The sequence below is a fragment of the Salvia splendens genome, chromosome 22, assembly GCF_004379255.2.
Source record: "Salvia splendens isolate huo1 chromosome 22, SspV2, whole genome shotgun sequence".
NCBI lineage: Eukaryota > Viridiplantae > Streptophyta > Magnoliopsida > Lamiales > Lamiaceae > Salvia > Salvia splendens.
Genome location: NC_056053.1, coordinates 13,469,880 through 13,614,058, shown reverse-complemented (window position 1 = coordinate 13,614,058; position 144,179 = coordinate 13,469,880). Strand labels below are relative to the sequence as shown.

The window sequence follows — 144,179 nt, the reverse complement described above, 5'->3', positions numbered from 1 at the left end:
TATGATGAGCCAGATTAGGGATCCATGGAGGTTGGACTTGGGCCAAACCTGTTGGACTTTTACTAATTAAATTGAGCCCCAATTTAATACAAATCCAATAGAATATTATTATCATCCACTATAGTATAATAATATTGACTGCCCGTCCAATCCCAAATTACGAGTAATCCGGGCATTACCTTTTTAATTTATTATTTCCCGTGTTTAAGATATAAATATCCATTAATTAATTTAAGTCTGCTATTTGACTTTAATTAATTAATATCTTTTTCCAAGAGTTGTCTAGTTCAAAATCTTTATTTATTATTTTGGAATAAATTCCAATCGGCCGGGTTTCTGAATAATAAAACCTTTTTCGATCACCTCTTGAGGATATTATCAAACTGGACTCACCCAGCACACGATTCATTGCAATAACAATACTAGCACCTCTAGACATTGATCACCACTACCCAAGATACCAGGATTCTTGTATTGCGAAAAATCCGCACCATTTGATAAATCAAAGTAGTGCATAATCAATATCGTATGCTCAATGTTATGTCAACAATGATTAAGAAATAACAATCACCGAGACCTCGTCTTTCAGTAAATAGCAAGGAAGACATATCTCAACTGTTAGATCCTTCAGTGCTATACCACACCAGTGTCGTTTATTTCCTAAGGTAAGGAAACATGCGGACTGACACTGCAACCTTTCACGATAGGTAGCTAAACCCTATCTAGGTTGTGAAATTCTATTTCTCTTCTACAAAGGACCGACTACGTCACCTTCTGTGAACGTCGTTCACGACCAGTCTACTATGCAGAAGAATTAGACTTATTTGCTTCTTATGCATTTAAATGTTTGAGAAACATCTTATAAATGCATAAGCAAACACCAATGCGATAAAATTGATTCTTCTCGCCTTGGGTTAAAAGTGGATTGTGGAGTTTATTGTATACAAGCAATTCTATTCGTGCAACATGCTCGAAATATGCTTTTCAGTATACCAATCCTAACAGTTCTCGACACCGGCTTCTTCACCCTCTCCTACTGCCCTTGATGCAAGGTCCAGACCTTCAGCCTTCGTGACAGTGTCATTTTCCATCCGGTTTACCTCATCTAAAAGCGCCGCAAACTCCTCATCGGTCATCAGACCTTGCTTTCTAGCCGTTTCATTCAGATCTATTTCTTCCCTCGCCATTTCTTGGGGAACGGTTTCCGCTACCAGCGTTCTTTCTGCTTCATCTCCTCCCTCCTGGCTCTTCTGCTCTTTGCTTCTCCTCTCATCACGTTCCCCTGGGTCAGAGTCGTAATAGGCGGAGATGGGGTCAACATCCATCGAGTCGCTTTGTTGTTGAGTCGGGGAGGGTTCTGAAGGTTCTGATGGTGCGGTCACCGAGGGAGATTCCCGTTCTGGAGGAGTTGTTGAGGTGGTCGGAATAGAGGTGAGTGGTTGTACTGTGGGTTGCACATTCGATTCTACTGCCGGTACTGCCGGGGCTTCTCCGGTCATGCTCCATTTGCCTACGATTCGGCTAAAACCTGCCAACTCGGCCGCCCAATCTCGATTCCGGTCCTGCTGTCTGAGGAACTCCATCATTACGTCCAAAGAAACCATCACCGGAGCCTGAGGAATTGGCTCATGTGGTTGCGGGTTCGGCAGCCGCTCTCCCAGTGGCGGATGTGATTCTGGGGGCCCTGCGGGTTGAAGGGGTTTTCTTACCGGTTTGTTTCTTTGCCCATTTCTTTTTTTCCATGGCTTAAATCGACGATTTCGGGTGGTAATATGGGTGTTGGTTTCTGTGGATGACGACGGAAATTTTTGAAAGAGAGGAATTGCAGGTGAGGGTTTGTGAGATGAAGGGGGGAAATGGTTTGGATATGAGAGTAGAATGGGTAGTTGGGAGTTTGTAACAGGCTATGAGCGGTTTCCAGGTTGGCGTCGATTCGTGTGGGAGACGGTTGAGAGTGCTGCCTCCTGATTGGACGTCGCCTATGCTTCTCTGCACACGCGCCCTCCAAGTCGCTGTCCGCCTGGAAAGCTGCAACAAACCCCAATTCAAATTTCGTCCCTTAATGATTTCCCCCTATATTTTCCCAGATTAGTAACAAAGTAAAAAAGACACTTAAATAAAATTGGAAGTTTCACCAAATTGGTATTCTGGTGGTCAGTACGTACTCCAAATTAATATTTGAGGACAGAAAAATATTTTTGGGTTTTAAAATTTAACTTGCATGAAAAGAAACTAAATTAACTACCACGTATTTACAATATTTACATCTTCCCTTAGGAAATTTGGAATTCTACTTGGCCAGCGTATGTAAACTACGCTAAAAGAAGCTAGCCAGTGGAACTCCAAATTCCTATCCTACCGGTCAGTATGCAACCTTAACATGTGGTTGCAGTGGAATCTCATCCACTACACCCACATCACTACTTTCCCTAAACAACTTCAGAGTTAGGAAGACTCCCTGAAATCTCCACTGCACCATTAGAACGGAGTGCGGTTATGACATAAGGTCCTGTCCACTTCGACTTGAGCTTCCCATGCATTAGCTTCAATCTCGATTGGAAGAGTAGTACTTTCTGGCCAACATGGAGGTCTTTGGTTCGTAGATTTCTGTCGTGCCATAATTTAGTTCTCTCCTTATACCACATGGCGGAATCAAACGATTCCAATCTAAGTTCTTCTAACTCCTGTAGCTGCAGCTTCCTTTCCTCTTCACAGGCCCTAGCATCCATATTAACTTTCTGTACTGCCCAGTATAGCTCAGTACTCGATCCCCACTGGTAAGTGACACATATTCCCAAAAATGTCCCGGTACGGGGACATGCCTATTGGAGTTTTGTAGGCTGTCCGATACGCCCACAAAGCATCCTCTAACCTCACACTCCAGTCTTTCCTAGAAGGGTTGACGGTTTTCTCCAGAATGTTCTTTATCTCTCGATTAGAGATTTCCGCTTGACCGTTTGCTTGTGGGTGGTAGGGGCTAGATAATCTGTGGTGTACACCGTACTTCTTCATCAAGGCTTCGATAGTACGGTTACAGAAGTGCGTTCCCTGGTAGGATATGATGGCCCTTGGTACTCCGAACCGACTGAAGATATTGCTCTTGAGGAACTTGGCCACCTCTTTTGCTTCACACGTGCTCGTGGCCTTGGCTTCTTCCCACTTAGAGACGTAGTCAACTGCAACTAAGATATACATGTGTCACGATCGCCCATACCAGGGGTATCACAAACGCGGCGATCGTGACCGACATGCATGGACAACAGTTTAAAAGAACAACTTAAGACTTAAAGAAAGAAAACAACTTGGTTTAAAGAAGTTTAAGGTAATTTTTTTTTGAAAAGACGTATAGAAACATACTTTTAGAAAAGGCACCGGAAAATTTGACTTAAGAGATACAACTATATATAAAAAAAACTAAGGTAAAACGAATATTTGACTTAAATCTCGGAAAAACACCATTTTCAGAAAGACAACGTAAACACTCGTTTAAACCTAACACCACCATACATGTTCAAACACAACACGAAAAGATTAAGGTCTTAAGACATAATTTAAAACATAGCAGCGGATAAATAAGGTTCAGGGAGAGTCAAGGATCACGCCTATGTATGAAGACACGACGCATCCTAAGGCTAGCTCAACATCCTCCGCAACATCCTGCTCAACCTGCACATAAGAAAATAATATGCAGGGCTAAGTACTTGTTGTACTCAATGGGCTCATGCCGAAAACATTTTAATAAGTTATGTCATCCATACCAGTGATCTCGAGTTTTATATAGTAAGAAATATCACGAGAACACAAAAATCCAAGTCTGGCCAGACAATTTATCTCCTCATTTTCCACGTCAATCAATCAATCACATCCTCTTACCATAGTGCGACGAAAGTGTGGCCACACTATTCGCCCACGAGACCGGCCGACTAGCAAGGACGGCTCACGATCCCCTCTGTGTACACAGCCTGATAGGGTTTGCGGCCCTACTCAGACCCGAATTCGTTTATCATAGCCCTATAGCCTAATGGAGCGAACTCACAAACTAGGCATCAAGCACAATCTCAACATAGCCCTACAGCCTAACGGAGCAAGCTCAAACGAACTAGGCATCAGGCAAAAATCTCAACATCAAAACAATCACGGCATGACATAATACTTTAAACCACCCTTATAACACCACATCATATTTTCGGAAAAATAAAAAGGTTTGAAAAGAAAGCCCACCTCGATCGCTTAGCAAAATCACAACCCAACTTATAGCAACTCACGATCCTCGAGTTCACGAGTACATGACACCCTTGTCAATGACAACACAAGTCAGCCTTCCACAACAACATTTTACTATGCATGTCCTATCATTTTCTCTCTCATCGTTTTTCTCACATTCCCCAACCCAACATACGTCACAAAGGTGTAAAGACACACGTAACACATTCCAACTTATCACAAGTGATTTCAACATTTAAACACGTTCCTTGGACATACATGCATCATATAATACTTTTAAACTTGAAACTAGGTGTCATTTTAACAAGGCAGAAAACTGGCAGAACTGCGCGACCGTTTTGTAAAAATCACTATAAATTCACCCGACGTCATATGAAGCTAAATTTTGGTCACAATACAGAGGACACATTCAAGTTCATCCATGAAAATTTTCACACCGAAATCACGTCATTTATTAAGTCATATCACATATTAAACCCTCTGGTCGGAACATACAATTTCTGATAGCACTGCGCAGTTCATATGAAAAATTTACCATAAATTCATCCAATGCCCAAAAAGGCTGAAAATTTAACACGACTCAGAAGACACTTCAAATTTTCATCTAGTTCAAGAATCACATCAATCGGAGGTCATTTGGTCAGTAAAACAGAAAACGAAACATTCTTGGTGAGAAAACGAGTTTCTGGCAGATTTGTGCAGTCAACTTCAAAAATTTATTAAAAATTCATTTATCGATAAAAAGGGCTGAAATTCACACGAGACACAGGTAACACCTTGAAGTTTACTCAGTAAAATTTTCATATCAAAATTCGGCCGTTTGATAGGTCAATTACTCATAAGAAGCTACTGGTCGAACATCACAGATAACAGATACACAATTTCTAAATTAGGGTTTCCTTCTCAATCATCCAAACACCAATTCTCATGCTTATAACACACAATCATGCTTGATAAGACTCTCTTAAACATGTTTGCACATAAACTTACATCATTCACCAAAGATTCCAATCAAACTTCACACAATTCAATTGAAACGCATATTTATCAAGGTTTTCAAGCAAACTCAATTGACACTTCTAGTCAATAAGGGTTCACTAACTTAGACTTAAAGTGAAAGAAGACTCTCGGACCAGAGCGAAAGAACAAAGCTCTGATACCACTCTGTCACGACCGCCCATACAAGGGGTACCACAACGCGGCGATCGTGACCGACATGCATGGATAACAATTTAAAAAGAACAACTTGATTAACTTAAAAGAAGAAAAACAACTTAGTTTAAAGAGTTTAAGGTTATAATTTTTTTTGAAAAGACATAAGGTAAAATACTTTTAAAAAGGACAACGGGAAAAATTAGACTTAAGAAATACAACAACCAATAACAAAAGTAGAACAAACACTTAACTTAAATCTCGAAGAATAAAGTTCTCAAAAGATAACGTAAACACTTGTTTAAAACTCATCACCACCATACATGTTCAAACACAAAACATAAAGGAAAGATTAAGTCTTGAGTCATAGTTCAAATTATAACAGTGGAAAAGAAAAGGTTTAAAGAGAGTCAAGGATAACGCCTATGTATGAAGACAGAACGCATCCTAAGTACTTAAGCCAGCTCAACATCCACCGCAACATCCTGCTCAACCTGCACATAAGAAAATAATATGCAGGGCTGAGTACATGTTGTACTCAATGGGCTCATGCCGAAAACATTTAATAAGTTATGTCATCCATACCAGTGATCTCGAGTTTTATGTAGTAAGAAAATATCACGAGAAACACAAAATATTCAAGTCTGGCCAGACAATTTATCTCCCCACTTTTCACATCAATCCAACAATCACAACCACAGTGCGACGAAAGTGTGGCCACACTATTCGCCCACGAGACCGGCCGACTTGCAAGGACGGCTCACGATCCCACCAGTGTACACAGCCCGATAGGGTTTACGGCCATACTCGGACCCGAATTCGTTTCACAACACAGCCATATAGCCTAACAGAGTAAACTCATACGAACTAGGCATCAGACACACAATCTCATACAAAAACAACATGGCATGACATAACAGTTAAACCACCCTTATATCTCCACATAATATTTTTCGGAAAAGTAAAGAGGTTTGAAAAGAAAGCCCACCTCGTTCTCTTAGCAATTCACAACCCAACTTAGCAACTCTCGATCCTCGAGTTCACGAATACACAACACCCTTGTCAATGACAACACAATTAGCTTCCCACAACAACATATTACTATGCATGTCCTATCGATTCTCTCGTCGTTTTTTCTCAAATTCCCGACCCAACATACGTCACAAAGATGGGAGAACACATCGTAACACATTTCAATTTATCACACGTGATCACATCATTTAAACACGTTCCTTGGACATACATGTATCATATAATACTTTTAAACATGAAAATAAGTGTCATTTTAACAGGGCAGAAAACTGGCAGAACTGCGCGACCGTATTGTAAAAATCACTATAAATTCACCCGACCTCAAAAGATGCTAAATTTTGGTCACAATACAGAGGACACAGTCATATCACATATTAAACTCTCTGGTCGGAACATACAATTTCTGACAGTATTGCGCAGTTCATTTGAAAAATTCACCATAAATTCATCCAACGCCCAGAAAGGCTGAAAATTTACCACGACTCAGAAGACACTTCAAATTTTCATAGAGTTCAAGAATCACATCAATCGGAGGTAATTTGGTCAGTCAGACAGAAAACGAAACGTTCATGGCGAGAACTCAAGTTTCTGGCAGATTTGCGCAGTCAACTTCAAAAAATTATTAAAAATTCATTTTTCGATAAAAAGGGCTGAAATTCACACGGGACACAGAAAACACCTTAAAGTTTACTCAGTAAAAATTTCATAGCAAGATTCGTTCGTTTGATGGGTCAATCACAGATCGTAAGCCACTGGTCGTGCATCACAGATTTCTGGTTCAAGTTCGAAAATAGGGTTTCCATCTTCCATCACGCAAACACCGATTTCTCATGATCGAAAACACTTAATCATGCTTACAAGTTCCTCATACATATATTTGCACATAAACTCATATTATTCACCAAATATTCCAAACCAACAACACATGATTTCAATCAAAACACAATATCATCCAAGTTCTTACGAAAACACACTTTTCCCCCGTTAAATCTTGCGATCTATCAATCCTACAACCACTACATGCATGTAGGACTCAAGAACATGGTTCAAACGGAAAAGGATGAGGAAAAGTGAGCAAATATACCTTCTTTGACCAAAATACATCGGTAGAAGCAAAGAACGAAACGATTCTTCGGAGACTCTTGAAGATAACTTCAACGGATTGCAAGAACAAGGGTTGGATGGAGGATTTTTGGAGATGGGAGAGTGGGAGAAGAGGCGTGTGGTAGAGAGATTTGAGAAGTGGAGGCGGGTTTTTTTTGTGACTATGGTTAGGGTTTATTTGATTTTATGGCTAAGGTTTAATCCCATACTTAATTTAAATAATTAAAAAGAATATCTCCAAGTATGGAATAGGGGGTGGGCGTATGGTATGGAAGTAGTGAAGAGAAAAATATTTAAATATTCCAATAAAATTGGAATATGATTTATATTTGGTACATTTTTTTTTGGGGAAAAGACTCCCACAAAATAGGTAACAAATAAATTAATTCCCCAAGGAAAAATCATAGGTACATGGGCGAAAATTCATTGGTCTTAAAGACGGAAATAGTCAAATCATAATTAAAATAGGATATGAAGGGATTTGACAACATACGGTTAGACTTAATTGGATTTTAAGTTCAAGAAGGGAAATTAAACAAGGCACCAATTAAATCTATAAAAATAATTCATCCTCCTAATTAATAGGGGATTTTCGAAAATCTCCAAGGAATAAGCTAAGGGTCGAAAATCATGTAGAATAAATTAGGGATAATTTGGTTTGGATTTAATTTGGATAAATATCCCAAAACAGTTAATTAAATCCAAGAAAGAAAATATTAATTCCAACAATTTGAAGGGACCGAAAATTCCAACTAAAATGGCTAGGACAACATGCATGATCTCATTTAATTAATTTCCCACGTTGGAAAAATATAGTACATTATTCCACATAACTCACAACAATTAAAACTCGCATTGCTAATTCAACCACATATAAATTTAATTCCATAAATGATATTCCAAATTCAACAACCACATTAATGAGAACAAAAGTCGCAAATTTTCGGGGTGCTACAACCTTCCCCTCTTAACAGAAATTTCCTCCCGAAATTTTGACATTCTCAAATAAACAACTCGAGGTATTTTTCTTTCATTCTATCTTCTAACTCCCACGTGGCTTCCTCGGGACCATGGTGTTTCCACAACACTTTCACGGATGCTATCGACTTGTTTCGCAACTCTTGCACCTTCCGATCTAGGATTACCTCGGGCCTTTCCTCGTAGCTCATGTCGGGGTCAGGATCACTTCCTCTTGATGAATCACATGCTTGGGGTCAAACACGTACTTGCGCAACTGCGACACGTGGAACACGTTGTGCACGTTCCCAAAGCTGGGAGGTAACGCCAATCGATACGCCACAGGACCTACTTCATCGATAATCTCGTACGGTCCTACAAAACGCGGTTTCAGCTTGCCTTTTACTCCAAATCTCACAACTCCTCTCGTCGGGGATACTTTCAAGAACACCTTGTCACCAACGCCGAATTTGATTTCCGTTCGACGCACGTCAGCATACGACTTCTGCCTATCTTGAGCTTCCTTGATCCTTGCGCGGATTTGGTGCACAATTTCGGTCATCTCCTTTATTGCGTCTGGTCCTAACATCTTCCTCTCGCCAACTTCATCCCAATAAAGTGGGGATTGACACTTCCTGCCATACCAGGCTTCATACGGAGCCATGTCGATCGTCGCTTGATAGCTATTGTTGTAGGCGAATTCAACCAATGGTAGAACCGTTTCCCAACTTTCCTCTCGATCTAAGACAACGGCTCGCAGCATATCCTCAAGCGTCTGAATCGTCCTCTCTGACTGCCCATCCGATTGCGGGTGATAAGCAGTGCTGAAGTTCAGTCGTGTGCCCAATTCGCGTTGCAAACTCATCCAAAACTTTGAGGTAAACTTCGTATCGCGGTCGGATACAATGGTCTTTGGCACTCCATGCAATCGCACAATCTCGTTCACGTAGAGCCTAGCTAACTTGTCCGCGCCATAAGTAATCTTAATCGGTAAGAAGTGCGCGCTTTTAGTAAGTCGATCAATGATCACCCAAATCGCGGTGTTGCCCTTCTGTAACTTTGGCAAACCCGTCATGAAAACCATAGCTAGATGCTCCCACTTCCATTCGGGAATTTCAAGCGGTTGCAACTTCCCATATGGCCGTTGGTGTAAGGCCTTCCCTTGTTGGCATGCTAGACATCGTTCCACATATGACGCTACGTCCCCTTTCATTCCATTCCACAAAAACCGTTGCTTCAAATCCCGATACATCTTCGTGCTTCCGGGGTGTGCAGTGTAAGGCGTGTCGTGCGCTTCACTCAAAATCTCCTCTTTTAGCGCCCCATCGCTCGGCACACAATCGTCCATCGTACGTCAAAGCATTATCCGCCTCCTCACGGTAATGATCAAGCTTCTCGACTCTCACCCTTGCACGTAATTCTTCCAACTTTTCATCACGTCGCTAGGCTTCTATGAGCTTGGTTCTCAAATCTGGCTCAATCACTATCGTCGCCAATCTTGCACCTACTGTCTCGGGCGCTTTCACTATTTCCAAACTCATCTTGTCGAACTCGTGAATCAACGCTTCCTCTTGCGTTAGGAATAATGCCAATTGCGGTTGGTTCTTCCTACTCAACGCATCGGCTACCACATTCGCCTTGCCCGGATGATAGTTAATACCACAGTCATAGTCCTTCACGATCTCTAACCAACGTCGTTGTCGCATGTTTAGCTCTTTTTGCTCGAAGAAGTACTTGAGACTCTTATGATCCGTATAGATTTCGCATCTCACTCCAAAGAGATGGTGTCTCCAAATTTTCAGTGCATGCACCGCTGCTGCTAACTCCAAATCATGCGTCGGAAAATTCAATTCATTTGGTCTCAACTGTCGGGAAGCATATGCTATCACCTTCCCATCTTGCATTAACACACATCGTAGTCCTACTTTCGACGCGTCCGTATAGACGGCGAAGTCCTTGTCGGGTTCGGGTACTGCTAGGACTGGTGCTGTAGTCAATTTCTCCTTCAATAGTTGGAAACTCGCCTCGCACTCTGGCGTCCAAACCACCTTGATTCCTTTCTTTAGTAGTTGCATCACCGGTCTCGCAATCTTGGAGAATCCTTCAATGAATCGTCGATAATATCCTGCCAATCCCAAGAAACTGCGGATTTCACTTGGCGTTTTCAGCGATTTCCAATTCTGTACGGCCTCGACCTTTGCTGGGTCTACTTGAATCCCATTTGCCGTCACAATATGACCAAGGAAGTTCACTCGAGTCAACCAAAACTCACACTTACTAAACTTGGCATAAAGCTTCTCCTTTCGCAACGTTTCCAACACTGTTTGTAGATGCCATCTATGTTCTTCCTCGTTCTTCGAGTATACCAACACGTCGTCGATAAAGACTAACACAAACTTGTCAAGATACTCGTGGAAGACTCGGTTCATCAAGTCCATGAAAACGGCTGCGGCGTTGGTCAGCCCAAAAGGCATCACCACAAATTCATAATGGCCATAACGAGTGCGAAAAGCAGTCTTAGGCACATCCTCTCGTCGAACCTTTAGTTGATGATACCCTGATCTAAAATCCATTTTCGAGAATACGCCCGCTCCTCGAAGTTGGTCAAACAAGTCGTCAATCCTTGGCAGTGGGTACTTATTCTTCAAGGTCATCTTGTTAAGCTCACGATAGTCGATGCACATCCTCATCGTGCCATCCTTTTTCTTAAAGAACAACACTGGCGCTCCCCACGGTGACACACTGGGTCGAATAAAACCCAAGTCTAACAGTTCTTGCAACTGTATCTTCAACTCTGCCAACTCTTTAGGGGCCATTCGATATGGCGCCTTCGATACTGGCAGACACTGGTTCCAAATCAATGGTGAACTCCACCTGTCTGTCGGGTGGCGGTCCTGGCAAAGCTTCGGGGAACACATCGGGAAAATCTCGCACTACTACCACGTCTTCCACTTTCAACTCCTTCTTTTCCTCTCCAATTAAGTACACTAGATACGCCGGACGTCCCTTTCTTATCATAGTAGTTGCTTGCAAAGCGGAAATTATGGAGGTTCGTCGGTTCATGGAGATCCCGTACAAGGTAGTCGGTTCTTCACCCGGGGCTTGAAAAGAAATCTGTCTCTCTTTACAGTAAATCGTTGCGTGGTTCTCGGTAAGCCAATCCATTCCCAAGATTATGTCTACATTCTCCAAAGGCATAACGTGCAAAAGCCGAGCTACTACTCCTAACTCTCCTTACACAAACTTTAGTCAAACAGTCATATCTTGAATATGAACCGATTTTGAATTGTAACAATTAGTTATGATCATCCCCTCGGAGCTTAAAAGAACATAAGATAGGTCATGAATATGGGATGGAATCAAATTAATGTCAACTCTCATAGTAGGCTACCAAAAGATAATTCAGTTGTTCGACCAAATTTGAAAGGTCCACACATCAATGGATAATGGCTTAAAGGGTTGAGGAAAAGAAATAATCAGTTGCATGAGGATTGAGAAATGTAGGCAGTTGTCACAAAGCGGTACTGATCATGGTTCAAGGAAAATTATAATATGGACTGACAGAATCACATCAATGGGTTCATAAGTTTGTGAAAGGCAATCAAAGTCAAAGGGGCTATTGAAAACAAAAATCAAGTGGATTAAGTTTGGTAAGGCAAGGAACAAAATGTAGGCCTTAACTTCATTTTGTAGAAAGAAAGGTTCTATTATGGAAATGATACGTGAACTGAACCAAAAAGAATTTCACTCTGTAAGAAAGAACTTCACATAGACATGGTGACAAAATAAAAGGCTGAACAAAAGTTCGAAGAAGAATATCCCATAGAAAACATGTCCGTGAAACGTGATTATATTGAAGGACGTAACTGCAAGCAGCCTTAGGAATGAAGCTCAATAGCAAAGGCTCATAGAGTCAAAGTATGGTCCGTATAAATAATAGGTCAAAGAAGACGACAATCAATCCAAGTGTCCAAAGTTATGAAGGCAACACCACTTTCCAAGAACTGAAAGTGAGTTATGACTCAATGGAGGAAAAGAAGCAATATGCATCACTTGTAAGGGGTGAATGAAACAAGCTGTTAAATAGACAATGGCTCACGGCTATTTGAAAGGTCCTGAAAGATAACTTCTTATAATCCAAGTAAGAACTGTTGATTAGAATAGTTTGTTCCAGCTATTAAAGTCGCACCTCCTTGTTCATCTTTCGCAAGCCGAAACTGGTAACATCACTCTAAGAACTGTGGATTCCACGCTGAGATTCTTCGTGTCTTTGCCACTAATAACGATAGTTGAAATCGATATCTTCATAAAATTCTTTGCCTGTCATAATGACTATCCTCGTAGGACATGGTTATCATCCTCGTGCTCCTTAGCAGGGTATGGAGATCATCTCCATCGTGCTTCCACTTACGCAAGATTAAACTGTACTAATTTAAATCGCGAGTATGATCGCTCGTCGTTGCATGAAAATATCTCTTAGCATCGGTTCTTCTTGTCTCGCACCTTGACTTAAGCGTTTGCCTAAACTCTCATATTCTCGTACGTTTCATTGCTCGGAAAAGCAATTGTTAAGTTTTCAACTTAGAACTACGATTCGCGCGGTCAACTAGGCTTATATTTTAGGTACTCTAAGTTCACAACACAATTCATCATCTCATAGATCATCATCTACTTCAATTTACGTCATTCATACCTCAAGATAAACACACCACATTTTCACATCCCATAGCAAAACACTTTCGAACTTCACATTATATTCAAAACTTTTGAAACAAATTTTCTTTACACTTCACACTTTCCTAAAAATTTTCCACATCTCACTTTTAAAGTAAAAGTTTTGACTCAAACTAAATCGTAATTTCGCATCAACTTTCATCATTCGTATAAAACATTCCATAGAATAACATATCATACCTCGCACCTCATAACATACATAACATCAAACTTCCACAACTCAATTTCCGAACGAAGTAAATTTTTTTTTGTCAAAACTCATTTTTTTTGAACAATTTATAAACACAACATTTTCCATTCATCAATTAATTTTCTTAAAAGAAAGAACTAACATATTTTCATTTAAAGTTCGAAGATATTTTTTTTTTCAAAAAGTTCCAACAACTTTCCACAACATAAATATTTTTCCCACTAGAACAACTAGTCATTAATATTGCAAAACTCATAACACATTTGCATTCCAAACAAAACACTCATGCACTTCACATATATGTTTGAAACAACATTTTTAGATTACTCATCTTTTCTAAAAAAAAAAATTTCAACATTCTCAAAACAACTCATTAATTTCCATCTTTCATGTAAAACACACCATATTCCCATAATCACATGCTTACATCATAACACTTTCACACACATAGCACATACTTAAGTCATCAGGCCAATCTTGCTCATGTCTCACATAATCATACCATAACAATATCACATTCAAACATACAACACGTGCTTAAATCATCTTCTCAATTCATGCTCATATTCCACATGTTCACACTATCACAATATTGTTTTCACCTATAATACACGCGTTTAAATCATCATGCTCACATTCAACATATGTATGTCTTCATATCTTTTTTTTCTCGAATTTCAACATGAAAATAACATCACATCATCACGTAGTTACATGCTCATGCATTCTTTTGCCCAAAACATCCTCATCATATCGTCAATTTTATACATCGTTCACAAATTTCATCAACACTTAAAACATACCTCACTTTCCTTGGTTGAGCGTGATGCTTTGGATGTTGAGCATTCGTGACACTTCTAGTCAATAAGGGTTCACTAACTTAGACTTAAAGTGAAAGAAGACTCTCGGACCAGAGCGAAAGAACAAAGCTCTGATACCACTCTGTCACGACCGCCCATACAAGGGGTACCACAACGCGGCGATCGTGACCGACATGCATGGATAACAATTTAAAAAGAACAACTTGATTAACTTAAAAGAAGAAAAACAACTTAGTTTAAAGAGTTTAAGGTTATAATTTTTTTTTGAAAAAACATAAGGTAAAATACTTTCAAAAAGAACAACGGGAAAAATTAGACTTAAGAAATACAACAACCAATAACAAAAGTAGAACAAACACTTAACTTAAATCTCGAAGAATAAAGTTCTCAAAAGACAACGTAAACACTTGTTTAAAACTCATCACCACCATACATGTTCAAACACAAAACATAAAGGAAAGATTAAGTCTTGAGTCATAGTTCAAATTATAGCAGCGGAAAAGAAAAGGTTTAAAGAGAGTCAAGGATAACGCCTATGTATGAAGACAGAACGCATCCTAAGTACTTAAGCCAGCTCAACATCCACCGCAACATCCCGCTCAACCTGCACATAAGAAAATAATATGCAGGGCTGAGTACTTGTTGTACTCAATGGGCTCATGCCGAAAACATTTAATAAGTTATGTCATCCATACCAGTGATCTCGAGTTTTATGTAGTAAGAAAATATCACGAGAAACACAAAATATTCAAGTCTGGCCAGACAATTTATATCCCCACTTTTCACATCAATCCAACAATCACAACCACAGTGCGACGAAAGTGTGGCCACACTATTCTCCCACGAGACCGGCCGACTTGCAAGGACGGCTCACGATCCCACCAGTGTACACAGCCCGATAATGTTTACGGCCATACTCGGACCCGAATTCGTTTCACAACACAGCCATATAGCCTAACGGAGTAAACTCATACGAACTAGGCATCAGGCATCAGGCACACAATCTCATACAAAAACAACATGGCATGACATAACAGTTAAACCACCCTTATATCTCCACATAATATTTTTCGGAAAAGTAAAGAGGTTTGAAAAGAAAGCCCACCTAGTTCTCTTAGCAATTCACAACCCAACTTAGCAACTCTCGATCCTCGAGTTCACGAATACACAACACCCTTGTCAATGACAACACAGTTAGCTTCTCACAACAACATATTACTATGCATGTCCTATCGATTCTCTCGTCGTTTTTCTCAAATTCCCGACCCAACATACGTCACAAAGATGGGAGAACACATCGTAACACATTTCAATTTATCACACGTGATCACATCATTTAAACACGTTCCTTGGACATACATGTATCATATAATACTTTTAAACATGAAAATAAGTGTCATTTTAACAGGGCAGAAAACTGGCAGAACTGCGCGACCGTATTGTAAAAATCACTATAAATTCTCCCGATCTCAAAAGATGCTAAATTTTGGTCACAATACAGAGGACACATTCAAGCTCATCCATAAAAATTTTCACACCGAAATCACATCATTTAGTCAGTCATATCACATATTAAACTCTCTGGTCGGAACATACAATTTCTGACAGTATTGCGCAGTTCATTTGAAAAATTCACCATAAATTCATCCAATGCCCAGAAAGGCTGAAAATTTACCACGATTCAGAAGATACTTCAAATTTTCATAGAGTTCAAGAATCACATCAATCGGAGGTAATTTGGTCAGTCAGACCGAAAACGAAACGTTCATGGCGAGAACTCAAGTTTCTGGCAGATTTGCGCAGTCAACTTCAAAAATTTATTAAAAGTTCATTTTTTGATAAAAAGGGCTGAAATTCACACGGGACACAGAAAACACCTTGAAGTTTACTCAGTAAAAATTTCATAGCAAGATTCGTTCGTTTGATGGGTCAATCACAGATCGTAAGCCACTGGTCATGCATCACAGATTTCTGGTTCAAGTTCGAAAATAGGGTTTCCATCTTCCATCACATCACGCAAACACCGATTTCTAATGCTCGAAAACACATAATCATGCTTACAAGTTCCTCATACATATATTTGCACATAAACTCATATTATTCACCAAATATTCCAAACCAACAACACATGATTTCAATCAAAACACAATATCATCCAAGTTCTTACGAAAACACACTTTTCCCCCGTTAAATCTTGCGATCTATCAATCCTACAACCACTACATGCATGTAGGACTCAAGAACATGGTTCAAACGGAAAAGGATGAGGAAAAGTGAGCAAATATACCTTCTTTGACCAAAATACATCGGTAGAAGCAAAGAACGAAACGATTCTTCGGAGACTCTTGAAGATAACTTCAACGGATTGCAAGAACAAGGGTTGGATGGAGGATTTTTGGAGATGGGAGAGTGGGAGAAGAGGCGTGTGGTAGAGAGATTTGAGAAGTGGAGGCGGGTTTTTTTTGTGACTATGGTTAGGGTTTATTTGATTTTATGGCTAAGGTTTAATCCCATACTTAATTTAAATAATTAAAAAGAATATCTCCAAGTATGGAATAGGGGGTGGGCGTATGGTATGGAAGTAGTGAAGAGAAAAATATTTAAATATTCCAATAAAATTGGAATATGATTTATATTTGGTATATTTTTTTTTGGGGAAAAGACTCCCACAAAATAGGTAACAAATAAATTAATTCCCCAAGGAAAAATCATAGGTACATGGGCGAAAATTCATTGGTCTTAAAGACGGAAATAGTCAAATCATAATTAAAATAGGATATGAAGGGATTTGACAACAAACGGTTAGACTTAATTGGATTTTAAGTTCAAGAAGGGAAATTAAACAAGGCACCAATTAAATCTACAAAAATAATTCATCCTCCTAATTAATAGGGGATTTTCGAAAATCTCCAAGGAATAAGCTAAGGGTCGAAAATCATGTAGAATAAATTAGGGATAATTTGGTTTGGATTTAATTTGGATAAATATCCCAAAACAATTAATTAAATCCAAGAAAGAAAATATTAATTCCAACAATTTGAAGGGACCGAAAATTCCAACTAAAATGGCTAGGACAACATGCATGATCCCATTTAATTAATTTCCCACGTTGGAAAAATATAGTACATTATTCCACATAACTCACAACAATTAAAACTCGCATTGCTAATTCAACCTCATGTAAATTTAATTCCATAAATGATATTCCAAATTCAACAACCACATTAATGAGAACAAAAGTCGCAAATTTTCGGGGTGCTACACCTGATATGATGCATAAAGACATCGGGGCTTATCCCTACCAGATCTGTAAGGCTCCATCCAATTGCTTTTTTGTTCTTGCCTAGAACGGTCAGTAGCCTTGCCTCTTGTTCTTTCGTCAGGCTGCTACTGATAATCACTGGGTATGAGTTTTCCTCCCCTAAGAAAGCATACTTCAGGGTTGCTGGTAGTTTTTTCAATTCAACTTGTGGGGGAAGTATGTCAGCCGGTAGAATGCTCCTCGCAGCATCCCCTTATTTTCTTAACTCTTCATCTGAAAATTCCTCTGTACTGACTGGTAGCTGAGCCCCTACGGCTCCAATAAATTCTGATTTCTGACAGAAATCCTTAATTGCTCCTTCTATCTCTTCGTCAGTTAACCCTTGGCTACTGATCAGATCGCACCATGCAGCCGCTTCTACGTCAGCCTGCTCATACACGTCCAACGCTTTGAGTTTTTCCTGTAATAATTCGGTCTCAAGAAAATCTTGGACTAGGGGGTCAATTACATCAACGTAGCATAGATTCTCAGAATCGATAGGCTTTTTTTATTGCCTCATTGATATCAAATGTGAATTTCTCCCCATGAAAATTAATGTAAATTGTCCCTTCAGCCATGTCCACGATTGTCTTAGCTGTTCTTAAAAACGGTCTCCCTAGCAAAATACCACTAGACTCCCTAGCTTCAGACTCACTCATCTTGATCACATAAAAGTCAGCAGGATAAGTAAAATCATGCACTCTCACAAACACATTTTCTAACACACCCTCAGGATTTATGCATGACCTATCAGCCAGTTGGATTAATACCCTAGTGCTCGATAATGTTACTCCCTTCAGCCGATTATAAACTGATAATGGCATAACATTTATAGAAGATCCCAGATCACACATTGCATGCTCGATTTTCACATCTCCTATAGTTATAGGCAAAGTGAACATATCTGGATCGACTCTCTTGGACGGTAGCTTTTCCTGCACAATCGCTGACGATATCCCTTCCACCATGATCTTTCCATCCTTCCTGGCCTTCTCGGCTATGAACTCCTTGATAAATTTTCCAAGTGGGGGCAGCTTCACTGCTTGGAGGAATGATATTGTGACATCCAGCTTTCCAAAAATTGACAAGTAATCCACTGGGTTTTCCTTCTTCCTCTTGGTCACGAAACGGTAAGGGAATGGTTTTTTTCCTTTCTCCTCTTCAACCAGTTCTTCAACAGCCTTTCCAGAGTCTCTCTGGAGCACATTCGGGGTTGGAGTCTCCTTCGTGGGTTCCGTTTCCTTAAGAGAGTCTCTCCTGGGCAGTACGCCTTTTGTTTCACCTTTTCCAATTGCGCTTCATCCAAAAAGAATGGATCTTGCATATGAGGTAGAGGTCTGTTGAGCTCTCCTTCCGAGACGACATCCTTCAGTATATTCGTCCCACTAGGCTCTCCGTTGGACTTCTTCGGTTGGGGTCCCTCATAGGTAGTACCGGACCGCAATGTGACCTTGCTCACGTTTTCCTTTTCAGGAACATGGACTGTAGATGGGAGTTTTCCTGAATTCCCCTTCATTTCACCCATTGAGCTCGCCAGCTGAGCCAATTTCCTATTCATCATGTCTATGTTGGCCTTATGCTCATTCTGGGCATTCTGCATCCCCTGCACTACTTCATTATTGGACTGCAACGCACCCTTGATACTTTGCTGCGAAGCGAGCAATTCTCCCATCATGTCCTCCATAGATCTCCTTGACCTGTTTGGATATTGAGACTGATTTGGCCCTTGGTGCTGGTTATACTGGGGGTTTTGGTTGGGTGGGTAATTTTGGAAGTTTTGCTGGTTCTGGTTAGGTGGGTAGTGGCTATACTGGCCAGGAGGGTTGTACTGGTCTTGGTGATATTGATTCTGGTTCTGGCCTTGGAAATGGTTTTGGTTTTGGAACTGGTTTTGGTTCTGCTGATGTTGGGAACCTTGATTATGCTGACTCTGGTAATTTTGGAAGTTTCTCTGGTGGGGGGGTACATAGACAGAGTTTGAGTTTTGGTTCTGTGGGTTCTGGTTATGGGGTTGTTGGTTCCTTCCTGACCAGTTGGATTGGTGGTCGGGATTTGCTGGGCCACGATTGGAATTTTGGTTCGGGTGGGGGTTGTATTGGTTCTGACCTTGACCTTTGTTCTGATTTTGATTCCCATCTCCCCATCGAAAATTTGGATAGTCCGTCCATGGTGCTTCCCGCTGTCTCCCTTGGATCCAATTCCCACTAGAGTTATAGTACCCTGCAGCATTGACTTGTTCCATGTTGATGAAGTCATTCGGCTGATCGTAGGCTGGCCCTTGATTTCCCTGCTCTGCATCCTTATAGCTCCTAGTTGGGGAAGGTGGTGGTGCATTCTTTTCGATCGCGCTCAGGAGTGTCTTTTTCAGCTCGTCCATTTTCAAATCCATCTTTTTCTCTATCTTCTACTCCTGGTCAGTAGACGAAGCACTCGCAATTCTTTCTCTGTTGTAGCCATCCCTTGAATTGTCGTACTCCTTCTTTGCGCTCAAAAGCTTCCCTATGACCTTTTTCGCTTCACTGACCCTTAGTTGTGTGAAGCTTCCCCCTGACGGCGAGTTTGCCAAGTCTTTTGTTGCCTTGTTCATCCCCTCATAAAAGGTATGATGTATCTCTATATCGGCCATACGATGGTTCGGACATGCATCCAAAAGACTCATATACTTCGTCCAATAATCACTCAAGGGTTCATCGTAACCTTGCTTCACACTGGTCATCTCTCTCTTCAGTGCACTAGTCTTAGATGACGGAAAAAATTCACCTAAGAAGGCTGACTTGAAATCGCCCCAACTCTCAATGGAGTCAGGTGGGAGGCGCATAAACCATGTGTTGGCCTCCCCTTTTAGGATGAACGGCAAAGCTTTCAATCTGTAGTCATCCTCGGTTGCCCCCCGCTGGCCTTTTCTGTGCCCTACAAATTTTATAGAACTCATGAAGGAATTCGTAAGGGCCTTCATAGCTTTTCCCACAGTACGTGGGCAGGATTGCAATAACATGGGGCTTCACATCACAAGCCGTCTGTCCTGGGGTGACAACTATAGCTTGCGGAGGTTCTCCTTTGATATGCGCGTTCAGCGTCCCTATCTCCGGGTCTTCATCTATATGGGCAGCCATTATCCTTGGGTTACCCTCCAACTGTAGCACCTGTTCTGGTATTCCTCTTCCTATGGTGTCTTGCTGTTCGTCACTACTCGTGCCTAGGTCAGACAGGGCTGTCGACAGGCCAGAACGAGTGGTCACGAATATAGTCCCTCGTTGAAGTATCTTCGGTCCCCAATGGTCAGGAGCCGAACTGCTTCTCATAAACTGAAAGAAAAAGAAAAGAGAAAAGTTATACACAATATGTACGCCAAAGTATCACACACAAGAACAGTAAATAACGCCATTCATCCCCGGCAACGACGCCATTTGATAAGTGCCAGGTTTGAGCAGGTGTCGCGTCAAGCAAAGGATGTATCCTACTGATCAGGATGGAAGTCCCAGCTAAGCCTGAACCTGGTATCAATAATTCCTCAACCCACTTCTACTGACTAGTATAGTGGATGTAAGGGTCGAATCCCACATAGATGAATGCGCTTTGGTAATTGTGGTGATATTCTGGAAAGGTTGGTTAGCTACCACGCTTGCGGTTGAGATTCTAACTAGACTGGAAATTAAGGTCGTACTTTACTGATTAGGAGGGGTGAAAGATGATTGATAACCAGCTGTGTACGTGAGAGTGGGGGAACATTATGTTTCAGAAAATATGTGGGAGGTACGGGGTTACTATAAAAGACTAAACGGAATATCAGAGAATAAGGGGTAGTTAGGTGACTAGGCTGACAGATCTGTAGGGTACCAGCAGAAAAGGTAGATAAAAGTAAGGACAAAAGCAAAAAGTAACTAAAAAGCAAAAGTGGTCCCAAACTTGGATGTGGATGTCTTCTTCTTCAACATGAATAAACTCAGATTAACAAACCCAGATTCATGGACGAGAAATGCTGATTAACAACTTCACAAGAACAAATCTACAATCTAAACTCCAAATCAAAAGATTAAACTAACGAAACTAAAATTACGCTTACTGGGTAACATGCAAGGTGGCAGAAATCACGTAGACTAGACTTTCAAACTTAACCATTTCAGATCTAAAATCTAACAGCTATCTTAATTCATGAACTTAGATTTATCATTGCGGAAATGAAAACATGCTCGCAACACTTGGAAATTACAGTAATAACTAGATCTAAGCTATCTAGGCAGAATGAAACAGAATCAAACAGAAAGAAATGCATAAAAACAACTTCATTGCATAAAAGGTGTTTGGATCTAAACGAAATACTTCAAAAGCAAACGGAAATTGAAAGTGCAACAGGTCCAACGTAAGGAAACACGTAAAGATTAACTAAGAAAGCAAACAAAGATTGTTTGCCACTCCAGGCGATGAAACTGCTAACACTACGAAACACGCTGGCTGGAACGAGATAATGCGGAACTCCGACGAACTGGTTAACTTCAGGTGACCATGGTTGTGGCGAGGAACGTGAATATGAAGGACAAAGCTGAAAGAACTAACTGCCGAGAGAGAATTCTAACTAAGTGTAGAGCTCCTAAAGTTGATTCCCTATGATCGAAATAATCCTCGTTTCTCTCTCCAAGTGGCTCCCTTTTATATGGAGGACTGCCCTTGATTTTTAGGATAGACTCTCTTCGCGAAATGACCCTTTGCCCTTACTTTTGGATGATCTTCCCAGCAATCCTTCTTCTCCATCTCGAGCCTTTTTGGCATGCATACTGGTCAATATAGCAACATTTTGATGCCCTTTTCTCCTGAGTTATCCGATACCTTTCCTTCTGACTGGAACCCTATCCCTGCACACTTTAGCATCTGTTTTGCAGATATATTCTAATTATGCACGTTATACTGACCAGTAACCAAGGCCGAGAATACAACTTATCTGTCGTATGACCCAGTTCCAGCTTGTTATGACCCGATTTAACCATATGTTTTCATGACTCAAATATTCGATTAGTATGACCCAAAAGCATATTTTATGTTTGTGGTTATTGTTGATGTATTCTTCAGTCGTACTAATATTTGGAACCCATGACCAGCTTATCTGATATATTTCATATAATTGCTCTTTTAGTTTGATGTTTGATACCATTATCCAAAGTATTCGGTTCGACAAACATAGTGAATTGCAGGGTGGTCTCGCAAGAAGAATCGGTGTGAAACAAGGAAATAGAACTAACATAAATGAATTACAAAATTATGTTGTTACACTACAGGCTGGAGTAAACAAGGTAATTCTTATGTAATAATTCTTTACGTTTATTGATTAATGCTATAAATAGGGTTCTATAATGGTATTATCGTACGATATGTAGAAATTATTATTGCAGATCTACGACATAAGTAAACATTCATTAATATTACTATTTATTTTAGTATTTTTAGGATTCAAAGCTCGGGCATACGTAGACGAGGCGAAGGGGAAAAAACCATTCCCTTACCGTTTCGTTACTAGAAGGAAGAAGGAGAACCCAGTGGATTACATGTCAATTTTTGGGAAGCTGGATGTCACCATACCATTTCTCCAAGCCGTGAAGCTACCCCCGTTTGGAAAATTTATCAAGGTGTTCATAGCCGGGAAAGCCCAGGAGGATGGAAAAATCATAGTGGAAGGGATATCGTCAGCAATTGTGCAGGAGAAGCTACCGCCCAAGAGAGCCGACCCAGGTATGTTCACTTTACCTATAACTATAGGATATGTAAAAATCGAGCATGCGATGTATGATCTGGGAGTATCTATAAATGTTATGCCATTATCAGTCTATAATCGGTTGAAGGGAGTAAAGTTGTCAAACACTAGGGTGTCAATCCAACTGGCTGATAGGTCATGGATAAATCCTGAGGGCGTGTTGGAAAATGTATTGGTGAGAGTGCATAATTTGACTTACTCTGCTGACTTTTATGTGATCAAGATGAGTGAGTCTGAAGCTAGGGAGTCTAGCGGTATATTGTTAGGGAGACCGTTTGTTAGAACAGCTAAGACAATCATGAACATGGCTGAGGGGACAATTTTCATTGATTTTCATGGAGAGAAATTCACCTTTGACATCAATAAGGCCATGAAGAAGCCTATCGATTCTGAAAATCTATGCTATGTTGATGTAATTGACCCCTTAGTCCAAGACTTTCTTGAGACCGAATTATTGCAGGAAAAACTCCAAGCATTGGATGTATATGGACAGGCTGATGTAGAAGTAGCTACACGGTGTGACCTAATCAGTAGCCAAGGGTTGACTGATGAAGAGATCGAAGGAGCGATTAAGGATTTTTGTCAGAAATCAGAATTTGTTTGAGTCGCAGGGGCTCAACTACCAGCTAGTACAGAGGGAATCTCAGATGATGAATTGGAAAAAGAGGGGAATGCTGCAAAGAGCCTTTTACCCGCAGACACACTTCCCCTACAAGTTGAATTGAAGAAACTACCAGCAAACCTGAAGTATGCCTTCCTCGGGGAAGAAGACTCATATCCTGTGATTATCAGCTGCAGCCTTACGGAAGAGCAAGAGGCAAGGCTACTGACCGTGCTGAGCAAGAACAAAAGAGCTATTGGGTGGAGCCTTACAGATTTGGTGGGAATAAGCCCCAATGTCTGTATGCACCACATCAGGCTGGAAGAAGGGGCAAAAGCACATTGAGACTCGCAGCGGAAGGTGAACCCTAACATGTGGGAGGAGATATTGAAGGAAATTTTGAAATTGCTATCATTGGGAATGATCTATTCGGTGCCCGACAGCGAGTGGGTCAGCCCCATTCACATGGTCCCCAAGAAGTCAGGAATCCAAGTGGTTCAGAATGAGAGGAATGAGTTGATACCAACAAGGCTAGTCACTGGTTGGCGGATGTGCATTGACTACCGCAAACTGAATGCCGCAACCAGGAAAGACCACTTCCCCCTACCGTTCATCGACCAGATGTTGGAGCGACTGGTTGGGAAGAAGTACTTCTGTTTTTTAGATGGGTACAACAGATATTTTCAAATCACGTGGATCCTGAAGACCAGGACAAAACCACCTTTACCTGCCCATTTGGAACCTACGCGTACAGACGCATGTCGTTCGGTCTGTGCAATGCTCCGGGTACATTTCAACGATGCATGATGAGCATTTTTTCCGATCTGATCGAGGAATGTAAAGAAATATTCATGGATGACTTTACGGTCTACGGAGACTCTTTCGACTCGTGCCTTCATCACTTGGACGTAGTTCTGGAGAGGTGTCAAGCAAAGAGCCTAGTCTTGAATTTTGAAAAGTGCCATTTTATGGTCACAGAAGGGATCATCCTAGGACATGTGGTGTCGGAGAGAGGTATCTAGGTGGATCAAGCCAAAGTGGACGTCATATCCAAGCTGCCATTCCCTACTGACCAGAAGGAAATAAGGGGTTTTCTGGGGCATGCAGGATTTTATCGACGATTTATTAAAGACTTCGCCAAAATTGCCCAACCCCTTACCAGACTCCTTCAAAACGAGGTGGAGTTCATCTTTGATGAACAGTGCAAAGCCGCTTTCAACCTTCTCAAAGAAAAGCTGATATCCGCACCAATCATCCGGGCTCCTGACTGGGATCATCCTTTCGAAGTGATGTGTGATGCCATCGACTATGCAGTGGGAGCTGTTCTGGGTCAGAAGATCGAAGGAAAAATGTATGTGATCTTCTATGCATCTAAAACATTCAATCAAGCTCAAAGAAATTATGACACCACTGAGAAGGAGATGCTGGCCGTGGTGTATTCATTCGAGAAGTTTCGGCAGTAATTGTTAGGATCCAAGGTCATCGTCTATACTGACCATGCGGCCATTAAGTACCTGATTTCCAAGAAAGAATCAAAACCCCGACTGATCCGATGGGTACTCCTGCTACAAAATTTGATTGGGAGGTGGAAGACAAAAAAGGAGTCGAGAATAAAGTAGCAGATCATTTGAGCAGAATAGTGCAAGATGGGAGCAGCGAGGAGGTGCACGACCGGTTCCCGGAGGAACACTTGTGTGAAGTGATTTTTGCCTTCAGAAAAATTGATTGGGAAGAGGTAATGAAGCTCACTGGCCAGGATATAACAACAAAAGGGAAAGAGAATGTAGAGTAGGAGCCATGGTTTGCGGACTGATAAAGCTAATTTCATGCATAGGTCTAGGGGATAAATTCGTGGATTTACTGGGTCTAACACACGTTTTAAGCCAGGTGTGTAGAAGAATTTCGCCAGGTCCAGGAAAAGAATAGGACAATCACATGTCCGAGGAAACTGGCGAAGAAGTGAGCATTGTGGAGGAAAATTGCAGGACGGAGGAAATCTCGGAGCTGAAGGGTAGAATGGAGATTTCTACGAAGGCTTCTAGAAGATTATGTTCGCGCCTATATAAGGAAGGAAGCATGCATTCTGAAAAAAAAGAGAGAGAGAGAACCTTCTGGGGGTGGAGGCCTCATTAACAGTCTGTGGCTCGTAGCTCACTTTTCTTTTATACACTTGGGTTCTTTAGAGGGAAATTCTGGGGGTTTGCATTTTGGGTTCAATTTTCGCTTTCTCACATTTCAGTTGGGTTGTAACACCGTCCTGTTGAGGGCAAAGAAACAAGTTCCATTTTAATTCCTCGTATTTTGCGGATTTCATCGAGCTTCGCTGTTCGGAGCTCGACTCTCTATTTTTTACCGAATATTTTTGTGTTTAATGCAAGTTTAATTTTCTGTTATGTCGTTGATGTTGATTTCTGATTTCACTCCTGTAATTTTCTGGAGTTTGAGTTAGTTTACTTGTGTTGGATGCGTTTTGCAATTGCTCACTGAATCTGTGCAGAGTAATGGCTGGATCGGGTTGATCAGAGTTTGTTGGTGGTTGAATCGCAGGTTTGAATTCGGTGATGTAGCTGAGTTAATTGGAATCGTTTGAATTCGGTGTTGATCGGAGTAGATCTGTTAGATCGGAAGATATGGAGTTGATTGAGGTTGTTGTTTGGTTCGGATCGCTTGGATCCGGAGTGGATTAAGCATCCGATGTGAATCTGAGCAGAGTTGGTTTAAATTTATGCCTAGCCTTCGTGTTTTCATTTCATTCCGTCTTGTATATGTAGATCTGTTTTATTTCCAGTTTGTTGTAAGTTTCCGACGACCCAACTTTTATATTCTGTTCGAATCTAGGTACGTGCTCTTTTTTCTTCATTTTCGTTTTTGATTCAGTTAAAAATATGCATGTCGTTGTTAGTTAGAGTTTTAGTTTGTTATTTGCAGCCTTTCTGCCGTACTTGTTAATTCTGGAATTATGGTCCCCACTGTTATATGCTTTCTGTCTAGTTTTATTAGGTAGCCGTTTACACGGTCTAGGAAGGGAATTTAATATCCAGTAGTCTTGATGATGTTTGGTCTCAACATGTTTACAGTTTCCTAGGTCTAGTCGTAGTTAAACCTCAACCCAGTTTGCGTGGCAGCAGCCGCCCTTGTCCTAAGTTTCTAAATGCTTTCTTACGTGTCCATCTTCGTGGGATCGACCCCTGCTTCTCTATACTAATCCATAGTATTCGGGTTGAGGGATCTTTGAAGGGGAGTTTAGTGTGCCCAACGACAGAGCATTCCGTGTTCTCTTGAGTTCCTAGACCAAGTGATCTAGTGGATTCATAGGACTTGGCATCTCGACCTAGCATAACACCAGAAGCACGCACGAGCACTTTTGCTATTCTCCTCACACTTCAAATGGCGCCGTTGCTGGGGATGGATGGCGTAGATTGTGTTAGTGTTTAGAGTCTTTGGCGTATATAGTTTTGATTTATTTTCTTTCCTTTTATTTGTAGTTTATGAGCAGAGGCTCACGGTCTACTCACGGGAGTAACTCATCTCGGTGGGAGCACGGTCAATTCATTTGGCAGGTCAAGGACACAGCCTCCACAGTAACCACCAGATCAGGGTTCACCACGGGAGATCCGTTTCCGAGTGGATTTACTAGCGACGAATCTTAGGCGTCGTCAGGACATGAAGATCCGGAGTCACCACCAGAGTCGAAACAGAGTCAGAAACAGGGGAAACAGAGGAAGTAGTCATGGCGCACGTAGTAGACCCAGATCCGGAGATAGGGTCGCTAACTGCCCATTTAGATGGAGAACCAGCACAGGCCATAGTGACGAACCCATGTCAGAGGTCCATTGAGATCAAGACGAATGTGCTCGGCATCTTACCGACATTTTCTGGGCGAAGAAGTGAGTGCCCGTATGAGTTTTTGAATGAATTCAGTAAATTGTGCAGCATCCAAAATAGGCCAAATGATGCGACGGAGGAGGACTATCGCTTGTGCGTGATTCCTTTCACTCTGAAGGGGGAGGCCAACACATGGTTATTACGGTTACCCCCGGATTCTATCCGCACTAGGAGAGACTTTAAATTGGAGTTTTTAGATTATTTCTTCCCATCCAACAAGACGAATGCTCTGAAGAAGGAGATAGTGGAGTGCAAATAGGACTATGACAAGTCATTGAGCCAATACTGGTCAAGGTTCAAAGGATTGCTGGATGCATGCCCGAATCACCGGATGATAGAGGCAGAAACCTATTCTCTGTTTTATGAAGGAGCGACTCCTGAGTCGAAGGACTTGATGAATTCCTCAAGCGGAGGGAATTTTACACGGAAAAGAGGAAGTGAGGCACGAGAGATTCTGGGGAAATTGATAGATGCCAAGAAGGCATATGATAGTCCAAGGAATGCTGTGAGAAGAGGTTCTGCGAATGCACCTAGGTCCCAATTTCAACAATATTACGGATCCCGGCCCTAGTCAGCCGAGTTCTAAGCCACCAAGGAATCTTGATGAAATGGTGCACGACCTCATCAGTTCTCAGCAGCACATGCAGAACAACTTACAGTCGAACAATGACGTAGTCCACAAGCATCAGGATGCTCAGCAAGAACAAAAGGCGGCAATGGATATGTTAGCAAGACAGCTGTCACAAATTGCTACTTCCTTGAGTTACATGCGAGGTAATGAGGGTAAATTTCATGCCTCAGTAAAACCGCCTTATAGGGCCAATATTAGCCAAATTACCTTAAGGTCTGGGAAGGGGTACGAAAGGCCCAGCAATTAGACCGAATGAAGTCACAGATCCCACCGAGGGCAAGGAGACAGGGGGTATAACCTCTAGACCGAGGAACTTGGCTGCAAACAATCCCATGATTAGAGATGAACTCAGGGCAGGAGATTTGGAGAAACCATTGCCTAGAGAAACTGAACCATTTTTCCTCGATCCAGGCCAGAGTTGGTAAGGGAGGACGAGAAGAAAGAAGTCGAAGAATTCTCGGCCGGTAGCTCTACAGGAACAGGGAAGCGACCGAAACCATTCCCAAGCCGAGGGGAAGCAAAGAAAAAGAAGGATGAGCCGGTAGATTTTATGGACATTTTTGGGAAGCTGGAAATCAATCTACCATTCTTACAGGCTCTGAAATTGCCAGTGTTTAGCAAGTTCATCAAGGAATTTATAGCTAGTAAGGCGAGACCTAGTGGAAAAATTCTGATAGGCGAGAATGTGTCCGCGGTAATTCAGAAGCGGAGGATGCCATCGAAATGCAATGATCCATGTATGTTTACTTTGCCTATCTCTATTGGTGATGTAAAAATAGAACATGCTATGTGTGACTTAGGTGCATCCATAAATGTGTTACCACTTTCTATATACAAGAAGTTAGTAGGGGTAGGCATGGTGGACACGAAAGTTGTGATCCAATTGGCAGACAGGTCATGCATTTGTCTTGAAGGAGTGCTTGAGAACGTGATAGTTAGAGTGCATGATTTCTTGTACCCAGCTGATTTTCATGTGATAAAGATGAGTGACAATGAATCTGCTGAGTTTAGTGGCGTACTTCTAGGGAGACCTTTTCTTCGTACCGCCAAGACCATAATTGATGTTTTTGATGGAACCATTTGCCTTTATTACAATGGGGAGAAATATACATTCAGCATAGATGAGGCGATGAAGAAACCTCTTGATATAGAAAATTTGCATGCTATAGATGTCATTAACCCCCTGGTCCAGGAATATCTTGAGATAAAATTAATGCAGGAACAGATCGAAAATTCCGAGATGAGTCATGCCATGGATAGAGAAGTAGCCAGTTGGTGTCAAGCAATGAACACAAGTGAGTTATCAGATGAGGAGCTAGCCGAAGCAATTCTGGAATTCTGCACGAACCCGGAGCTAGCTAGATCAAGGAAGACACCTTATGTGGCAAGCATGGAAAGTTCTACTGGGTCTACGAAGGGAATAACAACTGAGTCGACAGAGGAAAAAATCCCTTACCTCAAGAAAAAGATGTCCCCAAGAAAGAACTGAAAACACTTCCACCAGGTCTCAAGTATGCGTATCTAGAGGAGAATGAAACTTTCCCTGTGATTATTAACAGTAGCTTGACCGAGGGACAAGAAGAGGAACTGCTGAAGGTAATTCGGAGGAACAAGAAGGCTATTGGGTGGACACTCTCTGATTTGGTAGGAATCAGTCCAGATCTGTGCATGCATCACATTCGGCTCGAAGAGGGAGCAAAAGCCTGCAGAGATCCTCAACGCAAATTGAATCCTAACATGAGAGAGGAGGTGCTGAAGGAAGTATTGAAGCTACTCTCCCTAGGTATCATTTATTCCATACCAGAAAGTGAATGGGTGAGTCCAGTACATATGGTACCAAAGAAGTCGGGAATACAGGTGGTCAAGAAAGACAAGAATGAGTTGGTGCCCACCCGACTAGTTACTGGGTGGAGGATGTGCATTGACTATAGGAAGTTAAATGAAGCAACTAAGAAAGACCATTTCCATCTACCTTTCATTGACCAGATGTTGGAGAGGTTGGCGGGCAAGCAATATTTCTGTTTCCTAGACGGATATAGTGGGTATTTTCAAATCTACGTGGATCCCGAGGACCAGGAGAAGACAACTTTCACGTGTCCCTTCGGAACGTATGCTTACAGAAGGATGTCGTTTGGTCTGTGCAAAGCGCCAGACACTTTTCAGTGGTGTATGATGAGTATCTTCTCGGATCTCCTAGGGGATTGCATCGAGATTTTTATGGACGACTTCACTGTGTACGGGAATTCATTTGACTCATGTTTGGCAAGTTTGGATATAGTGTTGAGGAGGTGCCAGGAAAAGCATTTGGTTTTGAATTTTGAGAAATGCCACTTTATGGTCCCAGAAGGAATTGTCCTAGGGCATGTGGTATTAGAAAGAGGTATACAGGTAGACCAAGCAAAGATTGATGTGATCTCAAAACTGCCTAACCCGATAAATCAGAAAGAAGTAAGAGGATTCCTAGGGCATGCTGAATTCTATAGGAGGTTCATAAAGGATTTCGCAAAGATTGCTTAGTCACTCACTCACTTGTTGCATAACGATGTCGATTTTGTTTTCGATGAGGAGTGCAAAAAGGCTTTTCAGCTGTTGAAGGATAGACTAGTATCTGCTCCTATTATTAGAGCACCCGACTGGAATCTACCCTTTGAAATAATGTGCGACGCAAGTGATTACGCAGTAGGGGCGGTGCTAGGTCAAAGAGTCGATGGGAAAAGCTATGTGATTTTTTATGAGTAAAAAACGCTCAATCACGCCCAGAAAAATTATGACACCACGGAGAAGGAAATGTTGGCAATTGTGTACTCATTTGAGAAGTTTCGCCCATACTTGCTAGGGTCTAAGGCGATAGTTTTCACCGATCACGCTGCAATGAAGTACTTACTCGCGAAGAAGGAGTCTAAGCCAAGGTTAATCTATTGGGTTTTACTCTTACAGGAATTTGGCTGGGAAGTCACAGACAAGAAAGGAACAGAGAACAAGGTAGCCGACCACTTGAGTCGCATTTACCAGGGAGAAACAGACGAAGCAATACCTGATGCGTTCCCGGAGGAACATCTATATTATCTAGAAAGTTCGCCTAGACCTATCAGTTGGGAAGAGATAATGGCAGTAACAGGTCCAGGAGATGCTGAAAAAGGAAAATGCCAGATAAACGCTGAGCCGTGGTTCGCAGACCTAGCAAATTACTTGGTCACCAGAGAAGTGCCCAGTTCCCAAGAAATTTCTCGGGCCCAGAAGATGAAACTGAAAAGCGAAGCCAAGTACTATTTTTGGGACGACCCGTGTCTATGGAGGATGGGAGCTGACCAAGTAATTAAGAGATGTATTCCAGAGTGGGAACAAGGAGATGTGCTGAATCATTGCCACGCTCTAGCGTGTGGAGGTCACTTTGGACCAATGAAGACCGCGAGGAAGGTGTTAGACAGCGGGTATTACTGGCCTACATTGCATAAGGATGCGTTCGAATTCTGTCAGAATTGTGAAAGGTGTCAACAGACTGGGGGAATCTCCAAAAGAGACGAAATGCCGCAAGTCCCTGTCATCGTTTGTGAGATTTTTGACGTCTGGGGAATGGACTTCATGGGTCCATTTCCATCTTCATATGGGAATGCATACATATTTGTGGCGGTGGTTTATGTTTCGAAATGGATAAAGGAAAAAGCTATCACATCTTGCAAAGCTGGTGAGGTGGCAAAATTTCTTAGGGCTAACATTTTTAACAGGTGCGGTGTTCCTAGGGCTGTTATTTCGGATCAAGGAACTCACTTCCGGAACCATACGATAGAAGCTCTGATGAAGAAGTATGGAGTCCACCACAGGTTGTCTACACCTTATCATCCTCAGTTTAACGGCCAGGCGGAAATATCAAATAGGGAGATCAAAGCTATACTTGAAAAGACAGTGAATCCGTCAAGGAAAGACTGGAGTAAGAGGCTTGACGACGCATTATGGGCTTACAAGACAACATATAAGACGCCTATTGGGATGTCTCCGTACACAGGGGCGGACGCACGTGGAGACAGGGTAGGGCTTAAGCCCTTACCCAATTTTTTTTTTCTACTTCAATTTTTTTTTAATTTTGAAATATCATGTTAAGCCCATACCAAACAATGCTACTGAAGAACAAATTATCTTGTGATGAATAATTGTAAGGGGCTGAAATTAAAGAGGGGGAAATAAAAATCTGCAGAAAGAAAGTGTGGCAATGGCGTTTGGCAGCCTGAAGAAGAAGAAGTGTAATTTTATAAATGAATTAATTAATTATAAAAGCAAAAGTCAAACTTACCCCATACTCCACTTTGACTGTTGGACTCGTTGCATTCTTTAATTTTATAAACTGCTATCACTTTTTTAAATGGGTACACGTTTTTATTAGTAAAATTTAAGAAGAAGGGAGTTTAAAATTGTAAGTGGGTATACGGTTTTAAGAGTTTTGGGAGTTTTTGGGAGTTTTGGGACTTTTAAGCGGCTGCGGCAAGGAGGGTCTGAGTCTTTGAGACTTTATAGAAATTAATATTCAAATTCTACATAAATTATGAGGTAGGGAGTTTATTAAAGTTGTTAATTTTATATTCTATCTTTTGACTTTTTAAGCTTTGGATAGAATAGTTGCAAGTTTAAAAAGTTATAATAATGATTAGTTGCAAGCTAATATTTGTGAATTGTGATTGTCTAGTATACATAATACAGTATGTGGGTGTTGATAGTATCTTATTCATATAAACTAATGTGAGATTAGTGGATGAATGACAATTTAATTTTGTATATTGATATATTGAGAATGACCTATTTTCAACTATTGATAACGAACGAATCTTACAATGTTTTCAATAAAAAAACCACAGCTTTGACATGTTCTTTTTATTAGATACTCCCTCCGTCCCATAAAAATATGACAATGGATATAGCACGAGAATTAAGATAAAATTGGTAAACTAAGAGAGGTGGGGAGAATGGTATAGTAAAGTAAGAAAGAAGATGAGAATGGTAAGTAGTTAAAATAGTGTTAGCGGATAGTGGGACCTACATCATGGAATTCATATAACTTTTCAAAAATGGAATGCACATATTTTTATGGGACGGACGGAAATGGAAAGTGCACATATTTTTATAAGATGGAAGGAGTATATTTTGGACTAGTTCGTATTAAATATATAATGAAGCTCAGCCCCTACAGCCAATTTTTTCTGCGTCCGCCCCTGTCCGTACAGGTTAGTGTTCGGCAAGATGTGCCACTTGCCAGTTGGACTGGAGCACAAGGCATACTGGGCGGTCAAGGAGATTAACATGAATCCTCCAGCTTGTGAGGAAGAGAGGAAATTGCAGCTTCAGGAGTTGGAAAAATTGAGGCTTGAGTCTTACGAGTCCGCGATTGGGTGCAAAGAAAAGACCAAGCTCTGGCATGATAAGAATCTCCGGACCAAGGGACTACAAGTTGGGCAGAAAGTTCTCCTGTTCCAGTCCAGGCTTAAGCTGATGCCTGGAAAGCTAAAGTCCAAGTGGATCGGACCATATACTATCGTTGGCCTTCAAGCAAATGGAGCAGTAGAGATCCAAGGAGGTGCCTCAAATTCTGTGCCTTTCCTCGTCAATGGTCATCGTGTGAAGGTATTTCGGGATAACTCGGAGCTGTGTGTAGTGGACGAAGTGCCTCTACATGCACTCCTTGATATCGCCTAAACCAATCTAGGAAGGAAGTGTTCTTGAAGAAAATCCTGGGTCAAGTAAATTGAGAAGTTTTTTTTTTATCCATGCCCTGACCCAGGGAATCTCAAGAATACTTGAAAGAGAGTGTAAATATTTAATTGATTTCCTTAAATCAAGAAAACCCAAATAAATCATAAAAAAATAATCTTCCAAAAATATTTTCGAAATCCCAGACTCCTTAGGGAATTTTTTCATACTGTCATATCGTTGACCTGGGAGTCTGGCGTTTCATTTTTAGTTTAATGTTTTCTAAGTGTGATATTGCAGAGAGTATTCACATGGGGCAGGGAGTTGAGGAGTAAAATTTTGGAGGGAGTTAGCACTGGTTCGAATTTCAAAAGGTAACTTTATGACGAGGCGTACGGCGCTCGCGTCACGCTTGCAACCACCTGCAAAACCGTCCTTTCCCATACCTACAGACTATAACCGTGCTCTCTCTTTTATTTTCCATATCATACTCACTCTCTCCACGAAAAAAAAATCCCCAAATTTTTTCTCTCAAATTCACTCTCTAACCCTAATCGACGAAATTTTTTCTTCCGAGTTCTTGCGAAATTCTACAGATTCCGCCATGGAGAACACACAAAACACAGGAAGCACCTCTGGATCCGCCGAATCTAACGCAGCATCGTTCATGGCCGGTCTATTGCAGAAACTTGGGGGGCCAGAGGAGGCGATGAAGGCGTTCGCCATGCTCACCACTATGATGGGGAAAACCACTGCACCACCACCACCACAAGTTTCAGAGACTGCGAAACCCCCACCGGAGGCCGTACATTCGATGGCCGAACCAGCCACCAGTGTAGCCGGAACAACAGCCGCAAACGTACCTGAGGAGGAAGCAGATCTGGCTATGGGTTTGGAGCTTTTGGTGGTCAGTGAACCAAGGTTAGACCATGTTTCTGAAGGGAAAACCTCTGCCATTACTGCTGATGGTGCATCTGAGGGGGTAACCCCTGTTATTGCTGCTATTGATGTTGTTAAGAGAGAAACCCGTGTTGTGTCAGAAAGTGTGGGTGTATCTGCTGTTTTGTCTACTAGTAATCCTGAGGGAGGAACCTTAGAACATGTTGAGGGCGATAAGGCCCTAATTTCTGAGAAAGCTATGGAGGGGGAAACCCTAGAAAAAGTTGGGGGCGATGAGGCCCAAGTCTCTGTTGAGAACGATGATGAGGGGAGGACCCCTGAAAAGGTTGTGGGTACTGAAACCCACAATGAACAAGATTTGGTTGGGGTGGAAACCCCTGTTTATATCACGGGGCCAACCCTTTTGCTGTCTGAGGAGGGAGAGGCCCTCGTTACTGAAGATGTACAGGAACCCGTCGACGAGAGGGTAAATCTAGTCGTGGATTTGACTGATGTCCCGGAGGGAACGATTTCACCGGTAAATAAAATGGAAGTCCAGAAAGAGATATGATCCCGCGGAGCTGAAGGAGATTGCTTCCGACGATGAATTCCGGGAGTACATCGACGCGATCGGTTTCAACTGGTTGCTGAAGCACAGTTCTTTTGAAGTCCCAACAGCATTAGCGAGTGAGTTTTTCTCAACCTCTCGTTTGAAGTCTACAACTGATCTGGATGCCGACTCTATTACCTTCTGCCTTTTCAACGAGGAGCACGAAATGAGCATCCGAGAGTGGTCGCTCCGCATGGGGTTGTTATCGTGCACACAGGATGATGAGGGCTTGTTGAATGACTGGATGGTGGGTCCGCCTAAGTTTACCCCGAGTTTCAAACCACAAAGCGCTTGGGAGTTTATAACCCACCCGAAGGTGGGTCAGTTTAAAACAAGTGGTTCGAAGGCTTACCACATTGACAACCGGATTCTGCATTTCGCTCAGACGTTCATCAGTTATAATCTGATGGGAACCGCAAACGCTGCTTTGACCGCAGCCGACCTATACTTCACTTGGTGTATGGCCAAGGGAGTCCGTGTACACCTGGGCTACTGGCTAGCCCAGGCTTGCCATCAGATGGCCGCTAATCCTTCCAGGCACATGTACACATGCCACCTCCTAGGGGCATACCTTCAAAGCAACGTAATACGGAAGATAGCCAAATCGTGCCGAGATGTGGAGATGTGCATGCCCCCAGAGGTTTTCAATGTCGAATATTTCTTCAACAAGGGGCTTCTAATCATGCATGGGAAGGAGGTATGCTTTTATGAGGTCGGCAGGTTGGAAGTCCAGGTGAAGCAGGAATCGGAGGTCGTGGATGTAAAGGACAGTGTCGATGTTGAGGAAGTATGGAAAGATGTTGCAGAAGTAAAGAAGGAAGTCGCAGGAGTGGGGAAGGAGGTAACCGAGGTAAGAATGGAAGTCGGGAAAGTCAGAGAGGAGATCGTGGCCCTCAAGGGATGTATTACTGATCTTGTGGCAACGTCGTCCAAGCACACTGATAGGATGGCAGAGGCCGTCTCGCTGATGATGATGATGGCGAAGTGGTTTAAAGAGAAGTTCCCCGAGGCTCTGAAGTTGCTTCCTGGCCCTGGCAGCGCTTCTAAATCGCCAGGGCAAGGAAGTCTATCTCTCCAGAAGCCTCCCCAGCCGACGAAGCCTTTGACTGCCTCATCCGTGACTAAACCCTTGACCGTGAGAAATTCAGTGCCTAGACAGAGTGAGGAGATGACAGCACAACCGGATTCACCGGCAAAGAGTGAGTGAGAAGGGGTTGTTCTGTTTTTGCATGTTTTGGTTTTGTTTGTTGCGCCTTCTCCCACTTAGCTCGTTGTACGGTCTAAGTGTGAGAAGTTTGTTTTATTTTATGCACGTTGTTTGTTTGTTTGTGTTGTTTGGTTTGTTTTGTGCTGTTCATACTTCCCTATTTCCCCACTTCACTAGGATAGCTTGGGGACAAGCTTGAGTGAAGTGGGAGGGGGACGGAGTAAGTGCAGTATTTGTTTTTGTAAATAGGAGTCTTAGAGTCTCTAGGTCTAGCGTTTTTGTGTGTTGCATGAGCTAGTGAGATAATAAGGCAACATTCCCTTAGTGAGAGCGATTGAAGATAGGATACATGTCAACTTTGATGCATTTTTCCTTAATAAACTAAAAGCGGTTTGAATGAAGTAAGGATGATAGAAATGGTCTTAGATAACCTAGATGTGCAGCCCTACTATAAGAGCGAGTTATAAGCCTAAACACTTTGAGCTAACACGTAAAAATGGGTTGCCACTTGATGCTTAGGGAGTAGAGTATAAAGGAGAAAAAATGGGTTATGGAGGTATAAGCTGGACGAAGTCCAGGAACTGGTGGTATAAGCTGGACGAAGTCCAGGAAAAGGAGGTATAAGCTGGACAAAGTCCAGGGGAAAAAAATAGAACAGAAAAAGGAGGTATAAGCTGGACAAAGTCCAGGGGAAAAAGGGATATATATAGAAAAAGAAAAAAAATAGGGCAGGAATGCAATCGCAACCTGACCCAGGAAATCAATAGGGAAAAGGAGTAGTAAGAAGGAGAAACTCTCATAACCCGTCGCATCAGTGGTGTAACTTAACTTTGGAGCGTTTCGATCATAACATCTCTGGTGAGAAATGAGTGATCGAGCGAACCTAACTGTTGGGAAATCAATAGGCTATCTTGACAAAATGACAGATCGTTTAGGTAGAAGAGGGAAGGGGGAGGATTTGAAGACTGTAGACGATCAGGTAGGACTTAAGCTTGTGGGGACGGTCGCCTAAAAGTTGAAACTAGTTCATGCTTATCTGTTGTGTTTTGTTTTTGTATGTTGTTTTCTTTTGTGAGTCTGTAGTTGTCTAGGTCTAGGAGTCGGTGCTTTGTTTGTGTTTTGCTTGTAGAGTCTTTCTTGGGAACCGTGCATTGAAATTCTCCTTATTTATTTTTCTTGTCTTTTATGCTTGAGGACAAGCATGGTTTAAGTGTGAGCAGTTTGATAAGGCTAATTTCATGCATAGGTCTAGGGGATAAATTCGTGGATTTACTGGGTCTAACACACGTTTTAAGCCAGGTGTGTAGAAGAATTTCACCAGGTCCAGGAAAAGAAGAGGACAATCACATGTCCGAGCAAACTGGCGAAGAAGTGAGCATTGTGGAGGAAAATTGCAGGACGGAGGAAATCTCGGAGCTGAAGGGTAGAATAGAGATTTCTACGAAGGCTTCTAGAAGATTATGTCCGCGCCTATATAAGGAAGGAAGCATGTATTCTGAAAAAAAAAGAGAGAGAACCTTCGGGGGGTGGAGGCTTCATTAACAGTCTGTGGCTCGTAGCTCACTTTTCTTTTATACACTTGGGTTCTTTAGAGGGAAATGCTGGGGGTTTGCATTTTGGGTTCACTTTTCGCTTTCTCACATTTCAGTTGGTTTGTAACACCGTCCTGTCGAGGGCGAAGAAACAAGTTCCATTTTAATTCCTCGTATTTTGTGGATTTCACCGAGCTTCGCTGTTCGGAGCTCGGCTCTCTATTTTTTACCGAATATTTTTGTGTTTAGTGCAAGTTTAATTTTTTGTTATATCGTTGATGTTGATTTCTGATTTCACTCATGTGATATTCTGGAGTTTGAGTTAGTTTACTTGTGTTGGATGCGTTTCGCAATTGTTCACTGAATCTGTGCAGAGTAATGACTGGATCGGGTTGATCAGAGTTTGTTGGTGGTTGAATCAGAGGTTTGAATTCGGTGTTGTAGCTGAGTTGATTGGAATCGTTTGAATTCGGTGTTGATCGGAGTAGATCTGTTAGATCGGAAGATATGGAGTTGATTGAGGTTGTTGTTTGGTTCGGATCGCTTGGATCCGGAGTGGATTAAGCATCCGACGTGAATCTAAGCAGAGTTGGTTTAAATTTATGCCTAGCCTTCGTGTTTTCATTTCATTCCGTCTAGTATATGTAGATCTATGTTATTTCCGGTTTGTTGTAAGTTTCCGACGACCCAACTTTTATATTCTATTCGAATCTAGGTACGTGCTCTGTTTTCTTCATCTTCGTTTTTTATTCAGTTAAAAAAATGCATGTCGTTGTTAGTTAGAGTTTCAGTTTGTTATTTGCAGCCTTTCTGCCGTACATGCTAATTCTGGAATTATGGCCCCCACTGTTATATGCTTCCTGTCTGGTTTTATTAGGTAGCCGTTTACACGGTCTAGGAAAGGAATTTAATATCCCGTAGTCTTGATGATGTTTGGTCTCAGCATGTTTACAGTTTCCTAGGTCTAGTCGTAGTTAAACCTCAACCCAGTTTGCGTGGCAGCAGCCGCCCTTGTCCAAAGTTTCTAAATGCTTTCTTACGTGTCCATCTTCGTGGGATCGACCCCTGCTTCTCTATATTAATCCATAGTATTCGGGTTGAGGGATCTTTGAAGGGGAGTTTAGTGTGCCCAACGACAGAGCATTCCGTGTTCTCTTGAGCTCCTAGACCAAGTGATCTAGTGGATTCATAGGACTTGGTATCTCGACCTAGCATAACACCAGAAGCACGCACGAGCACTTTTACTATTCTCCTCACACTTCACGGACGTAGCCAACTACCTAGTTTCAGGAGAGCTTCCAGAAGTGCCAAACGTCACCAAGGCTCAAAGAATGAAGATCAAAAGTGAAGCAAAGTACTATTTTTGGGACGACCCATACCTTTGGAAAGTAAGAGTAGATCAAGTGATAAGAAAATGCATTCCTGACTGGGGGCAGAGGGACGTACTGACACATTGCCATTCCTTGGCATGTAGAGGACACTTCGGTCCCAAGAAAACGGCCAGAAAGATTCTGGACAGTGGATTCTACTGGCCAACTCTCAACAAAGAAGCTTATGAATTCTGTAGAAGCTGTGAACGTTGCCAACTGACCGGTGGGATCTCTGCACGGGATGAAATGCCACAGGTACCGGTTATTGTCTGTGAGCTGGTCGACATATGGGGGATGGACTTCATGGGTCCCTTTCCCTCGTCCTATGGGAACCTGTATATTTTAGTCGCAGTTGACTACGTTTCTAAGTGGGTAGAAGCCAAGGCCACGAGCACGTATGAGGCGAAAGAGGTGGCCAAGTTCCTCAAGAGCAATATTTTCAGTCGGTTTGGAGTACCAAGGGCCATCATATCCGATCAGGGAACCCACTTCTGTAACCGCACTATCGAAGCCTTGGTGAAGAAGTACGGTGTTCACCACAGATTATCTAGCCCCTACCACCCACAAGCGAATGGCCAAGCGGAGATCTCTAACCGAGAGATAAAGAAAATTCTGGAAAAAACTGTCAACCCTTCCAGGAAGGACTGGAGTGTGAGGCTAGAGGATGCTCTGTGGGCGTATCGGACAGCTTACAAAATTCCCATAGGAATGTCCCCATACCGAATCGTTTTTGGGAAGATGTGCCACTTACCAGTGGGGATCGAACATCGAGCAAACTGGGCAGTATAGCAAGTTAATATGGATGCTATGGCCTATGAGGAGGAAAGGAAGTTGTAGGAGTTAGAAGAACTTAGATTGCCATGTGGTATAAAGAGAGAACTAAATTCTGGCACGACAGAAATCTAAGGACCAAGGATCTCCATGTTGGCCAGAAAGTACCACTCTTCCATTCCAGATTGAAGCTAATGCCTGGGAAGCTCAAGTCGAAGTGGACCGGACCATATGTCATAACTGCATTCCGTTCTAATGGAGCAATGGAGATTTCAGGCAGTACTCCTAATTCTGAACCCTTTATCGTAAATAGACATAGACTGAAAGTGTTTAGGGATAATACTGATATGTGTGTAGTGGAAGAGATTCCACTACAATCACATACTTAGGTCTCGTAATGACCAGTAGGATAGGAATTTGGAGTTCCACTGGGCTAGTTTTCTTTTTGGCAAAGTTTGCATATGATGGCCAAGTAGAATTCCAATTTGCCTAGAGTAAAATGTAAATATTGTAAGTACTTGGTAGTTAATAGTTAATTTCTGCATCCAATTAGAAATTAAAATCTAAAAAAAAAATTTTGGACCTTAGATATTAATTTGGAGTACGTACTGACCACAAGAATACCAATTCGGTGAAACTCCCAATTGTAGTTAAGTGTCCTTTTTACTTTGTTTCCATTCTTGGAAAATATGGGGGGGGGGAATGTTAAGGAGGAGATTTGAAAAGGATTGGGTGAAATTTGAATTTGGTGTTTGCTGCAGCTTTGCAGGAGAGGACAGCGACTGGGAGGGCGCGTGGTGCAGAGATAGGACGGGCGACGTCCAATCAGAAGGCAGCGCTCCCATCCGTCTTCCACCTGAAGCGGCGCGACCTAGAAACCGCCTGTTGCCGGTTAAAACCCTCAACTGTTCCATTCCACTCTAAAACGCCAACTCCCATTCCCCTTCACCTCACAAACCCTTACCTGCATTCTCTATTCCAAAATACCCACCGTTATTCACAAAATCAACACCCACACTACCACCAAATTCACCAAAAACCACCGACTCAAACCATGGGGAAGAAGAATATTGCCAGAAAATAAGCCGCGGAGAAACCCCCTTCAATCCTCCAAGATGAAACCCCAAAATTACAACCGCCGGCTGAAGAGCGGCTGCCAAGCCCTAAACCTAATCCACAAGAGCCGATTCCTCAGGCTCCGGCGATGGTTCCCTTGAACGTACTGGCGGAGTTCCTCAGGCAGCAGGACCCAAATAAAGATTGGGCGGCTGCGTTGGCGGGTTTTAGCCACATCGGAGGCGGATCGAGCATGACCGGAGAAACCCCGGTAGTACCAACCCCAGAAACAAATGTTCAGCCCACGGTGCACCCACCAACCTCCATTCTGACTTCCTCAACAACCCCACCAGAAAAGAAATCTCCCTCGACGACCGCACCATCAGAATCCTCGAAACCCTCCCCAACTCACCAACAAATCGAACCAATGGATGTTGACCCCCTTTCTGCCTATTATGACTCGGACCTAGAGGAAATCGAAGGGAAGAAGAGCCGGGAGGAAGGAGATGAATCAGAGAGAACACCGGTAGCGGAACCCATTCCTCAAGAAATGGGAAGAGAGGTGAAGTAGCGGACCTCGCATCAAAGGCAGTAGGAGGAGGTGAAGAAGCTAGCACGGTAAGTGACTCAGAAGGCATAGCCCACCAACCAGGAGACAAGGTGGAAGAGAAACAGGCCGAAGATGAAGAGCCGAAGTCAGTGACTCCCCAGTCAGAAGCAGGGGAGAGTGATGCACACATCGAGGAGAAGAAGACCGAGGTACAACCGGCGGAACCAGAGCAGGTGGTACCACCAGTATTGAAACCGAAGGCAGTTAAAAGAAAATTGGGGTTGAAGGATGATCCAAAGGCAGAACGGCCAAGGACAAAGAGAGTATCGCAAAAATGCCTTGGGAAATGGACATCCAGCAAGGCAGGAGCAAACACGGCAGCAAGTGCAGTGGAGATCTCTAGTGAAGAAGAAAGGACTACTCCTACAAAACCTGGGGAGGAATCCTTGTCAGCTACCAACTTGAAAGATGCCTCGACAGCAACCGAAGTGGTCTCACCCACGCCGAGTGACCAGAGAGAGGAAACATGGCTGAGGGTCTGGACCTCGCATCGGAGTCAGTAGGTCACGCAGAGCCAGTAGATGACAGTACCCATATCCGCATGGAGACCCAGTCTACTGCCCAGAAGGAGCTTTCGACACCAACAGAGGAGAGACTGGAGGATAATGAAGACGAAGATGAGGACAGATACCGCAATGAGAGGAAAAGGAAAGGGAAAGCCCCTGTTACAAAGAAGCCAAGCAGTAAGAAGCAACGCACGGTCAACACCGACATCGTCATCACAGAGTCAGATCAGAGAGCCCCACTGCGCCGAAGTGAGCCGAGTGACAGTGAGTATACCGCTAGTGAAGAATCCGGGTCAGAAAGCGACGTCTCCCTAGAGGACGAGGAGTATGGCGAAAAGCAGCTCCCACACAACCATCGTGAGTTGATGCATCCTCTGGTGGAACGATTGAAGTACCGGCGTTGGAAAGTGGAGCTCACTGACGAGCTAATTGAAGACATGAAGCATTTCAACACCAAAAAGCTTCAGGATGCGTTTGATGACAAAGATGATGGCAGCAAGCAGATTAAGAGCGGGAAGGTACTCTATTTCCCATCACTTGATGAATTGAATGCCCGTGAGCCTTTCTTATTGCATTTGTGTGCGTTGGATTTTGACTGGTTGTTGGAGAATAAGGATCCGAGTATACCTATAAGGTTGGCAAAGGAGTTTTTCACTACCTTTAGATTCAGGGTCACTACGGATCTGGATGAAGAGTCCATAACCTTTAGGGTACTCGGGAGAAGTAAGGATGAGCTTGATCGAGTGGATGGTCAGATTGGGAATGGGTAGCTTAGAAGAGGCCATATGGCCAGAATGGAGAAGTAGGGAGAGGGGGATTCCCCAGGGCACATCGAATTTGAACCCCAGGAAGCGTGGGTGGAACTAACTCACCCAGCTGCTGGGCAGTTTTCATCTACCATATCCCGCTCCATTCATTTCACCTACTCCATCTTTCGCCTGGTCCAACTTTACCTGGACTTCAATCTGCTAGGGCGGTCAAATTCGGCCATCCTGACGTCCATGACCGAACTCTACCTCCTCTGGTGCGCCAAGCGCGGGAGGAGAGTGCATCTGGGGTTCTGGACCGCTTATCAATGCCACCTCATTGCCACACACCCTGCTAGAAATCTGTCCCTCTGCCACATATTGGGAGCCTTCGTGAGGAACAACATTACTATTTTGGAGGCCGAAGGTTTATCTCCCTTGTATATGGTGGACCCTCCTGGCCCGTTTGATACGCCTTTCTTCGTCCGCACAAATACTGTCTACATCAGAGAAGGAGCCCCGTGTTTTTACGCCATGGGTGAAGAAGCTATCCCTGCTGGACGCGTAGCAGCAGGCCAAGGCACGTAGGTTCAGGCTCAGAGGCAAGCGAACTTGGAAAGGGCGGTAGCAGAGTTAGCAGAGGAGAACAGGCAAGCCAGAGCGGAGTTGACCCATCTGACGAATGTGATGGAAAGTATTCTGAAAGAGTTAGCAAAAGGGAAGACAGTTAAGGGAGCTGGAACGAGCGGCCACGGAGGCCAGAATGATGAACCACAGGTAACCGAGAAGGAAGGAGAAGAGCCAGAGGACGAAGGTGCCGATGAACCGACAGAGTCTGAGGAGAATCAATCTGATACCGAGGAAGAGGAACCCGAGGAACCACCTGCACCCAGCCCTGCCCCGCGGAGGAGCAGAAGGAATATGTGACCACCCCACTGACCAGTTAGTTTTCTTTTTCAGTTTTAGTCTTTTTTTATTTTTTTATTTGTTGTTCTGTTATTTTAGGTAGAGTAATTTTGTGTAGTATGTGTGTTGCAAACCTCATTCACAACACTTAGCCTATTCAATAGTCTAAGTGTGAGAAGTACAGGGTTTGCTACTTTGGCGCATGTGTATGTGTTTGTTTTCTTTTCGTGTGCATGTTAACTCACACTTAACCTATTGCATAGTCTAAGTGTGAGAAGTTCTTGGCCTAAGTATGTTTTTGTAACATCCCAAAATTTTTGTAACCTTTATTTAACATATGTCGATTGGAAATTTCATTTATGAAATTTAAATTGTTGCTACGTGATTGAGTTTGATTATGTGGTATCAGAGCTTCGTTCTTTCGCTTTTGTCCGAGGGTCTTCTTTTACCTTAAGTCTAGATTAGTGAACTCTTATTGACTAGAAGTGTCACGAAGGCTCAACATCCAAAGCATCACGCTCAACCAAGGAAAGTGAGGTATGTTCTAAATTGTGGATGAAATATGAGAAGGATGTACAAAATTGATGATATGATGAGGATGTTTTGGGCAAAAGGATGCATGAGCATGTAATTACGTGATGATGTGATGTTATCTTCATGTTGAAATTCGTGAATAAATGATGTGATGACATAAAGCAGTTGAATGCGAGCATGATTGGCATGATAATCTAAACCCGTGTTATATATGTGAATACGATGTTGTGATAGTATGATTATGTGCAGTATGAGCATGATTGACAAGATGATCTAAGCACGTGTTGTATGTTGATTATGTATTTGTTATGGTGTGATTATATGGAGCATGAGCAAGATTAGTATGATGACTAAGTATGTGTTATATGTGTGAAAGTACTACGACGTGAGCATGTGAACATAGGATGATGGAGTGATTTACATGAAGGATGAAGGTTGATGAGTTGTTTTGAGTATGTTGAATTTTTTTTTTAGAAAAAAAATAATTTAAAAATATTGTTTCAAACATATATGTGAAGTGCATGAGTGTTTTGTTTGGAATACAAATGTGATATGAGTTTTGAAAGATTTGCATGGTTTGATATGTAGAAAAAAAAAGAAAAAGGATTTTGTGGTTGATGTTTTGTAATATAAATGACTAGTAGTTCTAGTGGAGTTTGATTGAAAAAAAAATGTTTATGTTGTGGAAAGTTGTTGAAAAATTTTTTTAAAAGAAAAAAAATATATCTTTGAACTTTAAATGAAAACATGTTAGTCCTTTCTTTTGGAAAAATTTATTTGATCAATGGAAGATGTTGTGTTTATGAATTGTTCAAATAAAAAATTAATTACCTTTTCGTTTGGAAAATTGAGCCATGGAAGTGTGATGTTATGTATGTTATGAGGTGCGAAGTATGACGCGTTATTCTATGGAGTGTTTTATACGAGTGATGAAAGTTGATGCGAAAGTACGTTTTAGTTTGAGTCAAAACTTTTACTTTAAAATTGAGATGTGGGAAATATTTTTTTGGGAAGGTGTGAAAGTGTAAAGAAATTTTGTTTCAAAAGTTTTGAATATAATTGTGAAGTTCGAAAGTGTTTTGCTATGGAATGTGAAAATGTTGTGTGTTTATCCTGAGGTTTGAATGACGTAAATCGTGGTAGATGATGATCTATGAGATGGCGAATTGTGTTGTGAACGTAGAGTACCTAAAATATAAGCCAAGTTGACCGCGCGAATCATAGTCCTAAATTGAAAACTTAACTATTGCTTCTCTGAGCAACGAATCGTACGAGAACATGAAAGTTGAGGCAAACCCTTAAGTCAAGGTGCGAGACAAGAAGAGCTGAAGCTAAGTGATATTTTCATGCAAAGACGAGCGGACATACTCGCGATTTAAATTAGTATAGTGTAATCTTGCGTGAGTGGCAACACAATGGATATGATCTTCATACCCTGCTAAGGAGCACGAGGATGACAACAATACCCTACGAGGATAATCTTTATGACATGCAGAGAACTTTATGAAGATATGGACTCCGACTATCATTATTAGTGGCATTGACACGAAGAATCTCAGCGTGGAATCCACAGTTCTTAGAGCGATGTTACCAGTCTCGGCTTGCGAAAGATGAACGAGGTGGTGCAACTTTAATAGCTATAACAAACTAATTTAATCAACAGTTCTTACTTGGATTCTAAAAAGTTATTTTTTTCAGGACCTTTCAAATAATCGTGAGCCTTTGTCTATTTAACAGCTTGTTTCATTCACCCCTTGCAAGTGATGCATATTATTTCTTTTCCTCCATTGAGTCATAGCTCACTTTCAATTCTTGGAAAGTGGTGTTGCCTTCATAACTTTGGACAATTGGATTGATTGTAGTCTTCTTTGACTTATTATTTATACGAAAAATATTTTGACTTTGTGAGCCTTTGCTATTGAACTTCATTCCTAAGGCTGCTTGCAGTTATGTCCTTCAATATAGGCACGTTTCACAGACATGTTTTCTATGGGATATTCTTCTTTGAACTTTTGTTCAGCTTTTCATTTTGTAACCATGTCTATGAGAGGATGTGCCTGCATATGTTTTCTTTATGTGCAGGTTTAGCGGGATGTTGAGGTGGATGTTGAGTTGGCCTAGGAACTTTGGGTGCGTTGTGTCTTCATACATAGACATCACCCTTGACTCTCTTTAAACCTTATTTCCGCTGCTATATTTTTGAACTATGCCTCAAGACCTTATTCCATTTCGTACTGTGTTTGAACAGGTTTAATTGTGTTAGGCTTTAATCTAATGTTTATCTTGTTTCTCTAAAATGGTTTCTTGTGAACTAAACCCAAATGTTTCCTTATGGGAGTTAATTGTTTTTTTTTTTATTTCTCCGCTGCTTATGTTGAAAAATCATTTTGTCTTAAGTTGTTGCTAATTAAAAATAAATTTATAACATTAAGTTCTTTAAACTAAAAATTTGTTGTCTAAACCTTTAATGAACTAAAATATTATTCCTTTAAGCTAATTAAGCTTTCATAAACTGTTATCCTTGTATGTCGTCGTTATTGTTGTCCCTTGGTCACGATCGCCTCGTTTGTAGTACCCCTAGTATCGGCGGTCGTGACAGTTTTGTTCTTGTTTTGTTAATGCGTCTGTATGTCGGCCATACTAACCATTCCCATTTTCCACTTCACAGCCATGTCTGAGGGCAGACACTTGTAAAGTGGGAGGGGGGAGACAATGGCTAGTATGACATGTATATATGTGTGGTTTGTGTTAACTGTATGTGCTAGTGTTTGTTTAGGTCTAGGATTTGTATAAATATGTTTATGATTGGGCTTAAAACTCAACTGCCTCGAACTGACGACGAAGGGAATTGAGGGAGATAAGGCATGCTGGACAATGGAAACCACCCCTCCTAGTATCTCCTAGTCAGTATAGATGATGCAAGTATGAGAGAAAAACCCATCCTTAGAGCCAGATACAAAAGCCCTCTTAAATGGTGAGTTATAAGCATAAGTGGAACCACTTTCCACCAATTTAGAAAAGAAAATAGTGGCTGTCACATGATGCCTAGGGTAAGGTGACCGCGTGTAGCAAGTCCTGAAGGCAGTAGGAACCCCCCCCCCCTCCATTAAAAAAAACCCATCCCTCAGAACCCCTCTTTCTAGTCAAATCTATACCCAGATGTAACCCACTAGCCACTGGGACTGTGTGTGCGCCAGGCATAAGGCAAGAAGGTGACTGGCCAGGAGGACATACAGGAAAAAACCAACTGGAGAAAGAAGTCGAGGGGCAAGGAGAAAATCGACCAGGAAAAATCCCAGGTCCAAAAAAATAAGAAGGAATAAGGGTGGCAAAGACACATAAAAAAATATTGAAGAAAAATGGTCGGAAACACTTGACCACAAAAAGAAGGAAGAAGGAATAAGGGTGGCGAAGCCACAAAGAAGCTACTGACCAGTTGAAGTCCAATATCATGAAACGTCCAGCCAAAAAGAAGCAACAGCCAAGAGCCCAAATGCACACAGTTCCCCCACATCAAAATAAAGTAGTAGTTTTTGAACCTTAGAGCCTTAGGAACATCCACCCCAAACACTATGAACCAATAGCTCCATTACAAGCCTCAAAGCCCTTTAGGAGCCGCATGTGAGATCTGAGTCCGAAGCATCTGTGGTTCATCATTTTGAGAGAAGACAGTCTTAACATCCCCATTGAGGAATGAGTGACTGAGCGAATCTGGTATTTGGCTGAGAGTTTGGGTGATCTTGACGAGCAGATATACTGATTGAGAAGGAAAAGGGAGGCGACAGAAGTTCAAGGTTGTCTAAGGCCGGATTGCACCTGATCCCAAAGGGAGGGATGGTTGAAAATATAGCCCGATCAATGTGTTTAAGTGCTTGTGTGTCTGTTTATATGTGTTTGTTCGTCGTGTATGTGTTTTTCTTTGCGTCAAAGTTTAGAGTCTAATTTAGGATAGAGTCGGTCAGGGGTGTAACCAGGCTAGAATTTGATTTATTTCTTTTTGTTTGTTCTTCACGCGTGAGGACAAGCATGTGGTAAGTGTGAGCAGTTTGATAAGTCGCATTCCATGAACTTATGTTATCATGCATGTCATATTGTTCCTTTTTATCGTTTCCCTTAAATTACCCATCCCATCATTCATCGACATAAGGAAAAACATGCCATAATATTTCTCAACGTGTCACACATAATCATGTCATAGGATACTTTCCCAAATCATACATGCATCATATAGTTCATCAAACTTAGCAACAAGTGATGTTTTCACATAACAACAAAACTGGCAGAACTGCGCGGTTGGTTTGTAAAAATCACCAAAAATTCATCCGACCTTATATGAAGCTAAATTTTGGTCACAACACAGTAGACACATTCAAGTTAATTCAGTTAAAGTTTCACACTCAAATCATGGCATTTGGTCAGTCAAAACATTTTTACAACTCTCTGGTCGGAACATAAAAATTCTGGCAGCATTGCGCAGTTCATTTGAAAAATTCACCATAAATTAATCCGATGTCCAATGAGACTGAACTTTTTACACGACTCAAAAGACACTTCAAATGTTCATTTAGTTTAAGAATCACATTAAACGGAGGTCATTTGGTTGGTCAAACAGAATACGAAACTTTCTGGGACGAGAACACAAGTTTCTGGCAGAATTGCGCAGTCAACTTCAAACATTTATTAAAAATCCATTTTTCAACAAAAAGGGCTGAAGTTCACACGAGACACAGAAAACACCTTGAAATTTACTCAGTAAAATGTTTACATCAAAATTCGATCGTTTGATAGGTCAATTACACATCAGAAACTACTGTTCGAACGTCACCGATTTCAGGCTCACAAATTCGAAATTAGGGTTTCTTCCTCAATCATCCAAATACAATTTTGCATGCTTATAACACAAAATCATGCTCAAAAAGGTTCTCATAATCATGTTTGCACATAAACTCACATCATTCACCGAAGATTCAAATCAAACTTCACATAAACTCAATCAAAATCGCATAATTATCAAAGTTCTCATGCAAACACACTTTCCCACCGATTAATTTTGCGATCTATCATTCCTACACTCACTATATGCATGTAGGATTCAAGAACAAGGATTATATGAAAAGATTGAGGGAAAGTGAATCAAGTATACCTTTCTTGATGAAAACGAATCGGTAGAAACAAGAATTGATGCGATTCGTCGAAGACTCTTGAAAATTAACTTCAACGGATGCAAGAACAAGGATTGAATGGATGATTTTTGGAGAGAATGTGTGTGGGAGAGGAGAGGCGTGTGAGAGAGAGAGGGAGAGAGGAGAGTGGCGAAAATTTTGAGGGAATGGGGGCTAGGGTTTAGTTTAGGTGATTATATAGTACTAGGTTTAATCCCACAAAATTAATTAATTATGGAGGAATAAAATAAAGGCCAATAATTAAAATCCCACAATTAAAAAGACGGCATAACTTTTGAAATTTATGGCTGGGAATTAACAAGGAATTATTTGGTATTTACTTGGAGAGAAATAGATCCACAATTTAGGAAATAAAACAATGAATATTCCATAAACAAGGGAACAAAATAAATTAAATCTCCAAGTAGGAAAAATAATGAGGGGGCTGAAAATTCAAGGAGTGTGCACAAGAAAATTATTTAAATCCTTAATTAAATAGAATAGGATTTAAATTTGGTAGTTTCTTTATAGGAAAAGACTCTCATAAATTAGGTAACAATTATAATCTCCTCTACAAAATAGAGGGGGGCCGAAAATTGGCTTAATTAGCCACAAGGAATAATTCAACTCTTAATTTAATTTGTGTGAAGAAATAAAATGTGACATGATTTAATTGGATTTAATTAAAAAGAAGGGAATCAATAAGGCACCAATTAAATCAAGGAAAAATAATTCATCCTCCTATTAAATAGGGGATTTTTTGAAAACTCCAAAAGAATAGGTTAGAGTTCGGATTCCATGTTATACAAATTAGGGATAATTTGGTTTGGATTTAATTTGGATAAATATCCCAAAATAATTAATTAAATCCAAGAAATGTAATACTATTTCCAAAAATTAAGAAGGGCCGAAAATTCCAATGAATTGGCTTGGAAAAATATATGCATGATCCTATTAAATTATTTTCCCACATTAGAAAATATAAAAAAATCAACCACTTCATTCCACATCACCCACGACAATTATTTCACATAATTCACTTAATCGCATAGAAACAAAAGTTTCATAATTGAAATTTCAAATCAACTTATTAAATAAACATCACAAATTTTTGGGACTCTAATTTAGGATAGAGTCGGTCAGGGGTGTAACCAGGCTAGAATTTGACTTATTTCTTTTTGTTTGTTCTTCACGCGTGAGGACAAGCATGTGGTAAGTGTGAGCAGTTTGATAAGTTGCATTGTAGGCCTTGATTACTGGTCAGTATAACGCGCTTAATTGGATTATATCTGCAAAATAGTTGCTAAAGTATGCAGGAAAAGGGTACCAGTCAGTACGAAGGGGTCGGATAACTCAGGTGAAAAGAGCGCCAGAAGGGCGCAATACTGACTAGGATGCATGCCAAAAAGGCTCGAGATGGAGAAGAAGGATTGCTGGGAAGGATCAACCACAAACAAGGGCAAAAGAGTCATTTCACGAAGAGAGTCTACCCTAAAAAGCAAGGGCAGGCCTCCCTATAAAAGGAAGCCACTTAGAGAGAAAAAAAGGGATCAAAAATCGACATTCACACTTAGCTAGAGTATTCTTTCTCAGTAGATCAGTTCCTTCAGCATAATCCAAGATCTTCTCATTCCTCGCCACAGCCATGGTCACTTGAAGTTCCATCAGTCCGCCGGAGATTCGCCTTCCATCGTTCTAGCCAGTTTATTCCGTAGTCGTAGCAGTTTCATCGCCCGGAGTGGCAAAACAATCTTTATTCGCTTTCCTAGTTAATCTTTACTTGTTTCCTTACGTTGGATCTGTTGCATTTTCGGCACTTGTTAGCTTTTGAAGTATTTTGTTGTGATCTAAACGTTTTATGCAATGAAGTTGTTTTTATGCATCTCTTTCGGTTTGAATCTGCTTCATTCTGCCTAGGTAGCTTAGATCTAGTTGTTGCGGTAATTTCTAAGTGTTGAAAGCATGATTTCATTTGGAGTTGCTCGATCTGTGATTGTTAGTTAAGTAGCTGTTTAGATTTAGTTTCTGAAGTGATTAAGTGCGAAATCTGAGCTTACGTTATTCTGCCACCTTGCATGTCGTCCAGTATATGTAGTTCTTGATTTCACTCGTTTAATCTTCGAATTTTAGTGTGTTAAATCGTAGATCTGAATTGTGAAGCTGTTGATCTGTAATCTCATCTATGGAATCTGAGTTTGTTAGATTTGTGTTCATACAAGTTGAAGAAGACAACATCCACATCCAAGTTTGGGACCACTTTTGTTTTTTAGTTACTTTTTGCTTTTGTCCTTTACTTTTCTGCTAGTACCCTACAGATCTGACAGTGCAGCCACCCAACCACCACTTATTCTTTGATATTCCGTTTAGCCTTTTATAGTAACTATCTACTTTCCACATGTCCCTAAAACACTGTGTCCCCCACTCTCACATACACAGCTACATGTCGATCACTTTTACACCACCCAGTCAGTAGAGTACCACATTTAATTCCTGTCTAGGTAGAATCTCAACCCAAGCATGGTAGCTAACCAAACCCTTCCAGTCTATCACCACAATTACCCAAAGCGCATCCATCTCGGTGGGATTCAACCCTTACCTCCACTATACTAGCCAGTAGAAGTGGGTTGAGGAATTTCTTTGATGCCAGGTTCAGGTTGGCTGGGACTTCTATCCTGATCAGTAGGATACATCCTTGCTTAGCACGACACCTGCAAGCCTGCGAGCTCATTCTCATTCATCTACCTCCAATCAGATTCTCAGGAATCAAGCCCATCGTTTTGTTCTTCAACACAAGGAAGATGTGGCAGCATACAAGACCAGTCCTAGAAAACATCTTACAACCACATTGACACACAGAATCCTCCACAGAGAATGTGACAGTCCATGTGTTTGAAAAAGATCTAAAACCTTGTAAACCTCTGGACTTGAATCATTTGATATTGATACAAGGTTGCAGTGGTTATAAGCCTCCAGTATCTGTTCTTGAATTTCCTTGAATGCACCATCTGTGAATATTGTAGATGCATGCTTCTCAAAAGACCACTCTGTTTTCATCTTTGCGGTAGTATTAGAATCCATATAATCCAGCTTTGCGGAGTGGTTTCGTTGAGCATCAACAACATTGTTGAAATTCATTAAAAACACAACAAGGTTAGCCCTGGACTGAGTATACCTCTTGAAAAAATTGTTCTGAGATTCCGTAACAGAAGTCGTCTTTATCAAAGAACTGTTAGGGAAGTCCCTAAAGTATGTAAGAACCTAAAACTTTCTTGATTCGAACATAGAAACGAACCATTCAGCGCCTTCAAGTTCATATGTCTCCATAACAGTCTTCCACTTGTCTTCAAACTCGGTGGGTTCAATCAACTCAGACCAAACGCATGAATTCAAATCCTTTTTAAATTCAGAATTACCCAGAAGTGACTTAGGAACCTTTTCAGCTAATTTTTCCATGATGTGCCACATACACCATCTGTGACGTGTATTCACAATAACTTTTTAAACAGCAACTTTCATGCCCAAGTCTTGATCAGTAATTATCAACTTGGGAGCTATGCCCATGCACTTGACAAATGCTTGAATAGCTAAGAGAATGAGTCTACGCTCTCACTACAAAGCAAACCAGCTCCAAAGGACAATGCGCGCCCATGGTTGTCCTTCCCAGTGAACGGAGCAAAAATCATAGAGTACCTTCACGGAAACATAACAAAGGATTAAATCATTTACATGTGGATATTGATCTAGCATCGTCATAGGTCATAATAAACTCAAATCATAGCATAACAGAAAAAATGCAGCAATTTTAAGTGGATAACATTTACCTATTAGTTGAGTACGTAGTTTCAAATGAGTCAATGTCACCAAATTGCATGAAATTCTTCTTAGCAATAGGATCACACCAGAATAAATGCATCAGTCGACTACGAGAATCAACTTCATACTCTACGTGAAGGCGTCACAATTTTCCTTCTTCTTCTTCATCTCTTCTATTATCATTTGGGCGTCATATCCTTCAGCGTATCTTCTGATGTCCCGTGTGTAGTTACGGATGTCCATCATAGTACACCCAACAGACTCATATCCGCCCATTAATTCAGTCAACAACTTGAAAGTAAGAGATGGACCGATATTAGCACCAACACAATCCGTAATAAATTTTTGGTGAACTGGATCAAGTTGACGATTTAATCTCATGAACTTCTGGTGTTGTATCAAAACCATGGGGTGGTTGTGTTCTTCGTTCAAATGTTTAATGACATAACCACGGTCAGAATCGAATTTGAATGCAACACGAGCATTCATCCACATTTTTTCGATTTACGTCGTCGTTTGGGTTGTTGATCGCTAAATTTCTGTTCACCTTCTCTGTTACACACCATGTAAAACCATATGGTGATATCATCAACCTTCTTTGAACCGTTCTTCCTTGTATCAAAACCAACACGACGACCATAGTTTTCGTAAAATTCAATGGCGTTGTCCAATGTGGGGAAGCTACGACCAACAAATGGTTTAAGTTCTATAGGGCATTCTGGTGTATTTAAATCTGTAATAATTCATAACCAGAAAACCCCTAAAAACTAACGATTAAGTAAAGACAAGCTTCCATCTACTGGATTTAGAATGATAATAGGTCATAATAGGATGAAATAACGGCATACAACTCGTAAAACTATCTTATAGGAAAATGGGTCATACTAAACACAAATCGAAGCATAGCGGACAAATCGATCAAATAATATAGGTGAAAAGATTCATACAATCGAAGACAATGACAGATACATATACAAATATATGAATCGGAGCATAACAAACAAATGAAAATAAACATAACCATAACCTGTATTCCCAACAACATCATCGGAGTATGATTGATTATCTACGTGCGAAGTAGAATGTGTGTCGGATTCCATTTTTGGAGTTGGGATCTGCCAATGAGGATGATATATAATTGAAAATGGAACAGATTAATCTAGAACACGATTGGAGTTGGGATCTTCCAACGACGATGATATAGAATTTAGAATGGAAAAGATTAATCTGGAACAAGTATAATGGAAGTTTGATGGTACAGTGGCTGAAGAAGATGAAGATACGAAGTAGATGAAGTTGAGGAAATTTAACTCATAATTCACGCATATGATTTGTTAGTGGAAAGAGAAATGGCAAGATTATGGGAGATGCCATAACAATCGAGATGTAGCTAATGACTTTAGTAACCTTATTGGATTTTTAGTGAATAAAATAATAAGATTTAGGGAATTAATTGAGTCATTAGATCTTTTAATATCAAGATGATCATGCTAGATCCTATGGCTGAAAGTTGGCATGTATTTCTTTATTTAAAGCCATTTTTGTTTTGGTCAAACTCATATATATATATATATATATATATATATATATATTGGGAGATTATCAAAATAAAAATGCATTTAAATCCAGAAATGCAGCCCAAATCTTGGCCATAGGATTAGATGATCTGATGGTCAATAATTAACCAAAAACACGGAAGGTCATAATTAAGCAATTTTGGGTCATATTATAATATTTGGGTTTAATGTCATGCTAAGATCATTTTAGGTCATGCTTTGTTAGCATGACCTAAATATTAACTAAATATGACCTAAAAGTGCCCTACGTATGATATTGTTCTGCATTTCTGTATTTAAATCTAGTTTTGCATAGATCAAAACCCGTTATATATATATATATATATATATATATATATATATATATATATATATATAGGGATGTATTTCATTTCCTTTTTTTATCTTTTGTTCTATTGTTCTTTTTAATCTCAGCCCCACGATTTTGTCATCCGACGGTTAGATTGATGCCACATGTCATTTAATAATGCAGAGTTTTAGTTGAATAATGCACACCGACTAATAATGCACCATTATAGTGTAATAATGCAGATCATCACAACCATCCACTTCAAGGATCCAAGGGATGTGATTAAAAAGAAGCTTGGACTGATTAAAAAGAACCTTAACATATATATATATATATATATATATATATATAGGTATTTGATTAAAACAAAAATGGCCTTAAACCAAGAATTGCAGACCGTTTTATGTCCATTGGATTAGACAATCTAATCTTAAGATTACATTAATTAATGGCCAGATTTAATGGGAAGATATTATTATTTTAATTATTTATAATCTAAAAAGGTTAATTAAGTAAATTGCAGTATGTTGGTAGTTATAGTATTTCCTATAATTTTGCTCCGTCATCTCTCCACTAATTGCTCTTTAGCGTAGTGTATTAGACCATAATTTCTTATTCTTCAATCTTTCGTTGAATTTGCATACCCTATTCCAATTAATGTAGTTCTGCATAGTCTTAACATTTGAAGATATGCAAAAATTCTCTGTCGATGTAGTTATTGTGGTGTAGTCTTATTCCCTGTCAACACTTGAGTTTCCATTCCAAAATCTCGATGCTAGCCATTTCAGTTTAAATTGCTATCTTCATCCAGTTTTTGAATTTGTAGTTCTTGTATCTCTGTCGACTATATACGGTGAGTTATTGCCATCTAATTCAGTTATGCATCTCATTTTATTGTATGGGGGCAATTTTTATGTAGACGTATGTATTTATGTTTCTGAAATTTTATTGATATTGTTTAATGTTTTAAGAATAAGATTTGCTCTATTTTGTTATGATATAGACATCCGGGAATGGATTATGAAACGCCATCTACTTCACATGTAGATAATCAGTCACCCGTAGATGACATTGTGGAGAATACAGGTTATCTTTTAAAACATCCTTTGAAGACTTATAATTATAATCCTTTTTTTTACTCTTGCTTATGTATCAATATTAGTAACGATGTAAGTCTTACTTAGTTGGCGTGTGGCTATGACATTTTAGTGGAGTCTGTTAGTATTCAATTGGTATCAACGTTTTTGTGATATGCTTATATGTGTGTTTAGTATGACCCATTTTTGTATAGGATAGTTGTATCACTTTTATGGAGCGATTTCATCCTATTATGACATATAATCATACTAATTCCCGTGTTATGAAGGAGATGAAATTATTCTTCAATTAATATAGGAAAGAGATGAAATTATGGATTGTTAAATCAATTACTTCAATTTTTCTTCTCATTTTTCATTTCTGCGGGCATATTTTATTTAACCTAGAATTTAAGTATCTTAATTCTCATTTTTTTGACATGATTACGTATGACCTCAGTCCGTACTTAGTATGACATAACTTTATCATCAATTATTTTTATTCTTGATTCTGTATCAGTATCATTAATGATGCAAGTATGACTTATTTGTATTGCTAATATGACATGTTATTGTACGACCGTTTATATGCACTAAGTATGACCGATTTGTCCGCTATGTTTCGATTTTTGTATAGTTCGACCCATTTTCAAATAAGATAGTGGTATGAGTTGTATGCCGCGATTTCATCCTATTAAGACCTATTATCATTATACAGCCCAGAAGAAGAAACTAATGGAGGAATTTTATGGTGTTGAGGCACCCCAGGAGGTAGATGTACAACCTCCTGAAGTCGTCAGCACGAAGGGATGTGGTAGTAGACTCCCATCAAGAGTGGAGAAGGTTTTGAAGCTTAAGAGCAAGCCTTTGCGTCAATGTAAGAAATGTCAGGAGTGGGGTCACCACGATTCAAGGAATTGCGACAAATTCAAAGAGAAAGAAAAGCTGCGGTCCAGAAGAAATTCTGATGTTTGATACAATGTATTTTGTTTTTTTAAGTAATACGTCGGTTTAAATCTTTTTTTGGAGACCATTTTATTTGCAATGTTACGTTGTTAGAAATGACTGAGTTCATTCTTAATTTTATTTGACATTCTGTTTGTCAATAGTTTTATGTCATGTCTTGAACTGTGGTTTATTATGACTCAGTTTAACATTAACTTTGCATGACCCATATATTCATCTAGTATGACCCAAGTGAATAAATTAATATCTTGGCGTATAAAACATTAGTTTTATATGATGACTCTAATGTTGCCTAAATATGACCCAATATACCCACACAATGATATGACATATAAAATTGTTTAGTATGACTCAAAAGCATAATTAATGTTCATAACAATTGTTTTTGCATGATTCAATCGTTCTAACTTTTTTAATATGTTAAAAACTTGCATAGAATCTCGTTTTTGTTTTTAAATATGTTCAAAACACGAGAATATTCTTCGTTTGTACTAATAATTAGTTTTTAATATGTTAATAACGTGTGGAGTAATGATACCAATTAATCCGCTCGTAAATAACGGAAGGCAGTTGTTAATATTTTCTATACCTAAATTACCCTTTCATGACACAGCACCCTCCTATTATGACCCAACAAAATCATTCACAACACCAGATCGTGGCCATTCATTTCCAAATCTCACGGTCCATATTTGGTCTGTATTTCTTTACATAAGGGCTTCTTTTGGTAGATTAAAACCATATATATATATATATATATATAGAGTCATGATCATATGATAACCCCTAAATATCGTAATAACCCTATAACCAAATCTGGACCACACATATTTCTAATCATGCGGTTGAGATTCAAACTTAGATTTACTTCATAAAAAAAGTGCGGGGGTAAAACTGTCATTTCTCTCATTTAATTTCTGAATTTTGCCAAATATCACGTAAAATGATAAAATGATAGGTTTATTGCATAGAATGATAGTTTTGAGATTCAAACTTAGATTTACTTCATAAAAAAAAGCGCGGGGGTAAAACTGTCATTTCCCTCATTTAATTTCTGAATTTCGCCAAATATCACGTAAAATGATAAAATGATAAAATGATAGGTTTATTGCATAGAATGATAGTTTTGTCGGATAGAATGATACTCTGAGTTGATAAAATGATACTTTTGACCGACTGATAAAATGATAGGTTTATTGCATAGAATAAAAGTTTGGCCGGATAGAATGATACTCTGAGTTGATAAAATGATACTTTTGACTGACTGATAAAATGATAAAATGATAGGTTTATTGCATAGAATGATAGTATTGCCGGATAAAATGATACTCTGAGTTGATAAAATGATACTTTTGACTGACTAATAAAATGATAAAATGATAAAATGATAGGTTTATTGCATAGAATGATAGTTTTGCCGGATAGAATGATACTCTTAGTTGATAAAATGATACTTTTAGCTTATAAATGTTAGGTTTACTGCATAAAATGATAGTTTTGCCAGATAGAATGATACTTTCAGCCGATAGAATGATAGTTTTGCCGGGTAGAATGATACTTTCAGCCGATAGAATGATAGGTATTTTTGGTGTATAAAATGACATTTTTGTTTTATAAAATGATACTTTTACCTGATAAAATGATAATCTAAGCGGATAAAATTACAGAAACCTTATAAAAATGATAGTTTTTCCGGATAGAATGATACTCTGAGTTGATAAAATGATACTTTTAGCTTATAAATTGTAGGTTTACTGCATAAAATGATAGTTTTGCCGGATAGAATGATACTTTTAGCCGATAGAATGATAGTTTTGCCGGGTAGTATGATACTTTCAGCCGATAGAATGATAGGTATTTTTGGTGTATAAAATGACATTTTTGTTTAATAAAATGATACTTTTACTTGATAAAATGATAATCTAAGCGGATAAAATGACAGTAACCTTATAAAAATGATACTCTGAGTTGATAAAATGATATGTTTACTGCTTTGTAGATTTGTATATTATGTATTGTGTTGATTATATTAGGTTTATTGCATAGAATGATAGTTTTGCCGGATAGAATGATACTCTGAGTTGATAAAATGATACTTTTAACTGACTGATAAAATGATAAAATGATAAAATGATATATGTTAGGTTTATTGCATAGAATGATAGTTTTGCCGGATAGAATGATACTCTGAGTTGATAAAATGATACTTTTGACTGACTGATAAAATGATAAAATGATAGGTTTATTGCATAGAATGATAGTTTTGCCGGATAGAATGATACTCTACGTTGATAAAATGATACTTTTGACTGACTGATAAAATGATAAAATGATGTATGTTAGGTTTATTGCATAGAATGATAGTTTTGCCGGATAGAATGATACTCTGAGTTGATAAAATGATACTTTTGACTGACTGATAAAATGAGCGAAATTCAAAAATTAAATGAGCGAAATTTGGATACGTAAATTTTATCTTGAGCGAAATGACATATTTACCCCGCGCTTTTTTTTATGAAGTAAATCTAAGTTTGAATCTAGACCACGTGATTTTAAAAATGTGTGGTCCAGATTTAGTTATAGGGTTATTACGGAAATTGGGGTCATCATTATAATGCACCCTTATATATATATATATATATATATATATATATATATATATATATATATATATATATATATATATATAGGGGAGCGTTATTCTCCTATTCATCTCTTAGATCCTTTATTCTTCTTAATATGGGCCGTTAGATCTCATTCATCAACGGTTCAGATGATCTGCATTATTACACTATAATGGTGCATTATTAGTCGGTGTGCATTATTCAACTGAAAATCTGCATTATTACACTATAATGGTGCATTATTAGTCGGTGTGCATTATTCAACTGAAAATCTGCATTATTAAATGACACGTGGCACCAATCTAACCGTCGGATGACAAAATCGTGGGGCTGAGATTAAAAAGAACAAAGAACAAAAGATACAAAAAGGAAATGAATACATCCCTATATATACACATTTAAGGTTGTACTGGCCCAACATTCTTATTTAAGATAATACACCATGCGTCCCAACTAGGTTGAATTGTAGGAGTATTTCTTTTCTGGATATCCCAACTAAGTTGAGTCATTAAGACAAAATATCGATCATTCTAACTTTATTCCCTCTCGTAATTTACTTTTTCTTATTTTTCTTACTTTATTCTCTTTCCTATTTTATTTTACCATTATTTAACTCAGTGAACACAATTTCTTAATCAACGTATCCAAAAGAAAATGCCTCAATTTAGTTGGGACAGAGGAAGTAACATATAACTCAATCTGGACCACTAATTTGAAAATGGATGGTCTAGATTCATCACAAAAATATATCATTCTCGTGCTCTAATATAATACTATAATTAAAAGGGCAATTAAGTCATTTGATAATTAAAAAGGATGATACAATTTCTCTATTGTCGAACCCAAAAAGAAAACAAAGGCCAGATGTTTGGAATCACTATAGAGTCGAATAGGATGGTGATGATTTAAAGACATGTCATTTCGATTCGTAAAATATGAACACATTGTAGATTGTTTTGAGTACCTCAAGTGGGATATTAGATTGGTTACTAGAAACATGGAAGGCTGATATCTTGTAAATGTATGAAAGAGAAAAGATTGTGATTAAGTCAAGATTAGGTAAAATAGCTGATAGGTTGAGTTTGATTTCAGATTGTTGGAGTTCCATTACCTTTGATGGTTATATTTCACTAACATGTCACTTCATTGATAAAGATTGGGTCTTACAAAAGTTTGTGTTGAACTTTTCCTAAATGCCATCTCCGCATACTGGTGCAGCATTGTGTAACAAGTTATTTTCTATGCTTTATGAGACCATCAGCAGTGGGGCGCCCTAAGGCGCGCCACGTCAGCATTTTTATCCTCCTCCTTCTCCACCTAGAGTGGGGCGCCCTAAGGCGCACCCTATGACGCGCCACATCATCATTTTGTTGTTTTGTTTAATTAATTTAACTGTTTTCAAATAACACGTAACGAGTAAAAAAAACGACTAAATAACAAGCGGCGAAGTTTTAATAATAAAAAAATTACACCATTCAACTAAAAAAAGAAAAAAACTAAGTCGGGCCAATTCCCAACTTCCTACGCAACTCATCGAGTAATGCACGGAGATACTCAGCTTGTTCAGGGTCGTCCGCGTGCCATCGTCCGCGGCCTTCACAATGGGGCGGACGATGTCGCGGACGATGGCCATCGTCCGCGACGTCCGCAATGGAGCGGACGATGGCCATCGTACGCGGTTTAAGTCGCGCCCGAAGCATAGGCCGCGACTATCGTCCGCGGCCTATGCCACACACCCACAGTGGGGGCGGACGATGAATGGCGCGGACGATGAGCGCCATCGGGCGTGCCATCGTCCGCCCATTGCGGATGGCCTGATTGGGGAATTGAAGACAAAGTGTTTTCTTTTTAACTTTGGGTAATGCTAGTGCAAATGATTTTTCATTGGAGTTGTTGCTCACACAAAGGAATATGAGTTGTTCACTTCTTTGTAATGGTGAATTCTTTCATATCTGTTGTTGTGCAAATATAATCGATTTGGTTGTTCAAGATGGTTTGAAGGATATTGAGCAATCTGTTGTGAAGATCCGTGAGAGTGTCAAATATGTGCGAGGTTCACAAACAAGGAAGCAAAAGTTTCTGGAATGTGTCAGTAAAGTAGGTTTGGATCGTAAGAGATGTTTGATGCAAGCCATGACTACTAGGTGGAATTCAACCTTTTTTATGCTTGATAATACAGTATATTACAAGAAAGCTTTCATGAATTTTCAACTCAGTGATTCCAACTATATGTTTTGTCCTTCATTAGAAGAATGAATCAAAATTGAGAAGATTCGTGGTTTCTTAAGCTTGTTTTATGATGTCTCTAATTTGTTTTCTGGAAGCAACTACCCTACATCTAATATGTATTTCCGTCCGGTTGTCATGTGATATAGTTCATTGAGACAACATCAAAATAGTTTAGACCAGTACCTCAAAAAAATGGCTGAATTAATGCTACCAAAGTCCGAGAGTTCAGTATATGTTAGCATTGAGCATACGGTATTGATTATGCATTACTTTGACTTATCAAATGGTGCGGGTTTTTCGCAACCCAATAATCCTGTTATATTGTGTAGTGGTGATTAATATCTAGCGGTGTTAGGATTGGTATTATATTGAATCGTGCGCGAGGTGAGTCTCGTTTGATAATATCCTCAAGAGATTGGATGTATGTTGTAACTTTAACTAAGGATGTTCCCTAGTGCTCCCCTATATATATATATATATATATATATATAAGGAAAATGATCAATACAAAACTTGATCTCAATACAAAATCCAGACCAAATCCTGACCATGGGATTTGATAATCCGATGGTCAATAATTAAACAAAAACACGGAGGGTCATTGTAAAGCAGTTTTAGGTCATATTATAAACTTTGGGTTTGAGGTCATGTTAAGATCATTTCATGTCATCCTTACTATAATGACGTAAAAATAAACTTACAATGACCTAAAAATGACTTTTGTATGCTTGGTTCTGCATTTTTGTATTAAGAATGCGTTTGCATAGATCAAAACTCTATATATATATATATATAGGATTGTATTCAAATCCTTTTTAACTAGTAAATCCTATTTCCTTCTTAATCTAGTCCGTCGATTTGCACTGATCCAACGGATCACATATTAAACTGAATCATTAGAATTTAATTAAGATTAACCGTGTAGAGGGCATAATAGGAAATAGCAAATGAAGTTGGTTATGGTATGTTCCACTGTAATAGCCGAGACTTAGATTTCTCGGGAGTTATGAAATAAAATACTAGAACTTTTATTGACAAATGAAAGAGTATTTTTATTTCTTGAAAAAAAAAAGGGGGTACAAACTACAATTTTCAGAATCTCAAACTAAATTACAATCGTTGACAATGAAAATAAAAGTCGAGCTACACTACTACTTTTAGAAAACCTTAAGGGCTACTGTGGCCTTCGTCATCGGGCCGTCTCGGCCCCAGGGTTTTTCCAAACGAGCCGGGAGGGCGAGGCCACGAGGGAAGACAGCCTCGTTGGCCAGTCGCAACTCCTGCCAAAGCGCACGAAAGAGAATTAGTTGCATGAATAGAGACTGTTGGTGGATTGTGATAGCTCGCCACCAAGCACGGCAGTTCGGCACCGAGCTCCGGCAGTTCGCCACCAAGCACGGCAGTTCGGCACCGAGCTCCGGCAATTCGGCACCGAGCTCGGCAGTTCGCCACCAAGCACGGCAGTTCGGCACCGAGCTCGGCAACTCCGTGATCTGGAGAGAAAGATCAAAACATGAAGAAGAGCTCGGCTGTTATGACAACTCGTTTCAACAGATGTTAGATCTCCTCAATCGTTTACAGAGACAACAAGAGAAGTGTATTAAGAAAGGGAAGGGGAAACAATACCTTGCAGAAAGGCGAGTGGGCGTTGGACCGAAAGAAGCAAACTCCAGCCAGCAGGCTCCCCTCCAGCTAATACTCTGCCAAGCTGCAGGTAACAGCCCTTGCTTTCCCTACCCAGACCGGTTATAGTCCGGAAATCAGCCCCACAATGCCACCTCTAGTGTGCACCTGCAAAAGAAGACAAAATCCATGAATGAATCAGAGTACAAGGCAGCACAAAACTCCAAATCAGTTAAAGGATGCTGCAGGGATGGCAGCCAACATGGGGCAGCCTTAGGACTTATTCTTTCCAGCCAAACAACAAACCTAGCAGCTTTCAGTTATACTTCCCCTCTATATAAAGGAAAAACCACTCGGCCTCATTCTCCCTCAACACCACAAACAATCAATACAGTGAGCCAAGAGAGGGAGTGGCCGAAGCAACGGGTGGAAGTGAGGGAGACCAAGAGCCGAGTTACAGATAGCAGCCAAAATCAACACACAGCAGGTAATCTCCCAACAACTCAGTTGCATCATATAGCACACAAATAGCTAAAGCATGAGAACTAAGAGCACAGAAGCTCAAGAACATAGGAGCATGCTTTAGAATCCCACATCTTATCAGACCAGTAAGTGAAACTGAGGATTTAGAACTTAGGACGACAAAATAGTCGTTCCGCAGTCAAGTTTCGCAAATAAATCAAATAATAGGTGAGTGAGGGACTTAGCTTCGGGTGGGCTTGAGGGGCAACGAGAACTGAACTGCGACAAGGCAGCTGGAGCAAGCCGACGGTCCGGGAGAAGACCGCGTGGTCAGACGCCGTGCTGAGTGCACGACGACAGCAGCACGGTCAACCGCGGCCAGGCTCGACAGTGACATTCCTCTTGCCTGCTCTGATGGTGTTGAGAGGTAGCGACCTGACGAGAAACAGCGACAAACGGCGCGACCAGCGTCTCCACCACGAACAAGCAGCGACAATTACTTGCCGAGTCGGGTACAGAGGCCGCGGCGACGGGGTGTCGCGACAGCGGCGGTACGTCAGAGAGAGAGGGATCTCTGGGCCCCGATCAACCCTCGCCGGAGACGGAGGCAGTGGAGACGGCGTCCACTGGAGTAAAGGAAACGCGACGGAGGGGGGCTGTTCCCACCGAATCCGGCGGGTGCGAATCGCGGTCGACCCATGACGCAAAGGGTTCGAGCCAGCGGTGCTCCGACAGCCGAGCCGAGAGGCCCGTCGGCGATTCTCCGATTAGTGGACAGGAACAGTGGTTTCCCGATTAGGGATTTGATTTCCTCAGTTTGAGGATTTCTCCTTGATGAAGATGAAATGGGAGAAACATTAGACGGATGGGAGTATATCTTGGGCCTCAGCCTTAATCAAATAAAAGAGAAGAGATGTAGAGATTGGGCCAGATTAAATAAATTCCCTAGCTGGACCCGGAATTTATTTGAAGCCCTTTTATCTTAGATTATCTCCAAGAGTTAATGGAATTAATTCCTTAAGCCACGGAAGAAAAGAACTTATAAGCCGTGAGTGAAATAAAAGCCAATGAATAATTAAGCGGACTTTAATAGTCACAGAAAGTATTTTTAAAAATACTTAAGATAATCCGGGAATATATATATTATACCCGAACAGATCGGCCAGTTTCAGAATAAATTAAATCGCAGATTTAATTAAAGATTTAAGACTTCTAATTTTAGAAGGCAGAAATTAAAATAATGAGCACACGCTTAGGCATGCATTCATGCAAGATTGAATGATTACTCAAAGCCTAATTTAAGTACATTATTTTTTGAAAAGGGACGTCGTCGCTCGACGAGTAAATCTCAAGTCAGACAGTACCCGTTTGAAAGGGTTAAGCAAACGAGGTGGGCTTTTCTATCCTACATTATGTGTGGGCTTCTTTCCTTTTTATTTACAGAACTCTATGAGAATAAGTGTGAACTTTTGAATGAGTTGTCATGCCATGTTTTATTTTGTGATTGCCATTCATGGTTAAAACGAATTCGGGTCCCAGTAGGTCAGTAAATCCTACTCGGACTAGTGTACACTTACGGACCGTGAGCTAGCGCAAGGTTGGCCGGTCTAGGGGTCGTGAGCTAGCGCCAGGTTGGCCGACCCAGTGATCGTGGAATGTGGCCACATTCCCGATTCACACAGCTTGACATGGTATATCATCAGAAAGTTAAAAGACTGTAGTCTATTTCAGAAAGAAATAACAGATTTTAGTGACCGGGACTTGTTTTCAGAAAAAAACCCCGCGTTCACTCAGCTTGGCAGACAATTAAAAGAAAAACAGTTTTCGGCATAAGCCACTGAGTATATCAAGTACTCAGCCCTGCATATTGTTTTCCTTAATGTGCAGGTTGATCGATCGAGGCAGAGGAGGTGTTGGGACTGAAGATAAAATAAAAGAAGGGTAGCTAGTGTAGTATGTCTCCATACATGTTATACTTGTCTTGGAACTCTTCCGCTGCATAGACCTAGCTTTGTCTCAGTAAAGACAATGTCCCACATTTCACTCTGATGTAATAACTTGCTGTCTTGATGACTTTTAGACAGTATTTCCTTAATTTCAGTAACTAGGATGATGTGTTGAGACAGTTTAGTATTGTTAGTCGCGAAATAGCTGCGCTTTCTTTGACTAGGAAGTTGTGGTCGTGACAGAGTGGTATCAGAGCACTTTTCTTTCGCTCTGACCCAAGAACCTTCTTTCTAAGCCTCAGTCCAGAACAGTAGCACTAGGCTAGGAAGTGAACAGAATGATCAGTACAAGATCCCAACACCTCAGCTCGACACGATCAACTGCACCAGAAACAGGGGTCGACGCCCGCTCGTCCAGAAAAGAGAATTTTGAAGAAAGAAAATATTTTTCCATTTTGAGAAAGAAAATGAAATTTTCTAAGTTTTTTTTTTTCAGAAAAAGAAAATAATTTTCACAGCCTTATGGGAACGAAAATGTTTATTTGAAATGCTTGCAAAATGCAACGTGATAGCTGATACTTTGCATAAGATATGCTTACTGTATCTGTGTTTATGAGCTTGACATGAATGAATAGATGTCATGGGGACTATGTATGTGAACCTAGAGTGCTTTAGAGAAGTACCTTAGGTGAGACATGCAGGATCAAGTATTGGCAGAATGAGAACTTGTTACCGCCTTCCACGGCGACGAGACCAACTGAACTCATCAATTAGGGAGAACCCCTAATTCCATAGAATTTCAAAAAAAAAAAATAAAAATAAAAATAAAAAAAATCAACAACGAACCAGAAAGTATCGTTGCAATATCAATAGACAGCAAAGAAAGGAAGTCCATTCCTTTGAGCATACAGATAGTACATATATAGATATGTGTGTATACCAGCCGGTTATGAGACATAGCCACAGACAAACCTAGTACGACCTCTTCGAGAGACAACGACTCAGCTCATACCATCTTTTACAGCTTTTCGCATACTTGTATATGCATACTTTCGGTTACGAGCCGTTTTGAGGGCTTTTCTTCTTTTATGTAGAGATGGCACGACAGCGTTTTACCCACCGACGCCCACTCCGGACAGGTGCTGATCCAGATGCGGTGGTACGTTACTACAGGACGTACCGGCGTTGCCACGGGGACACTCTCGCCGAATTCGTCGCCCATTATGGTAAGCTATGGGAGGAGGCGAATTGGCATGGGGTGAAACCCTACGAGGGCATCGTGAGACTGGTGGAGTTGTTCCCACCGGAGTGGCAGGGGTGGATGGCAACCACAGCCCAGTTGTACACTTCTTCGCGGCCTCCGACCTATGAGCCGATAGGAGACATGCCGGGCTTCTTGAGTGCAGTCTCGGCAGGGTGTTTCCACTTTGGGAACGGGCCCCCGCCAGACATGCAGGCCCCGGGGAGTGAGCGGTTCCGTAGCCTGCCACCTTTGGCCCTGATGCGGGCGGCAGACGGAGTGTTCGAGGAGGGACAGTCGTCCCGAGCTCCCGGCCGTCGCAGAGGTAGGGCAGAGATGGGAGATGTGTCGGGGTCCAGCGACGAGGTTGAGCAGTTAGAGAGCGGTATCGGGGGTGGAGAGAGTGAGGAGGATCCAGAGGAGGAGGATCCAGAGGAGGAGGATCCCGAGGAGGAGGATCCCGAGGAGGACATAGTAGGGGACGATGATGATGACGAGGAGCCGCAGATTGGCAGTCTCACGGACCAGATAGTGGGGGCCAACCCTCCACAGCCCCTCGAGCCACCACCAGAGATTCCTCCACCACCCAAGGAGCCATTTCCCGAGGAGTTGGAGCAGCCCCTCCACCCAATAGATGAGGCGTTCTACAAGGGGCTATACTACTACGCCAAGCATGTGGACAAGGATTTCGTCTTCGACCTCGACGTACCAGTGGCGCCTTGCATGGCCCCAGAGATCCCGCAGCCGGTCGTCGCCTCCGAGGGCGAGGAGGAGGTATGGTCACCTATAGAGATGCCCCTCCCTGGGACGAGCCACGACGACCCGATGTGGATCGACAGTGACTTGGAGTAGGGGTCGGTCAGGCGGGACATAGCCGTGCTAGCTTAGTAGATTAGTTTCCCTTTCTTTTGTAAGAACTGCAGTGATGTCATATGTAAAAGATATTAAGACCTCGTGAGAGGCAATTTGCCCACTTTATGATGAGTGCATATGATGTACCACTTTATGACTCCTATTTGATTTTGTTAAACATATGCATGAAAGAGAATGCATGGGTTGTGAAACGAATCCTAAGGAAGTATAAACTCTGTATTGATGAAAGTGAATAACTAGTACTGATATCGTGTTATAAACAGAATGCCTCCCAGAAGACAAGCAGGCAGGCCGAGAAGGTACGCGCAAGTACCAGAGCAGGTACCTAGGAGAGACCAGGCTGGGGGAGCAGGAGCACAACCGCCACCTCCTCCACCACCGCCTCCTGCAGTGCCGGAAGAGGCGAGTGGAAGAAACATTTCTCAAACAGAACCCACCTGTGTTCAATGGTCTGGGGAATCCTGCTGCAGCAGAGACCTGGGTGCGTGCGATCGAGCGCATCTTTGATTTTCTTCGGTGCACCGACAGAGAGCGACTCTCATGTGTGAAGTTTCAGCTGGTGGAGTCCGCCGACTTCTGGTGGGAAGCCAGGCGAAAAGTTATGACTCGTGAACAGTTGGAGCACCTGACCTGGGAGGAGTTTAAGAATGAGCTGTACGGCAAGTACATTCCCAAGAGCTACCGCAAGGCCAAAGAGGTGGAGTTTTACAGTTTGAAACAGGGAAAGATGACAGTGACCGAGTACGATAGGTTGTTCTGTGACATGTCACGCTATGCGCCTGAACTAGTAGACACGGACGAGAAAATGGCCGAAAAGTTTTGTACTGGCCTGAGATCGGAAATAAGAATGGCTCTGGCCAGTCATGGAGGTCTGTCTTATGTCGAGTCATTGGGCCGGGCCCTGGACATTGAGGCAGCTATGCCCAAAGAGAGGCCGACGACACATGTCACCACTGCTCCACCGCCGCCACAGCAGCGGTTCCCTCGAGAAAAGAGGAAATGGGAAGGAGACCGAGTCCCGACTGATGCTAAGAAACCATCGTTTGCCCCTAAGCCACAGCAGAACCGTTGGTACCAAACTGCCCCGACTCCAGCTGCGGAGCACGGAGCCCAGGCACCTCTATGTGCGAGATGCTCGAAGAGACATGACGGCGAGTGTAAGGCCGGGACTGGTGGATGTTTCCACTGCGGGCAGAAGGGACATTTTGCCAGAAACTGCCCGAGCAAGGCGACTGGAATGGGAGGACAGCGTCCGCAACTGCGGGTACTCCAGGTTGAACCAAGGAGAGAGAATGCGATGCTCCCTGCACCACGTCCTCAGCGACAGCTACGCCCGAGACTTCCCCCACAGGCAAGAGCCTTCGCACTGCAGCAGAAGCAGGCCAGGGCCGAGGAAGGGAAACGGGAGCAAGGCAATTTGGCAGGTATGGGAACTCTCCTCAACGTACCAATCGCTCTTTTGTTTGATACCGGTGCATCACACTCCTTTATATCAACATCTTGTGTGGATACTTTGAACTTGCCTACGGATGTGATGGAACATAGTATGAGGGTGTCCTCACCCGTAGGAGGCCTGATAGATATCACACGAACGTGCTCAAACATAAAATTTTCCATGGGAAACCTGAACCTAGTAGCTCATAACTTACATGTGATGTTGATGTGGAGCGTCGACATTATACTAGGAATGGATTGGTTAGCCGAGAACTACGCCACAATCCGTTGTAAGGAGAGACAGATAGCGCTACAATACCCTGGGACAGAACCCGTAATGTTTCATGGGATCTCCATGAGGAAACGAAAATCGATTATTTCTGCCCTGCAAGCAACAACCATGATGAGGAAAGGATGTCCTGCATACCTCGTCTTTTTGAACGAAGAAGAGAAAAAGGACAAGAAAATTGAGGACGTGGCAATAGTACGAGAATATCCTGATGTATTCCCAGAAAAGCTACCAGGCTTGCCACCAAACAGGCAATTGGAGTTCAGCATCGATCTGGAACAAGGATCAGCTCCAATATCAAAGGCGCCTTACAGAATGGCACCAAGGGAGTTAGAGGAACTCAAAATGCAATTACAGGAACTACTAGACCTGGGCTTCATTCGACCCAGTGTGTCGCCGTGGGGCGCACCAGTACTTTTTGTAAAGAAGAAAGATGGCACCTTAAGGATGTGTATCGACTATCGAGAGCTGAACAAAATAACCCTCAAGAACAAGTATCCTTTACCGAGAATCGACGACCTCTTCGATCAGCTGCAAGGAGCTGGAGTGTTCTCGAAGATGGATTTGAGATCGGGTTATCACCAGTTGAGAGTTCGACAAGACGATATACCAAAGACTGCGTTCCGCACCAGATATGGCCATTATGAATTTACGGTAATGCCTTTTGGGCTTACCAATGCTCCAGCTGTGTTCATGGACCTAATGAACCGCGTGTTCCACCCGTACCTGGACAAGTTCGTTCTGGTCTTCATAGATGATGTGCTCATCTATTCGAAGAACGAAAAGGAACACGAGGAACATTTGAGAGCCACCTTGGAAACGTTAAGAGCCGAGAAACTCTATGCTAAGTTCAGCAAGTGTGAGTTCTGGCTCAATGAAGTGAATTTCCTTGGACACATAGTGACAGCAGAAGGGATCCGAGTAGACCCCGCTAAAGTTGAAGTCGTGCAACGTTGGCAGTCACCAGCAACGCCCAATGAAATTCGAAGTTTCCTAGGACTGGCAGGATACTACCGAAGATTCATTGAGGGGTTTTCTAAAATAGCAAGGCCGATGACTCAACAACTCAAGAAAGGAGTTAAAGTCAACTGGACCCCAGAATGTGAAGCAAGTTTCCAATTGCTTAAGGAAAAGTTGACCACAGCGCCGGTGCTAGCCGTACCAGAGGCGGGAGTCGACTATGTGGTGTATACAGATGCATCGAAGGTCGGACTCGGGTGCGTGCTGATGCAGAGGGGGTAAGGTGATAGCATATGCGTCACGCCAATTGAGGCCGCACGAGTTGAACTATCCGACGCACGATCTGGAATTAGCAGGCAGTGGTCCATGCGCTGAAGATTTGGAGACATCACCTCTACGGAGTTCGGTGTGAGATCTTCACAGATCATAAGAGTCTCAAATACTTTTTCGAACAGAAGGATCTGAATATGAGACAGCGCAGATGGCTGGAATTAGTCAAAGACTACGACTGTGGTATAAACTACCACCCAGGCAAAGCCAATGTAGTAGCAGATGCTTTGAGCAGAAAGACAGCGCCTCAAGCAGCTGTTTTCCTCACACAAGAGGAATGAGCTTATCCGGGAATTCGCCAAGATGCGGCTGGAAATAGTAAGAGCCCCGGAGACAGTGGACAGCAGAATATCCACCTTGGTCATAGAACCAGATTTAAGAGCCAGAATTGTGGAAGCCCAGAGAAACGATGACGCTCTAGAAAAGATCCGTCTCAGAGTAAGGACGGGAAAAGGGGATTACCACCACGAAGAGGCGGATAATGCTCTCACTTTCAAAGGGAGATTATGCGTACCCAATAAGGAGACCCTCAGAAATGAGATCATGAGTGAAGCTCATGAGACACCCTATACTGCCCATCCTGGAAGTACGAAGATGTATCAGGACTTGAAGAAGCAATTTTGGTGGGATGGCATGAAGAGAAGCATAGCGTCATTTGTGGAAAAATGCATGGCTTGTCAGCAAGTGAAAGCTTTGCATCAACGACCCTACGGAAAGTTGCAGCCTCTCGAGATTCCAGAATGGAAATGGGAGCATTTATAGCAATGGATTTTGTGACAGGATTGCCAAAATCACAACGGGGAAACACGGCCATCTGGGTTGTAATCGATCGCCTCACCAAAAGTGCTCATTTCATACCAATTCGTATCACATACGGTTCAGACAAGTTGGCACAGATTTACGTGCGAGAAGATCGTACGTTTACATGGTGTCCCAGTAACGATCACCTCAGATCGAGATTCAAAATTTACTTCTAGATTTTGGATAAGCCTACAGCGAGAGTTAGGCACTCAGCTAAATTTCAGCACAGCGTTCCATCCACAGACGGACGGACAGTCCGAAAGGACGATCCAGACATTGAAGATATGTTAAGAGCTTTGTAGTGCTCGACCGTGGAGTGAGCTGGGAGTCAGTACTCCCACTTATAGAGTTCGCCTACAATAACAGTTACCAGGCAACTATTGACATGGCTCCATACGAGGCATTATATGGGAAAAAGTGCAGATCACCACTTTACTGGGATGAAGTTGGTGAGAGAAGGATTCTCGGACCGGACTCGGTAGAGGAAATGATAGAAATTGTCCGACAAATCCGAGGGAGAATCAAGGAAGCTCAAGATAGACAGAAATCCTATGCAGATGCTCGCAGAACGGATTTACAGTTTAAAGCAGGAGACAAGGTCTTCCTGAAAGTATCCCCATCAAAAGGGATAACCAGATTTGGCGTCAAGGGCAAGCTGAAACCGCGTTTTATCGGACCTTACGAGATCCTAGAAACAGTCGGCCCTGTGGCGTACAGATTAGCGCTTCCGCCAAGTTTCGGGAATGTTCATAATGTGTTCCATGTATCACAGTTGAGGAAGTACGTGTTTGACCCTAAACACATAGTGCACCAAGAAGAGATGGTGTTAGAACCAGATTTGAGCCTATGAAGAAAAGCCAGAAGCAATTCTGGACAGAAAAGTTAAAGAACCTGCGAAATAAAAATATTGTGACAGTGAAAGTCCTTTGGAAGCATCACGACCGCAGGGAGGCGACGTGGGAGCTCGAGGACCAGATGAAGGAGAAGTACCCACAGCTTTTTTGCCTAACCGAGACAAAATTTCGGGACGAAATTTTTGTTAAGGGGGGGGTAGAATGTAATAGCCGAGACTTAGATTTCTCGGGAGTTATGAAATAAAATACTAGAACTTTTATTGACAAATGAAAGAGTATTTTATTTCTTGAAAAAAAAAAGGGGGTACAAACTACAATTTTCAGAATCTCAAACTAAATTACAATCGTTGACAATGAAAATAAAAGTCGAGCTACACTACTACTTTTAGAAACCTTAAGGGCTACTGTGGCCTTCGTCATCGGGCCGTCTCGGCCCCAGGGTTTTTCCAAACGAGCCGGGAGGGCGAGGCCACGAGGGAAGACAGCCTCGTTGGCCAGTCGCAACTCCTGCCAAAGCGCACGAAAGAGAATTAGTTGCATGAATAGAGACTGTTGGTGGATTGTGATAGCTCGCCACCAAGCACGGCAGTTTCGGCACCGAGCTCCGGCAGTTCGCCACCAAGCACGGCAGTTCGGCACCGAGCTCCGGCAATTCGGCACCGAGCTCGGCAGTTCGCCACCAAGCACGGCAGTTCGGCACCGAGCTCCGGCAATTCGGCACCGAGCTCGGCAGTTCGCCACCAAGCACGGCAGTTCGGCACCGAGCTCGGCAACTCCGTGATCTGGAGAGAAAGATCAAACATGAAGAAGAGCTCGGCTGTTATGACAACTCGTTTCAACAGATGTTAGATCTCCTCAATCGTTTACAGAGACAACAAGAGAAGGTATTAAGAAAGGGAAGGGGAAACAATACCTTGCAGAAAGGCGAGTGGGCGTTGGACCGAAAGAAGCAAACTCCAGCCAGCAGGCTCCCCTCCAGCTAATACTCTGCCAAGCTGCAGGTAACAGCCCTTGCTTTCCCTACCCAGACCGGTTATAGTCCGGAAATCAGCCCCACAATGCCACCTCTAGTGTGCACCTGCAAAAGAAGACAAAATCCATGAATGAATCAGAGTACAAGGCAGCACAAAACTCCAAATCAGTTAAAGGATGCTGCAGGGATGGCAGCCAACATGGGGCAGCCTTAGGACTTATTCTTTCCAGCCAAACAACAAACCTAGCAGCTTTCAGTTATACTTCCCCTCTATATAAAGGAAAAACCACTCGGCCTCATTCTCCCTCAACACCACAAACAATCAATACAGTGAGCCAAGAGAGGGAGTGGCCGAAGCAACGGGTGGAAGTGAGGGAGACCAAGAGCCGAGTTACAGATAGCAGCCAAAATCAACACACAGCAGGTAATCTCCCAACAACTCAGTTGCATCATATAGCACACAAATAGCTAAAGCATGAGAACTAAGAGCACAGAAGCTCAAGAACATAGGAGCATGCTTTAGAATCCCACATCTTATCAGACCAGTAAGTGAAACTGAGGATTTAGAACTTAGGACGACAAAATAGTTGTTCCGCATCAAGTTTCGCAAATAAATCAAATAATAGGTGAGTGAGGGACTTAGCTTCGGGTGGGCTTGAGGGGCAACGAGAACTGAACTGCGACAAGGCAGCTGGAGCAAGCCGACGGTCCGGGAGAAGACCGCGTGGTCAGACGCCGTGCTGAGTGCACGACGACAGCAGCACGGTCAACCGCGGCCAGGCTCGACAGTGACATTCCTCTTGCCTGCTCTGATGGTGTTGAGAGGTAGCGACCTGACGAGAAACAGCGACAAACGGCGCGACCAGCGTCTCCACCACGAACAAGCAGCGACAATTACTTGCCGAGTCGGGTACAGAGGCCGCGGCGACGGGGTGTCGCGACAGCGGCGGTACGTCAGAGAGAGAGGGATCTCTGGGCCCCGATCAACCCTCGCCGGAGACGGAGGCAGTGGAGACGGCGTCCACTGGAGTAAAGGAAACGCGACGGAGGGGGGCTGTTCCCACCGAATCCGGCGGGTGCGAATCGCGGTCGACCCATGACGCAAAGGGTTCGAGCCAGCGGTGCTCCGACAGCCGAGCCGAGAGGCCCGTCGGCGATTCTCCGATTAGTGGACAGGAACAGTGGTTTCCCGATTAGGGATTTGATTTCCTCAGTTTGAGGATTTCTCCTTGATGAAGATGAAATGGGAGAAACATTAGACGGATGGGAGTATATCTTGGGCCTCAGCCTTAATCAAATAAGAAGAGAAGAGATGTAGAGATTGGGCCAGATTAAATAAATTCCCTAGCTGGACCCGGAATTTATTTGAAGCCCTTTTATCTTAGATTATCTCCAAGAGTTAATGGAATTAATTCCTTAAGCCACGGAAGAAAAGAACTTATAAGCCGTGAGTGAAATAAAAGCCAATGAATAATTAAGCGGACTTTAATAGTCACAGAAAGTATTTTAAAAATACTTAAGATAATCCGGGAATATATATATTATACCCGAACAGATCGGCCAGTTTCAGAATAAATTAAATCGCAGATTTAATTAAAGATTTAAGACTTCTAATTTTAGAAGGCAGAAATTAAAATAATGAGCACACGCTTAGGCATGCATTCATGCAAGATTGAATGATTACTCAAAGCCTAATTTAAGTACATTATTTTTTGAAAAGGGACGTCGTCGCTCGACGAGTAAATCTCAAGTCAGACAGTACCCGTTTGAAAGGGTTAAGCAAACGAGGTGGGCTTTTCTATCCTACATTATGTGTGGGCTTCTTTCCTTTTTATTTACAGAACTCTATGAGAATAAGTGTGAACTTTTGAATGAGTTGTCATGCCATGTTTTATTTTGTGATTGCCATTCATGGATAAAACGAATTCGGGTCCCAGTAGGTCAGTAAATCCTACTCGGACTTGTGTACACTTACGGACCGTGAGCTAGCGCAAGGTTGGCCGGTCTAGGGGTCGTGAGCTAGCGCCAGGTTGGCCGACCCAGTGATCGTGGAATGTGGCCACATTCCCGATTCACACAGCTTGACATGGTATATATCATCAGAAAGTTAAAAGACTGTAGTCTATTTCAGAAAGAAATAACAGATTTTAGTGACCGGGACTTGTTTTCAGAAAAAACAACCCCGCGTTCACTCAGCTTGGCAGACAATTAAAAGAAAACAGTTTTCGGCATAAGCCACTGAGTATATCAAGTACTCAGCCCCTGCATATTGTTTTTCCTTAATGTGCAGGTTGATCGATCGAGGCAGAGGAGGGGTTGGGACTGCAGATAAAATAAAAGAAGGGTAGCTAGTGTAGTATGTCTCCATACATGTTATACTTGTCTTGGAACTCTTCGCTGCATAGACCTAGCTTTGTCTCAGTAAAGACAATGTCCCCACATTTCACTCTGATGTAATAACTTGCTGTCTTGATGACTTTTAGACAGTATTTCCTTAATTTCAGTAACTAGGATGATGTGTTGAGACAGTTTAGTATTGTTAGTCGCGAAATAGCTGCGCTTTCTTTGACTAGGAAGTTGTGGTCGTGACAGGTGGTATCAGAGCACTTTCTTTCGCTCTGACCCAAGAACCTTCTTTCTAAGCCTCAGTCCAGAACAGTAGCACTAGGCTCGGAAGTGAACAGAATGATCAGTACAAGATCCCAACACCTCAGCTCGACACGATCAACGCAACCAGAAACAGGGGTCGACGCCCGCGTCCAGAAAAGAGAATTTTGAAGAAAGGAAAATATTTTTCCATTTGAGAAAGAAAATGAAATTTTCTAAGTTTTTTTTTTCAGAAAAAGAAAATAATTTTCACAGCCTTATGGGAACGAAAATGTTTATTTGAAATGCTTGCAAATGCAACGTGATAGCTGCTGATACTTTGCATAAGATATGCTTACTGTATCTGTGGTTTATGAGCTTGACATGAATGAATAGATGTCATGGGGACTATGTATGTGAACCTAGAGTGCTTTAGAGAAGTACCTTAGGTGAGACATGCAGGATCAAGTTATTGGCAGAATGAGAACTGTTACGCCTTCCACGGCGACGAGACCAACTGAACTCATCAATTAGGGAGAACCCCTAATTCCATAGAATTTCAAAAAAAAAAAAATAAAAATAAAATAAAAAAAATCAACAACGAACCAGAAAGTATCGTTGCAATATCAAAGACAGCAAAGAAAGGAAGTCCATTCCTTTGAGCATACAGATAGTACATATATAGATATGTGTGTATACCAGCCGGTTATGAGACATAGCCACAGACAAACCTAGTACGACCTCTTCGAGAGACAACGACTCAGCTCATACCATCTTTTACAGCTTTTTCGCATACTTGTATATGCATACTTTCGGTTACGAGCCGTTTTGAGGGCTTTTCTTCTTTATGTAGAGATGGCACTGACAGCGTTTTACCCCACCGACGCCCACTCCGGACAGGTGCTTGATCCAGATGCGGTGGTACGTTACTACAGACGTACCGGCGTTGCCACGGGGACACTCTCGCCGAATTCGTCGCCCATTATGGTAAGCTATGGGAGGAGGCGAATTGGCATGGGGTGAAACCCTACGAGGGCATCGTGAGACTGGTGGAGTTTGTTCCCACCGGAAGTGGCAGGGGTGGATGGCAACCACAGCCCAGTTGTACACTTCTTCGCGGCCTCCGACCTATGAGCCGATAGGAGACATGCCGGGCTTCTTGAGTGCAGTCTCGGCAGGGTGTTTCACTTTGGGAACGGGCCCCCGCCAGACATGCAGGCCCCGGGGAGTGAGCGGTTCCGTAGCCTGCCACCTTTGGCCCTGATGCGGGCGGCAGACGGAGTGTTCGAGGAGGGACAGTCGTCCCGAGCTCCCGGGCCGTCGCAGAGGTAGGGCAGAGATGGGAGATGTGTCGGGGTCCAGCGACGAGGTTGAGCAGTTAGAGAGCGGTATCGGGGGTGGAGAGAGTGAGGAGGATCCAGAGGAGGAGGATCCAGAGGAGGAGGATCCCGAGGAGGAGGATCCGAGGAGGACATAGTAGGGGACGATGATGATGACGAGGGGAGCCGCAGATTGGCAGTCTCACGGACCAGATAGTGGGGGCCAACCCTCCACAAGCCCCTCGAGCCACCACCAGAGATTCCTCCACCAACCCAAGGAGCCATTTCCGAGGAGTTGGAGCAGCCCCTCCACCCAATAGATGAGGCGTTCTACAAGGGGCTATACTACTACGCCAAGCATGTGGACAAGGATTTCGTCTTCGACCTCGACGTACCAGTGGCGCCTTGCATGGCCCCAGAGATCCCGCAGCCGGTCGTCGCCTCCGAGGGCGAGGAGGAGGTAATGGTCACCTATAGAGAGTGCCCCTCCCTGGGACGAGCCACGACGACCCGATGTGGATCGACAGTGACTTGGAGTAGGGGTCGTAGGCGGGACATAGCCGTGCTAGCTTAGTAGATTAGTTTCCCTTTCTTTTGTAAGAACTGCAGTGATGTCATATGTAAAAGATATTAAGACCTCGTGAGAGGCAATTTGCCCACTTTATGATGAGTGCATATGATGTACCACTTTATGACTCCTATTTGATTTGTTAAACATATGCATGAAAGAGAATGCATGGGTTGTGAAACGAATCCTAAGGAAGTATAAACTCTGTATTGATGAAAGTGAATAACTAGTACTGATATCGTGTTATAACAGAATGCCTCCCAGAAGACAAGCAGGCAGGCCGAGAAGGTACGCGCAAGTACCAGAGCAGGTACCCTAGGAGAGACCAGGCTGGGGGAGCAGGAGCACAACCGCCACCATCCTCCACCACCTGCCTCCTGCAGTGCCGGAGAGGCGAGTGGAAGAAACATTTCTCAAACAGAACCCACCTGTGTTCAATGGTCTGGGGAATCCTGCTGCAGCAGAGACCTGGGTGCGTGCGATCGAGCGCATCTTTGATTTCTTCTTCGGTGCACCGACAGAGAGCGACTCTCATGTGTGAAGTTTCAGCTGGTGGAGTCCGCCGACTTCTGGTGGGAAGCCAGGCGAAAAGTTATGACTCGTGAACAGTTGGAGCACCTGACCTGGGAGGAGTTTAAGAATGAGCTGTACGGCAAGTACATTCCCAAGAGCTACCGCAAGGCCAAAGAGGTGGAGTTTTACAGTTTGAAACAGGGAAAGATGACAGTGACCGAGTACGATAGGTTGTTCTGTGACATGTCACGCTATGCGCCTGAACTAGTAGACACGGACGAGAAAATGGCCGAAAAGTTTTGTACTGGCCTGAGATCGGAAATAAGAATGGCTCTGGCCAGTCATGGAGGTCTGTCTTATGTCGAGTCATTGGGCCGGGCCCTGGACATTGAGGCAGCTATGCCCAAAGAGAGGCCGACGACACATGTCACCACTGCTCCACCGCCGCCACAGCAGCGGTTCCCTCGAGAAAAGAGGAAATGGGAAGGAGACCGAGTCCCGACTGATGCTAAGAAACCATCGTTTGCCCCTAAGCCACAGCAGAACCGTTGGTACCAAACTGCCCCCGACTCCAGCTGCGGAGCACGGAGCCCAGGCACCTCTATGTGCGAGATGCTCGAAGGACATGACGGCGAGTGTAAGGCCGGGACTGGTGGATGTTTCCACTGCGGGCAGAAGGGACATTTTGCCAGAGAACTGCCCGAGCAAGGCGACTGGAATGGGGAGGACAGCGTCCGCAACTGCGGGTACTCCAGGTTGAACCAAGGAGAGAGAATGCGATGCTCCCTGCACCACGTCCTCAGCGACAGCTACGCCCGAGACTTCCCCCACAGGCAAGAGCCTTCGCACTGCAGCAGAAGCAGGCCAGGGCCGAGGAAGGGAAACGGGAGCAAGGCAATTTGGCAGGTATGGGAACTCTCCTCAACGTACCAATCGCTCTTTTGTTTGATACCGGTGCATCACACTCCTTTATATCAACATCTTGTGTGGATACTTTGAACTTGCCTACGGATGTGATGGAACATAGTATGAGGTGTCCTCACCCGTAGGAGGCCTGATAGATATCACACGAACGTGCTCAAACATAAAATTTTCCATGGGAAACCTGAACCTAGTAGCTCATAACTTACATGTGATGTTGATGTGGAGCGTCGACATTATACTAGGAATGGATTGGTTAGCCGAGAACTACGCCACAATCCGTTGTAAGGAGAGACAGATAGCGCTACAATACCCTGGGACAGAACCCGTAATGTTTCATGGGATCTCCATGAGGAAACGAAAATCGATTATTTCTTCTGCCCTGCAAGCAACAACCATGATGAGGAAAGGATGTCCTGCATACCTCGTCTTTTGAACGAAGAAGAGAAAAAGGACAAGAAAATTGAGGACGTGGCAATAGTACGAGAATATCCTGATGTATTCCCAGAAAAGCTACCAGGCTTGCCACCAAACAGGCAATTGGAGTTCAGCATCGATCTGGAACAAGGATCAGCTCCAATATCAAAGGCGCCTTACAGAATGGCACCAAGGGAGTTAGAGGAACTCAAAATGCAATTACAGGAACTACTAGACCTGGGCTTCATTCGACCCAGTGTGTCGCCGTGGGGCGCACCAGTACTTTTTGTAAAGAAGAAAGATGGCACCTTAAGGATGTGTATCGACTATCGAGAGCTGAACAAAATAACCCTCAAGAACAAGTATCCTTTACCGAGAATCGACGACCTCTTCGATCAGCTGCAAGGAGCTGGAGTGTTCTCGAAGATGGATTTGAGATCGGGTTATCACCAGTTGAGAGTTCGACAAGACGATATACCAAAGACTGCGTTCCGCACCAGATATGGCCATTATGAATTACGGTAATGCCTTTTGGGCTTACCAATGCTCCAGCTGTGTTCATGGACCTAATGAACCGCGTGTTCCACCCGTACCTGGACAAGTTCGTTCTGGTCTTCATAGATGATGTGCTCATCTATTCGAAGAACGAAAAGGAACACGAGGAACATTTGAGAGCCACCTTGGAAACGTTAAGAGCCGAGAAACTCTATGCTAAGTTCAGCAAGTGTGAGTTCTGGCTCAATGAAGTGAATTTCCTTGGACACATAGTGACAGCAGAAGGGATCCGAGTAGACCCCGCTAAAGTTGAAGTCGTGCAACGTTGGCAGTCACCAGCAACGCCCAATGAAATTCGAAGTTTCCTAGGACTAGCAGGATACTACCGAAGATTCATTGAGGGGTTTTCTAAAATAGCAAGGCCGATGACTCAACAACTCAAGAAGGAGTTAAAGTCAACTGGACCCCAGAATGTGAAGCAAGTTTCCAATTGCTTAAGGAAAAGTTGACCACAGCGCCGGTGCTAGCCGTACCAGAGGCGGGAGTCGACTATGTGGTGTATACAGATGCATCGAAGGTCGGACTCGGGTGCGTGCTGATGCAGAGGGGTAAGGTGATAGCATATGCGTCACGCCAATTGAGGCCGCACGAGTTGAACTATCCGACGCACGATCTGGAATTAGCAGCAGTGGTCCATGCGCTGAAGATTTGGAGACATCACCTCTACGGAGTTCGGTGTGAGATCTTCACAGATCATAAGAGTCTCAAATACTTTTTCGAACAGAAGGATCTGAATATGAGACAGCGCAGATGGCTGGAATTAGTCAAAGACTACGACTGTGGTATAAACTACCACCCAGGCAAAGCCAATGTAGTAGCAGATGCTTTGAGCAGAAAGACAGCGCCTCAAGCAGCTGTTTTCCTCACACAAGAGGAAGAGCTTATCCGGGAATTCGCCAAGATGCGGCTGGAAATAGTAAGAGCCCCGGAGACAGTGGACAGCAGAATATCCACCTTGGTCATAGAACCAGATTTAAGAGCCAGAATTGTGGAAGCCCAGAGAAACGATGACGCTCTAGAAAAGATCCGTCTCAGAGTAAGGACGGGAAAAGGGGATTACCACCACGAAGAGGCGGATAATGCTCTCACTTTCAAAGGGAGATTATGCGTACCCAATAAGGAGACCCTCAGAAATGAGATCATGAGTGAAGCTCATGAGACACCCTATACTGCCCATCCTGGAAGTACGAAGATGTATCAGGACTTGAAGAAGCAATTTTGGTGGGATGGCATGAAGAGAAGCATAGCGTCATTTGTGGAAAAATGCCTGGCTTGTCAGCAAGTGAAAGCTTTGCATCAACGACCCTACGGAAAGTTGCAGCCTCTCGAGATTCCAGAATGGAAATGGGAGCATATAGCAATGGATTTTGTGACAGGATTGCCAAAATCACAACGGGGAAACACGGCCATCTGGGTTGTAATCGATCGCCTCACCAAAAGTGCTCATTTCATACCAATTCGTATCACATACGGTTCAGACAAGTTGGCACAGATTTACGTGCGAGAGATCGTACGTTTACATGGTGTCCCAGTAACGATCACCTCAGATCGAGATTCAAAATTTACTTCTAGATTTTGGATAAGCCTACAGCGAGAGTTAGGCACTCAGCTGAATTTCAGCACAGCGTTCCATCCACAGACGGACGGACAGTCCGAAAGGACGATCCAGACATTGGAAGATATGTTAAGAGCTGTAGTGCTCGACCGTGGAGTGAGCTGGGAGTCAGTACTCCCACTTATAGAGTTCGCCTACAATAACAGTTACCAGGCAACTATTGACATGGCTCCATACGAGGCATTATATGGGAAAAAGTGCAGATCACCACTTTACTGGGATGAAGTTGGTGAGAGAAGGATTCTCGGACCGGACTCGGTAGAGGAAATGATAGAAATTGTCCGACAAATCCGAGGGAGAATCAAGGAAGCTCAAGATAGACAGAAATCCTATGCAGATGCTCGCAGAACGGATTTACAGTTTAAAGCAGGAGACAAGGTCTTCCTGAAAGTATCCCCATCAAAAGGGATAACCAGATTTGGCGTCAAGGGCAAGCTGAAACCGCGTTTTATCGGACCTTACGAGATCCTAGAAACAGTCGGCCCTGTGGCGTACAGATTAGCGCTTCCGCCAAGTTTCGGGAATGTTCATAATGTGTTCCATGTATCACAGTTGAGGAAGTACGTGTTTGACCCTAAACACATAGTGCACCAAGAAGAGATGGTGTTAGAACCAGATTTGAGCTATGAAGAAAAGCCAGAAGCAATTCTGGACAGAAAAGTTAAAGAACTGCGAAATAAAAATATTGTGACAGTGAAAGTCCTTTGGAAGCATCACGACCGCAGGGAGGCGACGTGGGAGCTCGAGGACCAGATGAAGGAGAAGTACCCACAGCTTTTTGCCTAACCGAGACAAAATTTCGGGACGAAATTTTTGTTAAGGGGGGTAGAATGTAATAGCCGAGACTTAGATTTCTCGGGAGTTATGAAATAAAATACTAGAACTTTTATTGACAAATGAAAGAGTATTTTTATTTCTTGAAAAAAAAAGGGGGTACAAACTACAATTTTCAGAATCTCAAACTAAATTACAATCGTTGACAATGAAAATAAAAGTCGAGCTACACTACTACTTTTAGAAAACCTTAAGGGCTACTGTGGCCTTCGTCATCGGGCCGTCTCGGCCCCAGGGTTTTTCCAAACGAGCCGGGAGGGCGAGGCCACGAGGGAAGACAGCCTCGTTGGCCAGTCGCAACTCCTGCCAAAGCGCACGAAAGAGAATTAGTTGCATGAATAGAGACTGTTGGTGGATTGTGATAGCTCGCCACCAAGCACGGCAGTTCGGCACCGAGCTCCGGCAGTTCGCCACCAAGCACGGCAGTTCGGCACCGAGCTCCGGCAATTCGGCACCGAGCTCGGCAGTTCGCCACCAAGCACGGCAGTTCGGCACCGAGCTCCGGCAATTCGGCACCGAGCTCGGCAGTTCGCCACCAAGCACGGCAGTTCGGCACCGAGCTCGGCAACTCCGTGATCTGGAGAGAAAGATCAAAACATGAAGAAGAGCTCGGCTGTTATGACAACTCGTTTCAACAGATGTTAGATCTCCTCAATCGTTTACAGAGACAACAAGAGAAGTGTATTAAGAAAGGGAAGGGGAAACAATACCTTGCAGAAAGGCGAGTGGGCGTTGGACCGAAAGAAGCAAACTCCAGCCAGCAGGCTCCCCTCCAGCTAATACTCTGCCAAGCTGCAGGTAACAGCCCTTGCTTTCCCTACCCAGACCGGTTATAGTCCGGAAATCAGCCCCACAATGCCACCTCTAGTGTGCACCTGCAAAAGAAGACAAAATCCATGAATGAATCAGAGTACAAGGCAGCACAAAACTCCAAATCAGTTAAAGGATGCTGCAGGGATGGCAGCCAACATGGGGCAGCCTTAGGACTTATTCTTTCCAGCCAAACAACAAACCTAGCAGCTTTCAGTTATACTTCCCCTCTATATAAAGGAAAAACCACTCGGCCTCATTCTCCCTCAACACCACAAACAATCAATACAGTGAGCCAAGAGAGGGAGTGGCCGAAGCAACGGGTGGAAGTGAGGGAGACCAAGAGCCGAGTTACAGATAGCAGCCAAAATCAACACACAGCAGGTAATCTCCCAACAACTCAGTTGCATCATATAGCACACAAATAGCTAAAGCATGAGAACTAAGAGCACAGAAGCTCAAGAACATAGGAGCATGCTTTAGAATCCCACATCTTATCAGACCAGTAAGTGAAACTGAGGATTTAGAACTTAGGACGACAAAATAGTCGTTCCGCAGTCAAGTTTCGCAAATAAATCAAATAATAGGTGAGTGAGGGACTTAGCTTCGGGTGGGCTTGAGGGGCAACGAGAACTGAACTGCGACAAGGCAGCTGGAGCAAGCCGACGGTCCGGGAGAAGACCGCGTGGTCAGACGCCGTGCTGAGTGCACGACGACAGCAGCACGGTCAACCGCGGCCAGGCTCGACAGTGACATTCCTCTTGCCTGCTCTGATGGTGTTGAGAGGTAGCGACCTGACGAGAAACAGCGACAAACGGCGCGACCAGCGTCTCCACCACGAACAAGCAGCGACAATTACTTGCCGAGTCGGGTACAGAGGCCGCGGCGACGGGGTGTCGCGACAGCGGCGGTACGTCAGAGAGAGAGGGATCTCTGGGCCCCGATCAACCCTCGCCGGAGACGGAGGCAGTGGAGACGGCGTCCACTGGAGTAAAGGAAACGCGACGGAGGGGGGCTGTTCCCACCGAATCCGGCGGGTGCGAATCGCGGTCGACCCATGACGCAAAGGGTTCGAGCCAGCGGTGCTCCGACAGCCGAGCCGAGAGGCCCGTCGGCGATTCTCCGATTAGTGGACAGGAACAGTGGTTTCCCGATTAGGGATTTGATTTCCTCAGTTTGAGGATTTCTCCTTGATGAAGATGAAATGGGAGAAACATTAGACGGATGGGAGTATATCTTGGGCCTCAGCCTTAATCAAATAAAAGAGAAGAGATGTAGAGATTGGGCCAGATTAAATAAATTCCCTAGCTGGACCCGGAATTTATTTGAAGCCCTTTTATCTTAGATTATCTCCAAGAGTTAATGGAATTAATTCCTTAAGCCACGGAAGAAAAGAACTTATAAGCCGTGAGTGAAATAAAAGCCAATGAATAATTAAGCGGACTTTAATAGTCACAGAAAGTATTTTTAAAAATACTTAAGATAATCCGGGAATATATATATTATACCCGAACAGATCGGCCAGTTTCAGAATAAATTAAATCGCAGATTTAATTAAAGATTTAAGACTTCTAATTTTAGAAGGCAGAAATTAAAATAATGAGCACACGCTTAGGCATGCATTCATGCAAGATTGAATGATTACTCAAAGCCTAATTTAAGTACATTATTTTTTGAAAAGGGACGTCGTCGCTCGACGAGTAAATCTCAAGTCAGACAGTACCCGTTTGAAAGGGTTAAGCAAACGAGGTGGGCTTTTCTATCCTACATTATGTGTGGGCTTCTTTCCTTTTTATTTACAGAACTCTATGAGAATAAGTGTGAACTTTTGAATGAGTTGTCATGCCATGTTTTATTTTGTGATTGCCATTCATGGTTAAAACGAATTCGGGTCCCAGTAGGTCAGTAAATCCTACTCGGACTAGTGTACACTTACGGACCGTGAGCTAGCGCAAGGTTGGCCGGTCTAGGGGTCGTGAGCTAGCGCCAGGTTGGCCGACCCAGTGATCGTGGAATGTGGCCACATTCCCGATTCACACAGCTTGACATGGTATATCATCAGAAAGTTAAAAGACTGCAGTCTATTTCAGAAAGAAATAACAGATTTTAGTGACCGGGACTTGTTTTCAGAAAAAAACCCCGCGTTCACTCAGCTTGGCAGACAATTAAAAGAAAAACAGTTTTCGGCATAAGCCACTGAGTATATCAAGTACTCAGCCCTGCATATTGTTTTCCTTAATGTGCAGGTTGATCGATCGAGGCAGAGGAGGTGTTGGGACTGAAGATAAAATAAAAGAAGGGTAGCTAGTGTAGTATGTCTCCATACATGTTATACTTGTCTTGGAACTCTTCCGCTGCATAGACCTAGCTTTGTCTCAGTAAAGACAATGTCCCACATTTCACTCTGATGTAATAACTTGCTGTCTTGATGACTTTTAGACAGTATTTCCTTAATTTCAGTAACTAGGATGATGTGTTGAGACAGTTTAGTATTGTTAGTCGCGAAATAGCTGCGCTTTCTTTGACTAGGAAGTTGTGGTCGTGACATCCACGATTCTCTCCCTTTACGCTCAATCCATCAGCCAGAGCGTATGCTCCTGTTCCCCTCTTTTGATTTGATAAACCCTAATTTGGTGGATATGCGCAATTGATTTTGAAATTGCTAATTACAGGTGTTGTCGTCGTCGATGGAGGTGGGGGTTGTGCCGGAGGCGACGGAGAGCTTGGGGAAGAGCGAGAGCGTGGCGGTGCTGGGAATGGATAGAGAGGCAAGGGTGCTGAGGTACAGAGAGAAGAGGAAGAACAGAAAGTTCGATAAGACGATTCGATACGCGTCGAGGAAAGCGTACGCGGAGACGAGGCCGAGAATTAAAGGGAGATTCGCGAAGCGGTCTGAGCTGGAGGTGGAGTCGCTCCTCGGCGGCGACACTGCGTCATACGGCGTCGTTCCGAGCTTCTAGTGAGATCCAATGATATTGCCTAGGGTTTAATCAAATTTTGGGCTCTAACATTTGACGATGATGATGATTAATACGTCGTCGTCGTGGTAAATATTGTAAGGTTACTTGTTCTCGATTTTGTACTATCGTTTTCCATTTCCTACTTTTGTATAATATAAATTGTATTTACTCCACTTTATTTGCAGATTTAAATTCGTTCTTTGTGCATCTATGTTTCCAAAAGCTATTGTACTACTAATTACAACCTCATAATTCACTCAAAATATATGTACTGTACTCAATAATACAATTTTTATAGACTTGCCGGAAAAATAATTACAGTACTGTACAACCTAAGGAATGATAAAATCAAACCCTAGGTTTTCCCAAAGGGTTTAACAAGCCTAGGGGCTAGGGTGTAGTATGTTCTAAGTCTAAAAAATGTTGTCCAAATACACGAGTTGCAGTAGTTCGTCTGAGGTTGCAAATAATGTATATTTTGTATAGTATAATGCGTAGTTTAGATTCTATAATGCATTCTTTGTGATATGTAATGAACATTTATCCTGACCCGTTTAATTTAAGTTGTGCCATGTGTCGTTGTTTGGCGAACGTTTCTTATTTTCCCTAAGGGTTTGATAAGCCTAGGGGCTAGGGTGTAGTATACTCTAAGTCTAAAAAACGTTTTCCAAATACACGAGCTGCAGTAATTCGTCTCGGGTTGCACATAATGTATATTTTGTATAGTATAATGCGTAGTTTAGGTTCTGTAATGCATTCTTTGTGATATGTAATGAACATTTATCCTGACCATTTAATTTAAGTTGTGACGTGTGTCGTTGTTTGGCGAACGTTTCTTGTTTTCCCTAAGGGTTTGACAAGCCTAGGGGCTAGGGTGTAGTATGTTCTAAGTCTTAAAAACGTTGTCCAAATACACGAGCTGGAGTAATTCGTTTGGGTTTCCACATGCATAACGCGTAGGTATATTTTAAAACAGATATACATAATGTACATATTGTGTAGTATAATGCGTAGTTTAGTTTCTGTAATGCATTATTTGTGGTATGTAATGAACATTTATCCTTACCCGTTTAATTTAGGTTGTGCCGTGTTTTGATGTTTTACGTACATTTCTTGTTTTCCCTAAGGGTTTCACAAGCCTAGGGGCTAGGATGTAGTATGATCAAAGTCTAAAAAACGTTGTCTAAATACACAAGCTGCAGTAATTCGTCTGGGGTTGCACATGCATAGCGCGTAGGCATTTTTAAAAACAGATATAAATAATGTACATATTATGTAGTGTAATGCGTAGTTTCAGTTTCTGTAATGCATTATTTGTGATATGTAATGAACATTTATTCTGTCTCGTTTCATTTAAGTTGTGTCGTGTTTCGATATTTAGCGCACGTTTTTTGTTTTCCCTAAGGGTTTAACAAGCCCATAGGCTAGGGTGTAGTATGTTATAAGTCTAAAAAATGTTGTATAAATACACGAGCTGCAGTAATTCATCTCGGGTTGCACATGCATAGCGCGTAGGTATTTTTTAAAACAGATATACATAATGGACATTTTAGTGTAGTATAATGCGTAGTTTAGTTTCTGTAATGCATTTTTTGTGATATGTAATGAACATTTATCCTGGCCCGTTTAATTTCAGTTGTGCCATGTTTCGATGTTTGGCGCATGTTTCTTGTTTTCCCTAGGGGTTTAACAAGCCTAGGGGCTAGGGTCTAGTATGTACAACAGCAACCATGTGATGCATAAAACAGGAAAAATAATGCATTGAAATAGCCAAATAATGTATAAAATCACTCAAATAATGAACATACAAATATTGCATTCATTCTTAGACTCGTGTACAACAACAGTCTTATGATGCATAAAACAAGATAAATAATTCATAGAAATAGCTAAATAATGTACAAATATTGCATTCACTCTTATACTCATGTACAAGTTCCGTGACGGCTTCCTTCTTCCGTGGAGTTAAACTCTTTATACAATTCAGAAACTTTGTAGGGGTTCGTCGACAATACAGATGGTCGACGTTCCTACCCCTTGGTTTCCTATCCTCCGTCTCTTCCGGAGCTGTACTAGTCCCGGCCTCTGATAAGCGCTCCCTGAATTTATGGTTAATTCCTACTGGCAGTATATCATCAACCGCCTCGTCGATGTCCAATCTTAGCTACTTTCATGTTGTACAACATACAAAATAATAACATACAATTAGTTACATAATTTACAGACTGGATAAAATAATGTGGACAGTTATACTGCATTCACTTATACACCATTGTACAGAAGCGTCAAAATAATGCCTAAAAACTGATACATAATGCATTTAATAATCAAATAATGTTCAGAATAAATAAACAAATGCACCATGAATATTGCAATCACCCATTGTCCTATGTCCAACAACAGTCACATAAAGCATAAACCATGATAAATAATGCACTAAAATAACTAAATAATATACAGATCCGGCCAAGTAATGACCATACAAATATTCAATTCACTCTTTGACTCATGTACAACAGCAATCACATGATGCATAAAATAGGATAAATAATGCATTCAAATAGCCAAATAATGAACAGAATCACTCAAGTAATGAACATATAAATATTGTACTCACTCTTAAACTCGTGTACAACAGCAGTCAAATGATGCATAAAACAGGATATATAATGCATAGAAATAACTACATAATGTACAGATTCGATCAAGTAATGAACATACAAATATTGCATTCACTCTTTGACCCATGTACAAGATTACGGAATATGACATTCACCTATTCACCCATGTACACAAACATTCACATAATACCCAATACTTGATAAATAATGTAAACTATTAGCTAAATAATGTCCAGATTCAATAAAATACTGCACACAGAAATATTGCATTCACTCATTCACTCATGTACACAAGCAGTCAAATAATACCTATTAATTGATAAATAATGAATACTAATAGTTAAATAATGTATAGATTCAATCAAATAATGCGCATAGGAATATTGCATTCACCTAATCACTCGTATACACAATCAGTCAAATAATGGATAATAATTGACGAATACTGTGTAAACAGTGACTAATAATGTACCCAATCAATCAAGTAATGAACATATAAATATTGTATTCACTCTTAAACTCATGTACAACAGCAGTCAAATGATGCATAAAACAGGATTGCAATATTTACATCAATACCAGGAATTCTACATGCAAATGAAATAGATCCCTCACCTTCCTGCCGGCGTTGGTTGAGATCTTGAAGGGTAGTGTTTTGCGTGAGGTGGCTCTGCAAAATCCCTCAACATCAGTTATATTAATGCACACAATCATGCAAATAATGTACAAACTCGACTACATACTATTCTCAGTGACCACCACCAGCAGATATAGAATTCATCTGACGATGCATATAATGAATTTAGACAGACAGATAATGCATATGTATTAACAAATAAGGCACTCCCACATATATTACCGGTACTTTTTTACAATTAAAAACACCATTTAAATGATGCATAATACAAGATATTTTTATGCATAAAACAATCAAATGATGTGCAGATCCAAAAGCGTAAATATTCACTACTACAGCATATTTTGTGACACTAATGTCCACTGACATACAAACAATGGAAACATCAAGTATATTAATGCACACAATCATTAAAATAATGTACAAAATCGACTAAATCATCTAGGATCAAAATTAAAATATGTGAAGCAGAAAAACAGAGCAACTAATCGAACAGAAACTCACCCTTCTTATGTGTTTGTTGTGAGTTGGTAGGTCTACCTCTTTTAGACATAATTAAATCTGCGAGTAACAGCAAACAATCAAAAAACTACAAGATTTTAACAACAAATAGTCTAGGATTTGATGGTAATCGGTTGAATCTTGGTGTGGGCGATTTATTTCGGCCGGCGCTTGTTGAAAATCGACTGTGTTAACAAATGCGCGCCAATGGGGGTAATCGGTTGAATCGTGGTGTGGGTGGTGTATTACGGTCAAAAACACGGACACACTTGTAACAACTCGTAGATTGAATCAGTCCAATAATAATCGAAAAACCCTACCTCCAGAAGCAAACGCGGTGATATCTTTTTGAGAACAGCAACAGAGCACTCGTTGAATTTCAGAATGAACGGCGAGCCCTTGAGTGGTGGCGGCTAGGGTTTTACTATCGGTGGGAAATTGAGAACGGAGCGGGAGAGAGCAGCGGAATTTGATTCGGCGTTGCGTAGATGGAAAGTAGTGTGTGAATCCCGCTTAAATCTCACCCAACACGTTTGCGTTTTTTTAGAACATAAAATTACTAATTAACCCTCATAATGAACGAAAATCACTAAATAATGAAGTACGGGATGGTTAAGAAGGATTGTAATCTGGATCGTCCATCCTCCAGATCGGACGCTCCAAATCGAGAAGCAACTTAAATCTAATGCACGAAAAGGACTTTAACATGACCCTATATATATATATATATATATATATATATATATATATTCATTGTCATGATTTTGATATTTTAAATACTATAATTTGTATATTAATTATGTATTGGTCCTATAATTACAAATTTTGGTCATATTTTGATATTTTCTATGAACTTTAAAATTAGTCAAAAATATTATAAACTTTACGTTCCATTTGTTATATTTCCCAGGGTAGGTTCCTGGCTTTCTACATGAATTTTTATCCTACTTGTCACAAGCTTAAAAGTTTCTAAAATAGTATAAACGTATCACTATTGCCCACGTAGAACAAGTTTTTACCGAAAATACTTAATTTGGTTGGTTTGGGATACACCAATTGAATGCAAAATTTGTGGAAACTACCAGAATTTGACCAAAATTTATGATTTTAAAGACTAGTATCGCTTAGTATTGATTCTACTTCATTATTAAACTACTTTGTATATATTTCTTTCTTAAATTGTTAACTTACTAACTTATCAACGCAGTGTATAAAAAATGTCAACACGATCACATTAAAATGTCAACACAAATTTGTGTTGACACTTTTAGCACATTGTATTGATGAGTTAGCAGAGTTAGCAACTTAGGAAAGTTAGCAACAGATCACACCCCTATATTTATATATTTGTAGTTGCTTTGTATATATTTGTTGTTTTGATTTCAAACTCATTCATTTTATATTTGTGATTGTTTAATAAATTGTTATTTTATATAATAATGCTTCCTCTGTCCGTGAAATGTTTTCCAATTTTGTCATTTTAGTTCGTCCGTGAAATGTTGTTCACTTTATTTTTTTTCCATATTTTGGTAGGATTAATAACTCATTTTTTTCATTCGCTTTACTTCATACTTATTAATATGTACACTGAGTCAAATATAGACAATGACGAAGGGAGTACAATAAAAGGTTATTAATTGAGTAAAATTAGTGAAAAAAATATAGTGAATGGTAACGCGAATACTCGAGAAAGAGGAGAGGTAGATAGATGGTGGTTGTAGTTGTTATAATCCATAGGGACAATCAATAAATTAGTATCACCCTAAATTTAAAGTTACTTATTACTGTAAATTAGTATTATCCTAACACAATTCTATTTATATTTATTTAATTTTATATTTTAAATTAGTATTATCCTAACACAACTCTATTTATACTTTTCTAATTTTATATTTTTAATTGCGTAAGGTGTTACTCCTTCCATCTCATAATAGATATCTCGATCTTTTTTTAAAAAAATGTTTTTTCTGACACTAATATAAATATAGTATTATTTCATCTCTACAGTCAACATATAAAATAACATCGGCTAAAATCTGGAGTATGTTACTCCCTCAGTTCCACAGTAATAGAGACATTTCATTTTAAGGACTCGTTTTGAAAAATGATAATAAAGTAGAGAAATAGTAAAGTAAGATATAGAAAAGGACTTTATTCTTATATACTTTAAACATTTATTAGCATTTTTTCAAAACGAGTTCTCAAAATGAAATGCCTCGTATTTGATTCGAGGGAAAAAAGTGAATGGAGACCGGTGAGTGACGGTGATATACTGAAACTAGTTAACGTGAATGTTCGAATAAAAGGAGGGTAAAATCAAAATTGTAAATGGTAGTGTGAATTGAATTAAAGAAGATGAGAGGATTCCAGATTAGGCTTTGGATGAGGCGCGCCAAAACAACACCCCTTCATGGCCCTTTCTTTCTCAGCTTCCATCTTCTCTTCATCCCTTCCCTTTCCTCAACTCTCTACCCGCTTCTCTCTCCCCACCAATCCACACCGCAAATTCAATCGCATTCTGCCAATTAAGGCTTATGGCCCCACGGTTAGTCCGCATTCATCCCTCCTTACTCTTTTATTCTCTCTCACTGCACTGCAATTAACATTGCTTTTTTGTTCTGCACCTTGTACCCTTGATTCTCCGTTTGGGGAATCGCACTATAGGAAAGCTAAACCCTTACTAGCATGAGTAATGGTGAATCTTCGTATGTAATTGTAATGCCTAAAAAATTGCGTCTAATTATGTCATCAGTGAGAGTACAATCTCTAAATTCATCGCTATTTCTTTAATTTTACAGCAATTCTGGTTCAATTATTGAATTGTAGTGTGGATTCATTCACATGATCGCCTCCGTGCCTCAATTTTTACTCGAATATCATTTATATGGTACTCCCTCCGTCCATAAAAAAAATAGATTTATGGCACGAGTTTTAATGAGAAATTGGTAAAATAAGAGAAAATGACGAAAAATAGGTAAAGTAAGGGAAATATGGAGAAAAAGTAAGTAAAGTATGAGAGAGGAGAAAAAGTGCAAGTATAAGAGAGAAACTTTCCATTTTCGGAAATGGGACTATTTTCGTGGACATTCCGAAATGACAAAATAAGGCTATTTTTCGTGGACAGAGGGAGTATGAGTTATTGCCAAATGCTGGGAATTTGACCAGTCCTTAGTGATTTAATTTGGGTCTTCCTTGTTTGCATGATCTGATTTGATAAAAACATATATCCTTTCTTGCAAGATTTTGGGTTTCATCATGTACTGTTTGTTTCGTGTCCAAGGTTAACACCAGCTCCTTACATGAATTGCTTTTCATACAGGAATCAGTGAAGGGACAAAATTACTTCCCCAACCTAAATATATGGATGCAAATAGGAAGGAAGTCGTTTGAGAAATCTTTTGCTGTCATCGTCCTCTTTCTCCAACTGACATCCCCAATACCCTCGGTATTACATGATTATTGGCTCATTCCTCCAGCTCAAGCGGTACTCTATTCCCCGGAGACAAAAATTCCTCGGACTGGAGAACTGGCTTTGAGAAGAGCTATTCCTGCTAACAAAGATATGAAAGCTATACAGGTTTGATAAGTACAGTCTTTTTATTTTGATATATTTATATTCAAATGTTAAGATGAATTCAATAGCCAAAAAATCATAACGTTCACATCTCTCTTAGGATTCTCTGGAGGATATATCATACTTGCTAAGGATTCCACAAAGGAAGCCATTTGGAACAATGGAGGGAAACGTCAAGAAAGCTCTAAAGGTAATACTTGTCTTTTGTCTTCTAAGATCACTGGTGCACTGCACAAGAAATTTAGTGTTTCTTTTACTGGCTAAGTTTATTGGTTCAACCTTCCTTTAGTTACAATCTGCTTCCAGATGGGTAGAGAATTTCCTTGGTATGTTGGCTATTGGTTTTCCTTGTCTGTGGGTGCAGGTTGTATTTGGCATACAAATGCATTCTCTAGGTTACAAAAAGAAGTAAGAATGATTTTGTAAGAGATGTGATAATACTAATTTAGTGGAGCCTCATTGTTGTATGGGGCTGTTGGTTTGTTTCTCTTCCTCACCTGCCACTTTGCCGGGGCTAGTAGGCTTAATTCAGTTGATCCTCTTTGTTATGTGGGACTATTAGATTACTTTTAAAAAATTGTTTTATCTCCATAATACTGCTTCGTAGTTGTAACTTCCACATTCAGTGGTTCTTTCAGATCTGTTTAGACCTTCATTCTGCACATAATCATATGAAGGGGGAAAGCTTAGAAACTTTAAGAATCCTCCTTCTTTCATCTCTTGTTAACTTAGAAAATTATTCTCCTTTCATTTATAATAACTTATAAATTTCTACTTCTTTTGATCTCTTGTTTCTAACTAAAACTCCTGTCTGAAACTGAATTGGTTTTAATGATTCTTTGCAAGAAGTTATATCTATCTATATATGCGTGTTTCTAATTCCATTATTTATTTGGTGTACATTGCTACTTATTCCATTAGCTATTTGGTGGCCATTGCTATCTAATTAATTGTTTTAGTGTCTTATCTTTTAATGCTGGTGGCAATGGTTCACACCTTTAACTTTGTTCTTTTCGTTTTCAGATTGCGGTGGATGAAAAGGAAGCTATTCTTTCTAGCATGCCTGCTGAATTTAGAGAAAATGGTTCACTTCTTTATGCATCTCTGACCGATGGACAGGTAATATAGATTGAAACAAGTTAAAGCCATGTACTTCAAATGAAGAACACAGTTTCTGCTTGTAGGGTAGGTATCTTACACATTAGGATTCTACGTCCATGCACGGTGTTCCTGTAGTATCATTTTCATGTACTTCCCAAGTTCCTTCTATTTTACTACCTGTCTCTCCTGTCTAGTGGGGTTCTCTTAAAAAAGTACACGGTGGTTCAAATTGTTCCTCTTCTATTTAAGTTCTTAGTCATGACAAGGCTCGTCATCTCATGTATGTTCATGCAACTACTTCCTTTTAGCAATGATTTTTTAGAAAAAGAACCCGTCCGAGGTTAAAAATATTTTATTCATTGTATATGAGCTAAGTAAAGTAGTAAACTAAATTTCCTATTTTTCTCCGAGCAAGAGAGCAGGCTCCTAGCAGTTCTACTTCTTCTTAATGGCTTTGTCCAGTCAGGTTTTATCTTTTCTTAGACAAGATAAGACAAATTGGTGGAACTGGTTATGTGCCTATATTTTTTTTTGTTGGAGAATGTCAGTTATTTGTTTCATAATATTCATAATATGCGTTCTAAAGCTTCTATTTCTTTTGTTTATGACCCTCCACAAACCAAAATGTGAAATTTAGTTCCATTCCATAATCCATCGGTCTTGTGTGGCGGGTGCATCATACACCAAAAGTAGAAAACTTTCAAATCAAGGCTGGGCTGATAACATTTTGGTAACAGTAAGCATGAAAATAATAAAGAGTTATTTCATGTTTTCAGGCTGGGCTGAAAACCCTTCTTCAGTACATCAAGGATAAAGACCCAGACAAGGTATCAGTTGGCCTGGCAAATACGCTGGATACTGTTGCACAGTTGGAGTTGCTACAGGTAGTTGTAGTTGCAATCAGAAGCTGAATAAAGTCTTAAACCTAACTTCATGAACTATAGCTAGAGGCGGAGAAAAAAAGAGAACTATAATTTGTACTTATCCTTTCTGTAGTTGCCTTTTATCTGGTTTGACTAGTTACATGTTCACCAATTGATCAGTGATGTGTCAAGGCTGTATTTGTCAACAGGCTCCAGGACTATCATTTTTGTTGCCTGAGCAATACAAAAACTACCCAAGGTAATCATCTCACTTCTCATCACATTTTCAGTCTTCTATTCGAAGTTTTCTCTATTATTGTCTGTTTGATGCTCTGTATAATCTATATTATGGCACTTTTTGCAAGTAATGTTGCTTCTGCTATTAAAGTTCTTACATTATATATATGAGTGGAGGTTTATACATTGTGGCTGATATCGTAAAACTTCTGAAAGGCTTACAGGGAGGGCAGTAGTTGAATTTGCTATCGAGAAAGGAGATGGCTCGAATTTTTCTCCAGAAGCTGCTGGCCAACCCAGAAACACTGCTATACTTCAGGTGTACCAAATACCTTTTAAACTAATGTTGGGACTGGAACTATGCCAAACTACTGTAAAGTCCTGCTGGAATATTCCGTACATAAATAATTGGCGCATTTTGTCTCATGAAACACCACTTCATAACACCCACCCTATGATAGATATGGATGTGTGGAATATCTATGAGATGCTGTTTTCTTACAAATCAATCTGTCTTTAGGTTGTTGTAGATGGGTACTCAGCGCCTCTTACAGCAGGGAACTTTGCTAAACTGGTAAGGTAGTGGAATCTCACTTCTTCTTTTTCGAACATCCATTGTTCTCCCACAGTGACAATTATGCACTATTATTCACACTATGCCATTTCCTCTTATGACTGTCTACTAGCATTCAGTTTTCACTTGTTGGTGCTTTTTTTTTAGGAATAAAAATAGAAAACAAGACAATCTGAAATAGTAGTCGAAATAATTGTCCTATTAGATATGCATTTTCCTAGTTGCTACCATACAATAGATCAGCTTAGCAGATAAGAAATATAAACCACTCTAATTTGGATTTGCTATTAAAGAAAAGATTCTGTTATGTGGCTGGGACTGACAGCTAAGAACTGGAAGACCTATCTCTGCAGGATAAGCATTCCGCAAAGCTTTGCTGACTTTAGGTGCTCACATAGAGATATGTAATTGAATAAATGGGTAAACTTGGGCCATGGTAACCATGGAGAGATCTTGATTTCAGTTTCTTGTACTCTGTTTTACATTGTATGATTTAGAAAGTATTTTGGTTTAATATCTGTATGCATCATACATATTTCGCTCACGGTTTACCGAAGAAAGGATTCACAACCTGGTTTTTAAAATTATATTAGGTGGTTGAAGGGGCATACGATGGTATGAAACTAAATTGCACTGACCAAGCTATCCTCTCGGACAGCAAGCTAGGAAATGACAAGGGATATGTAGTCCCCCTTGAGATAATGCCATCTGGGCAATTCGAGCCACTCTATAAAACGACTCTAAGTGTCCAGGTTTACTCTATTTTATTGAACAATGCAGCCCAAGTTTCTATTTTAGTTACCGTCAGTGACATCCAAATTTCCATGTGAAGGACGGGGAGCTGCCTGTGCTTCCACTATCAGTTTATGGAGCAGTGGTCATGGCTCATAATCCAGACTCCGAGGAGTATTCTTCACCAAACCAGTTTTTCTTCTATCTTTATGACAAGAGAAATGTGAGCAGTATGAACTTCATCAAATTCCTCATATACTTTTTCGTAAAACAGAATCAAATCAAATTACTCTATGTTGGCAGGCTGGCCTTGGAGGGCTGTCCTTCGACGAAGGCCAATTTTCTGTTTTTGGGTACGCACCTTTAGCATCAATGATTCTTAATCATTGTTTGTTATAAAGAGTAGAAAAATCTAGGACACCATTTTGATACTTCCTGTAATCGTATTGCCCTGGTTGACAGTTACACGACTATGGGGCGAGAAACACTATCTGAGATCAAGACGGGGGATGTGATCCGATCTGCAAAGTTGGTAGAAGGCCAGGATCGCCTCTTTCTGCCTAAACAAGGTTAAAAGTGCCCATTTTTTTCCAAATGAAAATAGAAACTGTCCAATATGATTGCTAGTGTTGTCTGTTTAAGTAGATCCAAATCAGCAGGAGAAATTATTATTTTATCTATCAAGATGACATTTCTGTTGGTTCGAATCTTTGTATATGTAGCATTTGCAAACAAGATTCTTGACAAGAAAATACACGTGCGATAGCCTTCCAAACACAGCATGTTATTATGCACATTGACTTGGAATATGTTGTTAGTTGTTACTAGTTTGATCTTCTAAAGTTGCTAAATATATTCGTTGCTTCTCAGACGTTTTCTTTTCTATCTTCTTTACAAGGAGAAAAGAAATGTGATATATTTTGGTGATGAACTTGAATTATAATTATATATACTCCCTCTGTCCCATAAAAATATGGGCATATAATATGACACAGAAATTAAGATAAAATTGGTAAAGTAATAGAAAAGAGTGGAAGGATAGTTAAAGTAGTGTTAGTGGATAGGAGACTCACATTATTATTAGTGTTATAAGTTGTTAATAAGTTAACAGATAAGGATAATAAATTGGGATAACTTTTCATAAATGAAAATATCCATATTTTTATCGGATGAATGAAAATGAAAAGTATACTTATTTTTATGGGATTGAGGGAGTATTTTGTTAATACAGACATGATAGTTACAAATATATCATCGCATATGTTTGAATATAGATCTTCACCGTGTCATGGTGAAATATTCATACACAGGTGGTTGGAATTTATGTCAATTGATGGCATGCCTTAAGACCACCTTTATCGGTCTTGGAGGTCGACCTCCACCGTGGCATTATAATTTTAAAAAAAAAAAATCTAAACATAAGTCTCTCTCCTTGACTCATGTCTCTCTCTCCTCAAACCAACCGATGAGTCTCCCTTCTCATTTCACCATTCAGCCAATGAGGTTGCGCCAAATGGCACAATTTCATTGGCTGATATTATTATTTTTAATAACTAATATATCTTTAATATATTATATTAAAAAATTATAAAATTTATACCAAAAATCATAATTTTTCTTCCTCTATAAATAGAGACCACATTTGCTATAGTTTTCCACACAAAAAAATATCATCTTTTCTCCTCCTATAATCCTTATTGTTTAGTAAAATTTGATATTTTCTAGTTTCCCTTATTGCTAGCTATGGATGATGATGAGGATATTATATTCTTCGATTCCCAAAACTTCAACCCTTCCCAAAATTTCAATCCTTCCCAAAATATTAACCCTTCTCAAGATTATTTCCCTAGCTTTGATGATTTTCCGAATTCTGAGCAATTTCAAAGTTCATTTCAAAATCAACATTCAAACCAAGCCATATCACAAACCAAGAATGTTGTAAACACCCCACATGGTTGGAGTGAGCAAGAAGACCAGACATTAATGTCTGCTTGGTGTTTCGTGAGCACGAATGCAGTTGTTGGCACCAACCAAACTAGTAACCATCTATGGCAAAATGTTCTGTTTCTATATGAGCAGACAAGAAAAGAAAATCCAAGCATTGGTGAAGAAAGAAGTTTGGAGTCATTGGTGAAGAAAGAAGTTTGGAGTCATTGAAGGTGTAATTTCTAACTTCGGCGATGAGTACTTGCGAAAGCCCAACGAAGAAGACTTGGCAAGACTTCTGCATATTGGAGAACAACGTGGGTTTCCAGGCATGTTGGGTAGTATTGACTGCATGCATTGGGAATGGAAGAATTGTCCCACTTCATGGGCTGGACAATATGCCGGAAGAAGCGGGAGTCCGACAATCATCTTCGAAGCAGTAGCATCTCAAGATCTGTGGATATGGCATGCCTTTTTTGGAACTCCAGGTTCGAGAAATGATATTAATGTGCTTGATCAATCTCCTGTTTTTGATGATATTTTGGAAGGTCGAGCACCGAAGGTCAATTACATAGTAAATGGTCACGAAAAAAATATGGGATATTATCTCACTGATGGCATATATCCTCAATGGGCGGCATTTGTCAAATCTATCCCAGGTCCACAAACGATGAAGCACAAGTTGTTTGCTCAACATCAAGAGTCCGCGCGAAAAGATGTTGAGCGAGCTTTTGGTGTCTTGCAAGCTCGTTTTGCTTTTATCAAATGTCCATGTCTTATTTGGGATCGTGATATTATGGGGAAAATAATGATTGCTTGCATAATCTTGCACAATATGATAGTGGAAGACGAAAGAAGCACGTATTCGAACTATTGTGATCCAGCAGAATTTATTCAAGATCGACTTGGACAAAGTAGTCGTGAGAATGAAGATGGAGATGCGAATAATGATTTCATATATTCTACGAATAGGATTGCGAGTCTAGCGTCTTACATGAAAAATAAAGCCCAGCTTCAAAACAGAGAAGCTCACAAAGCTCTGCTAAACGATTTGGTAGAGCATATATGGGCAAATTTCGGCAATTGTAATTGAATGTCTAGTTTTCATCTTATGTTTTTTATTTGTTTGTTTTTATAATTTTTAGTTTGTCTTTTATTACGTTTTTCGATAAATTTACAATAATAAGTATTTCATGTAATAATAATAGTATTAAAAAATAATATAAAAATAAATATATAATAGTGTGGTTTGGTGGTCATTGATAAACCATGAAAATATGTGTGGTTGGGTTGGGTGTATATTAATGATGTGGAAGATGATGTGGAGGAGATAGAAATGAATTAAATATTGAAAAAGTGGATGGTTGGGTTGGGTTGGGGGGTTGCTGATAAACATGGTCTTTGGGCTGTCAAAGTCTTTGGTCTTTCCATTGGACATAGCTGCCATCATGTATTGTCCGTAGGGGTGGACAAAAACACTGAAATACTAATATATCGGATTTATTGTTGTGAAAAAAAATATTGGAAATGTTAAATTTTTGGTATATCATGATTTTTGGAACGGTATGATATCTTATCGGAAGATTTCGTTATGGTAACAGTATAAATTTCAAATACCGCGTCATATTAAAATTTTGGTATATGTCATAAATTACGATATATGACGTAACTTAAAAGAAAAAATTGAATTACCCCAGCAAACACAAGTACAAAAATAAAATCTCCAACGCAACATCGAGCAGCGGAACCCTAAATTCAGGCATGCAAGCACCATTGCGACGTCTTTGTTTGTGAGAACGTTAAGCACGCCAACAACCGCAAGCTCGGTTTCCACTAATTAGCACGGGACGCAAAACACAAAAAAAGCGTCATTGTCTTTGTCATCTATGGGAGGCTCCGGACCCCCCCTCCACCGCCTCCTCTTCGTCCACGTCGTCGGCTACTCGGCTTGATCCTTGCTTGCATGTCATAGGAAAATGCAGAGATCGATCGTAAAAGGAAAATATGGGGTGCAAATTGAAGCAAGAGAAAAAAGCGACGTGGTCTTTGAATTATCAACAACAAAAGTATGAAATATGAATCTCAAATAGGCCATGAGTCGGGTCTGTATACTCGGATTTTCACCTCATTCTGGTTTTCCGAAAACCTTTTCACTTCTTCTCCATTAAAACCATTCAATTCTTCAATTATGACCAGAACAAAAAACTTTTTCACTTCTCCATATTTATAATATATATATATATATATATATATATTCAATTATTTTAATTTATAATCTTGTACATATATTCAAAAATATTATATTGACATTTTGTTATTTTCTCAAAAACTCCTGTTGTATAGATGTATAGATTTGTAGGATTTGTACTTTTTTCTGAATCTTAATGAAATAATTTTCTTCTTTATTTTGTTATGAATTTAATTTTATAGATTGTTTGCTAACTAAATATTATAATTGAATGGTATCTAGAAAATGAAAATTTTAATGTATAATTGGTAAAGTAAGAGAGGAGGAGAAAAAGTAGTTGAAATTGTGTAGTGAATTGTGGGCCATAAATGATAAAGGGAAAAAAAAGGAGAAAAATGTTTCCATAAATTGATATGGGTCATTTCTATGGGACTGGCGAAAAAGGAAATATGACATATTTCTATGGAATAGAGGGAGTATGATTTATGAATTATATTATTTGATTGCTTATTTTAATTGGATGTGTATTAAATTTACATTTTGCACAATCAATTCTCATAAAGTAACTCATGTGTTTTAAATTAAATGTGACAAAGTGTTTTTTAGTTATATAAAATAAAATTCGATATTAAAGATATTAGTCAATTTGAATTATCTATATATTCGTATAATATTAATTTGTTTTGAAAAATAAAATAAATAAAACAAAATAGTTATATTTTTTCATTATTGTATTTTGTATTTTCCAGCATCAAAAGAATTCTATTCATTTTTATTGAAAAAGGGAATTTTAACTTTATTTAATATGTATGTTCTTAATTAGTTATAAACTAATTTTTAAAATAAAGACAAAATTCAATTCTTAGTATGTGACTAATGTCGGGTATTCTGATTTATCAGGTTTGGATACCCATGTCGGGTATCTGGATATCCGAAACACATTTTGGGTCGAGTTTGGGTATACGTTTTGATAAATTTCGAGTGTAGGTATCCGATATTTTCGGGCATGTAATCACGGGTACCCATATTTCCACCCTAATAGGAGTGGTTTAGTGTAAAAATTGAAATATAATCACTGTGGTTTAGTGTTAAAATTGAAATAAATGATTATATGAAAGTGGATACTACTCGCTTAAAAACGTAGAACACGATGAGTGGACTAAATAAGGCCAAGCGTGCAACCTTCGAGTACTAATTAAATTCCTCACTCGAAAATTCAATTGAAATGAATAAATTGGATCAGAGAATTAATTAGTCTATGGTCCCATTATGGTGTGCCAGATGTGACATGTGAAAGTTATGATCTATCGCCACACATGTCCACTTTATAAGAATTTAAGTTTTTGTTTTATGTACATATTTATTTCTAACATTATACTGTTTGACACTTTTTTTGTGGACCAGATTTTGATGAAACATGGCACCCATATCTCGTTGGTATATTTGTTTTAATTATCTATTATCCATTTGATTTTGTATGGTCATGGTCGTAGTCGTGGTCGTGGTCGTGAACTCGTGGTAATTTAGTTCAAGGTGATCTTTCCCTTTTGATATATCATGCTAAGGGAATTTGTATAAACTATAAACAATTTTTATACTACTTACAATTTTTATACTACTTACATTCGTTACACCAGCGTGAGAATATTAAATGACTAAATCTTGTCATATCGATTTGGTAATTATCTTATCTTATCTATATAAGATAACCCTTTTTTATAAAGTGTTTTAAGAGAGTGAATGACTCATTTTTAATAGAGTTTCAAGAAACTTGCCTGGAATTACACTCTTTAGTCGTAACATACATCGAAGTTAATCTTATGTTGCTATCTGAATTGGGCAATAAGTTATGAGAACATTTGCAATAAGACTGCATTTTACATTCTTATTGCAGGCCACATTTCTTTTCGGTTGGTCCGATTTCAGCCACGTCGGCGGCATTTTGGTTTTTTAATGTTTTTTGGCTTAAAATGAGACTGATCTTATTACAAGTGTTGTAGAAATAATAAACACTAACATGGTATGCGAAAAATGGAATGTGATTGAAAATTACACTAATTTTGTGAGCCTTGATTCTTCGAAGTGTTTTAAGTTTTTTATGTAATGTAATTTGTAAATAATGCCATTAGTAAAATGAATATGAAAATTTTTTTATGGGATATAAAATATAATACTCCTTATGTCTCAAGTTAATTGAGACGTTTTTTTAGGGATTTAGGAAATTGGAGCTTAAAGATTAAAATAGAGAGAGAATAAAGTAGGATAGAGATAGAGTAAAAGAGAAGAGAGTTAATAAAATTTATTTTGAAAAAAACTAAATGACTCAACTACATTAAGAGCATCTACAACATGAGTTTTAAAACTCGCCCCGTTTCATCCCAATGAGACGAGATGGGGGGCGAAACTCACTTTTGGTTGAGCAGTGAAGCGGTGAAGCTGCAAAACTCACGTTTCATCCCATTGCAAGCGTCCCCCAGCGAAACTTACTTTTGTTGAGCGGTGAAGCCCACTCGCCCCTTGCGAGTTCGTTTATAGCTATTTAAATTTAAGTTAATAAAAATAAGAAATTAATACTCTCTATGTCTGCCATTAAGTTAATAAGAAATTTAAGTGTCCTGATTTACCATTTTAGTTTGTCCATGATTACTGATTAGGAATCTCGGTTCACTAATAGTATTATAAATGGTAGGTATACCTCACATCTCATTAACTTATTTCACTCACATTTTATTATAAAATAAAATTTTAAAATAAGTCTCATATTTCACTATTTTTTTTCTACCAACTTTCTTTTACATTTTTAAAGATCCGTGCAGATCTCAAATGAGACTTCTAATGTTGGACGATTGGAGTATAACACCAATAATCTCAATTTGCCATGTGTTGTAATTATTGGGGTGATTGATTAACAAAATTTGAACTTATGTTAAAGGCCATTCACAATAGTGGACAACTCATCCTCAGCTCATTTTCAATTTCTTTCTGTCGCGTCAGCATTTTATCATCTAGCCTATCCTTAGCCTATCTCGATTTCCACATCTCTCCATTTTAATTGTTGGTGTTTAACAAATACTCCATAAAATAATAAAAACAAAATAAATTGAAGAAAAAAACATAGAAAAAAGCATATTGTTTCATTAAAATAAAAAAAATTCTACTATAAATAAATTTTTCCATATCACCAAATCGTGCCGCAACTCTTGGATGAGAGACGTGTACTGCTTTTCCCGGGTTGGGTTCGACGGTCGATGTTCTTATCAGCTCAACAACGTCCTCTGCTGTGGATCTTGACGCTCTTCACCAAATCTTCTACCCCAACCATCGATTGGGCTCCTGATGACCCGTTAGCCGTTGCCTTCCCCTTCCGCTTGGCTGCTTTAACGCCCATTGGATGCCTCTGGATAGAAGGCGAAGGCAACGGATAGGCATCTTCGATAATGTCGATGGAGTCACCGCTGGGGCTACTGTTGTAGCTGCATGAGACCCCAAGCCTCGTCCGCTTCGGGGTGTTCGGTACCAACCCTGTCTGGAATCTTGGGATCTCCTTCAGGATCTACCAGTTATCACAGTGCTTGAACTGAGGAAAAATGTCATTTTGGGAGAACTGTCACAGCGACAGTTCTTTCACGTCGTCCACAATCTGGCCATTGGTCATTGTCCGGAGGTTGTTCTCGCAGATGCCATAGAATTTGGTGATGTTGGTTTCATCCGGTCCCAATCTTTACGGAGCTGGTCCGTGTTGTGGGCCTTTGTCCAATCAGGATCCATTGAGGCGTATCTAATTGCGATACGCCCCAGAACCCTTCTTGTGTCTGCATGTTCGACAAAATCGAGTCCTCGAACATGTCGACCCAACACTTCGCGAGAGCAATCGACTCATGCGGAGTGTAGTTCATCCTCTTCGACCGACAGCCGTCGTTACCTTCCCCTTTCCCGTTCCCCCTCCCCCTCGGCTGGGGATCCTCCCTTAGAGGAGAAAGATCTAAGTCTAACAGCGAGAATTCGTCGGTACTGAAGAGAGAATTGGTCGCCAGGACAGCGTTGCCAGATCGATCGGCGATTCCGTCCATATTGGGCCTATAAACATTGTCCCCGTAATGCGAGTGAAAGTTGAACGTTATGCTGACACCGACGTACGAGGTGTATGGAGGGAAACCGCCTTGAAACGGAGCGTAGTACCCTTCCAACAGAGGGTAGCCGCATTAGAACGGAGCGTAACTGCCTTGCAATGAAGGGTAATCATTAGGGAATTGGTTTCCGCCGGGAAACTGGGACTCGCCGGGAAATGCTGACTAGTCGGTATTCGAAGAGTCGTTATAGGGATTCATCCGAACATTGATCGCGCTTGCCAACGCCAGTTGGGGCTATGTTCGCCGATTGGCAGTTTGTGTTCGATCGGTGCCGTTATTGTGAGTGCGCTAAATGTATAAAACCAAAATTTTATGTTATTCATTATTTATAGAAAATAAAACTGAAATGAGAGCATCCACAATAGCGGACTAAAGCACGAACTAGAGCACAGACTAGCGCTTAGGACGTGGGGATGTCCGTCCACGATAGGGGACTAACGCGACGGACGTCCCGAAGTAGGTCGAGCGCTCACCACGCCCTAAACCGCTAGTCTGTGCTCTTGTCCGTGCTTTAGTCTGCTATTGCGCGGAAAGAGCACGGACTAGCCGATTTATTATTATTTTTATTTATTTTTATTTTTTATTTATACTCAATATTTACAATTCATTGAACTTCATTTTTTTAATATTTGATAAAAACTAACAATTAAAATGAATTAATCGTATTTTTCAATTTATTTTATTGGCTAGGACATCGATTAGTCTTAGAGCATCCGCAACGCGGTGCCGTCGCCGTTCCTATGCCGTTCCGGAGGAACGGTTTCGCGGCGGCACGCGTTGCAGCGTGCGTTCCGTCGCCATTCCGTGCCGCCACCGTTCCCATGCCGTGCCGCGTTTCGTTCCTCCGGAACGCGGAACGAAACGTTCCGCCACGCGCCGAGGCGACGTGGCGGACTCCCATTCGACGCGTGAAGCCCACTCGCTGCCCCGCGAGTGGGCTTCGTCCCGATGACGCAATAATTCATTTTTTTTAAAAAAAATTCGAATTTAATAAAAAAAAAAAATTTTTTTTTTTTATTAACGGTAATGAGACCGTTAATTTTATAGCCGTTTTTTTTTTTTATTTATTTATTTACTCTATAAATACTCCTATTTCATACTCATTTCAATCACAAACACACATCTATTTCTCTCTATTTCCACCCCAATTTTCATCTCAAATCAACTCTATTTTCCTTCTCCCAAATTTAATCAAACTAATGGATCCTTATGAACAAATGCGTCAAATATTGGAACAATCACTTGAAGAAGATCGACGACGGGAGGCGGAAGAAGCCGCTCCGCCCCAACGTCGCTCCCGTACGTACATCCATCGTAACCGGGAGGAAGCCGCCGCAAGGTTAGTACGCGACTACTTCTGCGATAACCCGGTTTGGGGAGATACGTACTTCCGTCGCCGTTTCCGCATGGGGAAACCGTTATTTCTCCACATCGCGAATACTTTGGCAGCCCGGGAAGAGTTCTTCCAGGAAGGGTTCGACGCGGTCGGACGTCCCAGCCACACGACGCTGCAGAAATGTACTGCAGCAATCCGCCAGCTTGCGACTGGACAAACGGCTTTATAAAATGGGGTACTATCTCGCCGATGGCATCTACCCGAAGTGGCCTACCTTCGTGAAGACGTGCAGTGGGTCTGCGAACCCAAAGCAGGCTCTTTTTGCGCAGAAGCAGGAGGCTGCTCGCAAGGATGTGGAGAGGGCGTTCGGGGTTCTCCAAGCGCGCTTCAACATCATCAAAGCCCCGGCTCGTACGTGGTTCATGGAGAACATGGTCGACATCATGTATACGTGCATAATCTTGCACAACATGATTGTCCAAGACGAAGGACCCGAGGCGGGAAATTGGTTCGACCCCGAATCCCCCGGAAGCTCAACCGCAAGTAGTCCGCCTCGAAGTGGAGCGCATCCGTCTATACAAGAACGGTTATCTATTCGTGCAAGGACACGCGACTCTAGCGCCCACACCCAACTCCAACATGATCTAATTGAGCACATTTGGGCAAACTTTGGCGGATGAAATTATTAAAATTGTGTACTTTTATTTTTTTATGATTTTAATTGTGTGCTTTTTATTTTTTTAAGTTTAAGTTGTAACTTTGTTTTAATGTTGTGTGTTTTTTAATAAATGTGTTTGTTTTTTTAATTGAATTGAGTTGAAATTAAAAAAAAATGAAATTGAATGAATAGTAATTTAAGGAACGGTTAAGGAACGGTTAAGGAACGAGGGTTGCAGGTTCCGTTCCTTAGTTAAGGAATGGAGTAAAAAAGTACAGTGGGGCCCTCAAATAGTGGTTTAAGGAACGGTTTAGGAACGGTATAGGAACAGCGTTGTGGATGGCCTTAATGCTAGCCTATTATTGTGCTGTGGTTAGTCATAGTATTTTTTAATTTGTTTTATTGGCTAGTACATCGGCTAGTCTAGTGCTAGCCTATTATTGTGTTATGGTTAGTCTTAGTGATGTGGCCGGCTATGGTTAATCCAAGTGATATGGCATGAGGTGTTTTTAGTTATTTTAGTGCTAAGCTAAAAAATCCGAATCTGCAATCTTTTGTCCTGACCCCACCAAGACTTCTCCAGAATATACTCCTCTACTTCCGTTGAACCACTTCAACTGCATCAAACGTTAAGAAGAGAAGAGAGAGACTATCTCTCTCTCACATCGTCGGCGCAAGGCCGCTCATCGCAATGGCCGCCGCTGCCGTCATCCCGCAAGCATTCCTTTCTATCGCCAAACCCAATCCCAATCCCAGCAAGCCCTCCCCTCTCTTCAAACCCCTACCAACCATCAAGCTAAAGAAGCAGCCCCTGCAGTTGGTGAGCTCACTGCCCAACGAATTCGATGTCATACCCGTACAGAGCGAAGACACAGTCGACCACCAGGACGGCGTCGTTTTCTCGGAGAGAGAAGCCGATCCGTCCGCGGTCGATCAGGTGATAGCGGGTTTCGGCAGCGAGAGGCTGTCGTTTGAGGGCACCGCTGGGCTCTTGTCCGCCACTTCCTGCGTCGCTGTTCCTGAATCCCGCAATGGGAATAGCGAGGAGGGAATCGAGAGGCAGATTGATCGGGCGATTAACGCTACTATTGTGCTGGCTGCTGGCTCTTTCGCCATAACCAAGTTGCTCACTATTGATCATGATTATTGGCATGTGAGTTTCGATTCATTATCTAATTGAATTTTCATTGTGTATTTGAGAACCAGTAAATTGGTGAGTGGGGATTGATGAACCCTAATTGAAATTAGGGGTGCTGATAAATATATGATCTTTATGTGGCAAAATTGGAGACTGCAGTTTCTTGTTTGTATTCTTATGACAAGTGTGGTTTTTGTTTTTCGAGCTATGAGCTAGTTATGCTTTGCTTTCGTAGTAATCTTTGCATTTTCATGGATTTGTGGAGATATATTGGCCGTCCCTTAGTGGTGTTTGGCTATTCTCACCATCATATGTATGAATGACCTCTCTCTATTATTTTGCTGATTCTTCATATCTTTTCCAAATATAAAATTTGGACAATCGTGAATCGTCTCGAACTTGTGTGGTAAATAAGTTAGTTGTAGAGTATTTTTTATATATGTTTTTGCTATATTGTACGGTTTAGAAGTGTGGGTTTATGATAGTTTTGCTAACGTGATTGACAGTCTTCCTTGTGACTCATTTTCTTTATCAGCAACATCACCAAGCTAGAGCTAATATTTTCATTATGTGCGACTACCTTTGCATTAGATATATAATCATATAGCATAGAACTGATTTGTTCTGTGTACGAAGGGATGGACAATTTTTGAGATAGTGAGATATGCGCCCCAGCACACCTGGAGTGCCTACGAGGAAGCCCTTAAAACAAACCCAGTCTTGGCAAAAATGGTAATAAGTGGAGTAGTTTACTCTGTCGGGGATTGGATTGCACAAGTAAGCCGATTTATTGATGCAATATGTGTATACAATTTTAGTGTTTGTATATGGATTATTCATTAGTTTGCTTGGTATTTAGTGCTATGAAGGGAAGCCTATTTTTGATTTTGATCGTGCACGCATGTTCCGGTCTGGTCTGCTGGGATTTACGCTGCATGGATCACTTTCTCATTATTACTATCAGTTTTGCGAGGTAATGAATCTTCCGGTTCTGTATCTTCTCCTTTCGTTGTTCTTGTTAATTACTTGTAACACAACACACTTAACATCTAAACAATTTGTTCTCGTCCAGGCTTTGTTTCCTTTTCATGACTGGTGGGTGGTTCCTGCAAAAGTGATCTTCGATCAGACGCTATGGTCTGCAGTTTGGAATAGCATCTATTACACACTTTTAGGCTTCTTACGTTTCGAGTCCCCTGTGACTGTGTTTAAAGAGTTGAGAGCTACGTTCTGGCCCATGTTGACAGTAAGAACTGTCTTCAGTTATTCGTAATTCTATGACTGTTGTTGTAGAGTGGTTACAAAATTCATAACTTTTTTGAATTTTTTTCATCCTGTTGGAATATTTGTCTCACGATTTTCTCGATCAGCCTTAGATCAATCTCATTTTATCTCGCTACAGTATGCATATTTGTTGTCAATCTCATTTTATCTCGCTACAGTATGCATATATGTTCTCTGCATTTCAACACATTCTTTCATTTACAGGCGGGATGGAAGCTTTGGCCCTTCGCTCATCTCATTACCTACGGTGTGATCCCCGTCGAACAAAGGCTTCTTTGGGTTGATTGCGTGGAGCTCATTTGGGTCACAATATTGTCAACGTAAGGGTTAAAGCAAAGTACATTATCTCAATGCCAATATGATAATAACTCTGGAATCTCATTTCCTTCTTGTCAGATACTCAAATGAGAAATCCGAAGCTCGAATATCTGATGCACCAGTTGAAGTTACTGCCACTTTGCCATCCTCAAATGGTCCATCTGAGGTACGTATTTGTTAACCAGTAGACTGATTCGACTGTGTTTGTGAGCTCTGATACTATACCTTGATACAGGAGTAAGCGGAAAACATGATGACTCTTCAATGGTGGGAAGGGAGTGATCCAAATCCGTGATCGCAGTGAGAGAAAGACTCCCTCTGTCGGAGGTTACAGAGGTACGAAGGCCCTATGTATATGCGGTCCCATCAACAATGCTACTACTGTTGTAATTTAGACAGTCACCGTCGATCACTGTGTACATTTTTAACCCTGCGTAATGCGTTTGAGATTTCGGTACATTTTTAATTTAATACATTACATACTTTTTTCTTACTCTAGTGTAAATCCGTTTCTACAAACATTCAAAACGTTTTTTTATTTTTTATTTTCAGTTAATCTTACAATTAGAACGAATGGAGTATATTAAAACTCATTTTTATATTAAAACAAGGTTAAACTCCGTCCTAGAGAATTATATTATTTTTCTTTTTTCAATCGTCCTATAGAAATACGACAACCACTTTTTCCTTTTTTATTTATTTTATCATTTATGGACTCTACTATCCATTACACAATTTCAACTACTTTTTCTTCTTCTCTCTTAATTTACCAATTACTCATTTCGTCCACGAATAATAGTCTGGTTTTTTCATTTTGGTCCGTCTGCGAATAAGAGTCACGATTTATAATTACCATAAATAATAAAGTGGTCCAACATTCCACCAACTAAGGCCACCCGCAACGCGTTACGCGGGTGGCCCGAATTTCGTTCCTCCGTGACGGAACGGTGGCGGGACGCGTTGCAGCGTCTCGTCCCGTCACCATCCCGCCGGATCGCCCGTCACGCCGAGACGCGGCGCGAGACGGCTCGCCACTGACTCAACTTATTTTAACACAAGTGATACCCACAAGTGTACGGGGCTAGTGTAGCAATTAGTAAGCAAGAGTATCGTATCCCACAGAGACAATTTTGTATCACTTAACTACCACGAACAAAAATCAACTACTATCTAGACAATCAAGAAAAGATTGGCTTGTTCTAACAACTAATAAAAGCATATAGTAAGCAAGTAACAATTAAGAACAAGGAAACACGGTGTAAAAAGGATGTGAAAAGATAATATGGAGAAAATTGCAGAACTCAAGGATCCGATGCACAATTCCAAGCTCTTATCCAGTCAATTCGCTTTACCTTTTGGTGTCTCTAGAGTTACTAAGCCGACCACAATTATAGATTAAACCCCCTCCCGAGGTGAGAAACCTCTAGATTAGGTGCTAGGATCGAAGTCCCCTTCTAATCCTAAACTCCTAACTCCCAAAAGCTCGATTAGGTCAATGACCTCACTCAAAACCTCAACTCCCCCGAGTTCTATTGTATTAAGGTGTGAATTATTCTTCTTTCCGGATTAATTATTTCATCTCCCGATTAATCTAATTAATCATACACAATCAAGTGGTGATCAAGCAATTGAAAGGAATAAACCCAAGAATAATCAAATAACTACAAGAGCAAGGCAAGAACAAAATCAATCGGATAAAAACTATGAAATCAATGCATCATCACCAAGAATTCTACAAGAGATGTTTAGCTACTCATGTTTAGAGAGAAAACCATGTTCAAAACAAATGAATTCAACAAATACATGAAGTAAAGATAGTAAGACTCCTGTGAGATCAATCGATGGATAGGTGACTTCAATCTCCCGATTGGAAGTCTTCAATCTTCAATTCTCTCTCTCAAAGGTGTGCTTGGGGTGGTGTGTGAGTGTAGGAGGCGTTAGGTGTGGTGTGGAATGAACCCTAGGCTTCTTCTCCTCTTAATCCCCTTCAAAAATCGAGTTTTTTGGCATAAAAATACGTCAAAACAACGTACCCGTCCGGGTGGAATTATAAAGGGAAAAATTCACCCGGCCGGGTGATGATTTTCGACCAGATTCTGCTCCATTTGAGACACCCGGCCGGGTGGATTTACAGGGTAATAATTCACCAGGCCGCGTGAGATTTTCTGGACAGCGCAGTGTTCGTAAAACGGTCATATCTCTCTCATCCGAACTTCGATTGGGGCGTGTGAGGTTTCTACGCGAAGCTCTTTCGAAGACGAAGAGAATGATGTGCATTGGGGGTTGATTGGACTTCAAAATCTCCAGTAAAATTATCTCAAGCCAAGACTGCTGCACATCCACCTATTTTGCACATTTTTCTACACATTCTTAACAAAATGGTCAATATACCAACATAATACAGAAGTAGATGTAAACACGCCTAATAATAGATGAAATATGATCAAATTCATACAAAACCACCCTCTAAAACCATGTAAAATCCAAGTGTGTCAACTCCCCCAAACTTACATAATTGCTAGTCCTCGAGCAATGAAGAAAAAGAACTAAAAGAAGACTTGGATTTAAAGGGGTTTTAGACATCATCATCGTCTCAAAGAATATGGAATAAATGAGCATATCACAATACAAATTCTATCAAGTTAAGCTGTCGAATGCACTTTTACTACTAACTCATATATCACCTTGGTTTCATGCTTCACTCGGGATGTATATGTGTGTGTATATTCACCTCACTAAAAAGTGTATGAGATATCAAGTAGTCACTCAAATCAAGCAAAAATGCATGGTTTACCATAAGCTTGCTCAATGTCTAACCTCTCCTCTACCTCGTGTGACAATAAATCAAGAGTCCGAAATGTCTTTTATTTAGGTTATAATGTAGGCTCTTTGGTAAGGTGAGGAAATATTTGGCTAAAGTGACTGAAATTCCCAAAACGTAAAATCCCAAGAAATCACAACAATCAACTTTTAACTTCAACCATTCTCAAAACACTTCTCGGTAATAACTAGACTTTGTCTAATTTCTTCCCAACTTCCAAAGACCTCAAATTATTCTCTATATACAATTTTTTTTTCTTTCTTCTTTTTCCTTTTTTTCTCTTTTTTTTTCTTTTTCGTTCACGTTTTTTTAAGAACAAACTCAACCAACCTTTTTCAATTATACTTTCCCAACTCTTCTTTTCAAATCTCAACAAATTTAGAGTCTAGGATTCTCAATCCACTTGATTAGCTTGACAAAAGAAAAGGCTTAAGGCTCAAACTTGGCTAACAAGGGTGTTATATACTAAGGTTAGTGTTTAGGTAAAAATGAGGCTAACAACGATGGCCTAACATCTTCCCCTATATTTAAGGTCACTATGTAGACTCAAGAAGACCAGAAGCAAGTTCTAGAAACACATGCACAATTGATGATAAAATACACATGAAAGAATTGAAGGCTCAAAAATCTCACTTGGGTAAATAGCATGAAGCAAGGCAAACAAGCAATTCGTTACTTATGCACCCTATTACTCAAACTCTCAAGTCAATGGTCAAGTGATAGCTCAAAATGGATGGTTCTTTTATCATAGACGACTAGTCTTCACCCCAATTACTACCAATTTTTTTTTCAATTCAAGCCCAAAATTTTCAATCAATCACAACTAGGCATGCACAAGGGTCGGGAACCGCCGGTTCCGGGCACGAACCGGCGGGTCAAGGGTCGAGAAATCCATGAACCTGAACCGGCCCGCCTAGCTCCCGGCGGTTCCGGTTCCGGTTCAAAAAACCGGCGGTTTACGCGGCGGTTCAAAACCGCCGGTTTTCGGCTTGAACAGCCGGACGAATTTTTTTTTTTTTGCATTTTTACAACTTTCAATTTTAATCAAATTACATTACACTTTTCAAGTTTGTTTTTGTATGAAATGTGAGTAAATAAAATTGAAAATACGGCTAAAGTTGCAATTTTATTGAAATTGCATGTGTACAAATTACACGTTACAAGTTACAACAATTACAAATTGAAAACATATGTCGGTCTTGAAGTCTTAAACAAAATTTAAATACAAATGAGACTACTAGTGAAGAACTAATTACAAATGACAAGAAACGACGTTGAAGTTCTTAAACGTATAAGTGTATTATATATATACTCTTAACCGGCGAAGAAGATCTTTCTACATAACTAAATTAAGGACACCTTTAGCAATTCAACTTTAAATGTTGAGTTTCGTCTAACAATCAACAATTATAGTAGAATTGTCAAAAGTTTCCCTCATTTAGCCGTATAGAGAAATATACTTCATCGACTAGAGTATATACAAATACAATTATGTAATTGTATTTGCATATTTTTAAAGTAGGAATTAATGGGAAAAAAAAGAAATAAAAGAAAAAGGACTTGAGCTCAACTTAAATTAAAAATTTAAGTTGAGGTGCCTACGTATCCCAATTGCTCATTTGCATTAGGGAATCAAAGTCCACGTAGTTCTCTTACCTTACTTACCTATTTGGCTTGGCCGGCGGCGGTTGACGGTTGGCCTAATCTTCATCCCCGGTGAATTCATCTTGGGATCCCTCTTGACGATTATTCCAATCATTTTCTTGTTCTCGGACGTCAACTTTGGCCCAATCATCAAGTAACATCACGGCTTCCATATTTTTCGCCGAGAGCTTACTTCTTGATTCATCCAAAACGCGCGAGCCAACACTAAAAGCGGACTCGACGGCGACGGTGGAAGACGGAACAGAAAAAATCTCCTTGGCCATTGAAGCAAGGATGGGAAAATCTTTCTCGTGGGTTCCCCACCAATCGAGGACGTCGATTTGGGCGGGAGGAGTAGGACCTTCATCACCAAAGGAAAAGAGTGATTCAAAATATAAATCTAATTCACTGACCATACCTGCGGACCTTCCGCCGGTGCTGTAGTTGTATAGGTCGGCTAGTTGGGATTGCGCGTCGGGGTCATCATAATCGGCTTGAAATGCAAAGCCATAGTTATGTTGTGGAGGAGGGGGTCTTCTGACTTGGTGAGTGGTGTTATACTTGGTTTCATATTCGGTGTAGAGAGAGCGCAAGTTATACTCGAGGTTTTGTTGCACAACTGACCGGTCCGGGAGGTTTATTTGAAAGGTTTCTGAGAGGTCGACTCCAAATTCGTCACTGGTATCCGATTGGATTGCTTGAAGGGGATCAAGATCAATTGAACTCAAATTGTTATAATAAAAATCTAAAATTCTAGAGGTACCTGCTAATTTCCATTTTGGATCCAATACCTTTGCAATCAAAAACATGTTAGGAATCTCACTGAAATACTTGAGCCATTTTTCAATCATATAATACAAAACATTAACTCGGGAGAAGAGGAAGCATTTTTCATTGCAGTTTTAAAACCAAGGGATATGTACATGCAATGCTCCAAAACACGAATAGCAGTGCAATAATAAACACCCGACAATTCAACATTAGCATTTTTGAAATATTTGAACAATTTAAATAAAGCCAAACTGTTATCCCAACAACTATGCGAAAGATATAAATCACGGTAGGGGTTAGTTCTATAAAAATCACATAAAGCATCTTTATGTGTCAAAGTAGAATTCAGACAATCATATGTCGAATTCCATCTATGAGACACATCCATAGTAAAATTCGTGTACCTGACATTCTTTTGATGGCAATATTTCTTCCATGCTTTGCCAATAGCTGGCTTTTGATGGATTAATCTAACTGCATTTCTAATAGGAGAAACATGCTTTTGCCATAATTCAAGCGCATCCTGTACACATAAATTTAAAATATGGCAAATGCATCTTTGATGAAAATACTTACCTCCAATTACCGGTGTACAAGCCGCAATCAAATCGGCAATACTTGCGGTGTTGGCAGTTGCATTATCAAAACCAATAAAAAATATCTTGTTGCATAACTGAAACTCATTCAACACTTGTATAATCAAAGAAGCAATTTCGGGTGCAGTGTGTGGACTTTCAAATTCTCTAAAACCAATTAAACGCTTGTTCAAAGTCCAACTGTTGTCCACAAAGTGAACCGTAATACCCATGTATGAATGACGGTTAAAACAATCCGTCCAAACATCTGAGCAAATGTTCACCCTGTGGCCCATGTTAACTAAATAACGTGATAATTCTACCTTTTTCTCCAAGCACTGCCGAACGGTAGATCGTTGCACGGTCATTCTACCTATTCTTTTGATTGCTACATTCAACCCACTTTGCATAGTAACCTCAAAACTTTTGTCATCAAAAACATTAAAGGGCATATGCTTCATAGCCGCCCATCTAGTCATTGTATCATCAAAATTCTTTTTATCATATTTAAATAGAGGCGCACCTGACGAACCCGAGTCGGCGGGTTGGAAGTTTAGTTGGCTTTGGGTAGAGGCAGTGCCGCATTCTACCGGATGCTTTGCCACTAAATGGCGACGGAGGGTGCCATATCCACCACCGGCGGACCATTTGTACACTTTATCGCAATAGTTGCAGTAAACATGAAAGTCCGAAGTCTCTTCTTGAGAGTTCGGATCGTGAGGACTTGGAATCACCACCGGGACCTTCTTGTAGTGTTTGATAAAAATGTCCGATTTCAAAGCTTTTGCCGTGTTAGTGGGTGCAGGGGGAGGCATCTCCTCATTTCCACCGGTGCTAGAAGGAATACGAGAATGCGATCTATCCTCGTTGTTGTCCGAGTCTGACGATATAGTAACGTCGAACTCCTCATCTTGTTGGGAACGACCTCCCCTACCCCCACCTTGTTGCATTTCAGCAAGTAGTATGGCGGTCCTATGATCTTCTTCCATCTACAAATATTATGTACGTAGAAGTTAAAAGTATGAACGCAAAAAAAAATTAATGAAATTTTGTGCATGTGAATTGGAAAACAAATTTTTCATTACTTACTTGCATGCGTTCGGCTGCCAATCGGGAAACCTCTTCCATAACATCTCGACGACTAGGTCGTCGAGATTTTGAGGGACGCGTAGTGCTTTGATCTTGGGCTATTCCCTTGCCCCGATCACCACGTCCCGATCCACCACGAGAAGAAGACATATTGAATATATTGATAAATGAAAAGTAATATGGACTTGGAATGAAATATGTATGAAGTATAAAAGAAGTGGTAAATTATGAGCACAACAAATATAGTAGTGAGTAGAAAGTGTAGAATTAAACTTGCGTAATTAAAGAGAATGAGGAGAGAATAGAGAAATGGAGATTGAGAATGAAATTCTGAAAATTCAAGGAATGGGGCAAGGAATAATGAAGGAGAAGTGGGGTATTTATAGGAGTTAAATTGGATGAAAAAAAAAAAAATTGGAAATTTAGAAATCTGCCGTGAACCGCCGGTTTACCGCCGAAACCGGCGGTTCAACCCTAAACCGGCGGGTTCGCCACGGTTTGCGTCAGAAAACTGCCGGTTTCTGACCGAAAACCGGCGGTTTATGACCGGTTTTGCAGGCCTAAACACTGACCCTACGACCTAGCCTCTGAAAAGTTGCCGGAACCGTCGGAAACCGGCTCCCGAACCGCCGGTTTACCCCGACAAACCGCCGGTTAACCCCTCAACCCGGCGGTTTACCCCGCAAACCGCCGGTTCCAACGGCTATCCTAAACCCCTACGCGAACCCTACGAACCCCTAACCTACGAAACACTGTTCGATCCTTTGAACCGGCGGTTCGAACCGCCGAACCGCCGATTCACGGTTCAATATATTGCCGAACCTGAACCGGCCCTTCCGACCCTTCAACCCGCCTGCCGGTTCAAACCGCCGGTTCCGGGCCCAGTTCCGGTTCATGAACCGACGGGCCCGAACCGGCGGGCCGGGCCGGTTTGTGCATGCCTAATCACAACTAATCATTCTAAAGCAAAAATAAAGCAATAAAATAAGTACCTCATTAGTGTCCCTATCCACCATATCATCCCCCAAACTTATTCAAAGCTATGCAAAGAATAAGTTTGAAAAGTTGGTGGAGAAGGGAGACTTACATGGTATGCAAGCAACACAAAACACACCAAAAACAAACTGAAACGGTAAAATTAAAAGCTACCTACTAGGGGTTACCTCCCCTATAGTGCCTTTGGTTATCGTCGTTGGCTCGACGTCCTCCATGAGCTGCATCATGTCACGCCATAACTGGTGGTGTTAGACTTTCTGTCAATATTGGAAGCATATGATCTAGGCAAACTCTTCTTCCACCAAGTATTTTTCAGAGCTCCATCAGAAATTTTGGTTTCCACTTTGGGTGAATTTTCAGCTTTTGTTTTCTTCACCTTCACTTTAGGATTTGATGTAGTCTCTTCTTTAGAAATTGATCCACCACATGAAGCAAACATCCATTGCGGTAAAGAAAAATCCCCAAATGTGGACTCAATTTCTTGTGCCTTTTGGACCTCTACAACGTGCACAGCTTTGCACTCCTTCTTCATAACAAGTTTTTCTTCCTCACGACTCTTCATAGCATTGTAGATAGATAGGATGTGACGTTTGTTGCCCATATGTAGAGTGAGCTCTCACTTTGCTACATCTATCAATGCTTTTCCCGTTGCAAGGAATGGGCGCCCCAGGATAAGCGGTACATTCACGTCTTCTTCCATATCCAACACTACAAAATCGACGGGGAATATGAAGTCGTGTACCATCAAAAGAACGTCCTCAACAATTCCTTTGGGATAGGTGACGGTTCTATCTGCCATCTGTAGCGTGATTGTTGTCGGCTTGAGAGTGCCGATCTTCATCTTTCTGAAAAACGATAATGGCATCAAATTTATACTCGCCCCCAGATCACAAAGTGCCTTTGTCTGTCTGTCATTTCCAATGACGCATGAGATGTTGAAACTCCCAGGATCTTTAAGCTTGGCCGGTAGCTTTTTCTGAATTATGGCTCTACAGTTTTCAGATATGTTCACCGTCTCATAGTCAGTCCACTTCTTCTTCTTGGAGAGCACATCTTTTAGAAACTTTGCATATGTAGGCATTTGCTGTAACGCCTCTACCAACGGGATGTTGATGTTCACTTTTCTAAATATGTCAAGAAACCTAGAGAAGTGATCATCTAGTTTCTTCTTCTGCACGCGCTGTGGAAATGGGATCTTAACCTCAGCAGGGGGTGCAGGTATCACGGTACTTGCCTTGGGAGGCGGCACCTCTTCCACTGGTTCTTCTTCTTCTTCCACCACCTCTTCTACCACTGTCTCCTCTTGAGAGATTTTCTCCTTCTCTGCAGGCATGGTTGGGCCTTCATATCTCTTTCAACTTCTCAGATTAATGGCTTTGCAATCCTTACAGTCTTTAGGATTTACAACCGTTTGTGAAGGAAATTGGCCTGGTTGATGCTGAATACCCACAGCCTGTGAAACCTGGCTCATCTGGTTATCGATGCTCTTCATGTGAATATTCAAGGCATTCACATTAGCTTCAACCTGCACTAGCCTTTTGTTGGAGTCTTTCATGCACTCTCCCGTTTGTTTCATAAAAGCCATTAACACATCTTTCAGCTCATCCTTCTTCGGTTCTATGATTTGGCCATATGATACCTGGAATCCGGGTGGTGGTTGCAAGGCATTATTTGGGTTCCCGTAGGACAAGTTGGGATGCACCTTGTTCCCATAGTGGTTGTAATTTCCTCCTCCTAGGTTGGGGCGGTAATTGTTGAAATTTCTGCTATTGCCACCTTGGTAAACGTAGTTTACATCTTCGACTCCTTGTTGCATCTCAGTCCCAACCTGCCTTGTTCCCATATACCCAAGCTTGTCAGTTAGGAATTCCAACTGCTTAGATATTGTATCCATCCTATCAAAATCGGAGGTGGATGCCACTCTATAGGATTTGCTTCTATCGTTTCTCCATCCATCATCATTTGAAGCCACTCTCTCAATCACCTCAAGTGCTTCAGCTTCTCCCAACTTCAAGAGAGATCCTCCGGCGCTCATGTTCAATTCGCGCATTGCCTCCAGCGTGCATCCCCTGTAGAAGGTTAAGATTTGTTGCCCCGGGCTTAACCCGTGGTTGGGGCATCTTCTCATCAACTGCTTGAATCTTTTCCAGGCCTCCATAATGTTCTCCTGAGGTTGCATCTTATATTGAATGACCTCTGCTTGGCGTTTGAGTGCCTCGCTAGGTGGATAGTATTTCTCCAAGAACAGCTCCACCATTGCATCCCATGTGGGCACAGAGTTAGGACCCATGCTGTCATACCAGTCCTTTGCATCCTCTTTCAAGGAGAATGGGAATAATCTGAGGCGGACTTGCTCATTTGTGACCCCGTTCGCCTTCACTGTGTTGTTGATTTGTATGAACTTGGTGAGGTGCTTGTTGGCATCTTCTGAGCCTGTTCCACCAAATGCGTTTGCTTCTGCTCTGTCTATCAACCCCGGTCTCAATTCAAAGCTGTTGGCCGCTATCCCCGCATTGTTAACTGGTGGATTAGTAACCTGTCTGTAGGAAAACTGATTTTGTACGGGCACTGGCCTCACGTTCTGCTCATCCAATTGCCTCTGCATGTTGGCCAACTGCAGACGGAGTTGACGAATGACAGGATCCTCGTTGTTGTTCTCATGATTATTCTCATTGTTGTTCTCCCCTCCGTTCTCCATTAGAATTGGAGAATGAGGCTCGTACTGTATAGGTGACGGAAGTGGAGATGGACTGAGTGATGGAGTTCTCTGGATAGGAGAAGGTAGACGCCTATGAGTGGGTGAAGAAACCCGAATCCTTTGGTTTAACCTTCTCTGCGCGTTCCTCCTTCTGTTGGATGCTTCGATCTCGGGATCGATAAGCTCTAGAGGTGGACCTTTAGAACGTGTGTGCATACAACCTGAACAAGGAAACACATCTATTAGAGAACTCAAAATAAAAAGTAAAAATAAAGCAAGTAAAATCTAGATTAGTAATCTCAATTATTATCACGATATTAAGCTATAATGACACACAATTGTCCCCGACAACGGCGCCAAAAACTTGACTCAACTTATTTTAACACAAGTGATACCCGCAAGTGTACGGGGCTAGTGTAGCAATTAGTAAGCAAGAGTATCGTATCCCACAGAGACAATTTTGTATCACTTAACTATCACGAACAAAAATCAACTACTATCTAGACAATCAAGAAAAGATTGACTTGTTCTAACAACTAATAAAAGCATATAGTAAGCAAGTAACAATTAAGAATAAGGAAACACGGTGTAAAAAGGATGTGAAAAGATAATATGGAGAAAATTGCAGAACTCAAGGATCCGATGCACAATTCCAAGCTCTTATCCAGTCAATTCGCTTTACCTTTTGGTGTCTCTAGAGTTACTAAGCCGACCACAATTATAGATTAAACCCCCTCCCGAGGTGAGAAACCTGTAGATTAGGTGCTAGGAACGAAGTCCCCTTCTAATCCTAAACTCCTAACTCCCAAAAGTTCGATTAGGTCAATGACCTCACTCAAAACCTCAACTCTCCCGAGTTCTATTGTATTAAGGTGTGAATTATTCTTCTTTCCGGATTAATTATTTCATCTCCCGATTAATCTAATTAATCCTACACAATCAAGTGGTGATCAAGCAATTGAAAGGAATAAACCCAAGAATAATCAAATAACTACAAGAGCAAGACAAGAACAAAATCAATCGGATAAAAACTATGAAATCAGTGCATCATCACCAAGAATTCTACAAGAGATGTTTAGCTACTCATGTTTATAGAGAAAACCATGTTCAAAACAAATGAATTCAACAAATACATGAAGTAAAGATAGTAAGACTCCTGTGAGATCAATCGATGGATAGGTGACTTCAATCTCCCGATTGGAAGTCTTCAATCTTCAATTCTCTCTCTCAAAGGTGTGCTTGGGGTGGTGTGTGAGTGTAGGAGGCGTTAGGTGTGGTGTGGAATGAACCCTAGGCTTCTTCTCCTCTTAATCCCCTTCAAAAATCGAGTTTTTTGGCATAAAAATACGTCAAAACAACGTACCCGGCCGGGTGGAATTATAAAGGGTAAAATTCACCCGGCCGGGTGATGATTTTCGACCAGATTCTGCTCCATTTGAGACACCCGGCCGGGTGGATTTACAGGGTAATAATTCACCCGGCCGCGTGAGATTTTTTGGACAGCGCAGTGTTCGTAAAACGGCCATATCTCTCTCATCCGAACTTCGATTGGGGCGTGTGAGGTACCTACGCGAAGCTCTTTTGAAGACGAAGAGAATGATGTGCATTGGGGGTTGATTGGACTTCAAAATCTCCAGTAAAATTGTCTCAAGCCAAGACTGCTGCACATCCACCTATTTTGCACATTTTTCTACACATTCTTAACAAAATGGTCAATATACCAACATAATACAGAAGTAGATGGAAACACGCCTAATAATAGATGAAATATGATCAAATTCATACAAAACCACCCTCTAAAACCATGTAAAATCCAAGTGTGTCAGCCACGCGCTCCCTCGACGTGGCGCGCTCCCAGGCCAAGCGTGACGCCCACTCGCCGGCCCGCGAGTGAGTTTCGTCACGCTGACGCAATAATTCATTTTTTTAAAAAAAATTTCGAATTTAATAAAAAAAAATTAAAATTTGAAAACGGTAATATTACCGTTTTCGACCGTTTTCCTTTTTTTTGTATATATATTTTTTATTTTTTACTCTATAAATACTCATATTTCATACTAATTTCACACACAAACACACATCTAAACCTCTCAAATCCTCTCTCTTTCCTCTCCAATTTTAATCTCAAATCATCTCTTTTATTCTTCCCCCAAATTTAATCGTTCTAATGGATCCATATGAGCAAATGAGTCGAATAATGGAAGAATCACTTGAAGAAGATCAACGCGGGGAGGCAGAGGAAGCCGCGCTGCCCCAAAGACGCTCCCGGACTTACACCCATCGTAACCGGGAGGAAGCCGCCGCAAGGTTAGTCCGCAACTACTTCTGCGATAACCCGGTGTGGGGAGATACCTACTTCCGTCGCCGTTTTCGCATGCGGCGACTGCTATTTCTCCACATCGCAAATACATTGGCGGCCCGGGAAGGGTTCTTCCAAGAAAGGTTCGACGCCGTCCGCCGTCCCAGCTACACGACGTTGCAGAAATGTACTGCAGCAATCCGTCAGCTTGCGACTGGACAAACGACGGATGTGTTCGACGAATACCTCCACATTGGAGAAAGCACTGGGAGAATGTGCTTGCTCCAATTCTGCAAAGGCGTCCGGGCAGCCTTCACCGACAAATTTCTCCGGAAGCCAAGCACGACAGATTGCAGTTCCTGCTCTGCCTTCACGAAGAAGTGCACGGATTCCCCGGGATGCTTGGCAGTATCGATTGCATGCACTGGCAATGGAAGAATTGCCCGGTGGCGTGGAGGGGGTCGTACACGAGCGGCCACAAAGGCACTCACCCCACCGTTATACTCGAGGCCGTTGCCGACTACCGGCTATGGATCTGACATGCGTACTTCGGGGTCCCTGGCTCGAACAACGACATAAACGTCCTCCACCAATCCGACCTCTTCGCCGAAGTTTTGGATGGTAAAGCGCCGGCCATCAACTTCATCGCTAACAACCGGCGCTATAAAATGGGGTACTATCTTGCCGACGGCATCTACCCGAAGTGGCCAACCTTCATGAAGACGTGCACCAGGGCTGTGAACGCAAAGCAGACGTTTTTTGCGCAGAAGCAGGAGGCTGCTTGGAAGGATGTGGAGCTGGCGTTCGGGGTTCTCCAAGCGCACTTCAACAATATCAAAGCCCCGGCTCGTACGTGGTTCATGGAGAGCATGGTCGACATCATGTATACATGCATAATCTTGCACAACAAGATTGTCCAAGATGAAGGACCCGAGGCGGGAAATTGGTTCGACCCTGAAGCCCCCGCAAGCTCTACCGCAAGTAGTCCGCCATGCAGTGGAGTGCATCCATCTATACAAGAACAGTTGTCAATTCGGGCAAGGACACGTGATTCTTCCGCCCACACCCAACTCCAAGATGATCTAATGGAGCACATTTGGGCAAAATTTGGCGGAGGAGATAATTAAATTATGTATTTTTAATTTTTTAGGAAATTATTAAATTATGTTTTTTTACGAATTTTAATGTTGTAAGTTTATTTTATTTAATGAAGTGTGTTTTTATTAATTGAATTTGGTTGGAAATAAAAACAAAAAATGAAATTGAATGAATAGTAATTTAAAGGACGGTTAAGGGACGGAGGGTTGCAGGTTCCGTCCCTTAGTTAAGAGATGGAGTAAAAACGTACAGTGGGGCCTGTGAATAGTAATTTATGGGACGAATAAGTGACAGCGTTGCGGATGGCCTAATTTCACTCACATATAATTTAAAACTTATATATATATATATATATATATATATATATAAATGAGGTCCATATTCCTCTAACTTTCTTCTACCACATTTTTTAGCATTTCTTAAAACCCATGCCGGAAAGAAGTGGGACGCTTGTTGGCGGACGGAGGGAATATATATTAAAACCCATGTGAAATGCGTGCAGGTTCACGGTGCCGTGTTAAGCTAGGGTGTTCCCTTCTGATCAGGATAGAAATCCCAACCAACCTGAACCTGGCATCAATAAATTCCTCAGAGATGGACGCGCTTTGGTAATTGTGGTGATAATCTGGAGGGGTTGGTTAGCTACCACGCTTGGGTTGAGATTCTACCTAGACAGGAATCAAAGGTGGTACTCTATTGACTGGGTGGCGTGAAAGTGATTGACATGTAGCTGTGTATATGAGAGTGGGGACACAGTGTTCATGGACATGTGGAAAGTAGATAGTTACTATAAAAGGCTAAACGGAATATCAGAGAAAATGTGGTGGTTTGGTGGCTGCACTGTCAGGTCTGTAGGGTACCAGCAAGAAAAGTAAAGGACAAATGCAAAAAGTAACCAAAAAATAAAAGTGGTCCCAAACTTGGATGTGGATGTTGTCTTCTTCAACAAGTATGCACAAAATCAAACAAACTCAGATTCCATGAATGACACTTACAGATTAACAACTTCACAATTCAGATCCACAAGTTAACACTCTAAAATTCGAAGATTAATCGAGTGAAATCAAGAATTACACTTACTGGGCAACATGCAAGGTGACAGAATTCACGTACACTCGGATTTTGCACTTAATCACTCCGGAAACTAAATCTAAACAACAAACTTAACCAACAATCTCAGATCGAACAACTCCAAATGAAATCATGCTTTCAACACTTAGAAATTACCGCAACAACTACATCTAAGCTACCTAGGCAGAATGAAACAAATTCAAACCGAAAAAGATGCATAAAAACAACTTCATTGCATAAAACGTTTGGATCCCAACAAAACACTTCAAAAGATAACAAGTACTGAATATGCAACAGATCCCAACGAAAGGAAAACAAGTAAAGATTAACTAGGAAAGCGAATAAAGATTGTTTTGCCACTCCGGGCGATGGAACTGCTGCGACTACGAAATGAACTGGCTGGAACGATGGAAGGCGATTCTCCGGTGGACTTATGGAACTTCAGGTGACCATGGCTGTGGTGAGGGATGAGAAGATTTTGGACGATGCTGAAGAAATTTATCTACCGAGAGAGAAAATTCTACCTAAGTGTCAATCCCCCTTTCTCTCTCCAAGTGGCTTCCTTTTATAGGGAGGCTTGCCCTTGCTTTTTAGGGTAGACTCTCTTTGTGAAATGACTCTTTTGCCCTTGTTTGTGGTTGATCCTTCCCAGCAATCCTTCTTCTCCATCTCGAGCCTTTTTGGCATGGATTCTGGTAGTATTGCACCCTTCTGGCGCTCTTTTCACCTGAGTTGTCCGAACCCTTTCTTAATGACTGGTACCCTTTTCCTGCACACTTTAGCAACTATTTTGCAGATATAATCCAATTAAGCACATTATACTAACCAGTAACTAAGGCCTAGAATGCGACTTATCAAACTGCTCACACTTACCACATGCTTGTCCTCTAGCGTGAAGAACAAACAAAAAGAAATAAGTCGAATTCTAGCCTGGTTATACGTCTGACCGACCCTATCCTAAACTAGACTCTAAACGTTGACGCAAAGAAAAACACATAAACGACGGGCATACACATATAAACAGACACACAAGTACTTAAACACATTGATCGGGCTATATTTTCAACCATCTTTCCCCTTGGGATCAGGTGCCATCCGGCCTTAGACAGCCTTGAACTTCTGCCGCCCCCCTTTTTCCTTCCCGATCAGTATATCTGCTCGTCAAGATCACCCAAACTCTCGGCCAAATACCAGATTCGCTCAGTCACTCATTCCTCATCGGGGATGTTAGGACTGTTTTCTCTCAAAATGCTGAACCACAGATGCTTCGGACTCAGATCTCACGTACGGCTCCTGAAGGGCTTTAAGGTTTGTAATGGGGCTATTGGTTTGTAGTGTTTAGGGTGGATGTTCCTAAGGCTCTAATGTTAAAAAACTGCTACTTTATTTTGATGTGGGGGAACTGTGTGCATTTGGGCTCTTGGCTGTTGCTTCTCTTCGGCTAGGCGTTTCCTGATATTGACCTTCAACTGGTCAGTAGCTTCCTTGTGGCTTCGCCACCCTTATTCCTTCTCCCTTCTTTTTGTGGTCAAGTGTTTTCGACCATTTTCTTCAAAATAATTTTTGGACCTGGAATTTTTCCTGGTCGATTTTCTCCTTGCCTCTCGACTTCTTTCTTTAGTTGGGTTTTCCTGTATGTCCTCCTAGCCAATCGCATTTTTTCCTTATGCCTCGCACACACACAGTCCCAGTGGCTAGTGGGTTATATCTGGGTATAGATTTGGCTAGAAAGAGGGGTTCTAAGGGATGGATTTTTTTCCCGGATGGGGGGTTTCCTACTGCCTTCAGGACTTGCTACACGCGGTCACCTTACCCTAGGCATCATGTAGCAGCCACTCTTTTCTTTTCTAAATTGGTGGAAGTTGGTTCCACTTAGGCTTATAACTCACCATTTAAGAGGGCTTTTATATCTGGCTCTAAGGATGAGTTTTTCTCTCATACTTACATCATCTATACTGACTAGGAGATACTAGGGGGGGTGGTTTCCATTGTCCAGCATGCTTATCTCCCTCAATTCCCCTCACCGTCAGTTCGAGGCAGTTGAGTTTTAAGCCCATTCATAAACACATATATACAAATCCTAAATTTTGGGAAGGTAGATTGTAAAAGGGGGGTTGTTTCCATCTCTTGTCCTTAAGTTCACATATCCCTCACATAATTCTACTTACACTTATTTGAACTTAGGCCCCCTAGGATCATTGCCTATATACTACAATCCCCTGGCCCCGTTACGACTCAGTGAAAGACCTTAAGGAACTTCCCTGTTTCAGTAGAACTCAAGGCATTAGTTGTATGACAAAAATGAATGAGTGAATGGTCCTAACGTTTTTGGTGAGGAATGAGTGACCGGGTGAATCCAACAATTGGTGAAAATAGAGGCTATGTTGACGAATTGACAAACTGACCAGTAGAAGAAGGGAGGGGGAGGAATTTGAGACTGTAGTCGATTGGATTGACGTTAAGCTTGTGGGGACTGCTGCTAGAACTTGAACTAGTTTACACATCTGTGTTTGTTTTGTTTTTTGTGTTTTTTTTTTGCTTTCTTAATTATGTGTCTGTGTTCTGTTCTTTGTGCAAGTCTTTTTGGCGTCTAGGTATAGGAGTTGTGTCTTTTTCTTTAGAGTCGGTCAGGAGATAACCATGCATCGAAATATGCCTTATTTCTTTATTTTGTTTTTCATACTTGAGGACAAGTATGGTTTAAGTGTGAGCAGTTTGATAAGGTTCATTTCATGCATTGGTTATAGGGGTAAATTCTATGATTTCAGTAAACTAATAAGTGTTTGTAAGTTCAGGTGCGTGAAATATCTTCCAGACCCAGGGAATGCATACAAATCAACCGGGGAGACTAAAATGAGGGAAGTGAAGTGGAAAAGTGCCAGCAATTTACTTGACAAATGAAATGATGAAAACGCAGGCAGGAAGCAAAAGTGAACAAGGAGCAAATTCTAAAAGCATCTTTTTCGGAGGGCAAAAAAGACAAATCATGAAGAAGGAGTGCCCTAGAGGTCTAAGCCTCAACTATAAAAGGGTCAACTATCTTGAAGAGGAAGATGGGGACACCAGCTTCAACACACTCCTTAGTTTCACTTTTAGTTTTAGCTAATTTCACACACGCACTTGGCATCAATGGGGTAATTCTGGGCATATTGGGTTCAATTTAGCTTAGTTTGTGGTGTAACACCGTCCTCACGGGGCGAAGATACCTTTTTCCTCACCGCGAACTTCTTTACCGGAAGCTCGGCGATTGATATTTCTGTTTGAACCTTTTTCCAGCTACTATGGAAGTTTATGTTTTTTATTTTATGTTGGCTTTGATGCCTGATGTTGGTTTTCACTGATTTGGATGCTTTTCGCAATTGATTGTCGATTTGAAGTTGAGATCGGTTGAATCGGAGTTGGTTTGTTGTTGAATTGTTTGAATTGGAGTTGATGAATATGGATCTGGATGTGGTCGAGTTTGGATTGGATTGATCTGGAGTGGATTGTGAATTGGAGTTGTAGATCTGATACATACCAATGTGGATCTGCATGGTTACGGCTGTTTTTACTGTTGCTTTCGATTTGCTCGACCTGAAAGTTCAGATCTGGTAGTTTTTAACTTAATCGTAGTGTTCGAAGTCCGATCTTAGTTTGCTCTGTTTTCTGTGTTTGGTGCTCTATTTCATTCATGTTCATGTCAGATTTGGTTGTTTGTTTACTTTTGCAGCTTTATCTGTCGCAGTAGCTAAATCGGGAAATCTATCCTATTGGCTTTTCTTACATCTTTGTCTAACTGTTTTGGGAAACATTTTTACTTGACCTAGTACTTTGATAAACTTTCCTTACGTGTTTTTACTTGACCTAGTAGTCCGATCTTTCGAGTCACGCATGCATACGTGTTTTTCTTGTTACTTAAGTCTATTAGTTAGTTAGTATTTTCAATTCTCTTGCCTCCAGTAGTTTTAAAGAAATCTTAACCCATGAGTTGCGTGGAAGCAGCGACCTTCCCCAAACCCTCTAAATACTTGCTAGCACCTCCGTCTCTGTGGGATCGATCCTTACTTCCATAAACTAGCCAATAGTATGACGGGTTAAGGTTTTGTAGCAATGAAAAGTGTGTCCAACGACCATTTCTGATAGATTCACGATCTCCTAGACTCTGTGATCTAGTGAATCCTCTGGACCTCTTGGATTGAGAAACACTTAGTGCACACCCACTCTTTCAGCTACTTCAATAGTTTTCGATAGGTTCGTCTTGAGACGATTGTCTGTTTCTTCTTGGTACATCTTGTAGAACTTGTGCAGCGTAGCGTAGCGGGCTACTTTTGTATCAGCATCCATGTTCATAGTCAGTTGCCTGTGAGGACGAGTTGGTTGCTGATACGCTCGGATTTTGCACTGTTTTAAGGCCTTTGTTTGGTCCGTTTTTAATGTCAAAATCACAATTCATGATCATATTTCGTATGTTTTATCCATTTTGGTATTTTAACATGTTTTGTGAGAAATGTGCATTTTTTAGCCTAAAAAGATAGCTAAAAAGCGAAGTTGGAAATTTGGAGCTTTCAAGACGTCCAGCGGTCCGCTGCAATATCTCCAGCGACCGCTGAGCCAGTAGCGGTCCACTCCGGGAAAGTTGTACTTGAAAAGAAGAACACGCCTAGCGACCGCTGGGGTGTGCGCAGCGACCGCTCCGTGTAGTCCAGAAGTTACGGGATGATTGCCAGCGACCGCTGAAACAAGTGCAGCGGCCCGTTGTCCAAGAGTCAGAGACTAGGATCAACCCGCAACGACCGCTAGCCAAGGTGCAGCGGCCCGCTGGGAAAAAGCGTCGAACAAAAATTGGCCTACTTTTTCCCCAAGATTTACCATACTTTGCAATCATTTTCCTTATTTGAAGAGGGACGAATTTCCCCTATAAATACCCCCTCAAGTTTCATCAAAAATAGATATTCTCTTTGCAAAATATTTCAAGAGCTTAAAAGTGAGAGTACTTCATAGTGCAAGGGGTTGAAGAAGGAATCAAGACGAAGATCAAGGCTACAAGGATTCAACCTTTGAGTTTTATTCGCTTTAGTTCTTATTTTGCAATCCTTTTCCTTATTTGAAGAGGGACGATTTTCCCCTATAAATATCCCCTCAAGCTTCGTCAAAAATAGATATTCTCTTTGCAAAATATTTCAAGAGCTTAAAAGTTAGAGTACTTCATAGTGCAAGGGGTTGAAGAAGGAATCAAGACGAAGATCAAGGCTACAAGGATTCAACCTTTGGGTTTTATTTGCTTTAGTTCTTATTTTTCTCTATGACTTCCCTAGAATCTATGCTTTTAGCTTATTCAATTATGTGTAACTAAAGTCATAGGATTCCAGGGATGTGTTAGTAACGTATTTGGTTATACAATTTCGTTTTCTATTTAATATCCGTTTTGTTCTTACTTCGTTTCTTCCTTAATTGTTGGATAATGCTTCACGTTTGAGTGACACATTCTGTGATGAATTAATATAACTTGCTACATAATCGTGAGAGGAGGTTGGCGAGTTAGATCTACTTAATCGACACTACAATTATCTTCCATTAAAACGAAACTGTTAATTAAGAGTGAGGACTTTACAGGGGTCTTAGGAGCTTTAAGGAGTTACGGATCTAGGATTGACAACCCCTAGTGTTAGTAATCTACGTTTGCATTGCATGAGCATAAGCTAGGTGACTCGTTCTATCAAAGTAAGAACTATGCTAGAGTGTTGTAGTTGGAATTTGTATAACCATAACTGTGAACGCACATCCCTGGAATCCCCTTATCTCTTATATTTTATCTCCGTGATTATTTGCAACTAGTTGTTTATTGCTTTCAATTGTTCTTTGTTTTAAAAAATTCTCAAAACTTTCGATTTTCCAAATAGTAATTGAGTTTTAGTAGAAGATAGTCAGTCTGTGATTGTTTTCCCCATGATCGATATTCGATACTAACCTTTACCATACTAGATCTACCCTGTATACTATTACTTTTGGTAATACACCCCACATTCTACTAACATATAATACTCATATTTTATTATTAAACTAATATATAAAGTGAGATCCAAATTCCACTAACTTTTTCAACCCACTTTTCACTATATTTTTAAAAAAATGGAACATCTTTTTTGGTCCACGAACTTTGTCAAAGTATCATTTTAGGTCCGTGAACTTTGAAAATATCATTTGAGGTCCGTCAACTATGAGTTAATATCATTCGAAGTACTTTTTTTACTATTTCCAAGTTTTTTATAGACGAAAATACCCTCAATACCTTGAAGGGTATATATTTTTAGTAAACGTATCACATTCTCATATTTTTTTATAAATATCTTTACTATATATTTTTTATGCATTTTCTAAATATAATTTAAGAATTTCAAAATATTTTTTACTTATAAAAAGTTGAAGAATGAACTTTTCTTGTATGTCACAAAATTAAGTGATATTTTCAAAGTTCACGGACCCAAAATGACACTTTGACAAAGTTTGTGGACAAAAAACGATATTTCCTCTTCTTAAAATCCGCGCCAAATTAAAAGGATTCAATTAATCGTGGGCTAGGGGAATAGTGAAAATTTATACACAAGAATAATGGATTTGTGAAATCTTCATGGCCAAGTAACAGTGAAGACTCGGTGATAAAAATATGGAGCGAAAATGAGCCATTTCTGGGCAAATCGGTAGTATCAAACAAGCCCTAGAATAACTGTGAATATATCTAATTTGTTATTGGTGTTGGTTGAGAAAAATATATAGTCTTGTTATACTTTTGAATAATAAGCCCTTTTATTTTCTATTCATAGTATAGAAATTTGTGTGTTTGGAAGACCCTGATGATTTAATAAATCAAGATTTTATCATAACTACAGTTTTAGAGAGATGGGACAATAAAAATCCCTTGGCTTATTTTCAGGATCCATATTAATTTTCTTATTTAAAAAAAATCAAAATAAACATCAAAATTATAAAATAAAAAAATTAGATTATATAAATAGGCTCTTTTTTGTGACTATATTTTGGTAGAGCAGAACCTGCCAAACAAACATGATCTATTTTTGGTATTGTCACTATATTTTGACTTAATATAGTTAGAAAATTTAATAAATAGATATTAGCATATAGCATATAGAAAATTATATAGATAATTTTACTTTCAATTAGATTCAACAAGTTACGTAAATACTACAAGTATAAACCAATATTAATTGGCCTAGACCTAAATTAAGCACAAAACGAATATGTCAAAGGCCCACGCCTCCAAAACCGACCCATATAATTTCTCTTACATCTTGGCTCGAGTTCTTTCTTTCTATTAGTGGGCCTAGACCTGGACGGAAACTTAATACATTTTCATTCCAATTTTCTTCTAGCCTTATACTCTCTCCGTCCCTGAAAATTTGTCACATTTCATTTTTTGCATTCATTTTAGAAAAATAGTAATAAATAATTAAAGTGGAGAGATGGTAAAGTTATAGACAGAATAATATAGAAAAGACTCTCATCTACGTTATTATCTCTCTTACTTTACCATCTATCCACTTTAGCTATTTATTATCATTTTTCTAAAACTAGTGTAGAAAATGAAATGTGACAAATTTTCAGGGACGGATGGAGTAATATATATACTTAAATGTATCGTTTTTCAATTATATAATAATTATCGACATGCCTCTTATTCTTGTTCACCTTTGATGTCTTTTGTTCGCAATTAAATGTCGTACTTTTCCTTTTCATCTGTCCACCAATAAATATTATATTTTATTTTTATCATTTTTAGCAAGTGATCCACACATTCTACTAACTCCCTCTGTCCTATAAAAATAAGGACACTTTCCTTTTTCGTTTGTTAAAAATATCTCATTTCCATTTATGGAAAGTTCTACCAAACACATTACCCGTATACATCAATATATTTACAACTTATACTACTAAAACCCACCATTAAACACTAATAATAATGTGAGTCTTACTATCCACTAACATTATTTTACACATCCCATCTCTCTTACTTTATCAACTATGCATTAATTCTCATGCCGTCCCAAATGTACTTATTTTTTTGGAACGAGGAAGTATAAATAAGTAGGATCCACCTTCCGCTAAATTTCACCACCATTTTCTTTTAAAAACTTAAACAATTTTTTTTGAACCCTAACCGATCAAAAATAGAACATCTATTGGCGGACGGAGGGAGTATTCAATAAAAATTAAGCCAAGTTATTAATAGTAGTGTAATTGGTCGAAAAAAATCATAAACTATAGCTGAAATTTAGTATATCCCACAACCTTTAAAATTGGCCAGATTAATTACTTAGAAATTAGATGCTAAATAATATGATTATTACTTAGAAATTAATATGTCCACACAAGATTTATTAGTACACATGCATTTCAGAAATGACACATATGTCACCACATAAGATTAATTAATTCACATTCACTACAAAGAAAATTTACTCCCTCCGTTCCATATAAATAGAGTCATTAATCTATTTTAGGAAGATCCAAGTTAATTGAGTCATTTCTTTTTTTTTGGCAAAAAGTATTTCTCGCTTTTACTTTATTCTCTCTTACTTTTTTCACAATTCATTTAACACACTATTATTAAAATCCGTGACGAAAAGAAATGTTTCAATTAACAAGGAATGTAGGGAGTATTTTTTTAATAACACAAAAACCGAGACGCAATTACTTGCATTAGAATTTTTTAAAAAATAACAACAATTAATGGCTCAAAAGAAATCAGCCTTAAATTAATGATAAATTAACTTAATCTTTTATTTATTTTAGAACACTTTTATTTTTGTCCTCTAGTTTTAGTTGGGACACCATCAATAAAGACGCTTTTTGAAGTATTGGTGGTATATTTAGCAATACAAATTACTGTCCTTAATGTATTAAAAAACTTCCTTAACGTATTTTTTTGTTGTAGTGGTAAATTTTAGTCATGTCTGAAAATTATCACCTCTAAAAATTTGCACGATTATTAAAGTTTGTGATTTATCATACTAACTTTAAAGATTATGAAAAAATACCAAATTTCAATCATAATTTATGAGTTTTACTACTACCAATTCCCATAGAATAATAACGTTCACGTGTGATTTTCACATAACATCTTACAAACCTTGTAATCTGGCTTGCCTCAATTCTTTTTACTCGTTGACATAGTTAGTGATTTATCTGACAGAGATATAAATTTATTATCCGTAGCTATATATTCCTTCCGTTTTCTTAGAACTTTAGAAATGACATAAATTTTAATATAAAATTGATAAAGAAAGAGAAAAGAAAAAAATTAGATAAAGTAAAAGAAAGGAAGAAATAAAACTGAAATTAGTATTAATAGGCTGTGAAGTTCATAACCTATAATCAAAATGTAGAAATCAAGGAATAAATATGTCCGGTCAATAGATTTTGACCAAATAATAAATATGACGAGACATCTAATTTTGTGAAATTAAATGATATAGCGTCGATCTACATTTTACGTAGATAAATGTAGTATATTCTCTTTTTCAAATCCGATTTCCGGTGAGTGAGAAATAATGGATTAAAGTTGGGCATAATTAGCTTTTTAATTAAAGCTTGGAGTTTGAGCTTAAGGAATAATTAACTAGTGTTAATTATCCCACATTGGAGAAGTGACACATCTTTTAATGTGTTTAAATTAAGTGACTTTATGTTACTTAATAATTATAGTGGGCCAAGATGGGTGAAAGAGCCCACACGCGCACACGCGCACACACCCGCGCGCCGCCGCCCGCCCGCCCTAGCCCGAGCCCGTGCTCGCGGGCCGCGGGCCTCGGTCCCGATCCCGATCTTGGACTTGGACTTGGACTTGGCAATTGTTCTTTGGGTGGTCCCACCGCTGAGTCAGCAATCCAAGTGGCTTGACACATCGTCAAGCGTGGCACAGTCAAAGCCTACAAGGCTGCCACGTGAGAAATCCACACGCGAAAGGCACACTCCTGCCACACGCTTGTAACCGCCGACGGTTACGAATCTTGGTTGACCCTCCATGGTGGCTTGGCCTATAAATAGGCTAGCCATTCCACTGCATTAGGTACAATATTCACAAGCATTAGCATCATAAGCTCTCTCCCTTTCTCTGCATTGTTTTTCTGTCGAAAGCTCTGTCCTCTCCTCCATCCAGTTCGCCGGAGCTCTGTTGATTGCGGTGCTGCTTCACCAGAGACGTAGCCGTTTTATCTTTGGGGACGAAACGCCAATCCAAAGAGCACTACCGGGGCGTATCTCGTCTTGCGGAAAGAGGACTCCTCGACTCGGCTAACAAATTTCACGGTTTAGTTGTTTCGATTTTCAGTTATAATTTCAGTTCAGTTTTCATTTGTATTCCTTTTTTTGAGTTGTATTACGACTGGTTGTATCTCTTGTAATCCTAGAAACCAACACAAAAATTTCTACTTTACCTATAATGAAGAATTTATATTTTATGAAATAAACTAAAAAAAGAATTTCATTTCTAGGAGAGAGTATAATATTGACAGATGTAAAGAAACACCAAGCTGTTAATTACTCCCTATTTACACCCAATATCAGCTATAATCTGTTTCACTTGGACATAAATACAATAGGTACATTTTTAGTCCCACGACTTAAGGTAGGTACAATATTATATATATAGCCGTGCATTAATTCCAGACGTCGGTCAGTTTCATTGATTTTTTTATTTTCTAATCAAACTAATTAATTTTTATTTACTAATCTTAGTTACCTTTTCGTTTCCCTTTCACCGAAAAACGTCAAGGCCATGTTTGGTTGCCAGGATTCTATATGGGAAAGTAATCTGATTCCCTAAATTATAAAATCATGTGTTTGTTTCGATTTTTAATCAAATTGGGAAAGTAATCAGAATCCCGAGACAAAAAAAAGTTAGTACAACTTTTCAGGATTCAGAATCCTAACTTTTCTTAGGTTATCTTTTTCCAAGTCTTGGGATTCTTACATATTTAATGCAATATAAATATAGTTTTATTATTATTATTATTATTATTATTATTATTATTATTATGATTATTATGATTATTAATTACAATGTATAAAAATATTTTAAAATTATAAACCATACTTAATTATGGTATAATAAATAACTATAATTATAAATATATTATTATAATATTTATATATATTTTTTATTATCATAATAATAATTAATAATTTATTCAATAATTAAAGTATAATTATATAATATAAAATAATAATAAATAATTTTTATTTTATTATTTTATAAATTAATAATTAATTAATAAAGTGATAGTGAAATTTCAAATTATAAAGTTTATTCAATTATATTATCTAAAAACATGTATTATTATAAGTATAATACACATATTTATTGTTATAATCATTTATGATTATAATACTCCATGTAACTATAATTTCAATTATATTATTATATATTATGATGGATAATCCATATTTAAAGTAATAAATAAAATAATATAATTATTATCATTAATGATTAATAATTTAGTAAAAATTTTATATTATTATTCTTTTTTATAATTAAAAATAATAATGAGTAGGAGTATAATTTTAGTTTGGTATTTAAATCAAATATAAAATTTAAAATCTTGATATTTTCCAAACATAGGAAAGTAAAGTTATTAGGAATCATATTCCCGGATTCATTTTTCCAGGAATCATTTTCCTTGCCAACTTTACTTTCCCGTCAACCAAACATGGCCCAAGGGTATAATTTCCGTATTCTCATAATTATACGTTCACAAAAGCAAAAGTCATAAATATAATTGTCACTTACTGCATTTTAAATGAAGATACGATGAAGTATATAATTGTAGTAATTAATAGTTACGTAGAGGGTAGTTAGGATTTAATAATCACATATTAGAAACTTACTGTTTATATTTAATTAAATGTATATATTAATTTTTTATTAAGAATGCAACATCATATATATCGGTCAAACTTTCTTTTGTGACTGTGTGATCTATCGGTCATATATACACCCAACAAATCCTAAAGGTTGCAATTAGATGAAGAGAGTGGGTATACAAAAGGTTTTTTGAACTAAAACTGTAAACCAGAAATGAATTAACAAATATGAAGGTTGCAATTAGATCAAGAGAGTGGGTATACAAAAGGTTTTTTGAACTAAAATGTCACCTTCTTATGTACCCTTCTAAATGGGCAAACTCCCTTAAAAGTCATAAACTTTTTACAAATTTTTTATTTTTCTCACGAACTAGGAAAGTAGCATATAAAATCACGAACTTATCAATTATGCGCCGTTTTCCCATGTCGGGTAATGCAAAAAGTATTTTGAAGTAAAACTATCACCCTTCCTATGTACCCTTTCATATACATACATATAGGCAAACTACTTTAAAATTCACAACTTTTGTTGTTTTTCGTTTTTTCTAATGAACTACAAAAGTGACATACAAAATCATGAACTTATCAATTGTGCTCTGTTTTCCCATGTCGGGTATTCCGGCTACGATATGAGATGACATGTCCTTTTAAGTTGACGTGGATGTTGTATGAGTGTTGACTTATTAAACCTAATTTGGGCACACTTCCTTAAAAGTCATTAAATTTTCAAGAATTTTGATTTTTCCCATGAATTTCAAATGTAGCATACAAAGTAGTTTGAGTGAATAGTTGAAGACAAGAATGGCGAACATACAACTATAATTTCTTGAACGATGACGGCCCTCACCTCATTCTTTACCGGCAACCACAAATCCGGCGCCGGTGTCAGCTTGGGATCAACATCCCGTAGAATGAGGCGGAAGAATTTGAGGTAATCGTCGAAGACGAGTTCATCGTTGAATTTGGAGATGGAATTTGGTATCTGGAAGAGTGGACGCAGGTTCTGAAACTCCAAAAATTCTAGGTCTTATGCTCTACACTACGTGCCAGCGACGACTTTGCACTCCACCGATTTCTTGGAATTTTTTGATTTATCGGTCGAATTGTCAATTCCCGAGTCCCGACTTGGCTAGAAACAATGAGATGGCAACAGTGGATCTTGAGATCTGACGGTGTTGCAAAAGGCGTTGGTGGTGTTGTAGAAGTAGGTTAGGATGTTGGGTTTGGAGGCAGACATTGTTGTAGTTGTGGGTGTGAGAAAATTTGGTGGATTTTCTAGACGTAATTGATGATAGACGGAGTTAAATTTGTCAAAACTTCTCCAATAATTTGTTCAGTTGTTTTGCAAGAAATCGGCTTCGCAAATTGCGTTCCATGACTTGTATGATAAGTGGGGATACGGAATCAACCCTCTGTGGGCAAGAAATTCAAGTGCACAACGGGCCTATCACAACTATGAAATTTAGCTTTGTATGACTTTTTGTATGCTACCTTTGTAGTATTTCATGGAAAAAATAGGAATTTTTGAAAAGTTTATGACTTTTAAGGCAGTTTGCTCTGAATCGGTCAAAGCCATATGTACTTTCGGCTAAAATTTTATTCGGCGTTTTAACGTAGGAATTCAGACAAGCCACGTTTGCATAAGTTTTACCAAAAAATATCAGGGTCGGATTGGAAATTCGCACAGTCCAGATTAATTTATGACTTTGTATGCTACTTTCGTAGTTCATGAAAAAACCGAAATATAACAAAAGTTTTTTGACTTTTAGGGCGATTTGCCCTATATATAATTATAGACCTCTTGTTTCTTAGTCGCCATTCCAAAAACTAATTATTTAGTGTTTTCTAAATAATAAAATAATGCATGTTATAACTTATTTAAGTTGTGGTATTGTATGAATAGCTAGGTGGAACCGATGAGACAAAGATTGGAGATCGATCTTGGGGTGTGATCAAATGGACATGACTCATCAATCGTTAACCAAATGGTCAAGGATAAGTTCTTATCTTTGGTTACGAAATTCTTAAGGCCAATTTTCATATCTTTTGAGATGCCTACAAATCAATAAAATGGAATAGTTAAAAGAATTGAATCTGAGTTTGATAATAGTGGAAGAAATAAATGTGACATATGGATGTTAACGTTAGATATGGCATCGTAGATGCATGAACATATGTGAGCGTATGAAGTGGAGACGGAGTGTATATGTATATATGTTTATGCTTATGGTTAAAGTCCTTTCACAAGAACTAAAAATATCTAGTGCATCTCCATCCTCGCCATTATCTATTTTCCATTTCTAGCACTCGTGGGATCAAATTATGTGTTAAAGTTGTTTTGGAAGAAATCGGCTAATCAAATTGCGTTCCATGACTGGTATGATAAGTGGGGATACGAAATGAACCCTCTTTAGTGGGCAAGAAATTCAAGTGCACAACGGGCCTATCATAACTATGAAATTTAGCTTTGTATGACTTTTTGTATGCTACCTTTGTATTTCATGGAAAAACGGGAATTTTTGAAAAGTTCACAACTTTTAAGGCAGTTTGCTCTGAATCGGTCAAAGCCATATGTACTTTTGGCTAAAATTTTATTCAGCGTTTCAACGTAGGAATTCTGACAAGCCACGTCTGCATAAGTTTTACCAAAAAATATCAGGGTCAGATTAGAAATTCGCACAGTCCAGATTAATTCATGACTTTGTATGCTACTTTCGTAGTTCATGGAAAAAACCGAAAAATCACAAAAGTTTTTGACTTTTACGGCGATTTGCCCTATATATAATTATAGACCTCTTGTTTCTTAGCCGTCATTCCCAAAACTAATTATTTAGTGTTTTCTAAATAATAAAATAATTCATGTTATAACTTATTTTAGTTGTGGTATTGTATGAATAGGTAGGTGGAACCGATGAGACAGAGATTGGAGATCGATCTTGGCATGTGATCAAATGGACATGACTCATCCATCTTTAACCAAATGGTCAAGTATAAGTTCTTATCTTTGATTACGAAATTCTTAAGGCCAACTTTCATATCTTTTGAGATGCCTACAAATCAATAAAATGGAATAGTTAAAAGAATTGAATCTGAGTTTGATAATAGTGGAAGAAATAAATGTGACATATGGATGTTAACGTTAGATATGGCATAGTAGATGCATGAACATATGTGAGCGTATGAAGTGGAGACGGAGTGCATATATATACTCTCTCCATCTCACCACAAGTGATGAACTTTCATTTTGGGTTGTCCCACCACAAGTGATCAATTTCCTTTTTTAACAAAAGATAAAACTTTAACTCTCTCTGATTTTATTCCATACCTCTGAATTTATTCTCTCTTTCTTACTTTATTCTCTTTTTATCTCTCTTACTTTTTCCTCTCTCATATTCTCTCCACTTTTACTCAACATAAATCATTTTCTTAAATCCGTGCCCAAAAGAAATCCATCACTTGTGATGGGACGGAGGAAATATATGTTTATGCTTATGCTTATGCTTATGGTGAAAGCTCCTTTCACTAAGAACTAAAAATATCTAGTGCATCTCCATCCTCGCCATTATCTATTTTCCATTTCTAACACTCGTGGGATCAAATGATGTGTTAAAGTTGTTTTGTACTCTTTCCTTTTATGGAAATCTGATTAACCATAATTAATTTGTGAGGTTTCAGATAAAGATTCCTTTTAATGTTATGACAGGTGAGATGGTCCCTATATCATCAAGGACAAAGCCTAATTAATTTCACCCATTTCTGATGTACCAATTCCACCACCCTCTTTATTTCCTTTCTTAATTCCCTTTTAACCTTTTTAATTACTGCCTTCTTACTTTGTCCTCAGCTCACTACTATTTAATTATTCCTTTTGATTACTCTTTTTAAAAAAAAATTCATTTATATATCAATTTCACATTTTTAATCTAACAATTAGTACCAAATATCTACTTGACTCGTATTAATTGTTGTGAATATGAAAAAAACCTAATATGCTGTGGTGGTAGAATTAGAATATACGTTGGCCAGGTCTTTTCAGACTAGGATGGAAACGACAGCCACACCGTGATTTCTGTTGATTTTTATTTAATTTTTAATTCTCTGAATTGAATTAATTTGTCAAGTTAATGGCGATGGAAGTGAAGATGGGATTAGGACAGCAATATTGAGACAATGGTGTGGCTAATACGGTATTAGCGAGTTAATTTTCTTTGCTAATTTTGATGAATGCTTTATCTGCATCAAAAGTTATTTTACCCTGTTTTGATAAAACAAAGAAAATGATGGCAAACGAATAATTCAAAATAGCTTGTCTGCACTGCTTACTTTCCAAGAGGAAATGTATCTCAACTAGTATTAGGTAAATAAACTAATTAACTAGTTAATTTCGTCTTGTCTTTTTTTTGAAATATAAATGAAAAGAAGGATGCATATGCATCTATGTAAATGTTCGAAAAATCTATCAACCCTATTTTCAATAAAGGAAATAGTGGGAATATATTTCTTTGCGATCTTGGCCAAAAAACAAGAACAAAAAAGGGGAATATATTTGTTTTGAGTTATTGAATTTAATCCATTATTCATCACAAAAGCTCGCATATTCGTCTCTTTAAATCGTTAACATGCATGCGTAGGAATTTTAGATCAGATAACTCCAAGATAGAAGAATTATCTACCTAGCAAACAAATATATATTCTATTTCGTTGAATATTTTGTGGTTTTATATATTTTGCAAAATATGCTATGTAGGAATTTTTTAGAAGATAACTTTTCTAAAGTCATGAAGGGTAACAATTTTCTCTGAAATGGAACATTAATTACTGATATGGTAGCTAGCTAGCCAATTAATCTGGACTCATATATATTTTTGAAACCATGTTCTGAGAGTAGTGGCAATAGCTAGCTAGCTCTTTTTTTTGCAATTCCATCACCAGCAAACTGCAAAAGTCCTTCATACTAAGTCGGTATAAGAAAAGTAATTCAACAATTGTAAAATACTGCTAAAAAAATCATGAATATATGCATCTTATGTTTAGGGTTTTCTTCATGATTTGTCACAAAACTGAAATATGGAAAAAGGTATTAAATCAATCAATATTGATCATAAAAATAAAGTAGTAAATAATAGATAACCTGATACAGACATATGGTGTATATAATTATAAAATTAAGAGATAAATTTGCTAGTATTGTATTCTAAGGACAAAATGATTACTAAAATTGATTTATTCAACTTCTCCACATCAAGATGAGTACAGGATTCCTATAATTAGTTTTTACACCTACTAAATGACGATTTATATATGATCATTAACAAAATAAATATATATTACAGCTAATAACATACTGTCTCATCTCATCTCTTCTTCTACACAAAAACTTAGTATATAAATACAGTATTAACTTGTGTATATTTTTGTATATCTACAATCAAAATCTGAGCACTAATATAATAAATCTTGATCTCCTCCAACACAAGCAAGCATCATCACCATCTGTTTCTTCAGCTTGTTGCATAGTTCAGAGTAATTTTTAAAAATGGATTCAATCAAACTTACAAATCCTAACCAAATTATATACATACATACATAAATACACATATGATGTATATGTATAATAATCATGTGTACCAATTGACTTGATGATATGGCTGCTGCCCGAAAACCCCATCTCCGAGGTTTCCGAGCATTGCCTGTTGTTGATGTAGCTGGCTTAGGATAGTGGCATCATCGCTAGCGGCTGTGGTTCCATCGCAGCTCTCAGCCAAGAATCTCTTGGTTGAGGGAGAGGTGCCAGCATCGTTCCAGTAGAGGCCGGGATTGATAGCCCTCTTGAGGCTATGCGAGGGAAGGAGGGCAGTGGCGGTGGCCAAATGGGGATTCGTGGCCGCGTCGTTCATCATCCCTTCGTACAAACTCTGGTCGCTTTCCATAAATTTATGACGGCACACCGAAGGCATAGCTATCGTCTGAGGATTCATCGATCCCATCTCGTCGCGCTCCTGATCCAACGGCCTTGCAGCGTTGTTCTTCTTGTATATCCGACAGA

General features: G+C 40.4%; 6 protein-coding genes across 6 annotated transcripts in view; 3 read left to right on the top strand and 3 right to left on the bottom strand.

The window, feature by feature from the left end:
- Positions 1 to 52,724: 52,724 nt before the first annotated feature.
- Positions 52,725 to 54,248, bottom strand: LOC121786751 (protein FAR-RED IMPAIRED RESPONSE 1-like). Its single transcript, XM_042185379.1, has 3 exons — positions 53,887 to 54,248; positions 53,233 to 53,412; positions 52,725 to 53,181 (listed from the first exon to the last, which is right to left on the bottom strand). The coding sequence occupies exons 1-3, from the start codon at positions 54,246 to 54,248 to the stop codon at positions 52,725 to 52,727; spliced, it is 999 nt and encodes a 332-aa protein (XP_042041313.1).
- Positions 54,249 to 67,641: 13,393 nt separating this feature from the next.
- On the top strand, positions 67,642 to 77,321 carry LOC121786750. Its single transcript, XM_042185378.1, has 5 exons — positions 67,642 to 68,151; positions 68,314 to 68,623; positions 68,922 to 70,792; positions 70,871 to 71,202; positions 77,282 to 77,321. The coding sequence occupies exons 1-5, from the start codon at positions 67,642 to 67,644 to the stop codon at positions 77,319 to 77,321; spliced, it is 3,063 nt and encodes a 1,020-aa protein (XP_042041312.1).
- Positions 77,322 to 93,491: 16,170 nt separating this feature from the next.
- Positions 93,492 to 99,012, top strand: LOC121787664 (peptidyl-prolyl cis-trans isomerase CYP37, chloroplastic-like). The gene is made up of 12 exons (XM_042186469.1): positions 93,492 to 93,701; positions 94,476 to 94,733; positions 94,831 to 94,920; positions 95,754 to 95,849; positions 96,608 to 96,715; positions 96,904 to 96,953; positions 97,148 to 97,250; positions 97,452 to 97,505; positions 98,099 to 98,257; positions 98,338 to 98,460; positions 98,541 to 98,590; positions 98,700 to 99,012. The coding sequence occupies exons 1-12, from the start codon at positions 93,567 to 93,569 to the stop codon at positions 98,809 to 98,811; spliced, it is 1,338 nt and encodes a 445-aa protein (XP_042042403.1). The 5' UTR covers positions 93,492 to 93,566; the 3' UTR covers positions 98,812 to 99,012.
- A 10,071-nt stretch (positions 99,013 to 109,083) lies between these two features.
- Positions 109,084 to 111,708, top strand: LOC121787712. The gene is made up of 7 exons (XM_042186529.1): positions 109,084 to 109,628; positions 110,250 to 110,390; positions 110,473 to 110,586; positions 110,686 to 110,859; positions 111,102 to 111,217; positions 111,294 to 111,381; positions 111,451 to 111,708. The coding sequence occupies exons 1-7, from the start codon at positions 109,167 to 109,169 to the stop codon at positions 111,454 to 111,456; spliced, it is 1,101 nt and encodes a 366-aa protein (XP_042042463.1). The 5' UTR covers positions 109,084 to 109,166; the 3' UTR covers positions 111,457 to 111,708.
- Positions 111,709 to 119,727: 8,019 nt separating this feature from the next.
- Positions 119,728 to 120,444, bottom strand: LOC121786748. Its single transcript, XM_042185377.1, has one exon. The coding sequence runs from the start codon at positions 120,442 to 120,444 to the stop codon at positions 119,728 to 119,730; it is 717 nt and encodes a 238-aa protein (XP_042041311.1).
- Positions 120,445 to 143,441: 22,997 nt separating this feature from the next.
- The window catches only part of LOC121787924 (NAC transcription factor 56-like), a 1,499-nt gene continuing 761 nt past the window's right edge, over positions 143,442 to 144,179 (bottom strand). Inside the window, exon 3 of the mRNA XM_042186766.1 lies at positions 143,442 to 144,179. This exon is cut by the window's right edge and continues 16 nt beyond it. Within this exon, the coding sequence (XP_042042700.1) occupies positions 143,752 to 144,179 (428 nt within the window). The 3' untranslated portion in view covers positions 143,442 to 143,751.

What these genes read in the sequence shown, in the direction of transcription:
- LOC121786751 (XM_042185379.1), bottom strand. Translation starts at nt 54,248, where the DNA reads ATGTGGATGAATGCTCGTGTTGCATTCAAATTCGATTCTGACCGTGGT. An exon ending in GAAAATTGTGACGCCTTCAC is followed by an intron (nt 53,413 to 53,886) that starts GTAGAGTATGAA and finishes TACACGTCACAG; the next exon opens with ATGGTGTATGTGGCACATCA. An exon ending in GAACTTGAAGGCGCTGAATG is followed by an intron (nt 53,182 to 53,232) that starts GTTCGTTTCTAT and finishes TACATACTTTAG; the next exon opens with GGACTTCCCTAACAGTTCTT.
- LOC121786748 (XM_042185377.1), bottom strand. Translation starts at nt 120,444, where the DNA reads ATGCCTGCAGAGAAGGAGAAAATCTCTCAAGAGGAGACAGTGGTAGAA.
- LOC121787664 (XM_042186469.1), top strand. Translation starts at nt 93,567, where the DNA reads ATGGCCCTTTCTTTCTCAGCTTCCATCTTCTCTTCATCCCTTCCCTTT. An exon ending in CACAGTTGGAGTTGCTACAG is followed by an intron (nt 96,716 to 96,903) that starts GTAGTTGTAGTT and finishes ATTTGTCAACAG; the next exon opens with GCTCCAGGACTATCATTTTT. An exon ending in GAAACACTGCTATACTTCAG is followed by an intron (nt 97,251 to 97,451) that starts GTGTACCAAATA and finishes ATCTGTCTTTAG; the next exon opens with GTTGTTGTAGATGGGTACTC.
- LOC121786750 (XM_042185378.1), top strand. Translation starts at nt 67,642, where the DNA reads ATGGCACGACAGCGTTTTACCCACCGACGCCCACTCCGGACAGGTGCT. An exon ending in TGTCGCCGTGGGGCGCACCA is followed by an intron (nt 70,793 to 70,870) that starts GTACTTTTTGTA and finishes ATAACCCTCAAG; the next exon opens with AACAAGTATCCTTTACCGAG. An exon ending in TTGAGAGCCACCTTGGAAAC is followed by an intron (nt 71,203 to 77,281) that starts GTTAAGAGCCGA and finishes ATGAATGAATAG; the next exon opens with ATGTCATGGGGACTATGTAT.
- LOC121787712 (XM_042186529.1), top strand. Translation starts at nt 109,167, where the DNA reads ATGGCCGCCGCTGCCGTCATCCCGCAAGCATTCCTTTCTATCGCCAAA. An exon ending in CGTTCTGGCCCATGTTGACA is followed by an intron (nt 110,860 to 111,101) that starts GTAAGAACTGTC and finishes TTTCATTTACAG; the next exon opens with GCGGGATGGAAGCTTTGGCC. An exon ending in TGGGTCACAATATTGTCAAC is followed by an intron (nt 111,218 to 111,293) that starts GTAAGGGTTAAA and finishes CCTTCTTGTCAG; the next exon opens with ATACTCAAATGAGAAATCCG.